The sequence below is a fragment of the Serinus canaria genome, chromosome 1A (assembly GCF_022539315.1).
Source record: "Serinus canaria isolate serCan28SL12 chromosome 1A, serCan2020, whole genome shotgun sequence".
Classification (NCBI taxonomy): Eukaryota; Metazoa; Chordata; class Aves; order Passeriformes; family Fringillidae; genus Serinus; species Serinus canaria.
Genome location: NC_066314.1, coordinates 38,296,719 through 38,440,897, shown reverse-complemented (window position 1 = coordinate 38,440,897; position 144,179 = coordinate 38,296,719). Strand labels below are relative to the sequence as shown.

Genomic DNA, 144,179 nt, shown 5'->3' with positions numbered 1-144,179 from the left:
CCTCCACATTTGGGGGTGAACCCCTCAATCCCTCGCACAGGGTCCCTCACGCAGCCAGCAGGATTCCAGCCCAGTCTCCAGCTGGCCAAGCTCATTAGGCCTTTAGTTGCCAGGAGGGCAGTTGTGGCCAGCTGTGAGGCTGATACCCCATGCAGAACCTGCCAAAGGTCAGAAGTCAGCTGGCCAGCTGTGAGTCCTCCAGCACGCCAAGGTCCAGCTGAGAGGAGCAGGGAGAAGTGATGAGCGAGCCAAGAGTTCTGCAGAGGAGAAGGTGGAGATGAAGGATAAAAGGAGGGAAGAAGGGAGTGAGGGAGGAGGTTTAGGATGGAGAGAGGTGAGCTGCCTGCTGTGGTGAAGTCTGACTGCCTCTGATAAGCAGGGTGAACTGGGAAGAGATGCTGAATTTCCATTGAAATGTAGCTGTGAATTTGAGGTGTTCCTAGGCATATTTAGACAAGCACTACAAATGAAGATCCCTCCATCCTCCAAGAATGTATCACTTTCAAGCCTTACCACAAGAAAAGGAAGAGCTTGATCTTTTCCTGCAAGCAAAAGGAGTGGTTTTCCACACAAGCAACTCAAGAAATTTGAACATTAAGAAAGCAGGATTTTTGTGTTGATGTTATATTTAAGAGTTCTCTTCCAGGTTTATATGTTAGTTTTGCAATGTAGAAATGTCCCTTTTAATCTGAATTTAAAATATTTATTTCACTAAAGATTTCTGTCTGGTTTATTAACAAAAGACACAAGAGACTTCACACACACAAAAAAACCAAAGCTCAGCTGCCTCCCTCGGTCAAAATTTAGGCCAAAAAATCATGGTTTTCTGAGGTAAAATACAACATTATTGTTTCTAAAAAGTGTACAGAATTATGCCCTTCCTTGCAGTGAGTGGTACTCAGAAAACTTGCTGTAAGACACCTTCTGTGTTATATTCATTATTCTGACACCATGAAGCATCTCTGCACCTGCCTGTGAGGCCGCTACACGCTGTCCCAGAGCCTTAAGCAATCAGACATGCAGTAGGAGTTGGGATAGGTGGAGCTCAGATTTTCTAGACCATCACCTTCTTATTTATTTCTGGGCACAGCCTTCCTTAAATGAACATGTTTCATACAGAATACAAATCCTTCTTTTCAGTTCCACTTATTAATATTATTATGAAATGTATAGAATCTGACCAGGACAGTGTATCTCCCAACAACCTTTTTGTTCTTCCCAATCCACAGACTAAAGGCAGTTTCATGGCATTCACTTCCATTCCTTACAAGGATTATTTCACTTTTCGCCACATGGGAGCTTTTTTCATAGTTGTCCTGGAATTTTTTGTTTTCCAGATGTGTATAGCAAAACCTACAGGTTGTAAACTAGTGGAATAGGACTTTAGGAGTCTATGGACAAACATCCCGCAGACAGAATGCTTCTCCTCACACTCTGAAAATCTACTTCTCAGAAGTATTGACCTTTTTGCGACTCCTAAAATGTCTGCCAGCCAAAGAGAGGTGTACATTACCAGCATGTGATTTGCTAGTGTTACTCTGCATACTTCATATGAGATCACTTGCCAAGGTCAGCACTGTGCAGAATGAAATGCTGAAAGTTCTCTAGCTTAGCTCACTTTAAAATACCATTTCAAAATATCTGCACTCTATTAAGTCCTGGGCATAAGAAGTATCCTTGGGATGGTAGTTTGATTGAGAGGAACGAACACTGCAGCAGAGTGTAGGAAGCCAGGAAATAAAACCAGTGATGTTCACAGTCTTGCATAAGAATTCCTGTGAACAAAAGGCTTGGGAAGTGATCCCCCAGAACCAAAACTCTGTCTGTATTAAGGCACTTGCATACTGCTGAAGCATCTGCAGTGACAGGAGTGTGAAAATACCTTGTTTGTACCTCTGCATGACTGCAACTCAGGGGTTTAAAACCACTTCTACTCCATGGTGAGTTCAGATGTATCTGTATACACAGAAAGCCCGTTCTGGGTCAAGGCTCCTCCTGAAATACTCTGCAAGACAAGAACACTTACCTAAAGGCTATGGGCAAGGGCAGAAAGTAATTTTGAGGGAGGCTTTGCACAAAGGGTGGGCTGGCCTTGCCCTGTGTCTGACACACACCTGCTGCTGCCCTGCTGCAGGCTCTGGAAGGCAGGTGTCACCTCACTTTCTCTGTGGCCCCTTGTGGGGGGACAGAGACCCTGAGTGTGCTACAGGGACAGAGCCATCCCTAAGCAAAGGCTTCTTTTATCCTTGGTTCAGAGATGCTGCCAAAGGCCAGTCAGATGATAACTTCTGGTGACATGACTCAGCTGGGCTGGGTTCAAGTGAAAGATTTATCAGAGGTGAAATACCACTGCCAGGCCCCTTGGCTGCCGAGTGCTAGCAACACAAACACAAATGGCAAATACATCCTTATCCCACAATAGTGAGGTGTATATATCCCTCCCCACTCAGAGTATTCATCATATCAAACATTTCTGGATGAACTGAAAGAGCCCATCTCTCCATCTCACCTTTTTTTTTTTTTTCTTTTTTTGGGGGGGAAGTGGGCAGGGCTGGCTAAGAAAGTTTTGAATTATATCTAGAAGAGTGCAAAACAGTGGAAATTTTTCATGGTAGATAGACCTAATTTAGTGCCTGGAAAGAAATACTTGTTAAATCTGAAAACATGTGAAAATGTGACCTGGTTATTTCTAGACCGATGCAGAGTAATGAATTTGCATCCTGGACCAAAACTTCAAAGAAATTAGGAGCAAATAAATCTATATTGCTTTCTGAATATTGTGGAATATACCTCGTGGCTGATGAAACAGATAAATGTGGTTTGTTCTTACTAACTTTACTAAGTTAGTAAGACTAAATTTGTCTCTGCCAGAGCAACAAGTAAAATTCCCCAGCACAGCATCAGAACTAATCATACAGTTGTTTTAAGAGCAGAGTCACCCCGCAATTTTAGGATCAAATTCTGAATACACAGTCCATCTTCATACCCAGTGAAAGAAACTTGAGCTTTGCAGGGGTGGATAGGAAGGGAAGGCGGGGAGGCGAGGATAGAAAAATATGACTGTGGAATATTTTTACTTTTGCAGAAAAGAAAGGAAACTCTGCCCATAACAGGACATACAGTGTGAGAATTTAAACGTCCACGTTTTTGTTGCTCCATGAGTGGTGTCAGAATAGTATGCACTGGTGGAAGGAGAGACAACCTCCCAGGCCCCAGCCCGGCAAAACACTCCACGTCCCGGCTGGGGACGGCCGTGATGGGAGCAGGGAGGGAGGGTGCCCCGCAGGCAGGAGCCCAGGGGCGACCAGGGTTGGGTGGGGGCTCAACAGGGATGCTGGCGGGCGCCCCGCAGCCGAGTCTCGCTGCCTTTCCCCATGCCAGGGAATGCACTTAAAGAACCAGCCGACCAGACAGCTCTCTCACAGCACGTTTTATTTGCAGGGGGGATTCCAGGGCACCGTGTGTCCCGAGCCCCGGGGCCTGCCCGCCCTGCCGGGGTGCGGGAAACCCCCGGCCGGAGGCCGGCGCGGCGCTTTGCCTGCAGCCCCAGAGGGAAGCGGAGGCCCAAGGAGCTCCAGGGCTGCCCCTCTCGCCCGAGAAGCGTTTGCAGGAGGCGGCCCCGGCGGCAGGCGCGGGGTGCCGGCCCTCCGGCCCCTCATAGCGCCTGGTAGGTCCGTCGGGGCAGCGGCGTCCCAGGCGTCTCCGGCCCCGAGTCGATGCTGGCGCTGGGCGAGAGGGAGTCGGCGTCGCCGAGGGACAGCCCTGGTTCCTCCGCCGGGGAGAGACGGTCCACGATGCTGGAGAGGCAGTCCAGGCTGGACAGGGAGCTGCTCTGATCGGCGGCGTACCCTGCGCCGAGGGGAGGGACGGGGACAGGGCAGCGCGTTACCGCGGGGGCCGCGCTGCCTTCCCCCAGCGCCTCGGGCAGCGGGGGGTGCCCGGGCCCCGCCTCAAGCCCCAGGCCGCGCCGGGTCGGGTCGCGCTTACCGTGGGCCATCTCGGCGCAGTAGACGGCGTCGAAGCTGCTGCCTCTCGCCGACCAAACGGGGCTGCCACAGTCGGCCTGCAAGACAGCGAGGGGCGAGTGCCGGCCGTGCCGCCCCCGCCCAGGGGCCAGCGAGACTCTCCCCGAGAAGGGAAAGGGCCATAAAGGCCGGCGGGGAGGGAGCGAAGCAGCCGCCCCCAGCCAGGCTTCTGGCCCCGGGCAGCGCCTTCCCCATGTCCGCCAGCCCCCGGCCTTACCCCTCTAAGGCCGCGCTAAGGGGACAGCAGAGGGGACGCCGGCAGCGGGGTCCTGCAGGGTGCCCTAGGGCAGCGCTACCGCCCCCCCACCATCCCCGGAGAGCCCACGTGCGTGCTCCGCGGAAAACCTGGGAAGGGCCCTGTTCTAGGGCAAACCGCCCGCCTTTCCTGATGTCCCGATGCCTTCAGCCCGTCCCACACCCATGGGACTGGTCCCACGGCGTTGGGCAGAGAGACACCTGCCCGCGGGCCATCCTGGGGTCCGCACAACCTATGGCTCCTGCCTCTGTCTTACCATCCCATCGGAGCAGCTGGAAGTGGGGCTGGTCGGTTCGGAGCAACTCTGTCCCGGCAGGTGATAGTAGTTTTCAACTTGTTCCCTCAAGAGCTCCTGGAGGCTCTCGATGTATTTGATGGCGTTTCTCAGGATCTCTACTTTGGGGAGTCTTTGGTTGGGGTTGGCAGTGGTGCATCTCTTCAGGGTCTCAAAAGCCTGGTTCACTTTCTTCAGCCTTCTCCGCTCCCTCATGGTGGCTGCCTTCCGCCGGTCCATTGTGGTGGATTTTCTTTTACAGGCTTTGCAAGCCCACATGAGGCAGTGACCAGCTTGGTGGTGGCCAGTGGGGGCTCGGACATGCTCCTCTTCCTCGGAGCAGGCGGGCTCGGGGGCCTCGTGGGCGCTGAAAGGAGGCAGATCCCTGGGCTCAAAATCCTCGGGGAACTCGCCCTCCGGGGAGGAGAGGCAGGAGCTGTCATAGAAGAGCTCGGACGGGGAGAACTTGCAGCTGTCCATCACCTCCATCCCTGCTGCGGAGGCGTCAGTACGGGACGGCGGCCACCGGCTGTCGGCGAGGCGCTCCGCAGCGCGCTGGGGCAATTTCCTCCGTAATTAGGGACCCGAGACCAAGTGTCCTTCGGCTGATGCGGGGGGCCCTTATATATACATGGAAAGGGAGGCTGGTCCGCAGAGGCCAGTCTTTATTAGCATATCCCACCACAGCCCCTGCCGGGAGCTGTCTGGGCAAGCCCCCTCCAGTCCCCAGGAGACAATTTGCTCCGCATCGCTTCTTTGGAGCGCCGAGAGATGGGCACTTTTCTAATGAACGACCTCCCAAGCACTGGTTGCGACATCTCCGAACTTCCAGCCACGTCTGTGAATTTGCAGTTTGCTATGGAAAGAGAAAGAGGGGCAGTGGACGCGCACGAACCACTTGTCAGTGGCTCCTACTGAGCCCTTCCTCGTCTCGGTATTCACATCTCCCGTTTCCCATCACACGTTTCCTTGGGAGGGACACCTATAGTGTCTACTTGCATATCTGTATTTCCCACAGCCCGTGATCCAGGTATAACCTGAAAGATTATAACCTTCTTCTTAGACCTAAGATGTGTTTTTCTCGAGGAGCACTTTGTCCAGTAATTAAAGTTGTGCCACCAACCGCTCAAATTTACAATTTGGGGGGCAGCAATACACAGCTACTTGTGGCCAGGACAGACGAGGAGGAGGGAAACCAGACTTTAATGCTGCCGGATCAGATCACAAGGAAAGGTACTGACAAAATAAAAGTGTATGTGTTTGCTCCAAGACAAATCTCCTTGCCATTCTTTCTCCTTCTCTCGTGACCTGGAGCTGCTAGAGACACAACAGTCAAGCAGTGCCTTGGGCTTGCTAATTTTCTGCTTTCAGGCAAACTTGTACCGTTACAGATGCGTCCCAGCTGCCAGTGCAACAAACCCCTCCTGGAAGTGTAAAATTTCTAACCCCGCAATCCCTAAGTAACTTTACACAAGGGGACAAAAGCCTTGCAGAGCCCCAGCCGCAGCAGTAGCCGAGCGGAGCGGTGCAAGGGTCATTAGAGTGGTAATGAAGCCATTTAACAGGCATTTGCTAACGCGCAGGAATCCTTTGCTTTCATCCAGGTGGCTTTTGTAGCTGAGGAAAATATTATGAGAAGGCAATGGAAACCTTCCCTACCTGGGAATAAAATTATGCGACCTAGGCTAACTCAAACGCAGAGCAAATGACCCAGCCGCGGTTCAAACGCTACGGAGGCGGGTTTTGTGCCCAGGAAAAAGGCGCCTTCAGTTAGCCTCTCTTCAGGAAGGGGTGATGTGGTGGCACGGCGAGCCTCTTGTCTCCGGGAAACGCTGATCAAGTGAGCAAGGCCGGTAGGGAAGTATCTCCTGAGAGAGATGCCCTGTGGCAGCCCACACCGCCTGGAAGCTGTCCGATCCGCACGGGCAAGGCGGAGAAAAGCAAGCAGCTCGGCCTGTGCTGGGGCTGGAGGGAACCCATTCTTGTTTCCCGCTACCACCATCCCCGAGCCCCCAAGGGCGGAGTTTCACTCTTAAGACTAATTTTTTTTCCTAAAAAGCAACCATGCACACACCTTTCTTCCTATGAAAGGCTGCAAAATTGTCTAAAAGCTGGGGAAGGCTACATCTGCACTGCTTTGGTTTATTTGGGGCCATAAACACGGGGAGCCCCTTTGAAATGAATATTTGAAATGAATACTGTATGAAAAGCAGGGAGTTGATAAAGGAGTAAAGTTACAGAAGGGGAAAGCTCAGAATTTCAGGCTTCTGCCGCTCTGAGGTGCAGGTTGCTGTTTTGTTGGCCCACATCTGAAACAGGACAGTTCCCTACTGTTTTCCTAAGACAGCATCAGTCAGGAGAGGCTCTGCTCAGCAGTAACTTGAACTCTTCACTGGGCTGCGGTGTGCACACACACAGACATACACAAACACACACACACAATTTCATATACTGCGTTTGCGCTGGCTAAAATAGACCTGTTTACATATTTATGCTTCGTGCACAAATAAACTTGATCTTTAAAGTGCCGGTTGCAGTTCCGATCACCTTTCTGGGTTGGTGCATGCCTGGGTTCTCTCCAAGAACTGTAGATCTCCCGGTGCACAATGCCAAGCCCCTCAATCCCGCTCTCCTGGCATGCACGGCTTTAGCTCACAGATTTGACTCTTAACTCAGAGGAACTGGGACCGTTAAGAAACGTGCTTTTCCCCAAAAGTATTTGAAGAGCTGGAAAAAAAAAAATCATTCCTGTTTCCTTGAATATTTTTGGGGAATTTGAATAAACCATGGAAGGGCTTGTCACTCAGGAAGAAAAAAAAAACCAGTAATTAGTATCCCTTAAGGAGCCCCCGGCTCCTCTGGTAAAGCGATCTCAAAACAAATTTCCAAAAATGCAGTAGGCGAGTGGAACTAAAGAAAGGGGGGAGAAAACGCGCACTACAAGGCCGGCTAATGAGGCTGCTGGCGAAGTGCGGCGTGGGGGAGGGGGAGGATAGTGCTGCATTTCAGGAGGCTCAAGTCTGGAAAGCGGGAACAGCCTTAGTTAGCATCAGACACCGTCTGCTCCTGTGGACTGGTAGAGAGAAAGTGGTGAACGTGTCAGGATCCCTTTAAATGGTGTTCCTCACCCCAGCCCTCCCCACTCCTCAGGATTCGCCGTGCCGCACCTATTCCTGGAGGAATTCCATCCAATGTGGGCACCTTCTGCAGAGCGTGCCATCTTTTCCCAAGTCCCACGCCTTTCTATTTAAGAGAAGAAAATCCTACCGAAACCATAAGTCACCGGACTGAGGGGGTGAGAGGTGTTTGCGGTCCCCCCGAGCGCACCCCCAGCCCCGGCCTTCCGGAGCGCCTTTGCGCTGTTCCCGGCCAGCATTCCCGGAGCGATGCCGCGGGCCCGTGCAGGGCGGCCAGAGCGCCTAACTTCATGGTGCCGAGCAGTTCCGCCCCGCTCCGCCCGGCTCCCGCGGTCCGCGGGTTCTGCCAGCGGCAGCGAGTGCTCCTCCGTGATGCCCCGACAACAAAATTGTTTCCCAGTCGGGCTGCTGGGGCCGGGCGCTTCCAGCCGTGTGAGAAACGTTTGGTTCCCCCCAGCGCTGGGAACCGTGCGCACCTAAGTAAACACATTTGTACCTGCCAGAGGGAATTGTATAGAGGACAGCTGAAGAAGGCATTGGCCTCTGATGGCTCCCCGGGACTCCCAGGAGAGATCAAAGAGACACGAGGGGGTTTTTAGCAGCCTCGAGACTGGGAAAAGTTGCTAGTTCCTGCTATCGGAGGGGCGTCCCAGCGAGCACATGGTTCAATTATTCAGCCTCCTCCCTCCCTGCCCCCTTCACCCATCCCTAGCTCGTTCTCCACAGAAAGACGGAAACCGTGGAAAAGTTGTGCAGGATCCACAAAGCAGCAGTGGTCCACGCGGGAATTTTCCCGTGGAAATAGTTGCTGTGTTGCCTCTTGACTGCCTTGACTCCGAGCTCAGAGGATGAACTAAGCCTGCTGCTGGCTGTCCGCTTCTCTCCCTGGATTGCGGACGATTTCACCGAGGAAAATAAAAATGCACAATATAAAAGCTAAAACCAACCAACTAAAAAACCCCCAACATAACAAAAGGGGAAAAAAACCCCAAAAAAATACAAAACAAAAAACCTCAAACTAAAACCAAGGCTTTAAACCCTCGGTTGCGTGTCTTCAGAGAAAAGCTGTCAACGCGGCAGCACTGCAGACAGACACCCCATTCCCCCCTTCCCCCGCCTTCCTCCCATCGCTCCCGGCCCGCAGGCACCTCGGGCGGGTGGCGGAGCTGTGCCACGCCGGGCCGGGCACCCCGCACCGCGGGCCGGCGGAGCCCCGCATCCCTCCGCTCCTGAGGGAGCGAGCAGGTGCTTGCTTCCCAGGGGAGGGCAGCAGGTAGAGGCGAGGAAGACTGTGTTGAGCATGGGATTTCCAGCCCGGAGAGGGGAGGAGGGAGCGGCAGGGGCACTTGTATTTGCGTAATAACTTCGATGACTTTGTGCGTGGTCCCTCCGGAAAAGGACTTCATTAAATCACAAACCTCTTGTCTTTACCCAGTTATTGCCCTTTGATTTTGTGATTCCAGGGCCCTGTTTGCTTTGGCTGGGGACTTAAGTGAAGATTATCGTTATTAATATCTAACACAAACATTTTAATTGCAAACACACTGACGACCTTCACTGGGAAGCCCGGCATGTCAGCTGCAGCCGCGGGGGTCACGGAGAGTCTCTTCGGGAGGTATTTTCTTTATTTAATGAAAAAACTCTCCTTTAGGCAAACTTACTCCAAACAATCGCTCAAGTTACCCTGCTGCTGGTAGAGACGCTGCCGTGGGGGTCCTGCCGGGCGGACGGGCGGCTTCTTGGGGTGATTGCCCGGCTGCGGGTAAACCTGACTGTCGGCTGCCCCGGTGTGGGCGCCACACTGTGCCTTTGAGGAGTGGCTCAGCACGGCTCCTGCCCTGATGCGGGCAGCGGGTACCGCGGGGCTCGGATCGCCGTGTGAACTGTGTGCAGCCCTTCCCGAGTACTCAGTGGGGTTTGAAACAAATGAGGAAGGGAGTCGACGAGCTGCTAGCCCGATGTGAAATACTCTCTTTCTGGACAAGTGCCTTCGCCATGGAAGCGAGCTGCACCGTCTCCTCTCCCCTGCCGGGTCGCAGAGGTGACACGCAGGGCCCCGCGCTCCCCGACGCGCCGCTTTCCAAAGAGACCGAGGGCTCCCCGAGGCAACGGGGTTTAATTTGAGAGGAGGAAAAAACATGGGGAAACTGTTGCATCACTGTGCCCACCACACTGTCCCGCCGCAATTAATCCTTGCGAGGGAGTATCTCGTTAGAGAGCAGTTAGAGGTAGTACATGACTGGTTTAAAAACGCGGCTGGCCACGGCCGCGCAGAGAGGGTGGTTAGGAAGGCACGGCCGACTGGAGTGCCAGCTCTCGGGGCAGGCTCCACCCAGAGCTTCCACTTCAGACCGGTGTACCCGTGCTCCAGATGGCCAGGAAGGGGAGACCTTCCCGAAACGCGACTGTGACCTTCCAAAAAACAGAAACAAAGAATAAGTCAAGGGGTAGTGTTGGCGGGGAGACCGCTCGCCAGTAGAGTTGAAGTGTCCTGTTTACTTGTGGAGGCTGTCCGGCGAGCCCTGTGTGTGTGCCAGGGGCAGAATGCGCTGATCCTGGTGGTCGTCCCTTCCCGGGGGTACAATCTATTACAAACCGTAACGCTCTGACTGTGAGCAGCTCCGTTTCACCATCCTCAGAGAGGCTGTGTTTTTTTACATCACTGAGTGAAAGGCATCATATGCTGTTACCCCCCCACCCCCAAACCCTTTCGGTCGCTTAACTCTTTCCTCCCTGAAGGACCCCATTCCCTTCTCCCTCAGGCTCAAGGAAGTCAAGGGGAGTTACCTTTCCTTGGAAGAAACTACAGCTCCCTCCAGCCCAGAGGGAGCGGGTTCCTGTCACAGCCAGTTGCTGTCCCATTAGTGCAACAGCCCCGTCAGTTTTGCCGTAGACAAGCCCTGCGTTCAAGTCCTCGGTACGAGAGGAGAAGGTGAGACGCACTGAGCCTCTCCCAGCTCAAAGACCAGGGCAGGAGGTCGCGGGGGTGAGTGGGGACGACGACGGGCCTGAGGGTATTTTGTTTCATGCCCCTTTTCTAACCTCACCTTTCACGTGCAGGGCCAGGCCAGCGAAGCATCTTTGCCTGGCAAGGTACTCAAGCGGCACTGTTGGGCATTTTAGGGGAGCAATATCGCTCTCCAGGGGGACGTGCGTTCCGCAAGCACGGCGAGGGACGGGGCCGCGGAGCGCTGCGGGCGGCCGGAGAGGCGGCGGGTCCTGTCCATACACCCGTGCCCGCCCGGCTTCCCCGAGAGCCCACGGAGACACGGGTGGTTCACACCGCTGCTGCGGCCCTAAAGGGAAAACCCTGGAGGAGTAAACGAAAGAAAAATCTGTCCCGTGTCCTGCCTCCAGTCACACGGGTCGTGCTTCTTGCTACACGGGTCTGACTCTTCAGGCCTTCATTCACTGAAGTCAGTGGAAGGTTTGAACTCCGGGATCGGGTTATTTTACGGAATTAAGAGGACGGGAGGAAAACACTGTAACACAAAGAGCTTTATTTTACAATCCAAGAAATCCATCAGTTCTTATATACAATATCACATTCCACCATTTAAATATATATGTTATGTTTACAAAAGAAAAGACAGTACTGAAATTATTTACAGGAACGAAATGAGGCGGGGACTCTTTAAATATGACTCACACGCAATGCAACCAAGAGCTTCACTCAGACAGGAATGAACTTCCCGGTGAGTCTCAGACAAAGCAGATCACCGGTACACAGGTAAATATCTTAAAATTAAAAAAAAAAAAAAGAAGAAGAAAAAAAAGGAAGGGTGGTTTATGCAACACAATTTAAAGAAAACAAAACTAGGGGGGGAAAAAAGGACAAGAGAGAAGTGTGTCTGGCTCGAGTCAGTGGGAGCCATTTTCTTTGGGGTTGGTGGACCTTGATTCGATCTTAAAAAGGGCCCTGCTTGGGCTTTCCACTGTGTGAATTTGCTTCGTTACTTAGTTTAGAGGAGGGAGGGTGGAGGCTCCATCTCCGTTAAATATACTACCACAAAAGCGGGTTTATTTCTCCACCGCTTCCTCCGCGCTGGGCAGTTTGGGATCGTCGGAAGAAATACTGTCCACTATTGAAGAGAGGCAGCGAAGGCTGCTGGAGGCCGACGACTCGACAGCGGAGACTCCTGCTCAACGAGAGAAATGGCATTAAAGAGCAGACCGCTCCTCCTCGCCAGGGGCTCCCGGCTGCCGGAGAGGCCGGGCACAGGAGGGAGTGTGAGAGCCGGACCGCTGGGAACGCGGCCGTCGGGGCTCGGGAAGGGCGCTCGGGCCCGGGGGCGGCGGGCGGGGCCCGCGGGGCGAGTTACCTTCTTTGGGGCTGACTCCTAGGGCTCGGGAATGGTCAGAAACGCTTTGCCAGTCGGAGCTGCAGGTGCTCAGGAAGTCCGAACTGGGGATCTGCGGCACACAGGCGGGAGCGGGGAGACACGGGGAGAGGACGGGTGTTAGTGGGGCTGCCGCGGCTCCCCGGGCCGGCGGAGCCCGGGCAAGTTCCCCGAGGAGCGCCCTCCGCCCGCCAGCCCTCCCGGCCCCGCAGCAGCCCTGCCGAACAGGAGGAGGAGGAGGAAGGAGGGGACGGGCGCGGCGGCGCTGCCGTGGCGGCGGAGGGGCCAAGCGGCAGTGCTTACATTTCCCTGCTTGGGGCTGAAGCTGAAGGGATCCCCCCCGATCTCCTGCATTTTCTCCTGCTGATCCAGCCTGTGCAAGAGGTCCTGCAGCCTCTCGATGTAGCTGATGGCGCTCCTCAGTATCTCCACCTTGGGCAGCCTCTGGTTGGGGTTGGCCACAGTCCGCCTTTTCAGAGCCTCGAAGGCTTCATTGATCTTCTTCAGCCTTCTCCTCTCCCGCAGGGTGGCTGCTTTCCGTCTGTCCGTGGGGGCCGACTTTCTCTTGCAAGTTTTACAAGCCCAGATCAAACACTGGCCGGGGAAGTGAGGGGGTTGTAGTCCCGGGGGTGCCAGCACATGCTCCTCTCCACTGCTGTCACTGCCGGCCTCTGGCTGCATTTGGTCCTGACATGGAGACAAGGTGCCATCGCTGCCTGGGTACAGCGGGGATCCCTCAGCCATCTCCAGCTGCTGCAGCGCTCCATTCTCCCCATCCAAGTAGAAGAAATAGGAGCCAGTTTCAAAAAGGTCCATCATGCTGTCCCTGGGCCTCTCTGCCTGCTTGAGTTGGGTGGCAATCTCAAAAACACCCCGAGGAACAACCCAGATGGAATTTAATTAGTGCAGTGACATAAGTCCCCCCTGCTTTATATAGGAGCTGCTGAAACCCTATCCAACTTTTAGCTGTCGCGGTGTATCACCCTCCAAAACTGATTCCAGTCAGTCTCCCGGGCGCTGTCCTGAGAACATCTCCTATTTAGATGGGGGAGGGGGGATACGAGAGGTGGGAGACCAATTAGAAAAAAAAATTAAAACAAACAAACAAAGAAAAACCAAACCAAAACAACCCCCCCCCCCCAAAAAAAAAAAAAAAAAAAAACCAAAAACCAAAAACAAGCGGAAAAAAAGTACAATCCAACTTTGCACCCTGCCCCGAACTGCCGTGAGTTCGGGGCGCAGCGAGGTGCGGGCTCGGGAGCAGCGCCTCGGCGCGGCCCCGGCCCCGCTGCCGAGCCCCCGGCGCCCGGCTGGAGGACAAAGGCGCGGGGCTGCGCAGGGAGCCCTTCCCCAGCCCACCCCTCACACCCCCGGCGCACGCTCCCTGCCCGGGGCTAAGTATAGATGTATAAAGAGAGATTTAGAAGGCAGCCATCCCTTTCCAAATAGACGGGTTAATAGTTTCAGTAGAAGCCCCTGCTATTTCCACCCCCCCCACCCCGCGCCACCTTCCCCTTGCAGCGTGCCATTCCTGTGACCCAAGGCACCCGGGCCAGCCCAAGGTTAGGAGCCAAGCTCCAAGCTCGCTGCTCCTCCGCACACATGGGGAAGGTTGCCAAGGCAGAGCTGTGCTGCGATGATGAGGCACCCACAGATAGTGCCCCTCGGCTTAGGCTGTCAGTGTGAGCTTTCCCACGTTGCCCATGAGGTGACAGGAGTGATTCCAGGTGACTGGGTTACAGTGTGATGGGGCTCGCCGGACAGCCCTTGTCCTTGACGCTGTTTAGGGCAAGCAAAGCCCAGGCATATGGTGTAATTGAAGTTTAATCCCTTGGGGCTGGCAGGGTATAGAGAGCTTCCCAGACACAGAGACAGAAATGGAGCTTGTGACCACTCTGTTAGCTTATACTGTAATGTCACATCATATCTGGAGCTGTGTCACATAAAGAAAGAGGATTAGGAAAATGACCTCTTTGCCTCTTTTCCTGCACTGCCTTGTGTTCTTTAAATACCATGTAATGTCTTTATGCTTATGTAAATACACATATGTGTACATGCATATGTGCCCATATCTATATGCCCCCACACATGCATATGTACATATATTTATGTGGATAAGTAAGTATATTCCTGTGTGTTTGTGTATATACACGTGTGTAAACTTTTTATAGAAACAATAGTACTTGAAGATGAAGCACCTGCAGTAGCTCTCAAATGTAGCTCCAAACTTCAGCTTTCTGAAGGCAAGTGTGGTGGTATTGTTCATTTCCCTAAAGCTACAATGAAATTAATCATTGACTTGACTGTTTCTCCAAAACTGCAAACCAATTTTTTGGAGTACAAAAATCTTTAACACAAAGAGTAGTTGTGGTTTTGTTTTCACCACATCAGTGTTGTTAGAGTGGATCTCATTTCTGCTTTAATGAGGCAGAACAATATCCAGTTTTGGATGAGGCAGAGAAATTCAGACTGTTCTCAGTGAAACTAATTTTGATACTGTTCTACAGCTAAGGTTTTTTCCCTCTTCAGATTATAGAAAAGGCAGTCTGGCATTAAGGCACTGAACAGAAGAAACAGTTTCTCAGTTTCCATGTTCTGCAACTTGCTTTCTGTTTGACCTTTGACCAGTCACTTACTTTTCCTGTGATTTAATTTTCCACCTTTAAAGAGGGATATAATGTTGACCTTTACCCATCCGTTGTGTCTCTGATTTAATTTGCTATCCATGGAAAAGCTACTCCTTTACATGCTTTAAGGTATTACAAGGGTCTTTTCCCATAGCATTAGTAATGGTAGTAATAAAAAAACACAAAGCAGAAAAAAAAAAAACCCAAAAAAACTAAAAAATCAACCAACCAAACATAAACAACTCCCCTCCCAAAAAACAAAAAACCCCAAACTCCACAAACCAAAAGTGCATTGCTTAATTTTTTCTTCACATTTAATACACTCATTTGTTTTCTTTTAATCTTTTGCTTCTTCAATACTACCCTGGGAATGTTTGGAACAAGGCAGATGAGATCAGTCTACTGGTAAGGTGCACAAATGAAAATTTAGTTTAAGGGAGAAAGACAATTACCAAATTGTTGTTGTCCTTTCAAGAGCTTTAAGTGAACTCAGAGAGTTGGGAAACTGTAAGTTTAGGAGCCAGATGCTCCTGCTGCTTTCAACAGATTTCTTTTTTTTAAACAGGAAACAAAATATGTTCTTTCTTCCTGGCACTTAGTGACAGAGTAAACAGATTCAGTTCCTCACAGTGATGTGGGCTCAACATAATTAGTCCTTTGTAGGAATAACTGATAGGACCAAAACTCCTAACAACTGTAAATAAATTTTCATTTGAATGAAAATGGTCAGTTTCCCCCTTCTATAAGAAACTTGAATTTTGCTGGATCTCCCACTGCAGCTCCTTGGTTTATGTAACACAGCTAGCAAACAGCTCTAGCACATATGAATAAAATATCCTCAGAGATGTTCTCCATTACAAAACTGAATGAAGTGGGGGATTCAAAAGTTGGTGTAGGCCTTTTTTCTCTTCATGCTTTTTATTCCTTATCATGTCAGATATAAGCACAAAGACACAAGAGGAAATAAAAGCAGGTGAATAGCAACAACTGGACGTAGAATTGAAAGGAGGATCGCTAATGACGACTGCTTGTAATTTCAGTTGGCTTGGTAGAACCTCACAGTAAAACTTACTCTGAAGCCAGTTCTGTATTCAATTGCTCATGCTTCTGTGTGTGGTAGCTCTACTGAAAATATACTTTCAGGATATTTATACAAGTAAAACTCTGGTGTGTTGTATTTGGTCTACAAGGTCTATTATCTTTACCAAAGAAGTATTTCAGAAAGTCAGTGAGTTGTAAATTCAGAGTGATCAGGATGACCAAATACAAGAAAGATGCGCTGCATTTTAAGTCACAGCTGGCCTCCAGGAATTAGATCCCTTCAAATTCACTTTGCCACTTACAATTTTTCTGGATAATTGTGGGTGATTAATAAGCCTGTAACTGCCCCGGTCACTCTTGACACCTTAAGGTTTAAGCAGAAATTTAGTCCAGAACTATTAAGAAGTATTTTGTCAGCTAGGACTCACTTAACACTTTTTACCATTCCAAATGTCTCCTTTTTCTTCTTCACTGTTCTCAAGATTCCTCCAGCCACAGGCACAGTGCGTTTTAAATCTTTGATCTCTGACACCTCATTACAGTGGCAGTGGTAATCAGTGAGGATCCATCGTATCCATTCCTGTGTGTCACTGTGAAAGGGCACCTGGGTGAAGGTGAAATTTTCAGGCCTGGTGATAGCCCTGTTCTACTCATTCCTCAAATACTGGATTTGAGAGATGGCTAGGTACTTTGGCTACCAGGGTAATGATTCTTAAATTGCATCTTGTAGGGCAGGTTACCAGTGTAGGTCTAGTTGTGGGCATACTGGGCCTCTCACAATTTTTCTGCACTTTAGAGATGGAAATCCTCTATTCACACTCTCACTCTCCTCTTCTTCCTTTTACGCTTGTGCTCAACAGCATCCTTCTTTGAAGAAAGTTTCAGTATTTTATTGTTAATACAAGATGTTGTTTTTCTGCTTTTGCCTTTTCAAACAGTTTATATTCTTCTAAATGTGTTTTTGAAACCCTTCTAACATTTGACTTTATATCTTCTACTGATTTCTATTTCCAACATTTTTCTTTTCTTTAGGGAAAATAGCATCTTTTAAAATTGTAGCCTTTTTCATCAAATTTCTCAACAGGAAAAAAAAAAAATCTCTCCTCATTACTGTCTCCAGGCAACCACTTAGAGTACTGAAAACCTCTTTGCTACTGAAAACCTCTAGGCTATTGCTCTTTTTGTGTTCTCTGTCAATTCCAGTTCACACAGGCTTTCTTACCCGAGCCTGGTAGGTTGTTCAGGTAAGGGTGGGTGGTGTGTCTAGAAATATGTGTTACTGCCCATGTTTTGTTGTCACTTGCAGCCTGTGTAGTGACATAGTTGGGACACCAGTCTAAGCTGTTAACAGGGTTGATTGTCTGTCATTCCTCATGATGTGTCAGTAGGTACACTCTGATACTCACCGAGGATGTGTTCACATTCTCATTTCGCTTTGTCAGGAATGCCTTTGTCAAGGAAATCTCTGACTAGCCCTGACTTACTGCCCTTTCCATTCTCCTAACAGGGTGCTCTCAAGGGTGTGTCATCTGGGTTCTGTTCATGGGAAGCTAAGCTGGAAGGCACCCTGAAATGTTAAGGGGATGCTGGGTCTTCAGCACTGCCAGGTTTGACAGATCTGTACCTGGCTCTCCTAGATGATCTGCTGACATTTGTAGTCACAGTTCTTAGGGAACAACTAGAGAAGTGTGATTTGCTGCTGAAATAGAATATTATGCCAAGGATTGTAAATTGAGGATTAGAAACTTCATCCCTCCTTTCCCTTCAGGAAGATATTTTAAGCATTTGCTTTGTAGGATGTTTGAAATGGCTGACAAATGTGTAAGGGGAAAGTTGGCACACCAAAGATTGATAGTCTGTTAAAAAGCATGTAGCTATTCCTGAATCTGCAAAATATTACAGAAATGTTTGGTAAATAGGGATTAGAGATTTTCCATGAGTTTTCTTCAAAGTCTGGGCAGTGGAGGCTCTACAAGATACCAGAATTTTTTATGCTAACAATGACCTAGGAGAATTTTAAGCAAAAAGAACCTTTCTGACATTCCCAGAAGTAATAGTAATAGTAATAGTAATAGTAATAGTAATAGTAATAGTAATAGTAATAGTAATAGTAATAGTAATAGTAATAATGCCTGCTGCTGGAACAAAGCATATCAAGCTTCATAGCTCGTGGTATGTAGCAGCCCTTCTTAGCTGAATTTGGTTATCTCTTCTTGCCTTAAAATGAATTTCACAGAGGTCTGTAGGAATAACACAGCCTAGCTTTAATTCTTGATTTTAATATATGTATGATGTTAGACTTACCTGAGTTTTGTTTACCTAGAATTTTTTGTTCACTTGACCCTATTCAAATGCTGCTTGTCCAAGGATTTGATATTATTTGTATATCCACAATGTCACATGCATTCTCACTGGAGAACTGACCAAAGGAAGTGTGTGTACTGAACATGCCAGTGCTCGTATATAAGTATGTGACACTTTAAAGAATTTAAAAGCACACAATAGCAACCATCCCTCAAATGCAAGTTTTACAAATAGGGTGGTGAACAGTGTAATATGTGCTCTGGAGCTGGGGAACCAGAAAGGCAGAGACTTGGAAAAGACAACTTTGTAGAAATTTACAATCTTTGCAGGGGAAGATTTAAAAATTCTTATTCGCAAAGGTCTTGACTGTATAGCTGTTCCAAATTATTGCTGTTTGCCTTTGATTGGATATGGACTTTAGTGTTCATATCAGTTACAGTCCTGTTAGTATCTGAGAGGTGCAACCTTGCTAACTAAACAGACTTCTCCAGTTCAATATGGTAAGATAGGGTTTCATTGCAGCTCTCATGTTGGCCAGTTATGAGACACAGTTCTAAATGGCAGATGCTTTAATGCCTGTGTCAGGGGCTACAGTGACAAATAGTCACCACTGCACAAACACATTTATTTTACTACAAGACGTTTTCCTGGGGAGGAGGGAGTGCCTATCAGAAACTGAAGGCCCATTGCACTGTTGCTGGCTGGGACAAGCATTTTCCATGGTTCTATCCACAGGCAGGGATTTCTTGGAGGAAGAAAGGGAGTAATAATGGCAGATGTCTTCTACTTGTGATTAAGCAAAACAGGGGGAACGTGAAATGTGGCATAAATAAAAGACACATCACATGTTGTGCAATTGCTTGTTGTTGTCATGTTTTTTGTAGTTAGGCAAAAGGCTATTTTTACAGTAAGTGCTGATTTGTCTGTCTGCACTACAGGCTGTTGGGAGCGTAAAATGCATTTTCACACCGTGCTGTTTCCGAACATGATGACTGTGACATCTAAACCTAATCTCAGTCCAAAGGGCAATAGTCAAACCATAACTCTGAGAGTGAAAGGAAGAAATGGGTATGTGAAGAGCAAATCTCTGCATCCAGCACAGGCTGATCACATCCCTGCTGTCTATGTACAAAAAAAGTTTGGTGCTCAGACTGTGGAAAAGTGAGAGCTTACTCTTCTAGGCCTCTCACAAGGGATTTTTGTAGAGCCATGGACCTTCATGGAAAACTGGTATGACAGTGGCTTGGAAATGGAAGCTGTGGAGATGCACCGAGGGTAATGAATGCGGGAAAGTCTCTCAGCAATAGACGGGGATTGTTTAAAACAGCGAATCACAAAACCATGAAATGATTATGCCAAATGATTCACTTTCAAAAAGAAAATAGCTGCTGTTTGTGGAAAATAGAAGCTAATGAGATAAAGTCATCTGGAAAGAAATTTGCACTGTATTAAATAGCAGTAATGACCTTGAATATTGTATCCTGTTGTTACGGAAACTTGTTGCACAGCTGCAAAACTGTTTTGGGCCGTGAAGGTCACTCAGCTATTCATCTGTGTGACATTTAAGGTACATGCTTATATACAAGGTTGGTTACCTGTGATCTGCCACTCCAAGAAATACAGAGGTCTGTACTGTACTCCTTTGCCTCTGTATTCTGTTTGTGTCTCATAATTTCACCTAAAAACTTCTGCATGTTTATATACTAAGATTTCATTTGCTTTGGTATTCTTGAAGGCTCAAAACCATGTTATGTAAAGTACACAGGAATCTAGATGTTTTAACATAGTTTCTTGGATGAGCCATGGGTATGTGACTCAAAGAAAAATCTGTGAATCTATTTCTTGAGATTTTTGAAAAAAGTCAATGGCTCTGATGACTACTTGTGTACTATGTTAAAACACCTTGGTGATGTTCCAAAATCCAAAGCAGTCTAATGGTCTCTCCTAAAAGAGAGCATGACATTTCTCAAGGTATGGAAAGAACCTTGGCTGAGCTGATACTCTTCCTTTCCCGTGCAGTTCATCTGGCACATACAAACAAAGACAGGAATGAAAGTGGGATAGTATTCAGAGATTCTGCATGACAAGATGGGTCTTACCCTTCTCATTCTCATCAAATTTCAAAAAACTATGCTGAAAACCCACTTGCATTTAATTTTGCATCAGACTTTTTTGGACAGTATTTCAGAGAAACAGCACAGACTAAAAGATTGCCAGATGCCCTCTTGGCCTGCAAAAAATCATCCAAAATAAGGCTTCACCTGAATTAATGTAAGCATGTGGATTTTTGGAGAAAGTGTATTGATTGTGGTTTTTTGGGAAACTATTTTAAAATTAAACACTGAAGAAAAATTTAGAAGAAGAAACATAATCTATTCTAATTATATTAAAAAATCCTAGAAAATGTAATATTAGATCTGTGTTTGTAAGTGGTAACTGACAATTTATATCTATGCTTAGACTCAGAGAAAATAGTGAGAATTTTTTTTTTTATAGTGTAAACCAGCTGGCTAATAACAAAATCTGTCAACTTGTAGGGTCAGTATTTGTGAACAACATTCATGTATTAAAGCAGACTGATACAAATGTTTGCCTGGAAGTCTAAGCTTTACAGTTATTACCTTGAAGAATTATTGACTACTATAATAACTAAGAAAAAGAATGTACTGAAGTTATTTTGCACTAGCAGTTCCTAAGTAAACTCTACATGACCAATAATAAATTAATTCTGTTTTGATAGGTCCATACATAGTGGCCTAGTCATGCTCTGTTCAATGGGAGCTGCTGAGTCCTTTGGACTTCTAAAAAGCCCACTGTAAAAATGAGATGAGATTCAATCTTTTGTCGTCTTTTAAGCTGTGAAATGCACCCTGCACAGTATACAACCCTCAAGGACATTGTGGTAAAGAAAGTGACATTATGAGAAGCCTTAGAGGCACTTTTCCTACAGTTTTTTTCCAAGGAAATGACTTTTCATTAGTATAAAAGAATTAGAAATCAGCATCCAAGGTTTCAATGCCATTAATAAGGAATTACCAAGAAAGACTGCTCACAAATTAATAAATAGCTAATTACTTGAAATTTATTTTTTAGAAGAGACCCCTCTGAAGGATCAGTCTCCATTTGGATCCAAAAGTCATGTCAAGTTACAGAAAGACTACACACACACACACACACACACACACACACACATATATATATATTTATATATATTTATATATATTTATATATATGTATAGTCTTAATCCAGCTGATGCTAGGCCTGAGTATTTAATGGAATAAGGAGTTATTAAATGATCACACAATTGGCACCATCTTTACAAACTGCATTATTCATTATTCTGGCTGCAAAGTAGTGTGTGAGCACATTCAAGCAGCATCAGTGCCTCATGGGTGCTGATATTCAGCTGTCTTTCCAGACAGAGGATGTGTCTTTGCTGAAGTTGATTTTATACAAACAGCAGCAACAGTTTATAAACAATAAAGAATCTGCAGAGTCGTGGATTATCACCTCTCATTGTGGAGCTTTCTCAGTCAAGCATCTCAAATTTGACATTTCCATGGTCCCAGGAATTTTGTGACACTTCACATAAACTATTTTCCAGAATTCCAGCTGTTCAGTACTGTATTTATATCCTGATTTAGTTAATAATGAACTTGCTTACCATTTTTTGGAACTTCTAAGCTGTTTGTGAAGTCATGTATCTGAAGTAAGAGGAGAAAATACAAGACTAGAAGAAACAATGTTGCTTTCTTGAGACGTTTGGGATCCTCTGACAGAAGATAAATATGTGCTCACAATGTCCCTGAACTGAAAGTCAGGCAAGAATTTTACAATCAGTAGAGAAACTGCCTGGTGTGATCAAATAATTCTGTTTTTTCTGACCAACAGGAGCTAGCTAATAAAAAAGAAATTATAGCTACATTTTTATTTCTGAAAAAAGTCACTGAGTCACCTTAGTTGTATAGCACATTCTAGAGCTGCAGGCATGCACAGAGCCTGTGACTCAAACTGACATATATAGAGAGTTGTAAATGAGATAAAGTTTGTCAGACTTCTTGATGTGACTTTTCCAATGCCCCAAAAATTCTAAGTCATGATCTAGAGTGATCTTATCAGCTGTACCAGGTTCTTGGAAGGAATTAGCTTTCTGATTGTGATAGCTTTTGGTTTTAAGTACTTTGAGATTATTTTAATAAAAAATACTTGGGGCAGAAATGTGAATTCTTTGTGATTTATTTGCAACTTTGTAGTAACTGATAACAGAATTTATTTTCATTTGAAGAGTCCAAGTTAGACCAACAGCTTTTTCACTTGAGCTGTCAGTGCACACTGCTGATCCCAGCAAACAGTCCTGCTGAACTCTGGTGAAGACAGGAAATGCCTAACAGATATTTCTGAGAGAGATTTCATGATATGACTTGACAAGTTCTCGTTGTCCTGCATATCACTTCTCGACCTGTGTGTTACCATTGGCTCAGCACAGTGGCAATCCTAGGTGAGAGCTTCACGATCATAACTCTGTTGTACCTGAAGAAATGCAGTACTAGGAAGAACAGATTGGACTTGTGGGTTCTTGAGGTTGGGACTGAAGGTGGTTCATGTTCAGACTCAGGTGTTTATTATTTCTTATCAGTGAAACAGCCTCACAACCATGAGTTCTGCAGCTTTTCATTAGCAAGGCACAAAATGGCTAACAATCTCTCGTTCCAAGGTCTTTTAAGACTAAACTATCTAATTAAGAAATGACACCTAGATTATTTTTCTCTTTAACCCAATAACTGATCTCTTGATGCCCACAATGTGGACTTTTCTGCCCAAGTACTAAACATCCCCCAGACCCATGAAGAAAAAGGAAGAAAAAGGTAAAGAAGAATGACCTGCCTCCGCCCTAAAACCTCTGTCTTGCTTCATATTTATTTCTATATTCTAAAACCCCAAACTCTAAGTTTTCAACCCTGTGATATTCCACACTTCTAACCAACTACACATCCATAATCTCAGTGCTATTAATCAATTTTGGAAGCCTTCTCCACAGCCTCAGGTCAATTGTAGTGTTCTTTTGTGGGTCTGTGCCTTTCAGCACAGAAAGTTTAAAATTCTCAGCATCCAGGGTTCCAAGATCCAGCTTCCAACAAGACTAGTCTCAGCCATCCTTAAATTCCTTTTTGTCATGAGAATTAATATGTGATAGCAACTATTGATCTGAACCAAATTTCTTCCTTTAGCAAATATGACACAGACACGACACCAGTCACATATAGTCTATGCCCATCATCCACGTACTTGCTCTTGGACACAGTGAGCTTACAGAAATAATTAATGGATAAGTGTGACTCTTCCAACTTTCTGTGTTACAGAGAACATCCCTGCCTGCTTCTGTTAGTATCTGTTTACAGACATGGTGCCCATCAATTTATCTAATCCCTTTCTGAACATCCCAAAAGTGTCTCACCTCCCAAAGTATTTTTTTGCAATTACTTACATCTGATAGGGCTTGCAGGATCAAGTCCCAAAGGACAAGTCAGCAAAGGGAAATCTAGATAGATAATCCTTCTTGGACTAACCATGAGAAGGGTCTCAGAGCTGCCAAGAGACATCAGGGAGTGCATAGGTTAGCACATGCCAATTAGCTCTAATGCCATCAAGGGCCTGATTCCACATGGGATTTATGAGCCTGTGCCCCAATTTGAGTGCCTAAATTCACGCAAACTTTCAGGCCTTGCTGCTGCAAGATCTTAGAGATCTCTGGAAGGGTATATGTGCTGCATTTTTCATCAGTAAATATCCAGATGTATCTAAACATGATCTTCTGGATGCATGCAGAAATCACTCTCTGTTGGCTTGGCAGAGCAGCTAGGGGCATTATTTTTCATGTGCTGGCATACTGACAGGACCTAGAACAGATGGAGCCAGAACACACTTTCAAGATTGAACCTCAAACACAACTTATCCAAGGGCTTTTTATGTGGCAGTTCAGGACTTGTCATTCTCGATGAGACTGTAACTGCCTCTTAGTGAAGCCACAAGATAAATGGCCATCTTGACATACCAAGGCCCTGAGTAACCTGATCAAACTCTGAAGTTGGACCTGGGTTGGATGACCTCCACAGGTCCTTTCCAGCCTAAATTGTTCTAATACTCTGTTCTAAAGCTAAGCAAGAGCAGTCGTAAGCAACACAGGAAAAAGGGTAGGGAAAGAAAGGACGGCATAGATGTGTTAGGACAGAAAAAGAAAGGCAAGGGACAGATCAAGAAATTAATATCAAAACTCATGAAAATTAAGAAGAAACTTCTATTAAGGTTTGATTTGCAGTATCAAGAGAACAAAGCAGACCTAAACAGAGAGAAAGCCATTCAGAGATGATGCTGGGCTTAATGCTTCTGTCAATTCAAAATGCTATTAAAAACTAGGAGCAATTAGCTAGTTACAAATTTATTAGCACTAATAACAAAAGTAGAAGGAGTCAGGGCAGGACAGAAAAACCAAGAGGTGAAATTATTAGATTAATTTAAAATTAATTAATGTTAAAACTGGTTCAGCCTCAGTGTGACTAGAGAATTGCCTGAAATTATCTTTGCCATTTTCTGACGTCTTTGAGAACAACTGGTGGATGAGTGAGCTTGCAGAGGAGTATGGATGGACAAATGTAAAGCAGAAACAGAAGGAATGGGACTTGCACATGAGGAGTTCAACCTAAGTTTCTGTGAAAATACTGGAAAATTATACAATATTTGTGTACACCTGTAAGAATACAAAGGGGTGAATAATGTCAGCATGGGGTAGTTTTGTTCCTGTTAAAAAGCCTTGAGACAAAGCTGTGCCAAATCAATTTTTTTTCCCTGCCATGATAGCTGTTATGCAACACGCAGAAATATAGCAGAATATAAGGAGAATAAGCAGAAATTATTTAAATGAAGTTTTTTCTACATTTTCACATGCCATCCTCATATGAACACTATGAAAATGAAGACTATGTAATGAAAGTTTTATACATATTCAACTCTTTGTAAACTCATCAAAGCAGAACTCTTAAATCAGGAACTTCCCAGAGTGCTGCCCTAGGAACTTTGGTTTTAATTAATAACTCATCTGGTGGAATTGAAAATATGCTTGTCAAGTTTGCAGATAACACAGAGACATCTTAAATTATCACCTTTTGGAGGACTTGTGTAGAGTTCAAATTCTTCATGACTTCAATTTGATGAGGACAAGAGCACAAATGAGCACTTCAGGGGGAAGATCACTGCAGAAATACAAACTGAGTACCTAGCTAAGTGGTAATTCTACAGAAGAAAGAAACTGATAGTTATGGTGAATTGTAAGATGAACGTATATCATGCTGTTCAGAAAAGAGCCCCATGCATCTCACTAGGACAAACAAACAGATTAGAGGCACATGAGATACTCCTTCTCTCCTGTTCCAGGCTGGGAATACAGCTGCAATTCCATGTCCATTTTCAGGGACTGCTCTGCATCTCAAAACTGATACAGCTGGTACAACTATAGAAAGCACATAATGGGAAGACAAAATGCCAAGAAGAATGATGAGGTGCTTGGAAACATTGTGTAAATGTTGAATAAATATGGCAATAAAGAGTACAGCAAAGTAAAGGGAAAGTGCTGGCAGTGATCAAGCAAACAGTAAACACTGCTGCAAAGAGAAACAAAGTAAACTGTTGCTGGTGTTTATGTGGATGGAAACAAATAGCTGAAATTAGTTATAAGAAGGCAGATTTATGTCAGTGTCCTGATAGAAAGAAAAACCCAGATAGCTTGGCTGCAGAGAAGCAGCAAATCGACTTATTTTAGAAGTGACACTGCCTTCAAGCAAAATATGCAGACTATGTGACAATGAGATTCTTTTTTTTGCCCTATTTTTCTTTGAAAAATGTTATGATTGTTCCTTATTATGAAGAATTCTACTTTTATTTTCGGGGGGATAAGTGAGGACCATTAAAGGTAGAAGATGAAAAGCAGTCAAGATATCAGAGCTCTTGTGGGGAGGAAGAAGATCCAACCAGGCTCCTGTAATTTTTTTTATTACTGCACTTCAGGTTTTGAGCAGCTTCCTTCCACATTTCATCTAAGAGCCTGCCCTGCTCAGGGTACATCCCCTTCTGAAGGAATATCTGAATATTCTTGAAAATGGCACTACTGGGACAAGACAGGTAATGCATGTGTGATTCCTTGGTGTGATGATTCCCTGAGATGGGATGAACAAGGATAAACAGTTCCCTGTTCTGAATCTACAAGAGGAAGAAAGTAAATCAGTTTATTATTTGGGTGCTTAAAATAAAAGCCTAGCAGTTTACTTCTGGACTTTTTTTAGAAGGGGAAATCAGAATTGGCAATGTCAGTTGAATTAGACAACAATTTTTATCTACATCATCAGTCCTTGTTTTTTCCTAAGTCTCATTCATAATTTCTCAGAATTTCTTTTTTGAGTTGCTAGTTTTCTTTGTGCTTTGAGTTTGACCACTTACCTGTCAGCTAAGGATTCTGCCCAAGAGTTAAGCACTGCAACATTTAAATGTCCTTGAAATTCTCGAACACAACCCAACTCCGACTTATGTCATTGCTCCTTTCTCAATACCTTTCTTTTTGACCTTCAGACACACACACACACAAAAAAAAAAAAAAAAGTCCATGAAATATGAAGATTGTAATCTACCTGGTCTGTACACTGAAAACTTCCAGGGCCCAAGAGCCACCAGTGTGTCTGGTACCCAGAGGAGCAGGAGAGGAGCGCTCATTTGGAAAGGCTGGAATGCAGGAGATTGCTTTGGTTGTCCTGTGAGCTCACTGCTTCATTGTGGAACTTGACTGGGCTGAATGCCTGGGCTATTCTGATGCTGTTGGCCTCAACAGCTTCCCCTGACTCACTTCCTCCCAAAGGCAGGGTTTGGATTACCCAGCAATGCCAGCAGACCCTCACTGCCAGTCATGTGCTATGTCTTTGGCGTGGAACTTCATTTGAATTGTGTGTGAGCTGTGTGCGGCACAAGGCTAGCCTCTGCTGAAACACAGAGCCTAAAATTACTCTTGCAGTCCTTCTCCAGAAAGAACTGTGCATAGTTCTTCTATACTATATACTGGATCGATTTCCTAAATGTGATTGAAAATCTCCTATATAGATTACCAAGACTTGTTTAAAAATAGAAATTGTAATAGAAAACATAATTTAATTTGATTTGTATTCTCTTAGAAATGACACCAGAGTGTCTTGCTCATAGATTTACACATTTGAAAGATGAACCCTTTAGCCGTGTTCATCAAAACACCAAACTCTGACTTTTATTTGGAATTTCTCTCTCAGGAAAAAGAAAAACACATCATATGATGCTGGATATCAATGGAATATAATATTTCTGTATTTAATTAATGCAGTATTTTTTTCTCCTAAGCATTTTAATACACGTATTTCAAGTACATCATTCAATGTACTTTTGCTAAGTACAAGGTTCTTTTCATACAGATATTGGCTCAATTAACATGTTTATTTCAAGCTCATGTCCAAGTTTTAATCCTTCTGGAATTGACACCAGCTGTCCATTTTGAAACTCTTTGTTAGTTTTATCTCAATGGAAGCTTTCTTCTTCTTCTTCTTTCAGCTTTTGGAGAAATTTTGTTTCACAAAGTCTACTTAACAACTTTCTTCCTCATTTTAGAGAACCAGATGAGAGCCCAAAGCTTATTTTTAAAATCAGAATCAATTACTTCTGTAGATTCAAGACTTCCTGCTCGCAAAACAAGCTTGTCACACCTGACATGACTGATTTAGATGTGCTTTTAGTTTCAAGGGCTTGAGTAGCTGCTTGGGCATGATTACATAATAAAGGATGTGTGGATGTGATATGTTGTAACAATGACCGCAAGCTGGAAAAAGTGATCTACAGTTAATTCTTGTATTTTTCATAATTTTTCTGGTATTCCAGACACAGAGCTGGGAGATTTTTTCCCAAACACTGAAAAAGAAGGAAGATGCCTTGGTTGATAGCTACCTGCTATACTCCTTAAGTGCAGATTTGGAATCTTTCCAGAAAGATGAAGTTAGTTCTATGCAAAATCTCTCTTAGCTAATGCCCTTCATCTTGAAAGCCACTGCCTTCCACAGGTTCTTCCTTGTCAAGGCAAGAGAACTGAAGGGATGATGAAAGGTAAGCAAGTACAAGCACTGTGTTGCAGTGATGCCATCCATAGTGACCCTTAACAATCTTCTGGCCATTTGTTTGGTTGGGATGGAGAAGGAATTTATTACTTTGGTGGTATTTTTAGTTGTGACAGAAGATGCACAAAGAAATTTTGGGAGAAACTGGTTTCCCTCAGAGCTTTCAAATACAAATACATAGGACACATAAGTGTTAGGTAAAAGGTTTGACAGGTATTTTTTATATGGAAATTAAGTGATCTGTTTCAGACATGCAAAGTCCATGAAAACTTAGAACTAACAACAGACTTTCTCCCACATTAGCATTGGACCATCTTCTGACTGCCAGCTGGCAGTGGTAGTGATGCCAGGGATCCCTTCTGGTTTTAGAGAGAGCACACCAGCATGCAGGAGGGGAATGTTTGTATCATTAAATTTTGAGAGAATTAATATAGCTGATACATTAATCATCATTAACCAGCCACCTGATATGTCCCCAAATCTGCTTTGGAGTGCCAGGAGAGGATAATAGAAACTGGAAGGGCAAAAAGAATGGGAAAACCAAGAAGTGATAAATGTATCTGTCTATATGACTATTCAGTTATTCTTTTGGTGTACAGGATATTTAATAGATATGTTTTCTTACAATAAGGCCCACATCGCAGGGTGCAGGGGTATCTTTTAGGAATTACAATAAACTGGCTATTATGATAGAACATTTTTTGTCAAAGAATCCTCCTAGTGGTTGCCTTATCAGGACAGCTCGCTATTTTCCTAAGACAACCCGTAACTATTTAAAAGTCATATCTCCAAATCCCCACTTTGAAAGAGGAAAAAAACCAAACCACAAAGGCCAAAACTGTGTCAAAATTTAATTGCACTTTAAGTGCAAACCATGAAGAAGACAGTAAGTCTTTATAAGTTAAAAGCACTATTAACACCAGTTAAACAAGAGGTTTGCTTCTTGGTGTCCTAAGCAACAAAGATGGGTTGCTGACAATAATGACAATGACCTGAATTTTCTTGTTCATCCTAAGCAGAGAAAGGTTCAGATGAAACTCCTACATGTAAATGTCAGATAGCTTTGAGAACATTTTCTAGACTCCCTGAATGGGACAGTGCATTGTCAGATAACTATCTTGTTCTCAAAGGGAGTAGGATTACATGCTAGGCAGCCACTCTCCTCAGGTCAATTTCTTGCCCAGGCGTGGAGTGCAGTATTTTTTTAGTGCAGCTCAGTAAAGAATTCTGTGCACAATATGCAAGCCCAGATTCAAACTCTCTGTATTGTCTGTCTAATACTGACAGAGAATTAGTAGAATTCTGTAAGAAAACTAGTTAGATAGAGCTATTGTGAATCCAAACAGAAGGCAGCTACATGAAAAGGCACAGTTCCGTAACTGCTTTATGCTGGATTCTGAGAAAGGGATTACCCATACAGGAATCAAATTAAAAGTGAATTAATGTTATTTAGTGAATGAATATTATTCCAAACTGGTGAACACATGCAGACAGCAGGCTGAGGGGAAGAGAGGGACATACAGGTTTAATTAGTTTTAAGTTTGTGCCTCCATGAGTGGAAGAAATTTTGTTTCTATATTTAGAAACTTTTGGAAGAAAGTTTGTTTCTATATTGAAGATTACTGAAAAAATTTACTAAATAGAGTCCTTTGTTCCTCACACTAAGTGAGGAACAAAGGATGTTACCAGCTGTCATAATAAGTGTTATCTGCATTTGTGTTTTCCAAGGAAACCAGGGACATTTTATGGTAAAGCTTATTTAAGTTCATTCCTGCATGGATGGCAAGAGTTCCCTGCAGCAAGCATTACTCAGGTTGTTATATTGTCCCAAATATGCTCTGTGTGTTCCAGGACACACCCCCTGCCCAGCGGGCTTCACGGAATGCAACTGTGAATGCTACAGCTTTAGCTGCATATTAAGTTTCCAGTATCCAAGTATTCTTTTTATATCATATAGAACTCCATCTCCTCCAAAATATTTTGGGAACATCCTTGTAAAACTTCCCCCAGCTCTCACAGTACTGACTGTAAGGAGTACTGGAACAGTTTATTCACTATTACAGTAGATAGCTGAGTGCAGCTGTCATCCTACAAAAAGATCACCCTGGTAACACCAATCAACAAGCAGAGTAAGATGATCCAAATATATCTGAAACCTTCTAAATGTTGTCTTTCAACTGAAATACAGACTCCCAACTTCATTGCAAGCTGCCTGATGATGTGGGATCTATGAAATGTGTCATACACTCAGTGGTGAAAAGCCATTGATTTTCAATTTTGTTTACATATAATCAGAGAAAGGGCTTACATGATAAGGCAGTGAGAAGAAACAAAATTAGTAATTAGTTCAGCACTGTTTGGGAAAAGTTATTGGGAAAAGAGAATCGAAATGTAAAAATATCAAACACTGAATCCATCCTTCTTCCTTCAGCTCACACTGAACAAAGACCAGTACTAAAACTTATACCAGAATTTATTTTAGCAGGAAGGGGAACTTCTGGATAGAAAATCAGCTTACCCTTAGAATTGTATACGGAGTTGATGCTGCAAAGACATGCCACATAGCTCAAAGCTGCACATAGCTGCAAAGACATGCTGGTAACATAGCTCAGCTCTGGAACCCCAGAATTAGCTTTGAACTTGCCTGGTAATCATAGCCACAGAGAGGATAAGGCAGAAAATGTATTGAACAGGAGTCAGAGCAAAACCACGGCTGATGTTCTGTGATGTCATCTGGAAACCAGCTCATGGGAAAGAGACGGAGGGAAGGTTTGCAGTAAGACCTCACCTGTAAGACCACTACCTGCAGATTGTGTCTGCAATACTGGAATTCAAATGACCCATATTATTGTTTGTAATTCCTTCTAATATAGTCACATAAAGATAGGAAACACAACATCAGAAAAGAGAACATGGAGAAAAATGTTGGGAGGAGTTGGCTTTTTTTGACACCGTAGAGTGGTGACACAACAGTCACAGAGAAAAGGTTGAAACAGAGCATCACCTTTCAGCACATTTTCTCTGTCTCATTTCCTTAAAATCAAAACCAACAAAGACATGGTCAGTGCTATGTGTCAGTGGTTTCCAGTCACAGTCTATTGTATTCAATGCATTGCAGCAATGAATGACCACATAACTTAGTTATAAAACAACCCTGAATTCATTATTACCATGTGTATATCCTCTAAACCAGTGTCTAATTAAATATTTGTTACGTCTTAAAAGAAAAATTATTTTGGATCTATTTTTACTGAATATTTCCATGGACAGACAATGATCTTGTGTTATGCTTAATGCCTAAAAAAGGTACTCCTCAAATTTTATTTTAACCTGCTGTCAAAACATTTTCAGAAAAAATCTCTGTTCACAGACTTCGCAGGGCTTTGTGTCCTGAAACTCAACAAATTCATATCCACCTCTAGGTTGTTTTCAATTTCTGTATGAAACCAAGAAGCTCCTTGTCGTGCTACCTTAGTATGAGATATGATTGACTCATTGTTCTTTGCTGATTTTCTTAGTAACTGCTTAAGATCATACTCTGTATTACAGCAATACATAGATGGTACTACACAGATTAATTCACATTCTTAATCTTTCACATAATGTTAAGAAATTAAATTACTGAATAGCTCCATATATGTAGTAAAATCACAACTGAACTCACAATTATTTTTATCAAGTCTTTTAAAACAGTATAAGAAATGCTTAAAATTCAACATGAACTTAATGTTCTGCTGTCTTTCTGTTACCTTTGTGCACAGAACAAGTCAGTATTTTAAGGGCACTGACAGTAGACTCTTGTCCAGCAGAACTGGCTATAAATACATATATATATATAAATATTGCTTCTTTTCTGTATGGAGATATGTCAGTCTCTAGAAATTTCCCAGATAATTTATACAGTGTGACCTAATTTCAATAATCCTGTAGAATTTCTGATTTTTTTCTTCAATTTTTATTAATTCCATTTCTATCTTGGCAGAGTACACTCTTGTTATATTAGTAGTGCCAAGAATTTGTAGAAAATTGAGTGGTGACATTAAAAATGAATGGATGGGCTGCTTCATATATATAAATATATTTTTAAAATAGCAATTGGACAAATTTTGCTTGACTCCAGCTCTGCAGTCCTGTCAGTAGCACCACCGTAGGGAAGGGTCATTTATAAAAGGGAAGGAGGGATGGAAGACAAGAGACTATGTGGAAATTCTTCCTTCACAACTGAAGTGAGGTCTGGAGGAATTTCTTGATATATGGATGCTCCTCTATCCCAGTAAAGCATTGGCAGACACACAGGAAAGTTCAGACTACTGAAAACCAGTACTTGGAGAGAACTGCTTGGAGATATTTCTTTCCCTGACCATGTACCTTAATGAGCTGTTGCCAATTCATGCTGAATATTACCTTTTACCCTGGAGACAATGCAAATGCATCAAGGTGGCATATATCAGATTGCTTATGACAAATTGCACAGTAAAGTACTTGAATTACTTTTCATAGAGAAAAGGGAGTCCCTATTCCTGTCAGGCAAGCATGTTCCTGAACGTGGTGTAACCATAGGCAGGTCCCCTAAAGGAGTGCATAGAATCTTCACCATTAAGTATTTTATAAAAGCCAGAGAACACTGAAGCATGTTTAGAACTTCTGGAGTTCATCTCTAAGTTGCAAAAGGCTTAGCTTTTTCCTGCAGATATTCCACCATTGTGGATATAAGACTATACAAGATTATGACTCTATAATGTCAATTTATCACAGTGCTCCCTGTACTGCTACCAAGTACAACCACAAATCACAAAAAACATCTGTAAGTCCCTATAAGCAATTTGTCAGAATACTTTCAAGTACATGTATAATAAATGAAGAACACATGTTTCATAGGAACCAAATGAAACTAGAGCTGCACCGAATGCTTTGCCAGAGACTTGAACAGCTGTGGACATCACCTCTCTCTCCCCCTATCAAGCTTTAAAAGGCATTGTTTTCTCTTTAGCCTGACAGGTGATGTTTACAATACCGTTGATCTTCCCAAAAGACAGATTGCCCAAATATCTCTGTAGACCAATTCTACCTCCTTAAATGCTGGCTTTTGATTTTCATTTTATATATTTGGCACTTTGCAAAATTACAAATGGTCTTCACTGCACCATCCTTGCTGGTTTCTAAAAAGACACTTATTTGCTTCTGAAAAAAAAAAAACCACATTACCTCCTGCACAGCATTTTCTGTCTGGAAGCTACAGAGAAGAAATGGAAATATTTTTTCATTGGCTATTCTGTTCAGAGTGTGTGCACACAAGAACTCCCCCTCACATACATATTTCAGGGTTCTAAAAAGTTTTGTCTGACTTCCCTGAGCTCAATGCCTCAACAAGACAACTTTGATTTCTTCTGTCTAAACACAATATAAGATGGCAGTTCCAAAGCTCCTTTGCTATTATGTTTTTCATCTTATATTAAGGTCACAGCTTCATTGCTATTCAGAATGATGATACATTTCTTAACCTGAGAAAAACTTAGCAATCAACCCTTCCAGCCAAAAATATGAATTGAACACTGGCACTTCCATGTAAAATCAGAGCACACAGTTTCATTATCTCTCTAGCCTTCCTAATTTACTACTTTTTGCTTTTCTTCTCAGATATGAGCTTCCTGCTTCTCTCATTCCTGTTTGAGATCTATTTACAATAACAATAATCATCATATCATCATCATTGGGAGTGGAAGATGTTTTCTCGTGTTAAATCTCTAGATATAAGCTCCCATAATTTTCAGTGTCTGCAGTGATTTCCCAAATCTTAGGAAGGTGCAAAAACATTTTTACTTGACAACAGTGTTATAAAACACATTGATATTAAATTTTGAGCAACTTTTCAAAATGCTGAATAATTCAATAAAGGTGAATGAATTCTAAACATTCTATTACATAAGTCAATCTAGCATTCATTATAACAGATCATAGATTTATAGTTTTACTTTGTTTTATCTGCTTGAAAAAGTAGCAGGAATGTAAAACCCATTTTTTCTGCACAGAACATATGCAATCATCATTATGTATTTAAAAAACCCCAACCTGCTGATTATAAAATAGTTTAAATAGCCCCAAGTGTCCCTGAAGAGCTACTGTGTGCTGTGTAAAAGCTGAATAATCCTCCCCATGTCAGAAGGTGACTCTTCAGCTGTTCAGGATCATGAGCTGATGTACTACCACTTGTAAAAAAAAATATTCAAAACACAAGAACATACAGTTAGGTAAAGATCAGTGTGATGGTCTTGGAATTAATCTGCAAGAACTGACAACACTGAAGCCAATCTATCAAGAATGAGTAAAGAAACCTTAGCTTTTACTTAAAACCAAAACACACAGAACACAGCAAATTCACACCAAAGTAGGTTCAATGGAAATATTAATTTTTTTACATCCTATTTGGCTCATTTTTCTTTTACAAAGATAGTTTGGAAATAAGGAATGTGTTCAAATACACTTTAAATACATATTGAATGCACTATTTATAGAACATCAGAAGTGTAGTCTGTGCAAAAGTACTCCAAACCATTATTGTTCAGTGTTCTGAGTAAAATACTTAAACTTATTTATGAAGGCACATTGATAGAAGAAAAGATGTCTCAATCATCTGTGTTTCCTTTAATCTAAAAAATAGGGGAATTCTCTTTGGCCCCTGTGCTTAGAAAAATATTATTTTGATTTTCAAAATCTCCTTTTCTGTAATATTTACTCCCAGTATTTACATGGTTGTTTCTTCCCATTCAAGCTCCACATCACCTGCAGAAGAAACAGATATATTAAATTAGCCTACCTTGAAAACAAATAGAAACTTATGGCAGAGAACTGTTTTTCACTGAATTTAAAAGATCTTGCAGGAAAAAAGTGGGGAAAGCTTGAGCAATGACTATTGTTGTGAGGGGGAATAAAGAGCAGCAAAAGGCTAGATATTTATACTTTTTAAGCAAAAAATGCATGTCAAAGGACTTTTTGCTACTTCTTAGTCTGGAAAAGTCATTGCACCTGCTGTGAAAAAATAATTTTAACACAGTCTGTATCTTCTTACCTTCCATGGCATCCAGAGAGTCCATCTTTTGCAGTGCTGAATAATTTACAAAACATAAGGGCTGACTACTTCCCTTGGTTGTCAACAGATCCAATACACATTGATGTAAAAATATATATTGTGCCTGTAAGATGTGAATTTAAAGATGATTGAATAGATGCTTGATTAGAAGAAAAATCTACTTGTAATACCAAAAAACCTTTTAACTTTTTCTATAACACCTAGAAAATCTCAAAGTAACTGCAGTTTAACTCAGCAATTTCAGTACTTCGGTGACCATATCATATATGCCTGATCTGATTTCAATTATTATGAAATATAATGCTTTAAATTTGCCAAAACATATTAATCCTTATGAGTAGTAAGATATATGAAATTAAACTAATCATTACTGCGACTAATAAGCTACTCCACAATTTTCTGTGAATGTTTTATGAAAAGACATTTTGCCTCAAGATGCAGACTGAAGAAGCTGAACCATATGAATGTAATATGTAGATAAGAAAATTTTCTTCTTTCTACCATAGAGAAAACCAGCAGGGTGCACTCAAATGCAGAAGTTCAAGTTAATCTAAACCTATATGTTCTTGGAGCTTGCACCAGTGCTAGGAGCAAATTAACCCAGTATTTTGAGTGATACTTCCCAAGCTGTAGGCTCATTTTTAATATATGATAACACAAAGAGAGGCAACTAAAGTTAATTTGTCACTTTTAAGGACATAAAGTCTGAAAAGAAGAAAACAAAATAAGGCAATGTAAGAATGAAATAGAGGAATGGAAACAGATAGAAATATAATAAATGGATTAAGCATATATTCACATAGGAGAAGTATTGTGTATGTAGATGTAGAAAATAAGCCAGGTACACTTAGATTGGAAGAGACCTCTTGAGAACATCTGATGCAACTACCCATTGCTCAAGCTGGGTCAGCTAAAACATTTTGCCCAGGACCTTGTAGAGATGGATTTGGAATATCTGCACCAAAATCATATTCTTACCCTTGACTTTTGAACGGGTAAAATATTTATGTAACTTTTGGGCTCAGTAATTGCTATTTTGTTTCAGAACAGGCATCAATTTGCAATTCAAGTGTCTCAGATATGTGAGAGAAATTTGCATGCATGGATAAGAGTTGTTGTCACAGCTCCAGAGCTGTGGGTAATTAAAACAGCTTTTCACAGGTCCTCTGAAGCATGCAGCACCACTACACCTTTCAATAACTTTCTTACCGAAATAATAGCATGGCATTACTTCAAACTAGCCCTTGTACTTGGCAAGAAGATAAACTTTGATATGTCTGCTGAACAAACATGGACTTCTAGAATGAAGGTCTTAAATTTCAGTGGAGTTTAGATTGGTTATTCCAGTTCAGAATGCAGCCTCTGAAAGCTCTGTAATCTCTTGCACTCATACAGTAACTTCTGATGATGTACCAATGAAAATCTTTCTGGGTTTTCCAGGGGAGAGTGAAGCAGAATACCTGGGCTATTTATGTGTAACTAGGTATTTTCTCAGTTAGAAACAATGACAGCCTTAACTATTCTTATCCATTGGTTACAGTAACATATTGTGACTTGGTTAGCAAAAGGAATATTATTTTGTAGCTATGAACAAGGAAAATACAGGTCGGAGAGCAACCAGCTTTTATTTATCTTACTCATAGATCTTACAGACAGTTTGACTGAGGGATTTCTATACTGAGTTCTGGGAAGGAATTGCTCCTCTCCTTTATATCTTCTGTGCTGATCACATAAAATCTGATTAATAGGCAACTCGACAGTGTTTTACAACAGAACTCTCAAACAGCTTGACTTTAGAATCCACCATAAAACTTTACAAGACTGATTCCCTTTGGGCAAGTTTTGATGCTGATCTGAGTTTTGTAGTCTTGCAAATATGAGCTAGAAATGACCTGGACAGAGAACAGGCTATCTAAGAATTTTTCAGCTAGCATTTAGATGGATACTTGATTTGTTAGGAAATCTGAACTCTCACACCATCATCTTGTATTGCATTTTGGCACACCTTTTCCTAGCCCCTGCCAAATCATTACAATGAAGAGATACACAAAAATGATGCATACTTTAAAAACATGCAATGAGATTATCAAATGTCTCACTGTTTTAAGATTTTATTTTGGGAGTGCTCCCACTAAATTGCCCTCCAGCCTATGATTTATTTCTAGATGATTCTACTTCTAGTCAAAAAAGTAAAAGAACCAAAAAGTATTCCCAGAATTCATCATCACATAAAAGTAGTGGCAATTTTTTAGCTGCATCAAAATTTCAAAAGGGAAAATTTCGAGCACATGGTATCCAGACTGCACCATACAAGATACATCATGTCAGAATATCACCTGAATGTCCCATAAAATCTTCTGAAGAAGGATCAACTGTTTTTTGTATTCTCACACACTTTTTACATATTCTGATGTGATATGGAATAACAGAATTTCATTCCAAATGGACCAAGTCTCCTTATATCAAAATCAACTTAAATCCATCAGTCATGTGGAAATTCATCCAGAAACTTTCCATCCATACTGAGAAGTTGGTAAGTCATGCTGTAGACTCAAAAGCTTCAGGCTGCTCTGGGTTAGATCTGGCCAGCAGGAGACTTATGCTAGAAGCCTTATCCAAACAAAGCTGATTTCTGTTCCCCTGCACATTTAGGATCAGCTTTAAATTCTTCTGTTATTCCTTTACATATACTCAGAATTCCAGATACAGCAGAAGGAAATCTTCCTCACCAGCAGGCAAATAAGTCTGACAGACAAAATAAATCTGCCAGAAATGTACTTTTTTTTGGACCTCAAACCCACAATTAATTTTTAACAGTTTGAAATCTGTGATTAAATCCATCCATATGTACTATTTTATTTAAAGCAATTGAAAAATAATCAAAGAATCAATAGTGAGTTCAAGGGTAAATTAATGTTTTTAAGTTTGGTGGACTATGCCACATATGCATGCACAAAAAATAAAAATACACTAAAGTAGTAAAGAAGTCAAATTAAGTAGAGAATGAGTGAATCCATTTTTTTTATAACAATTGTTCTGCACTCAAACCTTGAAATAAGCTTTCTTAGAGACTGAGAAATTATTGTTTAGGTTTAAAAATAAATAGCACTCTTTTCAGCATTTGTCAAGACTTTGCTAGCTAAGTGTACTTAGGTGGATACAGACATTATATTTCCACAATGCTTGAAATAAATAAATGCAAGATTTGGTAGAAAATGTATTATACAGCTGATTGTGAAGAGCTTTCTAGTCTTGTTTTGTAGATCACATGAAGAGAGGACTAATTGTTCAATAACAGGAAAACAGAATAGATAAATCTTACCAGGTTTTGTACCATACACATCCTTTCACTTCTTAGCTCAGCTACAAGTCCATAGATATCCACAAAATCGTGGTCATTTACATGTTGGGTTAAATGGTCAAGTGCAATATAAACACCTGTTCTTCCAACACCAGCACTGCAAATATAATAAACAAGATAAAATAAAGTTTTTATGTTAATGCTTTCAGCATTTTCTTAGAATATTCTGGATAAATTGTTTATTGTGAAAAGAAAGACTTTTGAAGGAAAACCTAAATCTTTTTTCAGTATTTACATCTTCTGAATTCCTTCTGAACTGGATCAAGTGAAATCTGGATTTAGCCATTTTGTAATTTTGATTTCAAATTTTCATAATTTTTGATTTCTCATTTTCATCAGGCAAATGACATACTACTCATTTATATGCTCATATGACCCAAACCTGTTTGAGTGGAAAAAAAAAGATCCTATAGCTTTTCTGTGAGTTTTCTAGAGCTCATTTATTGAGAGGAAAAAAATACCACAAGATTTTGTGAAATTACACTGGGATTCTGTAATACTTTTAGTATTTGAGAGAAAATAACTAGGGATCTAGCAGAAAAATTTTAAAGAAAATACTTTTAAAAGGAGGATGAGTGTGCAAGACATGCTGTGTTTTATTTCAAGGTCTTATAATGAATAGTCCAAATGACTATCAGACTTCTCTGCAGTTGGTGTAATAATGTAGGGTATATTACTGCAGATAATCAAGAGATATATAGCAGAACTCCTGAGCTTGCAATTGAGTTTGCAATATCTAATGAGAAAAAGTAATGAATGAGTTTTCTGGATGTGAGAATACGCAGTAGTGCTTTATAACCATCAGGAATTTGAGCACAGGTGGAGTATCAGGACCAAGCTGGCCTTCTTTATCTCCCTTCTGAAAAGAATATAGAGTTCCTTGCAGAGTCCCCACAGAATATAAGTGTCCTGAAAACATGAAGACTGTGTTGTTCTCTCCTGTCATAATGTCTCTGGCCCTTGCAGTAGAGGGAAATGTTCATCAAAGACAGCAATATCAAATGAGTGAGGCTTTACTACCCTTTGTGGGTGGCACCAACGGGATGCTGAGGACAAATATTAAGAACTCTCATGCATGATAAGGTGGAAAAGATTTGTAGCATCAAAGCCATCTTTTCCTTCCACTTGTTTCCATACTCATACTAAGTGAAAAAGGGGCAAAGACTCAGTATCAGACCTATGAGTTCAGATCCCTTTTATGGAGCATGCCCACACATTCAGTGGGAACACTGACCTGCACAAAATGCAGGTCACACTCATTGGTTTCCTCAAGACTTAGGCCTCCCCACACACTTACTCTTTGAAACAGAAGTTTAAGGGTGTTAATGAAACCAGTGGAAACTATGACAGCTGAACACCTCTAACCACCAGACCATTTATTTAAGAGCCTAAATATAGGTTTTAACTGTTTACAGGCATCCAAGTTTGAAATCTGGCCTTTGCAAACTCTTATTTCTATTTGTCATTCTCTGTGGTTTCAAACAGCTTCTTCCTTATGATATGCAACATATGCATTTAAAATATATTTTTGATACTTGCTTCTTAAGAAGACCTCTAATTATAATAGAATTAATTTAAACCAATACATGTCATTTGCTATTCCTCTTCTCATGATTAAAGAGGAAAATGGAGAAAAATCCAGCAGTACTTTATGGTAATTTTTGGAGCAATTATTTCCCTGACATCACCTCAATGGATTTCCATAAATGGCAGGACAGACATTGGTATTTTACCTTCTAGAAGGGAGTAAGAAGGACTGCTAGAGAAACCTTAAATCCATCCATATTTATTAATTTATTTAAAGCAATTGAAAAAGTATCAAAGAATGTAGAAGGACTGCTAGAGAAACCTTCACCATTGTCCATCCTAGAACCATATCTGTGCACTCAGCCTCCATGGCTGTTCTTCTGGCAACTTCCCTGTGCATTATTATGCACTTGGAATTCAAAGCTACCAAAGGATGACTTGGTGAATATACTTACCTGCAGTGCACCACCATTGGTGTGTTATCATGTGCTCGGCTTGCACGGATAAGTTTTACAAAATGGATAATTGGGGCAGTGGTTTCAGGGACTCCGTGTTCTGGCCAAGAAGTGAAGTTACACTGCCTCACCATCATGCAGTCTCCATGCTGAAAAATACAGAACAATGCAGTTTTTACAGAAGAAATGTTACAGAAGGTTTAGTGAGGTACATTTAACCTTCTCAGTAATTTCATGTAAAAAATAGAGTTAAAATAACATAATAATTATAAGATTACTGGCACAAAGGGATAACTTGCTGTGCACAGAACTTCTGGCACATTTTTTTGAGGGATAGCATCAAGTCCATCTTTCAGGAAGTATTAGTGATTTAAGTAGTGACCCTTCATTTGACTTTAGTCATTATATCTATAATTTTTAGATTGCAGGTTGAAGTTTCTATGGCTCATTTAGAAATTTAGTGAGCTGGGATGACAAATTTGTTCAGGAAAAAGCAACCACTCTAAGACTGATCCAATGTGATAAAGGCAAACACACATACACTGGGTGAACACAGATATATTTTCTTTCACTCTCTCTCAATCAGAGCAGCAGCAACAGTAACCTCAAAAAAGATGTTATGATCTAATACCCAAATTACTTTTGAAGGACATAAAAATTAAAGAACAGGATCATGCCAAAGGCCTGTCTACATCAGTATGCTCTTTCCAACAGTAGTCAAGAAAAAATGTTAGGGAACATTATAAAACATGACAACAACGTAGCTGCAGTTGCCCAGAATATCCTTTCCATTCTTAATAGTTTGTGACTTGTGAACTGCCTCAGTGAGAGACAGTAAATGGAAATTTAATAGTCTCCTCATCAGTATTTTCTTCTATAGAAGAAAATATATAGATTTTTTTAATTCCTGTAAACCTTCACAGTATCCTGCAGCAAGGAGTACCACAGTTTAATCAACTGTTGTGTAATGAACCAGTTTCTATTTTTTCAAATTGCTTTTGAACCATCACTTGCTTCTTTCATATTGCAAGAAATACTGAAAAACGGTGAACAATTATGTGTAGCAACTACTTTGTAGTTGTACTATTATTTTTAAACTGATCAACATAAAAATGGAAGAAAACTTCACAATGACAATGATTTTGAGTTATTTGCTTCACATATGCTTTTTATCTTCACTGAAAAATTATCAACCATTCACCCATTTGTGAAAAGACATACAATCTTAAAACCAGCAACACAGCAAATTTAATGACATGCTGTAAAGGGCATAGCTTCTTGTGCAGGGTAGTTCAGCTATAGCAGATGGATTACCCAGTCAATTCAGATTATCTTCTTTTCAGCCTCACCCTTGTTAACACAAGTGACTTGGCATTTCACTGGAATTGATTTTTATTCTAAATAGTCCTTTTTCCAGTCTTGCTTCTCTATGTTCTATTTTAGCAGAGAAAAAGGTTTATCTTCTCTCAGTAATTTTAAAATGTTCAGTTTCTCTGTACTATGTGCACAGCATATCCCTGTGGGGAGACTGCTGAGACCAGGCCCTACCTGCTGTGTGCCCTTTGTCACAAGCATATGCCACAGGATGGTAATGCCAGTGTTAGCACAGCCAAATTCGGGTCCTAGGATCTGGCTGCTCTGCTTACAACACAAATCAATTCTGAGAGTGCAAAAGAAAGCTAACTTAATTTTGGGTCTTTATTCCAGATTGCTTTTTGAGTTTTTTGCTGTTCCGAGTTAATGCTGGGTTATAATTTTTCCAATGCGTGGAAACTGTAGTTGTGAGTCATGACAAAGGTGAAGATCTCTGCTGTACCCCTGCTCCTTCCCAGCACAAAGAGTAGGAGTAATACTGATGATTCTCATTCACATTGGGTGAATCTCCTGGGGGTGGAGGTCAATTGCTGGTGGTACAATGCAAAGCAGCTGCACCAGAGAATCTTGCCCTTTAATCTGAGAGGGATGCATTCAAAAGGATTTGTCTGATCTCAGAATGGTTAAGATTACTCCTTTCTAGAACAGACATCAATGTGTCCAAGTAGAAACTTCACCTCCCACCAGAACAGAAGTTCAGTAACCTTAATAGGCCCTTCGTAGCATATTGGACAAATATCTGAGCTCTTTGTGACAAAAATTCTCAGGAAATAAAACATGAATGAAAATAAAATACAGGACAACCAGGCAATACAATGCATATGCACTAAAAGATTAAAAGAAGAATATTGAGGGAGTGGTTGGGTGGGATATAGCATATATGATGTTCTTTTGGGTGTTGGATGAATTTTTTTCTATCAACTTCCAGCACTGGCTTACCCTTTCAATTTTTAGGTCTCTGATGGTCCAGTCTATTTGAATATCTTCCATCAATTTAGTAATCACTATATCCCCAAACACAGTCACTGGTTTATTATCTTCTGGCCAGTACTGATGACATCTTATCTGCAGAGAGATGATTAAATTAATTAACACTTATAATGTTATAATCTTGACAGAAACTACATACAGAATTTCCAATTATATCAAATGTTTTTAATCAGTTCACTGGTAACTTACACGTCCTTTTTCAAAACATTGTGTGAGCATCACAAGTGTTTTAGCTCTTGTCTCCCAAACCATTCTCCAGAAATCACCCACTGTTCCTGGTAATGGTCCCTGAGTTGCAATAAACTCGTTTGGACATAAATAGCCCTAAGAAAGAGAAAATGTTTAATACATAATGGTTGGCAAGGAAACAAAAGAATTTGTATGTGACTCATAGTTGTGCCTGTATCTGCCATGCCTAAGGCTAAAATCTTGTCAGAACTACTAAGCAAATTGGCATATGCCTGAATAGTCAATGTGTGGCAGGTTGCCTTGGTAAACTAAAAGAGAAATGGCTTTTTTTGGTAGTCCAGTTATGAACCAATACTCTTACTAGAGTATGGGAAGTGCCATGGTAATAGAAATGCATTTAGCAGAGATATTACAGGGACATCAGGTCATCAATTCCCATTTAAAAATATCTAAGCCTTCATATTGTACTTCTTTCAGATCCAGCTAGAGGCCACCAAGAACTAAATCAAGAGGTGGCCAACAAAGGAGAATCAAATAGGGCTAAGGAGCATTGGAGCCAGGGAAACAAATAAGCAGAAGTCTGAGAGCCAGTGCAAGTAATACACACACTAATGACCTTGTTCTTTGGTGATTGTCTGGGATCTGCTGTCACTTGGGGCTGAAGCTCATTGAAATAAATGATCTCCAATTAAAGGTTTTCAAGAAACCTACTAAAGGTGTTGACTTTTATTTTAGTGTTGGCTTTTGCTCTTTGGTTAATTTATAAATCAGTGTAAAACTTGGGAAGAAGGAAGTTTATTGAAAAAAATTATAGATGCTCTGAGTGCATGGTTTGACATGGATCTGGTTCCTCATAGAAAAGAAGTACATCTACAGGAACTATTATGTACTACAGAAAGTCTAAAATAACAACAATAGCAATAATAGCAATAAATTTGTGTGGTAGAACTAGCAGTTTATAATATCACAGTGTTCTGCTTATTGCTCAAAACAACTGACACAGTGGTTTATAGTACCACCAAAGCTTCTTGTTGGAATTATATAGCCCCATAATTCACAGCTGCCTGTTACTTACTCCATCTATAATATAAAGAACAGGTGGCAGTGGGAAACTATGTTAATCCTCCTTAGTTTAAGAGTGAGGTGAGAAACTATAATTCAGGGATGCAAACCTCACAGTTCAGTTACTGACTTTGTTTAACCAATGAATGTCAAAGTAGCAGCAGAGTTCCCATTTGTTAAAACTAAGTACAAGACTTCTCTTTTCCTTTCTTTATGGAGAGGAAAATCATGCATATGTAAACAGGCCTAGGTGATTAGATATGTAAGTACACGTTCATATTGCATGCTTACAGCTATATGCATTTATATATTTATACATCTACAAACATGGAAAGTGAGTCCATATAAAGGGCAAAACTTTAGCCTTGAGAAACCGTAACATTGGAATTGTCTGTTCACTGATGAATGGTCATCCGAAATGTATGCACACAAGCAAAATCTCAGCAGGGAACACTCTGTAGCTGGTTTTTGCTGCAGATTTTTGGAAGTTGCTGTTAGTGTTCCCTGCCTAAGACGTGGTCTGTCAGCGACAGAAGGGTAAAGACTAGACCATGCTCCAAGATGCCTCTGCTTTCCTTAGCCATTCTGTGTATTCCCAGCATCAAGTGGCATGGTTCCTCCTATCTGCTAACTCTCAGAACAAAGACATTGGGAATAAATACCATTTGCTCAGAGAAAGGAAGATCTTCTTAGCTCTACTGCTTATTCTCTGTAATGTCTTTTAGTTACCTGCAAATAACCATTTCTATTTTCCTTTGTGTTGTCTGATTTGACTACACTCTGCATGTCTTGCTACATGTTTGAAAAGTTCTTAATGTAAATCAAGCCTTGACCTCATGTGAGATCACCAGCCACTGCTAGAAGAGATTAGATGCATAACTATAATTCACAGTTTGAGGTTCAACAGGACAAAAATGAGATTAAAATATAGATGAAGAATTTACTGAGCACACAATAAGAAGATGGGACAGTCTGTAAAGAAAGATGAGGACAAAAAATATAGTATTACTTTCTTCTACAAGAAGCCTACTTTCATTTTCCTCCATCATAACTTTCCCAAAATAATAAGGACCATGCCAAAACTGTTAGCCATTTCTATGAAAATTTTCAGTTTAATTACCTTTGCATTGTCCTATTCATATACAATAACTTTAACTCCTGACTCAAGAGACCAAATAACACCCATCTAAACAATTGACCTCAGTGGGAGTTCCACTATGAAAATTGTATGAAATAATTTTAAAAAAGCAATTTTCTGGACACAGTTTTGATTATTATTGGAAATCATTTCTTAGCAATGAAAATGAGATATATGTATTTTTAACTTGGCATGTTCAGTGCTACAGGAGTCACTTGAACAATGTCATGGCAACATTGGCTGTAGCGAATGAAGGAAAAATTAGAATCCTTTTTTTGTTGCAAGTTAATTTTTTGCTCTTCTACCAGAAAACAAATACAGTAAAAATGTGAGAGACTTTCTACTTACAGACACATAGCTGGCATTAATGTAGTCAGATCCAGGAATACCAGCATCAGGCATCAGCTTTACTCTGTTGTTATTATCTATCATGGAAGTAAAGTCTAGTTAACTAAAAGATTGGTTCAAAAACCATAAAACAAGTAAAAAGTGTTCCTGGAGTGCTAAGAAATCAAAAATACTATTATTAGCAGTAACAATATTTGACGGAGCAGAACAGTAATTATTAAGGTAATTTAACCTTTTTCCATTACTGGAAAAAGTATGGTCTTTCTTCAATGTTCCAGACATGTCGAAGATAATACTTCTTAATTTAAGAGGTGAATGAGCCAAAACCTCCAGTTTGGTGTCTGTATGGGAGAATTCTGTACCTAAAAGGAGCTTGTGTACTCCAAAAGCCTGTGTCCTAGCACACACAATTTCTGTGTGAATCAGAGGCCAGGGTCAGGGATCTGATAGTTCTCTGTTAGTTTTTTCTATATACTTGCTGCCCAGGTCACTGAGCCAGATTCTGGCACTTTTCTGTAGATTCAGTTTTTTTACATAAAGTTAAGTCATTATTAAAAAAAAAAAAATAATAAAAAAGGTTAAGGTTTCTGATTTGGTCCCACAACACATATGCAGAAATTACAGAAACCTAGAAACATATTATGGGTGTAACACCATAATTTTGGTGTTTGGTCTTCAACTTATTAAAGAAAAATGGAATACAAAGTTAAATATTTATGAAACATAACTGTTTATGTCTTATTATCTGTCATGAAGATAGATTTTTAGTGACTGAGAATATGTCTTGAACAAGGCAGTAGATAGCAGGAACAGCTGCTCTGAAAAGTTAATAGCACAGAATGTAGCATTATTAACCAAGGAATGCTATGCACTCCATCTCACATCACAGCTAATGCCTAAAATAATAATGACATTTCTTGTCTTATTAACTGAAAAATGAAGCAGTGTTGAGTATAGAGAGACAGACTCCTGTCTCCTGTGATAATATCTAGCCTGGGCTTACAAGTTATCATACAGTCACTCTGATCTTCTGTGGAACCTTTGTAGCACTTGTACACATACCCACAAGAAAGCATATCCAGACTCCTGAGGTAGCTGAATGCACAAACATGTGGATTTTATATGTTTAAAAAATTACTTCTTACTAAAGGGGGGAAAAAAAACCAATGAGGAAGAATTTTAAAGAGTTTGCTACATGGCTTGAATTACAAAGCCAAGAAACTATTGAGGCTACAGTTTCTTGCACCTGCATATTAAAGCTTGTGAGAGCAAGTTGAAAGCTACTTGCAAATAAAACTGTCTTTAAAAAAACCTGCAAAGTAAAGATGGATTACTTGACAGAAAATTATTTCATAATGTTGGTTTGATTGTACTGCTATTTCAAAGAGAGATCAAAAAAAAATACACTTGCATTCCAAATATCTGTTACACTATTGAAAGTAAAGAGCAAAGTTGGTCAGTAAACACACATACATGGCTTTATGTTTGGGAAACGATTCTTAGACCTATTCCAAGGCAGATCAGCATCTGTTGAAGCAAGGTCTTCAAGAAACTTGGGAAGTTCCTGCAAAAGAATAAATGTTTGTTGGAAAACTTTTCCACTTGAATTTGAAATATGACACAATCATCCAGTAAGAAGAAAAACTACAGTTTTGCAGCAGTGAATTTCTAAGAACAGCTGGAAGCATTGAAGAACTTCCCACCTCAGTGTCAGCCCCAGCTAAATCAGCAATGTTAGATGCAGCACTGCAGACAATGCTGTCAACTTGAACAATTAAGCTTACATGAACTTTCACCTTTAAAAGCCTGGATAAAGTCAGTCTATCACCTTTTGTAGTTTTCTGATTTTTTTCGTGAAGCCACCTGCTTGTTTACCATGCCCTACTGACTCAGTCAAATAATGCCTTTTCCTGACTCCTGTAGCTTGGGAGAGTTTTTGGTACAGCATGAGAACTGATGAGAATTTAATTAAGTTGAGACAACTGGCAATTAGTTATTGTTCTTGGGACTGTTTGTTAAAGGGGTGGGAAGGGCTATTTTGGGTTGTACTGCAGCTTCATAACTGGCCATTTGTTCTATTACTGCAGGACAGAGATGGATAAATCATTCATGCTGAGGAACTTATTTAATGGGGATGTTTGTGTGCATAAACAGGTATAATTTACACAGTTGATAAAAAGAGTGGTGACAAGTTCAGAACTTGTTAATGGAGAAAATGTGTTAAAGTGATGACTTTAAAGTGGTGTTAAGAGAACAGAAGATACAGAAAATCCAGAATTCTAAATACATTGTTAACTTCAATAGAATTTGCTTTGTTTGACAAATGTTATACACAAGTCTGTTTCTTATATCTATCTATCTAAGATATTAATTAAGAGGTCTACTTTTTGCTTTGAATGAACACAATACAAAGTCTTCCTGAAATCCCTTCAAATTTGTCTTTTAAAATTAGTGGTTACCATCTGCATGGACTACTAAAAGCTGGACAGATATCTTTACTATGAGGCTCAACATTAATTATGCTCTTTTCCCAAGGTATTTGAGACAGTCTGTCTTTTATGAATAAAATTTAATGGGAATCTCCTAGCAAGTAAATAAATAAATAAATAAATAAGGTAATGAAAAACAGAAAACCAGGACTGTTTTATTTCAGTCCTTTTCTTTCATTGTTAATTCAAATATTTTGTCAGCCTGGTGTGTAAAACACAGTCAAAGGTGGAGATGTTAAAATTCCTCTCATTCAGAAAGCTGAAACTCTTCACCAAAGTTTCTGTCATTGAATATTTTCATGAAGGAAGGACATATACAAAATGCCTATTTTTAATAGTGTTTTGGGCCACGGAATCTAATATCATGAACTTTAACTTCCCTCATTTGCCTCACTCCTCTGAGTTTTAGCTTGCCAGTTAACTACTGTAGAAGCAGCACCATTATACAGTACTTTGGAAATAGAGAAGCAGAACTTGTTATTTTCACAATGATGTTTCCATAACCAAACAAGTGCTCAAAAGCTTCATCCCAATTCTCTGGATTATTAGGGATTTCAGTCTTATCTACATTTTCATATTTGGGGGAAGAGTATTTGGGGTCTCAGACTCAGTAACAACTTGACACAGAAAACCCGTTTCTTCGAAAACTCATAAAACTTTGAAATAAAAAATTTGTGTTTTGTTTGCTGTAGTACATTTGTGACTGGTGACTCTTTGAGGGATTTCAGTTTTTTTACTCATGAGCAGAACTTATCATAAATCAAGTATTATACAAGTATTTCTGTTTCAGTAATTTCCCAGTTACTAGAAAAGCATAAGTTCCCAAATGTATTGAGAGATGCAGGAATCAGCTGGTAAGCTGGAAGTTTGAATAGCAGTGAGATGATGCCCATCATCAATTACTTTGGTTTCCTGTGGTTTCTTTAAACTTGTCTTTTCTGAGAAGAAATGGATCCAGGTCCATTCTGAAGTCCAGATTCCCTTCTCATCACATTCATACACAGGTGCTGTTCACAAGTGAACCAAGATTGGCCCCTGAAGATGTCCTGGCACTTCAGTTTGGTCAGTCAAGCAAATTAGATGAAACTTGGAATGTCCATGGATTACAAGGGTAAATGAAATAGAAAGACTCACATTTATGCTGGAGAAATCCAAACTATATTTGTTATCCACAAACTGCCTATTGTAAATTATCCCTCGTCTACTTTATCTACCAAAGCACATCTTGGAATTGTCCAGGAAGACAAGTAATGTAGGTACACTCATTTTGAAGGACTGAACCTACCTTGAAATTCTGCCTGCCCTTGGACAAGTCATCTGGGAAGATATCACTACCCTCTGAAACATGGCAGTTGAAGGTCAGAGAGTAAAAAGACTGAAAACCTAAATGATAAATAAAACTGTCTATTATAGGTTGACTATATAAATTATTTGAAGGAGACCTCAGCTTCTTGTATTTCTCTAAATTTTAAGCAGATTGCAGATTTTGGTTTGATAAAACACTATTGTTTAAGATTTAAGATGTTACAATGTTGTAGGGCTTGGCCAATGTGGGTTGCACCTAAAGAAAGTAATACTAGAGACTTTCTTGTAATGAATGTTAAAATGTGAAAGTGTTACTGATATTAAAACTTTTCATCAGTTCAGTCATGCATAATGTAACTATAATAATTTTTTGGTCAAGTGAAATAACACTTCTACTTTATTGCTCTGAGAATTTTATGGTGCTTTTTATCATTAAATCCAGACCAATTTTACCTAATGAGCATAACAAAAAACCTGTAGGAAATACCATTAATATTTATACACTTTTGTTAGTGCTTCCTTGGAAACTGAAATATAATAATCTAGCAAAAGAAAAGCCAGTTGTTAGGTCTTCATTTTTGTTAATCCAACTGGTAAACTATTCATGGTAAATTTATAAAATAATAAAGTCACTGGACACTGACAATTTTTTTTTGGGCAAACGACTGTATGTGTTAAGAAAGATAATGATGATAAAGATTCTGAAATAACAAGAAGTTATTGTTGAGAAAAAATATGATAGCCATAAAATATTACTTAATGAAAATAGTGAAAACTTTGAGATTTAAATTTGGAACTATACATGTATTATATTATCTGTAATGTATATTTTGAGAATGAGGCCCCTTTCAGAAATGCAGGCTTGCTGTGTTCATCTGCTCATGGAAGGAAATGGAGGCTATTCGTTTGGAAGCAATTCTCAAGAGCATAAGAAATATGCCCTATTACTTGTAGAGGAACAAAAGCCAAAGTACCATGTACAAACCTTTGACTTTCTGCACCAAAATCTATGAAAGAAAAACATTCCTGAGTTTCACAGCAGGATGACTGGGGCCTGAAAATTTTACAGAATGTACATTAATTCTCCTTTTAGAGTCATCAACACTCAGGAAAACAAACATATTTATAGCAGTTAAATACACCTGTGTATATGTTAGAAAACTCTAAATAACTTGTTCTTAGGTAACCTACATATGCAACACTAGATATGTAAAAACATAAATATGGTGGTCTTGAAATGTTAGAGACTAAAGAAGATCATCTTTGCCTGACACTAAGGTGAATAATTCTGACCAGGTTGTAGTATAGGCTGCAGAATCCAAATCAGTGTACTGTTACTTTCTAAACAATCAACCTGGTAATTGGGTATTGATTATCAAGGCCAGAGTCCTTCATGGCCTTGCCTGCTTAAAATGGACATGAAATGTGACACATGAAACGACTGAAGGTCTTGCGATGTTGTGACAACTGCTAGCAACATACCGAAAATTCTTCCTGAAACTTTAGGTTGTTGTTTGTGCAAAGCTCTTCAACATGTTGTAGAAAGGATTTCTTGCTTATTGGCCTGAAAGTAAAGAAAGAAGAATTAGAAACCCATAGTGAATATCTTTGTCATTCTTGTTCTATAACTGCAGTTTATTAATAAATAATATTTTTCAGTTCAATGGAAAATGATACTTATAGGCAGAAAATTATAAATTGCTTACATCATGCTTATTTGATTTCTTTTCAATCACTTAAAAGAGAAACATTTTACCCCCTTATTGTTCCCCCTCACAACATTTTTAATGTTGCTAATGTTAACAGTACAGTAGGCTGTGATTGTTTTTATGGGTAACAGCATTTCAAGCAAGGTTTCAACATTAAAGTAAATTTGTAAACCTATTATTGCATTCTGAGGTACATAATACTTCTTTGTCAGACAGAAAACATTTTACACATTACAAGGTTTTAGACGTATAAAATATTGCAGTGACCTCATTCTCATAATGACATGGTTTTTAAATCCTGAGGAGTTTAAATAACCCTGTATTACTTCCCAAGCTAAAACACAGACATGCAGGCTTCGCCCCAGAGAGAGAGAAAGCATTTCTCCAGTTACCATGCAATTAGTCATGCTTTTATGATTTATACGCAGCTTGGAGGTTTTTTTCTAACATTGAGGAAGGAACCACACATTGAGACTCACCGATGAACACAACATAAAAATCTTTAGTAAACTTACTTGATGGATTTTCTATAACTAAGCAACCTGAAATAGAGATCTTTGTTAAATGTAGCAAGCTGAGAGTTAACCAATGTTGTGCATTTTAATAGGTTCTAGATTAAATACCATGTACCTAAAGATTGGTTTCCCTTATGGATTCAAATGCAGATACCTTGGGTGATTGTCTCTATAGTTTTTATCTCAGGTATCTGCAGATATGAATTACATAGTTAGAGTTTCTATCATTTTCTTTAGATCACTTCTCAGTGTTCTAGGCTCATATGGCCCTGAGAAACCCATACTTGCTGCACACCACTACATACACATTTACAGGCTTCACTTTGCATTCTTTAGCCAATATCATTCTTCTAAGGGCCATTTCAGAGCATCAGGGTAGGATCAATCTGACTGAACACAGACACCTATTTCTCAGTCACTCTAGATTTCTTTTATAATCAATGAGAAGAAATAGGTGTAATTTCATCTAATTTGAAGCAGATATCTAAAATGAGTCACAGATGAGTCATGATACTGGTGTGCCTCTACAGAAACCACAGCTGCGGTTGTTTTCTAAAGATTTTAAAAATTTCTGTCCTGGTTTTATCTTCATTTTTCACATGTTCATGGTTGTTTCTGTATATGTCAATTTTAAAAACTGTGATACATATTAAATCTTTAACTTGATCTCACAGCAGGTTTCATGAAGATAGAACATGAGCATCTGTACTTAGAGGACTTTCAGACGGCCTCGAAACTTGGTCAAAAAAATCTGACTGCCCTTTTTTATGTGTCTGTTCCTCCAAATATACATTATCACAGAAAATATTACAAAAAATGTTCTATAATACAAAGTCTACTGTATTGTTGTCATAATTTGAGTAGAAGAGGGAAAAAATTGCTTTAAAGATAGTTTACGAAATGATTCTTAATTATTTAAATTTTAATTGAGATAATAAAATGAGATTAATACAATTGTTGAATAATTAATTATTAAGCATCAGGGAAGTTAATTTCAAAGCTATGAAGAATGCCTTTGTGGTACATGCCCTTTTAGAACAGTTATCCTGAAACAAAGCAAACTGGCTATAAAAGCCTCACTAGATCAGTCTCACTGGAGTTAAAAGTATTCACAGAAATAAAGGTGCTTACTAAGAAGGACAACTGAAGGACAGCTTTAGAGTGAAAAAGAAGGCAATAAGATAAGAAAGCATGCCACTCTATTTATTTAGAACGTTTAGACATGTGGCTTGTGCTCATTGTATCACATAAGTTGTTTGCATTATGTGGCAGATGAAGCTACCTTCTAGTAATATTGGCAACATTATAGAACTAAAGTTTCCTAACAAAAAAAAAGGACTTTCAATAGCTGTACCAAAGTACTGCACACAAATAAATATTTGTCTTTGACTAGAACAGAAACTTTTTTTCGGGTCAAAATTATAAACAGACTTTGAAGGCAAGTTCCACTTCTTCTTCCTTTGAATTCACCTATCTTCACCACAGAACAGAGAAATGTCATGTCCCAGTTGACATTCCAGTAATTTTTCAAATACTCTCCTCTCACATTTTTAGCAATGAGGGGCTTACTGCACATAATTTGCAGTGAGAAAATGCAGTTTGGTCTTTGGGAAATAAAAATTACTTCTGTGATGTGCATAATCAATCCAGGTAGGTAATTTAGTATTTCAGGGCTGAAGGTACATGGATCCAACAGTTTTGTTTAAGAAGCAAGGGATCGATGGGTTGACACTTTAATCTATCTGTAGGGATTTAGATGATTTTTAGAACTACTGAAATGTCACACTTTTGTTAGCAGCAAGTGCACATAGCAGTAGCTTGGCAGCTCAGAAGAGAGATGATTTACTTTAAAGTGCTTATAAGAAAGTTAATGTCTAACTTGTCTGACTGTGGCAAAGGTGTTGGCTTTGCTGTGTAAGGACCTTCAGAAGGGATGAATTTTGTGTTCTCGCTAAAGGCTTCTAGCAACTCTCAGTTTCAACATCCTTAGGCTAAAAAAATAGCATTTTTACTATGTCTCTTGACTTGGAATACATAGTAACAATCTTACAGTATTTTTGTCAATGAACACATACTCATCTATATGTAATCCTGTCCTCCACATTTCCCAGTGTTTGGTATAAAATTTAAAAATATAAATATCACTAGATCTTGATGAGCACATTTCAGAATCAAGCCTTGAAGTTGAAAATGTCCCTATTTCAGCTGGACCATTTCAGATTCCCAGTTGCCTGACTTTGATATGAGGAAAGAAAAACATTCTCTAAGATAAAGAATGCTTTATAGCTTTAAATCTGATTTTCTTTTAAAACAGTGTATTGTTTCATGTGTGGGTTTTTTTTTTGAAAACTATCAAAAATCTGAATCCCACTCAGATTACACGATAGAGCTAGAAAGAAGCCATTTATTTGTGTTGGCAGTGATAACTGAAGACATATTGTCACACAGACTCAGCTTTCTCTCTGGGTCAATCATCTGAAATCCACAGGGAATTAAAACTTTGACCAACCAGAAAACTACAGAAATTACTATGTAGGCAAAAGGCTTAACTCATAAGCACCACTGACACTTCCTAGGACCAACAGAGGAACTAATTTTTAACAAGTTAATTGAAAACAATATTGAGCTTAGCCCTTCCTACATATTAAAGGCCTAAAGAAAGAGAACACATGGTCATTTCTTCCATTGTACCAGGACACATACTTTCATGAACCTTGTTCTCCTGGAACACAAACTCCAGGAAGCCTATTTTTGATTGCTGATTACTGAAGGGAAACTTGTTGAAGAAAAAGGCCAGGCAAAGCTATGCCTATCCCTACTCAAAGGAACACAGGTCTGTCTACACAGAGAGTATATCAGGCTGCTCTTTAGTAATAGTGTGTGTGCAAAATTGTTACCTCAAATACAGACACCCACTGAATGCATAGTATAGAGAAAAGATGAGATCAGACCCTCATTTCCTATACAATACTTTTCCATAAGGAGTTCTAATTACCTGGTATTTGCAGGGGCTACAGTGTCTCTAATGCAGAAATATTTCTTCTGACCCCATTTTCTTGACAAGCTATCTCACAGAGAGTGAAACAAAAGCCTCAAATGATCAACCACAAGGTTCAGCTTCTCAAGGACAGATTTTGAAAAGACAGGGATCTAAATGGCTTTATCCTTGCTGTGGAAACCACTGCAAAAGTAGGGTGCAAGAAATGTTGTCTCTTAAGTAAGCACCTGGAAGAAGAGTTACTTGTATCTCACCAAACCTGGTTCACACTGAAAATTTACGGATAGAATCTATTCACAGAAGATTAGTGTCTGCTTTGAAGAGTGACTTGGCAAACCCTGTGGACCTGTTGTAAGTCAGGCAAGTGATGAATGCATCCAGTATATGTATATTCAGTGAGTTTACTGAAACAATGTTTAATCCAGTTTAGATTGATGGGCTATGCATGTTTTGAACAAGGTTGTTTTTTACTGTTGTCTCACACCATCTCCACCATCATGGAATGCAATGTATGTCCCAAACATTCAAAGTTAGCATTTGGGTTTCAAAAAGATCTCATTTTCCACTAAATTCTGTAGGACTAAATTCCCTGCATGCCCTCTGAAACTACATCCAGTTGATCAAATGCTTAAGAAAGACTTGTTGAGAGTGATGTTATGTGTACTAGCTAGTATTAGTAATTTTAGCCACTGAAGTTTTTCAATTTTTTAAAATTATTTTTATTATTTTAAAAGACTGCTACTGGAACCGGGATTTTCCTTTAATTTACTGGTCCAAGAAAAAAAACAGTGTTACCCACCAAAAAATCTCAAAATTGTCAAAATGGAATGCTCGGCCCTTTTAGATTTCTCTTTTCCTACTCAAACTGACTTTTGTAGTGCAAAATACTTCATATTAAAAAAAAATTAGAAAAATGTGTAAAATATAATGCTTTGATTAACCTATACTCAATGTTTTCTGAGCTTCAAGCTGTTGAATTTCTGGTCTAAGAATGATGAAAAGTATTTACAGTCATATTCATACAGAACAGAAATTTTTTTCTAATTTATTGTTTTTCTCGTGAGATACCAGCTGCAAAAATTTTCTGAGAATTTGAGCCAAGATCATAAGCTGCAATCCACCAAGTATGAGAGAATGTCTGAAGAGAAAATGGATGAGACACAGGCAAAAGGGATCTCATGGAGCAGGCTAGAGTATTTTGATTCTGTGGATGAACTCTGTCAGCTGCAAGCGTGTGCCTTTATTGATTTATAGTAGCTGAATAATATAATGTCAGAGTAGTGACAAAAAAACCTGTTTTCCAAAATACCCCCTTCAATTGAGCTCTGAATGGAATTATTAGAAGGTGGAGGGAATAAATCTATGTTGTTCTGTTTTCACCTAGGATTTTCACACAAACTCTTCACTGCCCTTCAGGCTGAAGCTGGACCAGATTTCAGTTGATTTTCTGCTGCCTGAAAAATGCAAACATGCCAGTCTGGAAAAGGAATCTGCCCATCTCTGCCCTCCTCATACACTTGCCATGAACTGCAGCACAGCAAGCATTGCAAAGGCAGCTGAGACAGCTGCCTAAATGCGGCCAGTGTAGGTAGTGCATATGCAGTGATGCCCATTCCAAATGCATGGGAAATTTGTGAAGGTTAGACTGCAGTCATCAACATTAAATACTGTAACTAAACATGCTGACATGTCACTGCTTTAGCCACAAATCATGAGAATGATAGGATCAAGAACTGGGACTGTGATTGACTTCAGCATAGCTGTTCCCCAGTGGCAACAGGTACAAAAGTTCTTTTATGGTGCAACTGTGGAAGGCTAAAAACAGGAAACAAAAACATTTTTTTAGTCATTAGGTTTTGCAGTAAGCTGCCTAGGTACATGCTGCATGCTTCTGCCAGCTCCCTGATACAACTCCTCATTACCAGGAAGGATTAACTATATTAAAGATAGCACTAGAGACACCTAAAATGTCCCTTCTTGCCATTGACTTTACTAGAACGGAATATTACACATAGTGAAAGATTCTTAGAGGCTCAAATTTTGAACAGATAAAGCACATCCTGCCCTTCACTGCTATATGTATGTTGTCTGGGAGAGCTCCTCGGCCACATTTTCTGTCTTCCAGATGAAAAGATGTCAGGAATTCTGTCCTGAAGAGGCCTCAATTAGTGCCTACACTTCATCAGTTGGTCATAATGTTCAGCAAAGGACCTGGGCAAGGAACCTGATGTAGCTTCTGTGCCACTATGGTTTGAAAAATTATAATCCAAAATTTTAACAGCTGCATCCTGTACCTTACAATGACAGAAGGAGAAAGTCTTTGCTTTTGGCCATTAAAGGACAGTTGGAGGGAGGGAAGGGGAAAATAGTGTTGGAAGGACATGACAGATTGCAAACCAAAAAAGTGAGACCGACTCATTAAAATAAGGATGATGTAACTAAAACTGGTGAAGCACTGTTCAGTAAAGGTCTTGCTGTGCATAAATCACATAAAGAAGTGTACATAAGTATGGAATATTATAGTTTTCAATTACCCTTTAAAGTTTGGGACTGTAAAAATTTAAAATACACGTAATTTAGACAGAAAAGTGGCAGAATGGTATCTGAAAATCTGCAAACAAAGATTTGACTGTGGGGATATGTTGCTGAGATTGTAGGGACATAGTATGAAACAGCTGCAATGTGACTACAAAAGGTAGTTGAGGAAAAAAACTAATTTCTCTTAAGTATATATATCCTAACTTCCAAAGGAAAGAAACAGCATGCTTCTTATGTTACATTTACACTGCCTTTGTTTCAAGGATAGGTTGTTTATATCAGGGTTATATAGCCATACTTTGTTATAATTTCCATTTAAAAATAACATTGATTTATTTGAAAATAGTTGTGGAAGTCCTATAATTCAACATTAGGGACTAACAATATACATGATTTCATGATGAAAAATACCATTGTTTGCCATTAGAATATCTGCAAAGATTGATATTTCATTTTGATTATCTATATCATTTGATATAGTATGATAGCACACAGGTTAAGAGAACAGAATGGAAAACACACCATGTTGCTTCAATAATACAAAAACTTACTGGATGACAAAAATCTCCTTGCGTCTAAAGAAAAATGAAGAGTATCTGGAAGTAAAATCCATTAACACTTTAGTATATAAACAACATTAGTATTATCTTATTCAGCTAACAGTGTGGAAACAAGGTAATTTTGAAAATCCATTGAGATAAATTATCTGAAGCACAGTTACTGCAGTGCATTGGCAATGGTTCTGCCTTCAGAGGATGCTTTGCACTGTTATTAGCAGGTACTAAATTCTGCTATCTGAGCAAGTGCCCTGCACAGGACATACCCCAGCCCTTACGTCAATGAGTTCCAGATGATTCCCAGTATGTTTTCTCATCTGTCACCCACAGCCATTCTTGTGTGCTCTATTTTGAACAGGTTTGTACATGCAATCAGCTTACTCTGTACCACACACAGACATACACAAAAACCCCAGGTCAACAGCTACAACCTTTCATCTTCCAGCTATTCCTAGTCTGCAACAGTAGGATATTTGGCTACTAGGGCAAGACTACTTTAGGCTTCTCATCTTTAAGAAGACTGCCTACCACAGTGTTTCATCTGTGAGAGAGCAGGGAAAATACAAGCAGGTGAAGAATGTTCACCAAATATTTCTAACACAGTTGGATGACACATATTATTGATAATCACCATTATATTTTTTTGTTGAGTAATATCAACATTTCTGGCAGTCAAAAAGCAGTTCATTTGATAAATATCTGTGACAAGATTTCTTGTCAGGTACAAAATGTGAATTGCAGCATGCACCTTAAATGAGTACGAGTTAGGATAGCCAGTATGCTGAGCTCCACAGAAACCCAGATGTTATGCCAATCCCTTTTTAAAAAAGACAAATGCTCTCAAAATGTCAATTAAACAATGACAGATTTGTTCTTGAGCTAGTTGTTCTTGAATTAGTTGTAAGAGATTTCTAGGAGTATGGCTTTTTCAGAAAGCTTGCGTGAGTTTGCAGCCTAAACAAATAATTGGGCCATTAAAAACACTCAGAAATTCTGCGTGTTTAAAATATGTAACCCTTCTTTGCCCAACAATCAAACAGTGATTTGCACTTTATTTTATCTTGTTGTAAAAAGGGTTAAGATTAAGTGATTTTCTAAAAGCTAGTGAGAAGTGTCTTGAGGATGGAGGTCATTCTTTGAAAAAGGATCTCAGTGACCTGTGTAAATAAGAACAGCACAAACACTTCCAAACAAGCAAAGGTCAGAAAGGGGTCATGGCTACAGACCCTTTGGGCTACTGTTTTGCCTAAGGAGTATGCTTACCGTGTAAATCTCTCATCCTTCAGCTCCAGGTCTGCCACTGTGATCAGCTGATCCAGTTTGAATTTCGTGTCAATAATTTCAGCATCTCGTGGGGAGTATGTGCCTCCCTCTTTTTGCTTTTGCCGAATTCTAAATGGAAGATAACAGTGAAAAATACACATGCAAATATTTAAGGACACATCTGTCAATGGTTTGGTTTGACAAGCTGAAACTGAAAAATGGTTGCCAAGAATTCTTCCTTGGCTTTTATTGTTGTCTCCCTCATAACAGTGTAATTTAGTCAAATTTATGTTGTCTAAAATTCAGAGGAAAGAATCTACATGCTGTATTCTTTTAGTTTTCCTACGTAAATTCTTTGGTAATGCCTGAATAATGCAGCTGAGTAAGAAGAGAACTCATGAATGAGAAAACCAGCATCATGTGTGCAGTACACAGCCTGCTTCTTTACATGGATATTTTGTTCATTATTTCAATTAAAACTCAGTTTGTGTTCCCCATGTGAGAACTCAATGTATTTAACTGCTAAATTTATTGGGAAGACAGAAAATATAATTGAGTGTATTTACTTCACACCCAGCTGTAGATTGTATTAGCCATCACAATAACTACAACCTGCTGACACTCTGATCTGTCAATAGAGAAGTGGCTCTGAAAGGTTAAGAAAGGCTACCACTCTGATTTACCCTCTGGAGAAGTTGGATTTTCTTCATCTTGTGAGGGTAACCTTCCCTTCATCTAGGGAGGTTACCCTCACTAGACTAAAGTCTTTGTGAGTCTCTCCCTAAAGTTCTACATTAAAAAAAACCAAACAAAAAACAACAAAAACAAACAAAGAAAGAAAACAAAAAACCAAACCTAAAAAAATCCCCAACCCAACCAAATACAAGATTTTTTGAAATCACAGATTAGTTCCACTTATAGGACTGTTTCAACTCTTCTTTAAACCATGTTTGAGTGTTTTCAAACCAGCTATGGCAAGGATATATAAATCTCACCTTGCAAAAGCATATACTGCAGCCACCAAAAGAACAGCTGAAAGTATACACAAAGTAACAGCAAGGACAACTTCTACAGATCTTCCTGTCAGTCCTTCACCTGCAACAGAAAGTTGAAAGCTAATATATCATAGATTCTTTGGAATTTTTAAATTTCTGACAATATGAAATTAGGGAATAATGAAAGACCCTCTCAGTCTCTGTATAACTGCACCCATTTTATGTTTGTTGAAGAGTTGTTCCAGAAAGAAAAGTATAATAAAACCAGAAACAGTTTACATAAGAGTTCCTAAGCATTGCTGATCTATCCAACACATTATTTTAATACAGCTGTATGTGCAGGTGTCAGCTGGTGTTTTTCAGTTTTACCTGCTAAACAGGTTAAGGTCAGTCTCTACTGCAGTATCATCAGTCTGAACACTGGCCTGAGTTCAGCTCCTGCTTCAGTCTCTGTGCTGGACTGCTCCAGCTCCTCAAGTGGAAAAGGGAGACACAACTCTAAAGCAATGAGACTTGCAGCTTCCACTCACAGACACAAAGGAGAACATATTGTTTGTAGAGGTATTTTAAGGGTGCTGAAAGAACTGAACTAGTGATGAGATCTGAACTTTCTGCATCAATCTGCCTCACTGACGACTAAGTCATGCTCCTGGTTTATATGAGAATTGGTGATTTTGTTAGGAATAACCACCACTAGTAGGTCAAAAGTAATCATAAAGGCCTCAATGATAGAAAAGCAAAAGTGTTAGTATTCTAATCAGTCCTTCCAGGTGAAAATGAAAGCTCATTCAGAAATTGATAAACTATTTAGATTAGTAGTTTCTAGGCCTCTTTCTGAACTTCTATAATGCTAAATTTCTGGGACTCATTTATTTTCCCACCCTTCCTGTAATCCTGTACCTAAAACAAAATTCATGCTCTTTTTTTCTTAGCAACAGTGAAAATAAGGAAAGCAAGGGAATCCTACTGCTGGTATTGTTCTCTTTTGTTGACATTCCCCTCCACTTGCTGGTCCACTGTAGAAAAACTTAGCTCCTGTTTAGCCTTAAGGAGAAGGAGAAAATGTACTGCTTCCTGCCATGTGAAACTATTTCCCAGACAAGGAATGAGGTCCTCACAAGGACACACTGGGAAACACCATAGTCTTGGCTTTGTGATTTTTGGATTTGAGAGTATATTGCAGATGATCTGGACTGATGTACACCAGAGAATGTGATTAAAATTCAAAACCATCCTGATTTATCTGAAGAAGTCACTTTAAAACAGTGGGATAAACTTTTGTAAGAACAAAAGTGCATGGTTCTACATGTGGGCAGGAATAATCAGCTACAACACAGCATAGGAAACAGTAGGCTAGGTAGAAATTTATTAGAAGAAAGTGTGAGATTGTTGTACACTGACATGAACATGAATAAGCAATATCAGCCTGTATGAAGTGACAGACAACAGAATTCAGCATAGTTTGAAAAAGACCTAAACCAATACTTCCACTGCATTAGCAAAATTTTAGATGCAACACTGGACATTACAAGATAACAAAAAAAATTAATATTAGTTTAAGATAATAGAACAGAAAAGCAAGTACATACAAAAATGTTTCAATGAGAAAAGGAATGAAAAAGTTCCTGCCACTCACTTTTCAGTATGATAGGGCGAAAGTATTAGAATGTGAAAAAAGAGAAGAATATCCAAAGAAACCTCTAAAAAACTTCTATTTTGCACTGAATGTTGAAGTCTATGTTAAAATGTAAAATTAACATTAATCAAAAAAATTCAGATATTATTAAAAAAAAACATTGCTGGTAGGATGCCAACCAAGAATTAAAACCCCACATTTTCTCATGCTTCTTTGCAACAGGGGAGGACTAAACATATTTCTGTAGGCATGTCTGTAGAGAAAATCATGGGCATGGAAGAGGAGACAAAATAGAGAATATCATGATACATAATTCTGAAGTGCTGCACTCAATACATGTTGATAAAAATTGCAATAATAAAATTCCATAGGGTCAGTTTCTATGCAAAAGACAGTGTTAGGAATCCCACTGTGATTATTTCCTGTCTTATCAGCTTTATATTTAACATGGAAAAGGTTTACTTACACAGAACTACCAGTTTCCCCACAGTGATGTACAAAAAGTGTGCAAGCTGCCTTAATATATTAAAAGTTTAAACAGTATTTATCACTGTACCTTAATTATCTCATGGAAAAACGCTGACCTTTCATTGTAGCATGGACAATAACTTTGCAATGAGAGTCATGGATTGTGAAGAAGAAACTCCACCTCTCTAGGTCAAGAGGAAGGTTGTGGTACACCAAATGTGATTGGGTGGGTGGGCGCCCTATTAAAATGTATCCTTTACTATAATTAAAAACATTATGGCAGCTGTATATTTCCAGGACTTCTGCTTCAGTGCTCCTCCCCAAAAAAATTCCTATCATCTACAAGACCATCTGACACATCTCACAAAATGATTTCTCAAGATTTTCCATAGTTGTTTCTGCTTCAAACACATAATATTAAATTGCACCAAAAGGTTAACTTGCTGATTTTCCAGATCAAAGATCTTTTAAAACAGTAGATTTAGAAACCAGAATAATGTGGGATTTTTTGAACTGTTACGAATACGTCTGCCAGAATTCAAATTAAAGTTTCAGCTAATAAAATGAAACGTGTAATGTTGGAAACCTACAGATTTCAGACATTATTACAAAAGAAGCTAACTGATTTAAAATCAAATTGCAATTCAGATTTCAGGCAGCATAAATTTCTCCTGGAGAGCAGATGATGTTTTGAGTGCAGTAGAAATCATTGGGTTGCAAAGATTTATAAAAGCTGACTTTTTGGCATGTTTTCTGAGTTATATTTTTAGAGCAAGCTGGAAGTTCCTATAACCAAACATGTTCTCTAAGGAAACTCTTGGGCAAGGTTCCTCATGCCATGTGTCTCAAGAGTGCTCTGTCTTCAGGACCATTCAACTGCAGTACCTGCATCACTTGTGATATATCAACTTGGTGTTGATTTCCCAGCACTTGTAAGAAAGCATGCAAAGAGCTTTTCATTATCTTTTCCTCATAAGATGGAATTACTCTGAAATTTAAAAGCTCTGAAATTTAGAAGCTAAGACCAGACAAAAGTATGCTGTAGTCTGGCCTTAAAAAGCAGTGCTTGATGTTAAAGTTTAGCCCAGAAGGCATTGGATAGGTATGAGGAGACCCATGTCTCCTCATTTTGGGGGATTAATGCCTGTTTTGGTTTTTTCCCTATTACATTTTATTCAGCATACAAACAGATCTTCCTTATTTATCGTGCACAAGGTAGAAAATGTCACAAGTTTTCAGTTACAATACATAAGGCAATGAATTTCACTATCTGCCTGCAATTAAGTATTGCAGATATTTCTGTTAGAAAGGAGAAAATTGTCCAGAGGACTGGATGCAGTTGGACTCATTTCCAGTAAATTTGTTTTTCCTGATTGGAAACACTATCTTTCCCTTACTGGGAAAAATATTTGCTTCATTTGCTTAAAATTTTTCAACTGAGAACATGTAAAGACAACTTTTATGTTGCACTTTCTAAAGCATTCTGTGCTGGAGAAATAGTGCCAGATCCTTTCAGAATATAAAGGTAATGAATTAGCATTTCAGGCTCTTCAGTATCAGATCATGTAACAAATTCCTAAAATGGATTAGATGAATAAGGGAGCTCATATCACAGAAGATGAATGCCAAATGAAAAATATGTGCCCACTAAAATTCTTCTGGGTACTCATCCAGTTGTCTTGATATCCATTTTCAGAAAGTCAGGGCTAAGGCTGAGCTAAGTAAGTTTTTGAATTACAAATATATTAAAAGAACTTACAGATCTTATTGCAATCTGCTACAAGAGATGTCATTCCCAGTTTTGGGTGTATATCAACTTGGCCAAGAAGGAATTATGTTTGATTTCTGACCAAATAACTGCTGGCCTCTTTGCTAGTGACTTTAGAACCAGATGGATTCTATTAGACAATATTGATTTATTAATTCATATGGAGCTTTTTCCATATCCGAAGGATGAAGGGGCTAAAGGGTCATGCCCTCAAATGACCTGCCATTAAGCTCACTGGAATATAATAATAGAATCATTTAGACTTGAAAAGATCATAAAGTCCTACTGCTAACCCAGCACTGCCAAGGCCACCACAAATCCTGTCCCTAAGTGCCACATCTACATATCTTTTAAATACCTTCAGAGATGGTGACTACCACTTTCCTGGGCAGCCTGTTTAAATGCTTAGTGCTATTTCTGTGAAGAAATTTTCCCTAATATCTCATCTAAACCTCCTCTGTCACCACATTTCCTCTTGGCCTATTGGTTGTTACCTGGGAGAAGAGACTGACACCTATCTTGTCACACCCTTCTTTCAGGAAGAGAGTGATAATGTCTCTCCTGAGCCTCCTTTTCTCCAGGCTAAACAACCCCAGCTCTCTCAGCCACTCCTCACAGGACTTGTGCTCCAGACCCTTCCGCAGCCTTGTTGCCCTTTTCTGGCCATTCTCCAGCACCTCAATGCCTTTCTTGCAGTGATGGGCTCAGAACCAGACCCAGGACTCAAGGTGTGGCCTCACCAGTGCCAAGTACAGGGACACATTCCCTGCCCAGGTCCTGCTGGCCGCACTGTTGCTGATCCAGGCCAGGATGCCATTGGCCTTCTCGGCCACCTGGGCACACACTGGCTCATGTTCAGCCACTGTCACCAGCATTGCCAGCTGCTTTATCCCTTGGGCAGTTTCCAGCCACTCTGTCCCCAGCCTGTAGCACTGCATGGGGTGGTTGGGATCCAGGTGTAGGAGCCAGTACTTGGCCTTATTGAACCTCATCCAGCTGGCCTTGGCCTACTGATCCATCCTGTCCAGACCCCTCTGCAGAGCCTTCCTGCCCTCCAGCAGATCAACACTCCTGCCAAACTTAGTGTTACCTGCAAACTGACTGAGGGTGTCCTAGATCCCTCAGCCAGGTCATCAATAGGGACATAAAGCAGGACTGGCCAAATACTGAGCCCTGGGGAATTCCAGTAGGGACCAACTGCCAGCCAGGTAAACTCCATTTAAGCACCATTCTTTGAGCCAGGCCACCCAGCCAATTTGTCGTGTATCCAGTACAGGTTCTACATCCAACACAGAAGGAAACAGCACAAAGAGAAAACTACTGGCAGTTTGCCAGACAAGATGAACTGTCCTGTTTGTTTCAGTATAATTGACTCTCTGCAAACAAACTTTGTCAAGACTGCCTCTTCATTTAACAGTCTAGGCTGACATGGAATCCCTTGACTACCTCAAAAGGACATACAAGGCAATGGATATATTTCTTCAGCCATTCTAGTTAAACTACATCCAACAAGAATAGAGATTATTGACTTCATGGAAACCACTGTATTTAAAAGAAGCATGGAATTATGTAGACTTTAGAAATTGAGAAATACTTTAGCAAATTACCGTCTTCTTACCCAATGTTTTGACAGGGTCAGAATAGTCAGAATCTGTAAACTGCCCTTTAATGTTAGTTGCTCTGAACTTAAATCTGTGAAAAAAAACCAGGAGAAGCAATGAAATAAAGTTGATGTGCATTTTCTTAAATAAGGTTTCACTTACAAACTAAAATAATATATTTAAGTTCAGTATAACATAATTTTAAATCATTATTCACCTGAAAGAATGACATTTTGACAGACAGCAAGAACTGTGTCAAAATCTTAAATGTATAAAAAATCCCAGTGTGAATTACTTATCTTAAATTTGGATTTATTTAATTTAGGAACTCAATAAGCATCTTTTTCTGCTTGAAAATTTTGTACAAAAATTGTCTCCCATATCTACTCTCAGGTAAAAAAATTAAAGTTTTATACATATGATGAGCAGTTTTCCTCCTGTTCTAATTTAACTATACATTTTGATTGTTTGCATAAATCTATATTGCACTTAAATCTTTCTCTTGGCCAAACATGAAGACAAATGTACTTACAGGTACTGCCTTCTTGGTTTCAGTGGGCCATTACATATTTTGTCTTGACTGCCTGGTATCAGACATGTAGTATCAGCACCTATGACATATATCTCTTCTTTCCCACTCAGATCTTCTTTTCCTTCTATGCATGGGGGGTTTGGAAAGCCTTCATTTGTAAAATAGGGCCTTGGTCTGTTGAAGTAGGCATCATACCACTTGGTAACATTCCCATCATGCTGAGCTATTGTCAAGAAAATAAACGATAGAGATAATTTACATTCAAACCAGGTTCCAATTAAAGAAGTTACATAGGAAATTATTTTTTAAGAGCTTAGCATGCTCTTGGTGCAATTTACACAAATAAGCCTATAACTGCATTTCCACTTAATCCCAAATTTCCTTACTATTCACATTATCCATGTTTTGTTAACTCTGAGTAAGACAACTAAATCACATCTAGAAAATTTGAGGGGCAATTTCACACAGCAGTTCTGCCTGTAGATTATATTACTTGTGCAAGACACTTTGAAACTGAGCATGGCCAGCTAGCTAGCAAAGGATTATTTCATAATTAAATTACTAGATTTCCATATGCGGATAGTACCCAGCAGCTCATGATAATCTTCACAGTGTTGCTTAGTATGGTATTTGTTTATCTTTCAGTTCAAGAGAATTTTCACTGCAATAGTTATGAACTAAATGTCATTAGGATTAGTGCTAAAATTCAAAGTTGAGAAGAAGGTGAGACACTTATGGTCCGTTCACTTATTGTGCATCCTTTACTTCTATACCTTGAAACCAAGTATAAAAAAAGGTATTTAAATACCTGGAGTCTCTCCTTCTTAGGTGAAGTAAGCCTAACCATGAGCTGTCCTATCATAAAACTACCACTCACATTGGTAAGCAGTTACTCAAAAGGTTTCACAGCACTTCACTCGAGTAAATGTTCATCAGCCCATACAAGGGAATAAACATTCTTACCCACAGTGTGCAGAGGGGATTTATATAACTCTCTGCCCCCGTAATGAAATGGAAATATCAACTGCACATGGCTGCATTAGTTTACAGGCAAAACTAATAGAACAGAAGAATAACTTCAACAAACCCCAAAAGTCTCATATTTATTTATACTCCCAAATGTGAAATGTTGGGGTGGTTTTCAAGGAAACAGAAAAGAACTATAGTGATAAAATTAGAGACTGAATAATATTGGTGGCTTCAAACAGTATGGAAAACACTACACTGGAAAGCATTCCCAGAATCCAGTACCCAGCCCACAGGTATTGTATGCCCTTTGTGCTGTTGCCACAGCAGAAGTGATTTTGTTGTCTGTCCTCTAAAATGAAATTACTGAAATCCCAGAACCAAATTAAAAAGACACACAGCCTGAACCTGAAAACAGTTTTCAAGGGAATTTAATAAACTCTACCTCCAGCTTCCACAACAAGAACTTGTATCTTCTTGATAGGTCCATGATCATCACTGTAGTAACATATTGGCATTCTGATTGTAATTGTTGTAGCTGTGACAAGTAATGCTCCATTGGTATCATAAACTGGTGCTGGTTTCTTTTTGGGCCTTGGTGGTTCTGTTTTTAAGAAAAGATACACCACAGAGTTCTATTTTACAATATTTTCACTGGAGGTACATTGGTCAGGCACACAGCTGAGTTAGGCAAAAAAAAAATCTCCAGCATATTTTCAGGGACAACTGAATGTTCTACTTACTGTCTTAAGCCTCTAAAAACTATATTCTGATAAATGCCTCTGTATGTAATGTTCAATTAAAAGAAAAAACTATAAAAAAGAGTGAGGTTTAGTTTTTCAATTAATATCAATCAATGACTTTGTTTATTTTGACAACTGTGATACTGCATACTTAGCTATTCCTATGTCATATTCTCAACTTTTTGCTGATGATGACTAAAATTTGACCTTTGTATGATTATTTCACTGATTTTGCAAGTGCTTGACAGTATGATTCTGATACAAATAGCAAATGATCAGCAAAACTGAGCACTGTAATTCAAGGGGATCAATTTTACATTCCTGTTCCTACATTATGCAGCCCCTAAATAACAGCTCAAGGTACACAGCTGTGTAATCCCAGGTGGAACAGCAATTTCTTCAGAATTTATAGAGATTTCAGGTACAGCATTCTTTCTGGGACATACCTTTGATATCCATGGTTATTTTCAATTGAATTTTTGGCCCTGCACCAGCACCATTAATTGCATACACCTTAAAAAAAACCAAACATTTGTTTCAATGAGTATTGTAATAGCTTCATATTGGCCAATTCTGGATAGATCTGTAGCAACAATAAATGCTGAAACACTCCTTTTGTCATTCACACCAGGCTAGAACTTATTTTATATTGCTTTGAAGTCCTAAGTGTGGTAACACTTCATTGCTTATGAAGGTCTTAAAAAAGGAGTAAGCAAGTTCACTTAAAGAATGATCTTTCCTCCTCCCATGTGCCAGTCTCTGACTGTTTGAAAGTACTTCATGCCCGTACTTCTAGCAAGCTCCCCTCGCAGAACTGGACCTTTCATGTCCAGTGAGCAATGCCAGTACTGGAATTAAGAGAGAAATTTAGTCTTGTGCTTGTGACTCTGTGTCTTGCTACATGAGCTGGTCATCCGAACTAGTGATGCATCCTGCTCCCACTCACTCTATCCTGTTCATTGCTCCCCTTGTTCCTCAGACTTGCATCTCTTTGCACCCCAGCTAACGTTCTTGGCATGAAAATGTCATATTCAGCCAAATTTTCAAACTAATCTCACACTTATATCAAAGAAAAATAAATACTACTCCCCCACCCCCCCACCCAACAAATGTATCATTTCTTACGCTGACGTTATAGGTATGTCCTCCTTTTAGCCCTTCTATCATGGCAGTGACTGACTGATCTTTTTTTTCAATGACACTAAGGTTGTGGATCTGGATGGCAGCAGGGTCATCTTCATTGTAAACCATAGCTTGATACACTTGAATATTTCCATTTGGTTCAGATGGTGGCACAAATGTTACTTGGAATTTTGTTACTTCATCTGGTATCTTCTGAAAAGTTATGTTGTTAGGTGGGTCTTCAGGCACTGAAATAAATATTTCAATGACCCTCTTAATCAGTTTACTACTATTATTATTAAAGTAAAACCTGAAAAATTAAAATTATATTTTTTGTATATCAGTATTATTTCATTGATATTTTTTGGGTTGTATTAAAGTTCTCAAATACTTACTGCATAAGAAAATATTAATAAACACAATAAAAACTCAAATATATACTGAAATCCTTTTCTTAATGATGGCACTGAATGTAGTTGCTACTCAGAAATTTTTTTTCTGTTTAAAAAGCCTGAAAGCATCATTACACCTTGAAACACATCTGGAGTTGACAAATCCTTGCACAAGTTGAGAAGCAAGAAGCAAGAGTCAGTGAGTATTCCTTTCTGAAAACAGCAGAGTATTCCTCTGTTAACAGCAAGCTGCCTCCCAACATATAAACAAGCCACTGTGCTCCTAAGAGTCTCTGCTTACCACAATTAAATCTTTAGGAAAAATTTCCCACTGACTGATGCCCAGACACAAGCCCAACATGCATTTTTTCTGGAGGCAGTGTCTTGTCAAATGCTTATTCCAGTAGCTTATTCTTAAGACAGCAAAGGTATAAATCATTTTCCCAATGTCCCTATCTGAAGGCAAAGGCTGTAACATTCTTTCCAGGCAGCTAAATATTTATTGCTCTACCTGAGCAGACAAGCATGTGGCATGACCTTTAAATAGTGAAATCAAGCGGCGGAAGGTAAACACATTCCCTCAGCCAGGGATTTAGGTGCAGTTGTCCTATTTCCCAGGACTTTTATACCAGCCAACAAATGTTACTGAGGCTTCTCTGGAGTAAGTCTCTGTCAATTGGTCCTAACTAAGCTATATGCTGAACTGTACAAACCAGATGAAATCAGATGTAAAAAAATAAACCTGTTCCTCTCTAAAGTTATGCACTTCCTAATGTATCACATATTGATATAAAGAGCCACCAGAAAGGGTACCACAGGATGCTGTCTGTCTCAGAATAGACCCAGCTACCACATAGCCACATCTTATTTCACAGCAAAAGAGCATATAATCTTCCAGACACAGAAATAGGTAATGAAATCCCTAGAATTTATCTTATTTAAACATTGGAGACATCTATCTATATATGTACATATACATATACATATTGTATTATATCAATAAGTCCCTTGGATTTTCATACATCAAAGGAAAGATAAATGATAAATAAAGTCACTGTGTAGTACATTTAAATTTGGCAGTTATTCTGCAGCAGACCCACTAGAGATACGGAAATTATCCTTTATACACAGATGATAATTAGTTAGAATGAAACAGAACTTCAATACCTCTTAAGAAAATTTTTAGTGTTTTGCTTGTTTGGTAGTTTAAACAATGGCAAACAATTCAGAACCAGCAAAGAGAGAAGACAGAACATAACCATTATCTATGTATGAAAAGTTAGGACAAAATTTTCCCCGTGTACATATTTATATTTTTGTACTATCTATAGTTTTCTAAGCAAATGCAAATGCTGCCTACTCTTCTTTAACATCTCATCTCTCAGTTTTATTTCTCTGACTAACTTAACAGCATAATGTACTTTTGTCACCTTAATATCTAGCTCATTCTCCAGATTGTTTAGAATCTGTGGAACACCTCATTCAAGCAGAGTTTCTTATGAGCCTTCACTAGCAACTTCCTTCCACAGAGAATACACAGATAATGTCCTCAGGTCTGCACAGATACCACTTATAAATGGTAGGATTCACTTCACCTAATTTTTTATGTTTAAATTTTGCACCAAAACCAAGGATGTTGTATGAAGTTTTCAGTAGTGTCTTAACAGGTACCTCCACAAAGGAGTCTTCCCTGCCTAAAACAGGTATCTCATATATGCATGCTAATGTATAGATAGAACCTCTCTCTTCATTGGCCATAGAAGTAATCTAGTTGGCTGTGTTCCACACAGACAAATTTTACATGGAGCAAGATAGGATCCCAGTGTAACTGAAGGTAAATCTTAGTATTTATAACCATCCTTTTTTTGTTGTCTGACACCTTTTTAAATATTAAAGAAAAAATATTGTGAGGACAAACCTGTATTAAAAGCCCGCCTTGTGTTCAAAGTCCTCGTATATTTATCAAATTAAAGAAAAACTGTGAATTTTGATCTGTCTAAAGTAGAAAAAAGTTACAAACCTGCTTCAAAAGTGGAGACAATTATAGGGGAACTAGGCTTGCCTTCTAGGAGTGCAGCATTAACATCCCCTGTAAAGGCAATGATCACTACAGAATACCTCGTAAACGCTTTCAAATCAGAAATTTCTAAGATTTTATCCTCCTCATTTGTCTTCAAAAACTGAGCTTTATAGTTGTCATTATCCACCTGTAAAAAAGCAGTAAAATAAAATAAAAAAGTTGTTACAAGGTTTGAAACAGCAAAAGCAGGAAATTATTATTTGAATATCTTATTTAAATTTTATTCTTTCAACTCCCTAACTATTTAGATACAAGGGTTCACAAGGAGTCTCTGGATACCAAGTGTACAAAGCTGTGCTGGGGACTACACTCCCATCTAACCCATGTGCTGCCTTTCTGGCACTTCATGTAGTTTGTGGTTAAGGGAATGGGCTCTTGGATTGGTGTTGTCTCACACCAAGCAAATAGGAACCAATTTGGAGACACCGGGCCAGGGCCATTATGGTGACCTGAAACAGCCATTAGACTAGGCAAAGATCCAGAAGATCTATGTGTCACATCTATGTGTCAGACTCTTTGGAATACAATGAGAAAGTTGGACAGCAATATATAATGTTGATACAACAGAAGAACGTGCAATTCTCCCTTGGATATATTAATAGAAGCTCTTTTTTGTGTGAGAGTTGGGAAGGATTAATTCTCCCAGCAGGAAACCTAGAAAGCTTTAAAGTTTATTCTAAAGATGGTGGACTATAGCAGACCTAGTAATAACTTTAAAATATAAAAAAGGATGTTAGTAAATTGAAGATAACCCACTGTTTACAGTGCTCACAAAAATACAAATAAAAATTTTACTTACACTAACACCAACTAGAATTAAAAACTACAATCTGCATTGATATACCTAAAAATGTAACTAAAACCATGACTATTAATTTAGTTATAAGCTAAAATAATATATTGAGGGTTGCTGAGCAATTTTCAGCACTGGATGTTATATGAAAAAGACATTGAATAATTTTTGAGGAATACTTTAGGTACACTTGTTTCTGTGTTAGAGCAGGCTACAGGTTGAATTGCATTGTGAATAACTCTCATCTTTACATTTCAAATATCCTCCACTTCCCTAGAAAAATCTCCTGTGTTGGACTTTATATCCAATTAATCACTTCTAATGGTATCTTCAAAAGCAAGAAAAAGGAAAAAAATGAGTGCTTTTCTAGTGTTTCATCAAGTATCAATTGCAATATTGTATTTATGTATATTCCCACTGCTTCAGTTCATAATGTTTTTATTATTGTTTCTTTAGTGTGTAATTTGAAAAGAGAATTAGGTAGCTGTACAGTAGTTTTCCCACTGAACAAAAACTGTATTAAATGCAGCTGATAAAACATTAGAACAGCTCAAGCATACCATTTATTTGACAGATAGGCATATATCCCCACTGAGAGTTAACCTGAACTAAACTTTCTGATGAATTACACAGGCATTCATTTCCTGGGATGGCCATCAAGAGCTGAAACATTTTCTTCTTTCTGGCTATCAAGAATCTGGCATATAAATTTATATTTATATTTATCCAACAGCTAAAGTACAATCACAGCACTACATCATTAATTGTGTTTCTATCTCCATGAAGTTTAATGGTTAAGTTCCATTTTCCTTACCTATTTCCAGGAATATTTTATTCAGAAGTACTTATTCAGAATTTTAGTATGACAAACTGAAACATGACTAGGAGGAAAAATAATGGAGCAGTTTTTAGCTTTTCTGATCCTTAAAGCTGCAAGGCACATCCTAGTAATTCAAGCAGAATCCCAATACATTCAGTTATGAATACTAATTATTAACTTTTAGTATATAACAGAGGAGAAATCTGAATTATTCTGTTCTATGATGCCATTTTTTATAAATATTTAAAGATACTTAGCTGAGAATAAGAATGAGTAAAATTACACATACTGGAAGTTTGTAGAATTTGGAGTCTTCATAAAACTTTCCCTATGGAAAAATAAATTCTATTCTAAAAATTTCAGTGAAAAAGATTGGGACAGCTTTACTAGTCTTTAGGAAGGAAGAGGTTTGTCTACAAAAATTTCCAGAACTGACACCTGTAGTGCCAGTCATTAGACAGAAAACATCTAAATACAGGGAATCCATAAACAATGATCTGCTTATCTGAAATATACTTTGAAAAATCCCAAAAAATTCACTTCATAAAAACTGATCCTCCAAACTGAAGATTTAAAACAGTTTTTTAAGTTCCTTTCAAATGCTGGCAAGTTCTCATGAAACATTCCATAGATCATCTTTCTCCAGGAATTTTATTATAACTTATATTGATAAGGTATTTATAATATTTTTAGAATGTAGATTGAGATGATATCATTGAGAACTTTGGAATTATCAGACAGAGAGGGAATTGTTTTCAGTACAAATTTATGAAATATTAAATACCAAAAATTCAAGCTTAGAAAACTGAATTTTTAAATTTTATAAAAACTACTAAATGTTTTCCTGCTGATTTCCCACTAAAATGCTGTTTAGTCAAAAATGACAGGAATTTTTTATGAGGAGGAAGTCGTCTCTAACTTTATTAGAGAGGAAATAAAACTTGCTATGTAGTTTTTAGTGACCAACCCATTGGGCCAAGCAATCACCCCTGTAAGTCCACCCCTTGTCATACTTCCTTCATCCTGCCATTCCATTGCTGCAGTAAGCCCATTCAGAACTGAGCAGATTTCTCTCTGCATATTGTAAAATAAACTTAGAGGAAGAGAAAATTACAGGATTGCACATTACTCTCTCGTAACTTTTTTGAGTAGCTCAAAAATATTGGGTATTTTTTTACTGATCTCCTTAGACATTTTGATTGCAGAAATATCTCAGCATTAATATATTAGCAGATCAGTAATTCTTATGAGAGATTCAGAAATATTAAATATATACACATAGTCTTGCTCTCTTCTCAGAAAACCTAAAGGCCTTAAATAGTTTGAAGTAGACTTTATTTTTTTTTCCTACTATCTAACAGAATGATTCAAAATTTTTGAAACTGTAAACAGCAACTTTTCCTAGTTAACATCTGGTAAGCTACTTCCTATTTTCACTTACAGCCCTGTCTTTATAATTCCTGGCAGAACACGGAACCTATATCCTACTTCTCATGGGCTTGAACTTAGAAAGATGCCTATCTTGCCACAGGGCAGGAAATGGGATTTATTAATGGTGGGTTTAAGGAGTTTTTGTAAGTGCAGCAGAGGATGAAAAGAGAAAAGCCACCAGAGTTATTCTCTTATGTCAGCTTTTTTTGGTTATAAAGATCAAGGAGAAAGAAGTGTTATTACTGTGCTACCAAAATAGACCTAATCTGATGGACAGAGCACCAAGTGCAAAGTGGGAAATCTAGCTTGACTTTAAAGCTTGCCTTCTGGTGCTGTGTAACTTTGTACATGTCATTTCCTTTTGCTAGGCTCTCCACTTTGGTTTGTAAAATCACTGTGATGAACCTCTCCTTCCTTTGAAGAAGAAAAAGCAGTTATGGTTAAAAAGAGGTCCATTTCCACAAAGCTCAACTACTGTTCTCCTGTACATTTATAGATACACTTTTTTCCTCCTTATTTTTGATATGAGCCAATTAATTTTTATCTCCCATTAATAAATGAATAAATGTACAATTAATTCTTAAGTGGAATTTCTGTGGAAATAGACACAATTATTTAGTTTTCAACCCACTTATGTCTGTCCTGCAACTTCTGTTGCTGTGGTATTGGTGTCCCCAACCATCTGTATCACCACTGAGTAAAACTGGGTTGCCTTACTGAGGTAACATCTATGAGGTAGCTCGTTGGTCCTGTAACGATGGCAGGTTCATTCCAGCTGACATTAATACTGTGAGGAGATGTAGCTAAAACAGTCACATTTTCTGGAGGACCATCTGGAGCTGTAGAAAAAAAAAAAGTGTATGTGAATTGTGGCCAATGAAGTGAATAAAAAATAACCCAGTATAATTTTAATGGCCAGTAGAGGTTTGAAAATAAAACTTTATCTCACAATTAAGATTGCACACTGCTTAAATAACTATAATTTTTCTCTTTTTTCATATGTAAGTCACACCATGTGATTTAGAAATACATCTTTCATTATAACTACTACAATTTTTTTAGTGTATGGACTGCCTATGACTTCATTTTAAATCAAGATTATATGGTTATTTAATTATAAGTTCTTTATTGCACACAACACAAGTAATATATATGCAAATATTTATACAAATAGACAAGCATAACATATTTGTTTCTGTCAAATGAATCATTGCAAAAACAAGAAATTGTGAAAAGACATAAACTTCTGCATGCTAGAAAAAATTTCCAGTAGTATCAGAAAGTATAAGTAGAAATAATTTTCTGCATTTCCTTTTGATTTATTCTCAGCATGTTGAGAAAATACAGAAAACCCAAACAAAAGAAATGGTAAGAATTGCAAGAGGGCAAGAATGCTCACATAAAGAAATGAGATTTCCCTAAAATTTCCATTCGTTGAGGTGATTTGTGAATTAACCTAGTTATTTCTTATTAATGATCAAGAAATTAATGAAATCATAATAACAACTCAGCAATTCTCAGCAAATGGTATTATCTTTTCATAATAACCATTGAAATCTCAGGAAAATGAAATTTGGAATAGAATGACCACAGATTTGTAGATAATCACAGAACTTGGCTCCAGGATGCCTTGCTTTTGGATGCACTACAAAAAAAAAGACAACCGTGGAAAGTATCACTGAGCAGCATGTTAAAAAACAAAAATGTATTTGTACATATTTCCAGAACCTGACTTCATGGTGCCTTCTTTTCAATCTACCACAAAAATATCCATATCAGTACACAGTATATTATAAAAAATTACTAAAGCAACCGTGCCTGTGATAATCAGAAGATGCAGTCTCTGTTCTCAAACAAGATTAACACATGAATATGTAGTTTGCCACTATTAGTCATTAGTGGCAAATGAGTAGAAAAGAGGGCTAAATGAGTAGAAAAATTGGAGGGTGTACAAGGCTTCTTAGCTCTTCATGAAGAACACAGGAAGGACATAGAAAAGGAAAAGAACATGGAAATATGTAGCTGTTGTAGTTATGTGTGAAAGATTAATGAGGAAAATAATACAATTTTGCACTATGGAGGTGAAAATTTGGCACCATCATTGCAGAATAAAAGAGAAATATTTAGGATTAGGTAAGGTGCTAAAATGAGTTTAGGATGTTGGATACAGGAATTAGATTCCTGTGCTGGGATTAGCAGGAATATACAAGACTTTATAGGCAGGATCAAATTCAGCCATTGGAAGCAGTCCCCAAAAATACTGAAGAGCATGGAACAACTGAATGGAGTGTAACTGAATGAACTGTGAGTGCACATGAGGGGTGGTAAAAGAGGAGAGTGCTCAGAGAAGGCTGGCTGGCAAGTGGGGAGCTGCAAAAGATAAAAGAAAACACAAGGGCAAGCATTGTTCCTGAAAATTAGAATAAGCACAAATTTTATTTTTCAGGTAATGCATGTCAGGCTTGTTACCAAACAGCCTTTCAGTGTAAACAGTGCTTCCAGTACCTGTGGCAATGTTATTTATCAGTTTTATTGCAAAAGGAAATTTCTGAAAAACAGTATAAAATCATATATATATATATATATATATATATATATATAGCTTCTTGGGCCTTAGTTTTGAAACCAACCAAGTTTCCAAGGACAATTTTCCATTGTATTTTTATAGAACTAATGGACTCCGCAGTTATGCATTAGATGGTGTGAAATAATTTTAAAGCATAATCTCATCTACAAATTATACAGTCTGCAGTTACTTATATGGTTAATTTCGATATGCAGTTTATACTTGATGTATTTGTAAATATTTGCAAGAAAATTCTGATTGAGTATGCTGTATTTAAGTTACTTTTTTAAAGTATGTCTAAACATTAATACGTGGTTTATTTTCATTATGCAAAGTAAAATATCAGACATTAACCAAATCATATTGAAATGTAGGAATATTTTCTGAAATTACAAGTATAACTGGGGACATAACCAGAAAATGAAGGGTATCTGACATGTACTATGTCTTACAAAAAACATCTTTTTAAAATCTGTGTTTGATTCTTTGGATAACTGCCCCATTCTGATTTAGGTTTGTTTGTGAAATGAATCTGGTCAGTATGAAGCCATGATATCACTACCCCCTTTCTCTTATAAATCACAGCAATTTACTCTGGAGAAATGACCTAGTCTTATTCTCTCATTCCCCCATAATCCAATCACTTCCTCTCATAAGCACTTTTCTCCTGGTTTTCACAATAATGCATTTTCTGTAACTAATAACCATCATTTCCTGATTATCATGCTTCTATCCTTGCACAGGAATGTGGGTCTTATGGAGGTCAGGGTCATCTTTCCCATCCATCTGTGTCCTAATGCTAAGGCAGCAGTTAAGTGTGTTAGTTTGAAGATAAGTCTGGATAGCCCATCATTTAGCATAATCTTCAAAAATAAGTCTGAATACTCCAGTTTTCTAACAGAAATTAATGCTTGCCAGTTTGGTTAGGATCAGCTCCTTTTTTCCCTTTCCCAGCAAAAATAAAGTGTGTGCTTTGGTTCTTTAATTTTTAATCATCTAGGTTATTTTTATGTAATTTTAAACAGTTATTCCTTATATTAGCCAATTATTTTCAAATGTTTACTTTGGAGAAAATGTAACAAACAAAGAGAAACACGTTCTCCCAGGCAAAGCTTTCCAGAAGAAAGAACACATAACAAGACGTGAAATCTCGTTACTTTTCATCACACACAAACATTTCTTTAATAGTACCAAGCAACTGGGTATGAGCAGGGATTGGGAAAGGAGGCGCTGAAAAGAGAGGCATAACCCTCTGCCCCATGCTTGTATGTCCTGGCCTTCATGGGACATTCAAACATCTGGGATTTTCCTTTGTACCTCAGTATATCCTGGCATTAGGGGACTTGGCAGTTTACCAAAAAGCATTGCATTGTGTAACTATGAGATCCAAAATGAGGTCAGTGATCTCACTGTCATTCATTTTTCATCTCACACTGACCCTCCACGATTATTTTCTCTCAGAAAACCTAAGTTCAGCCAATCTTATTCTTCTCATAAGTGTAATAGTGAAACTTGGGGTAAGTGTAGGTGTGAGGGAACAAAGTTTCCATAGCTATGGAAAACATTTCTTGCGCTTTCTCTTACTGTGACACAACACTGTGATCTTCTGTGCTGGTAACTATATAAATCTAAGTTGTGATGGAAATATTTAATCTTGTAGAATGGACTTGGCTCTTGGGTGATCAATCAGCTAAGTAATAATGGTGCCATCACACTGCTTTATGAGACAGTAAGACAATTCCTGTGAGGATAATCTGCAAGACAGAAGGCTGAATAGTTTATGTGTGATGTGAGAGCTGGGCTGCGCTAACAATCCATAATATTTTCACAGAGTAACTCTATAACCACTCTCAGTAGAGAACACTGCCATTAATTTTTGTTTAAAATGTGCAAATAACTTAAAGAATCTTGAAAATAATTCCTAGAGCCTTACATTTGTCTTCATAATGAACAACTGAAAGAAACAACTAAGATCCCCACCTTTTTCACTGGATAGTCAGAATTACTAGGTATTTCTGCTTTAGCACAACAATCAAATTCTCAGAACTTATAAAAAATATTTAGGAGTTCTTTGATGCAATTTTTGCTGCTCTTGAGGTTTCTTCTCTTTACATTCTGGGAAATGAGTCTAACAGTTTTCACCTCATATGCTCCTCCTGAATATGATAATGAATAACCTCCTGAATACAATACTTGAATATTTTCTTTAGGCTTGAGAGAAACACAAATTTCTGAGAACCCAATGAATAATGAAGAAAAAATCCTTTAACTATTCACAACAAAGGCAACTTTACCTTTGGTGGAAACAATATCTTACAGAGGCACTTCTTGAAAATCAAGTGAAAGAGTGCCTAACTTCTGTCCTGAAATGTGCAAACAAAACTCCCATTGATTTTATGGGCTAAGTACTCAGGGTATTTTACATAGCAGCTAAGCACTCTTAAGCCCTAACAGACCATGCATATTGGCTGTGTATCAGCAGGCTAATCCAGAGGATGCTTGGCCCTGTTCATGAGGGAAAGGAGAGGGAGATCAACACCTGTTTGCTGCATACACGTTACAAGGCTGCCCAGAGTGCCAAATCTGTTTGTGCATTCTGAATTGCTCTTTCCTGATATAGGCTGTATCCTTTGCAATAGAAAGAGCAGAACTGAGGGGATTTTTAACACCAATTCTAATGACTACTCTTTGTAAAGTTAAAGGTACCTAGAAACCTGCCCTTGCTAAAGATAAACCAGCACTCATGGAGGCTCCCAGCACTGCTGAAGCAAGACAAAGCTGCCAGCTGGCTACCCAGATGTGTCATGTCACCTTTGTCTTTTTCCCCCTCCTCAGCTGATTGCCATTACCCCAGAAAAAGACCAGTGCCCAGACATGACATTTGGAATAGTGCCCATGCTGCCTTGACTCCACAGCAGTGTGTTTTATAGGCAGCTTATCTCCTGATGTGTCACCAGTCTAACTCACAGGAAATTCATTGCTGCCTACTTCCATCACCACAGACACAGGTCAGCAGCCCCAGACACTGGGCTGGAAGAAGTGGTGAAACTTTTATTCCTTCTACCTCACCACTTGTAAACTATCTAATAGAACACACAGAGGACCTACTGCTGAGAAGGGCACTGAATTGGCATGGAAAGGGCTCGTGCAGTCTATTGAGATGTTTATACTTTTAAATACCATCTTCTCAGTGGGACTGAATAGGAAAATAGCTCTCTCTTAAACCAAATCATCACTCTCTGAAGAGGAAATCAAAAAATCATCCTAACTTTATGCAATTAAATATGTTTTCATTATCTGCTTCCCCTTCCAGTTTAAATCCCTAACTTTTTTTTAACTCAACAACAATTTTTTTAAAAGTATTTGCATAAGTCAGCAGCTGAGTTCTATCATTTTAATAGTAAGAAATCTCTCCAGAGCTGCTGGCTCAAGTGTTGCTCAAGTTGTGGAGAACTTCTGTAATCTATTTTCTGCTCCATTTGGATTTGTTGGGTTTTTTCTTCCCCTTAATTTAAAATGTTGCACTGATTTACAGGCAGAGATTCCCCATGAGTCACTGGACAAAGAAAGTGCACATGAGAATGATTCTGCAGCTGATTCCAGCACTTCTCAATCCAAAGGACTACTTCTGAGCTTTATAAAAAATCAGGCTGTTGTGATGTTTACTATCACAGTGTCCACACATCACATGATTATAAAAACCTGAGTGGGACAAGGTAAATTCCAGACCACTGAGTAGTCCTTGGTACGCAGCTCTTTGAGTACCTGGCATCTTTATTCATTATTATTATTATTATTATTATTATTATTATTATTATTACTTTGAAAGGGGAAATTACTAAAAGAGCTGTGATTAAGTCCAGCAATCTATGGTGAATCTCAGTCGTTCCACAGAGGCCAGATCTCAGAATATTCTCTATCCTAGGATGGGTGTAAACTGGTAGGGAAGGTCATATATTCTCATGACAACTGCCTAAATAATTTATGTCCCCTTCCCTCAAATATTTTGTGCTGACTTATTTTTGACAACTACCTCTTCTCTTACTTGGAAACTTAAATCCTCAGCTGAGGCATGAGAACTCTAATACATATCATGGCAATCCTGTACATGTTTCATGGCTACCCTGATTAGTAAACTCTGTAGGTGGATATGGTTTTAGAAAGAAATCTTAATCCCTCAGAAAGTATTGCCTAAATTCCATTGCCAAAAACACACAACAGCATTTCAGGAAAGTTTTACAACTTAATGAACTGACTTTTAGTCAAAGAATTTAAAAAATACTTTTTTCATTGGCAAACCCCACAGGTGAAATTGTATTGAAAAATGGCATACTAACTCATACCTGCAAAAATTCAGACTTACCAAGTCTACACGTGTAGGACAGCTGAGGATTGAAATACTGTTGGGTAAGCAGTAAATATAAAAGAGTACACAAAATATATTGAAATATCAGTCAGTGTTAGGTATGTATACCTACCACACAATTTATATCATATATATATATATATATCATAGGTCAAGAGTTGCTATAAATCCTTCACCAGTATTGTAGGTCTATGAAGAAATAACTTCTAACAAGAGTTCTTGTTATTTAGATGAACATCACATTGTTATAGCATCATGAGACACGGAAGACACCATTACTTACAGCCAGGAAGGGTTTGAGTTGAAATCCAAGGTGAAGAACTGCCATAACCAACATTTGTACTGGCAGCAACAGCAAATCTGTACCATCTGTATTTTTTCAGTCCATACACTGTGTCTTCTATCCAGTCATCCATGACATTTTCATATAAATACTGATGCATCTCATGTTCAATACATTCCATAGCCTCCCAGTCACTGCAGTGGATGGATTGTAGCTGTGTGGTAATCTTGTAGTCTTGAAAGTAGCCAAGGATAGATTTTGGTGCTCTCCAATGCAAGGTCACACTTGTTGATTGCACATTGGAAAAAACAATATCCCTGGGAGCACTAGGAACTACAGATTAAAACACTTGTAAGACACCTTAATTTGAGTAAAAAGTGATTGCAACTATATGACTTTTATCCACTGTTGAAAACATATTTTAATAAGCATATCTAAAGATGAATATTCAGCTTCAGATGTTTAATAAGCAATATTTCCAATGGCATAAATCACACTGTGCATATTTAGGTAGCATACATTTACTACAGCCTTTGAAATAAAGAAAAATTCTTGCAGTCGTGGGATGTAGGACCAGCTTTGAGAGATGTGACCTTACTATTGCTACTTTTGGGGCTCTGTCTCAACTAATGGAGGGAATATTACACAGTTATTTTTCTAGGCTACCCAGAGCATGTTTTACAGTGGATTCTGACTGGGGTTTTTCAGCTCTCATTTAGAAATACTCATGTGTCTCCCTCTCTCTTGCCAATATATGAAATCCTCACACAACACATCAAGGTAAGTTTTGTAAATCTCCTGTGTCTCCTTCTGAATGAAAAGTATCAATACATGCAATATGTTTGTCTGGTTATAGAAGTGCTTTACAAGAACATTAAGAGAAAGAGCTGAATAAAAGATAAAAAAATAAACTTCCCACAAACTTTGCTTTATTTATTTTTATGCAAGTTATATTCACATCCATGAGAGAGAAGCAGTGCATATATATACATACATATGCATGTAGACACATTTACCCTGTCAATACTGAGTCAGCAGTGTACTCCCAGATTTCACAGACTAGTAGCAACATATGGTTTTGTGCTATATCACGAAGTCATAGAGAAAGCTAATATTATCTCTAAGACTCTGTAAGATAATACTAATACTCTCTATAGCAAAAAACTGTGCAGAAAAATCAGCTCAGAAATCATTGTGTGCACATAGCTTTAAAGAGTGCTTTAGAGTCTTTGGGGGAAGAGGTATCACTGGTAAAAGAAAAACACATGATACATCCTCAAACTGAAACTGAAGAAATCCCAAGGCTTACATAAAGAGGAAAAGGATCCCAGACCAACATTACTGGGGAAGAAAGAGAAAACACTCCTTTTTCTTTCCTTTCAGCCCTATGGGAATATCTGATCTTTGCCTTTGTCTGCAACAATTTGTTTATTAAAATCATCACAAAATATTAAGATAAAACTTCTCCATTAAATATGGATGTTTAACAAGAAATATAAATTCTGAATCAGACAAAGCTGTGTTGATGAAAAGGTTGAGAAATTAAAATCCCTTCAAATGAACCCAAAGGAGGAGTCTGCAGGAGAGGGAGTAGGCAGAGAACCACGGGCCTTCCCTTGTTCTTCCACTGAGCTCTCATGCACAAGTACCCAACACCCCAGCATGCAACAGCCCCATAGGTTGCCATCCTGCTACACACTAACCAGACACAGAGCAAGAGAAAACTATATTAAAAAAATCTTTGCTAAGCATAACCTCCATCATTATACTCCATGCTATCAAAATTACTTTGCTGCTATTAGCATGAAGATAAGTACAGAATGTAGTAAAAACCATCAAAACACACAGTAACATTCTTGATTGCTCAGATTTGAAGATGTAATACTTTGTTTGCCTACTTTCAAAAAAAATAAATAACTGCAATATTATCATAAAAACTCTCTAAGCTGTATTAGCTATTTGTGTAAAATACAAGAAATGTCCTAGTTCAACTACTGCTTAATGGAAAATAAAGGCAGAGAAATGCTACATGGTTAGTAGGAAATACCTGTATTTTTCCTCCATAAATCTTCTACTCTGTTGTAATGTAAGTTGTTAATATCTGTTAAGATACTGCAAAAATACAAATTCTTACACACTCAAATACGATAATGATAAAATGTGGGATAGAACAGAAAACTAACTATTGGGCTATATTCCAATATAGATACTAGGGTTTGCCATAAAGCAGATAGTAACTGTTAAAGGCTGGGTTTTAGTAGGAAGGTGGAAATATATGCCTTCACTTGCTCAAATGTGCAACTGGTTAAGCCCTGGCTAGCACAACTGCAGTTTCTGCACCTAAAACAAGGCAGGTTAAAGAGGCTAGTCACAGATATAGGAAGAGCAATGCCCATGGTCTGTTGGGCATCGTGGCCTTTCCTTCTTAAAGAGAGTACCTGGTTCCCTTATTTTCAACATGCACAATGACACCAAAAATAACTGAGTGTTGGCAGTTTTGCAGTAAAGAAGGAAAAGATGCTTGGCTTTCACAGAACTAGAAATCGCATCAGGCAAAATGATGGTGGCTCTGATTTGTGGGCTCTCTGGCAGACTAACAAAATTCTAATAAATGCAGCCTCTTTGAGCCTTCCTTGTATTTGGAAAAGAGACAAACTCACTGGAAGTGGGGGAAAAATGGAGGGTGGAAAAATGATGTTTCTCTTTCTATCTGTCCTTTTTCCCATTGAGGAAAAAGGTTTTTGAGGTTGCCCATACACATTATCTTGATTGGGCTAAAGGTAACACCTGGGATTATCCCAGTGAGTAACTCTACATGAAAACCACCATTTTAAAAGATAAATGTGCAGGTATCCTAATAGCAGACAATCAGACAAGCATTTCTTCTTTCACACAAAAGCTTTGATACCTATTTTATGTTTTCTTTTTTCCAGTTTAGGAAGACCCCTATAAACAAAATATTTTGGACCTAAAAATCAATGGTCAGTCAGCAGAATTCACAGTAAAATTTTCTGTCATTGCCCAGACAGACCTTTACAATGGAATCAGAACCTTAAACATTAGTTTAAAAACAAGCTAATTTTGTCTCCTTCCTTATATAGGGAAATCAAAAATAAATGTAATCACTCATTAGAACAAATGAAAAGATGTGACCTGAAACTGGAGCAGATCAAAGAGGTTTGGTCATAGGGCCACTGTGAAGAGCAGTGACACCCAGTGGCACAGTGTCTCTTGAACTTTGTGATTGTGTTCAGAGACAATTTCAAGACAGCTATGCTATTGGGTTACAGATACAAAGAGGATTACAATTACTCTAGCATGGAGAATCAGATTTCCATTCCTCAAGAATGACTAAAATTCCCCCATCTTTTTCTCTCCACAGATGGTACTGATTTGAACAAACCATTCCATGCTTCCTAGAGTAATCACGCAGCTTGTCTAAATTTTCTAAACATGACTTAACTATGATGAAGTGATCACTGTTCACGCTAAAAATCATGGAAGCCAGAAACTGCATCTTTTTCAATTATTATTTCAGGTTACATTGGAACTGTATAAAGACTTATTATCAATTCTTATTCACTGACAACCTAATGGGAATTGTATTATTAATCCAAATTCCCAGAAAGGTGCACTGAAGGGAAAGGCATTAAAAAGGTTGTGATTGTGGTATTGTAAGAAACTAATTGCTGAGGACTGTGCTCTGATTGGCTAGTGGAAATTCTAGTCCTAATCCCAAGTTTAACTTTCCCAAGAATCATACATAGGATCCCTTAAGTCTCATCACCTATCTCACAGTCTTTCCCTACTGTATTATGTTTGCTACAATTCAACTATCTCTGGGAGTAGGGAGTTTTTCTAAGTCTGAAACATTTGGTGCAATGTACTCCACCTAATTTTCCATTTAATAGCTTCTAATTCAGCACTTGAAAGCCAGCCAGGGAGCTGGCAGAGAGGCTTACCATGAAATGCTGGTGAATTCAGTTTCTGGAATGGAGGAGGAATGAGGTATTTTCAGATTCATTTACCATAGTTCATATAATGCCTAAATTTCAATGAAAAGTAACTGAAATCAGATCCACATGGGATTTTAAGCTCCTAAAACCTATTTACATGTCTGAGCTCTCACTGAAATTGACAGAAAGTTAAACACCTAAATAAAAGGTGTTTAACTCAGTCCCATGTCAGTCTGGCTACAATGCTAATCAGCCCTTCCAAAGCTGGTGGACTGCTCTGAGATTAAGTATTTATTTGATAACATAAATAAAAAGAAATTCTTGGTTGAAAAAGCACAATGGAAAGACTTATATCAAGTTGAAATTGGCCAGTAGAACTGGTTTAAACTAACAAAAAACACTTGGTAGAAAACACCTTATTCACAATGCCAAGATAACCTAAGGGCAGCAAAGGACATGTACACAAATCTACTGAGAAAAGAGAGGTTATGGCTTTCTGTGGGGACTTTTGTGGAAAGCAACAACTACAGCTGCACAGGCCGTGAACAGAAGACAGTAATATGATATGGCATAGTTCCTAACAAAGTTAATAAAAAAAAGCCTGCCTACAGAACAGCTGCTTGTAGCTGGAGTTTGGATTAAAAGGGCTGCGGCAGCCTAGAAGTCTGTTGGGTGGTATTAAGAGCATCAATAGGAGGAAAGTGAAGAACAAAGTAGAACCGACAGCAGTGGGCACACACCAAAAAAAGTATTTGGAAAATAGAAATAACTGCAAAGAAAAGAAATATTCTGTATTGACTATCTCTATTAAATTTTGAAAGCTTAGTTACACAAATGAATTTCATGGGTTAAGCTGATAACCCTGATCATACTAAATACTAATGGAGTATAAAATGCTAATTTCAGGAGGACTAATCATCATGCAAAGTCCTGTTCAGTATGAATAAGTACATCATGAATAGGACCAAATTATTTTGCTAACATAAAAATGTAAAAAATTGTAGACTATTTTTCCCATGACTTGGGACTGACATTATCAGACATGCTTTAAAGGAAATTGCACCACTGAGAGCATGTCTTAAAAGAGCCTCTATGGACCATGTTTCTCAGTCCTTAGCACATTAGAAAACTCTATGTCCAACTGTGGGATCTAAGTACTGAAAAATAAAATCATGAAAATCTAGAGAGAAATGCACTTCTTGAAGCTAAAAAGAAAACTGAAAAGCTGCCTACACTCAAGTCTTAAATGTTCAACTTTCCATTAAACTAAAACACTGTCTGCTATTCAATAAACATTTGTATTTGACCTGTAGATGCTATCCATGTCAGCTTTGTACATATATGTCGCCACCATTGCTTATATATTATTGTAGAGTTGACCTATTCCATACAAAAAAGACAAAAATTTCTTTATCCTCTGCTATATGAATCATCTACTTTTATCAACCTTCTTATAAAAATCACGCCAGTACAATTTCATTGGCAGCAACCAAATGATACTGCAGATTTCTAGTGAAGATTTCCCATCAGCCTCAAAGCCATTAACTTAAATTTGGACCAGACAACTAATCATAAGATGTAAAGAAGTCCATATTACATAATGAAAATTACATCTGGGAAAAAAATTAGCCATCTTGGAAGGAAGTGTTTCAAAGGTTCTTATTCCTAATTCACTCAGCAATTTTTGGAAGATTTTACTTTAATACGATTTCGAAATGTGAACTTGCAGCAGGGATAGAACATGTGAAACACACAGCCCTTTTCTGCATTAGTGACAGGGGACACTGAAGTTCTGCCACTTCAAATACAGTGGCTCTTCAGCAGGCTGATTCCTCAAGATAACTGGGGCAAATAATCTGCACTGCACATCCTATTTGCAGCCCTAAGAACCACTTGAGGGCATGGGTTTAAATATTCTTCCAGTGCATCATGGTCATCTGTCATTTTCTTCACTGCCTAATGAGGGAAATAATGTAACTCCAGCTCAGAGCTGTCATGAACTTCCAGATCCTGAGAAAAGGATTTATGGTGAAGGAAACAGCATTTCCTTGGATGTGAAGATGGCTTTAAAACTCTTGCTATGTTTTGTGCTTCTCAAAGGTCTTGATTAAAAAAGCCCACGTTTTCCAGTGGGAACCTCCATACTGGAGATACAAATCCAGAACCTTTTGAGTGCAGAGAGTAAAGACATTTTGTGCACATGTAACAAAAGCTGATGCTAATTTGCCACCTCCACACCAAAAGACCTGAGAAACTTTCCCATCACCAATTCCTTTATGAACTACTCTTCTTTATTCACAAGGCATACTTCTACAAGTTATTAATGGCCTGGAAAATGAAGCCCAGGTTAAATGAAAAAATGCTTCTCGGGCAAATTTCTAGCCATATTTCTTTTAAATGTAAGTCATCATGAATGCATTTCTGTTTAGCAGAAAACAAATGGTAAGGACTGTCCCCAGAGTACAGTGGGGGCCTCAACCTCTTCTTAGACTGTTCAGGTATAAATATCAGGTATGACTAGCAGTAAGGGGAAGATGTGGGGAAATTAATCTCTGTGTCTTAATACTGCAATCAATAACATTAACAATTAACATTAACATTCTCAGAAAACAATGAAAAGTCTATAAAATCTAAATTAAATATTTAAAGCAGAAGCAGGTTTTTTTTTAATTATTCAAGCTTTGCATACCCCCAAGTGGCTTTTTAACTGTTCTATTATTATTGTAAACTGAATGACTGTTAGACTTGTCCCAGATTTTTGAGTTAACTGAATATTCACAGCTTTAGTGTGCCTTTTGGAGAAGTTTCCTACTATTTTAAGGCTCTCTCATGCTTCTAAAAATTCACTCAACCTTAATGAAATTTCATTTCAGTATGTGCATTTTCTTGAAAATAATCCAAAGATATCTGTTCAGTCATAAAATCCTAACTCATTTATGCATGTGTATGTATACTATATTGTCTTTCATATCCCTCATAAAGTATTTAATCACAAACTAATACTACCACTACAAAGCTGACAGCTTTTATAACATACTGCAGCCTGGCAGAGGTGGTTTACCATGACAATGGAGCTAGATTAGACAAAAATCACTACTAATCTCCACATAAATTTAAGCTTCATGATTCCTGTTTAATTGTACCCAGATATGAAAAAATTTACCTCAAAAAAGGCAAACAATCTTGCCAAGAATTTAAAGGTCAAATGCTATGCTGTGAGACACTGAGCCAAATTCGATTTCACTTTATGTCAGAAATAAATGCATTGTCAGTGACTCAGTGCTGGCTACAGATTCTGTGACTAATCTTAGACCACCATAAATAAGAAGCTGACAACAGCTATAAAACTGTTTCCATTCCCATCCATGAATCTCCAATTCCTAGTATCCAGTCACTACAAAACAATTCATGCAAACACACAGCTAAGGATATGTCCTAATAATAACTAGTTTTTTGTAAATATGACTAAGCAACAATGAAGCAAGAAAGGGTCAGTGCAGAGTTTGTGGCAAAATGTACCTGTGTTGTAGTATAAATCCTTCACTTAGGAAAACTCCCAGCGGTAAGACAGATAAAACATATGTTGTTACAAAATAAAGACTGCCTTGGTTTTTTTTCCTGCTAGCACAACTCCTTATAACATGGACCATAAGACACTAGCAGTCTCTCCCTAAAGCCCAGGCTTAATCTACAGCTTTCTCAGTCTGTCCTTAAGGACTAATTCTCAGAAATCCCAAAATACTCAGAAATCCCAACAATTAACTTTCTCAGGTGTTAGGCTTCTCTAACACCGCTAGCAGCCTTTCCCCCATCCTCCAAGATCCCAGGTAGTCTCCTGTTCTCTGTTACCAGAGGGTAACATCCCTCCTATGCAACTATGTCCAAGTCTGAACTCTGTCCCCAGGTTCAGTCTTGCTCTGGCTCTGAGGATTGGCTGCTCAGCAGCCATGGTGTAAAACAAAGCTTTGAGTATTCTGACTGCATTTGAGAAACGTCCAGAAATGCAGGAACTGCAGGAACACACATCTAACATCGAGCACAGCAGCTCAGCTCACTACATCATTTCCAGCCAACACTCTAAAATGTTGTGTAAGAATATGCTCATGTCTAATACTTAAACAATGCCTTTACCTTTTCAAAATTGCATTTTGAGCCCTGCTGATGAACAGAAGTTTCTGAACAAAGAAGAGGACAGATGAACCAGGCATAAGTCTTAAATTGCCAAAGTTCTGGACAGAAGGGGACTATCAGAGATCACAAACTGGCAGCATTTGTAGGGGAACTGTTGACAAGGAAGCCAATTTAGACAGAAAATTTTCAACAGAAATGTGTATGAATGTGCCACGTCATAGTTCAAATAACAGATGTGAACAGGCTTTAGTGGGATAGACTGTATCATGAGGAGGGGCAGGCATCAAAGCACAACCATGGCTATTTTCACAATGTTGGCCAAAATATGCCAGCAAAGGGCTTGTCCTCAATTGGAGCTCATCCATTTGATCTGGAACCAAGGCAGCAGTAGTTCAGTTGACAACACAGACATCGTCTAGATACATTCAGACATGCACATCTACAAGTCTAATTTTAAGAAATTTGGAAATCAAAGCTCATAATAGGAGACTGAGGTTTTGTAGAGAGGAGGGATCCAGTGCAGGTGCATGCCACTCAAGAAGCTAGAAACAGGAAATCTAAGAGTAAGGGTAGGTCTGAGCTCCTCCAGCTTCAATGTCTCACTCAAGTCTGCCTAGCCGAGCTGCTCCCCTTCATTTGTCATTCTGAACCCAAACCTTGCTCCAGACACAGAGTCTTGTGTTTATTATTTGACAGATCTGAGAAAATTTACTCTTTCAGTGGAAGTATAGATGAGTGCTACAACTCATCTTTTAAGCTATTAAAAAACTTAGTAATAAAGTATTACAAAAGCTAGGCCTGGTTTCTAAGTCTCTGGGGTACAGTAGAACTTCTCCATCCCACCCCTGTATTTTCTAATTAGCCAGATTTTCTGAAATAGAGACCTCCTCAACTCCATTGTATAAATTGATCTCACTTAAGAGAACACAAAAAAAAAGAGCTAAATGCAATAATTTCTCCTGTCATTTAGAAGAAATGTGAAATCTTATCTGGATATTTCTTCCTTAATATAGATTTTTCTTTTCTTTTTTTATATTTAACTATCACCAAAGAAGAAAAAATCCCAAGAAATAGTCCCAAGAGTAACAATCATCCCTAACTGGAGGACTGAAACAGGCCTTTGCTTCCTGGATTCAGATTTAAGCTCCTCTCCACTTTCAGTTTAGAAGATAGGTACACAGCTATTCACATAGAACTTCTATTTTGCATAGAATATAATCTCCATGTTTCACATGTCAAGTGAAAACACTGCCAAGATTAGGTGAAGTGTGAAGTGGGTGTGTGGAAAGAAAAAGGAAGACAGACTTTGGGTAACAATTTTTCACTTTAATGCCAGAAAACCTGTCTGCATTTTTCTTTAGATTTAGCTCACAATTTTCCTTCTTCTTTTAAAAAATCCTACCCATGAAAAGTTATGACAAAATTCTCTTGTAGAGGCTAAATTCTTCTCAATTTCCTGAATTTTGAACAGTTTTATTGCCATTGAATTCATACCACTGTCAGTTAGTAAAAGCAAAACCACAAAACTTTTACTCCCAAAAATTTTTCAGACATACCATCTCAAATATGCTAAATAGACTAGGAATAAGGCAGATATTATACGGCAAAAAATAATAGGTGATCATAAATCAATAAAATAACTATTCAAACTCGCATAGAATAAGGTGTTCTCGCTGTGCTTTTAAAAATGGCAATTTATTCTCATCACTAGGTGTGTTCTGAAACAGGAGAAAGAGGAAGCTCTGTTTCTCTTCATTCACTATTAGCGAGAAATTTAAACAACAGAATGATTTACCTGCCTGTATTGAAGCACTATTTTCATGCCTCCTTGTTTCATAGTCATCATTTAAATTAAACAAAAAAATAACTTGAATAATTCTTTTACCTTTTTCTGGAAGTGTACTGGCACTGCATATCTGTTCTTCACCATCACCAGCAGACGTTGCAGCTCTTATTTTAATTTGATAAGTAACGTTGGAAAGCAGATTTCTAAAAGTATGCAGTGTACCAGAAGTTGACAAATCTGTAGAATTTCCTTCCACTGCTATGATGTAATGTGTAATTATGCCGTTGGCTGAAGCAGGAGGGTCCCACTGCACTAGGATCGATTGCCAACTCGTTGCGATACAACGAATGTTCTGTACAGCATCTGGCACTTGAAGGATACACAGGCACCAAAGATTAACATGCACACACAACTGAAATTGTAATCACACAACAGTATCATAAGAGAAGCAGACCCAGTATTCACAGCAAGAGTCAAACACTGCAGTGTCAGACAAATCAATAAAATCACATTGAAAGAACAAAACTATGACTTTCTTCTCATTAGATGGTTCTTTTCCAATTTCTATGAATGTGACTGATGTTAGTACTTGAGAAGGGGCCATCTATCTGCTCTCTTCCTAGCTGTGGGCTTCAGTTTTGTTTCCCCAACAAAACTTTTTGCTCATATTTCCCCCATGTGCTTTTAAACACAGTGTATTATAGCATACACAGTATACATACTCAATATACCTGCTCCATATACACAGCAACAACATCAACAGCAGAAGTTTCTTATTTGTCTCTTTTCTTATTTATCTGTCAGCCTTATTTCTTTAAGGCACTATATTCCATTTCTCTGTACAGGAGTTACTGGGCAGATTTCAGAGCTTTCATAGAAATTATTTCAACTTATTGTTTCCCATCTATTTGCTGATTGTAGCAAAAGAAATTTTTTAAATGCTTATAAGAAATTAATGAAGGTAGAAAATACTGCAATCACTTTGAAAATAGAGCAATTATATGAACAATTTGTTAAAGAGAAGTGAAGAAAGTACCACAAGTATGGAATGTCAGTGATGAAATGAAACAACTGATGGATGACCATGGCTTTTGAGGAAGACCACCTTCAACTGCAGGAGTCCAACAGCCAAACTGAACCAGCTCAGTGATAGTCCAGATTTCTGACAGTGTTGTAACTCTTTGGTGCAATAAGCAGCAAAACTCTTCCCCAGAAACTCTTCTTTACCAGTTCTGGAAAGAATCTTCACTGGAAGCATGATCTTAGCAGAGCTGTAGTCATCATATGGGATCTTTTTATTTTGGGGCCTGCTCCCTTTGCTAACAGTATAGAGGAACTTGGGACCCCCCTAAACCATGCTTGTTCCCTGGCACCAAAAGTTCATACAGAGCCTGGGAGTTGCTCTGACCTGGCAAAGGAGATACAGTTTTGCACAACAGCCAGTTTCACAAACCCACAGGCTCTCTTTAGTGAATGTTATGTATTTCACTTTTAGTGCCTAGCATACTTCCTAAAATAAATTGTAAAAAAAAAAAAAAAAAAAAAAAAAAAAGTTAAAAATCTCTATTTGTCTAATATAATTTCCAGTTCATTTGCCAATCCTTTGTCCAGCTGCTTTTGATACTGCTAATGTTTCAGTTATTTTCACAGGGATCTGAATTATTGCTTTGATCTGCAAAGACTGATACCTATCTAATTTTCCTCCCTTTATCTGTGTTGCTATTAAAAGATTTATAGTGGCCATGTAAGCCTCTCATTTCAGATGAGGACATTTTTAATTCTACACTTCCGAAATCAGACTTCAAACCTAGTCTACAATAGGAATGTGAATCTGTGCTACACAGGCAAGAGACAATGAGATAGTGTTCGTTTATGTTTTCTTTGGAGAGAAGAGGAAGATTTTTGTTCAACCATACAAGGAAAACAAACATAAGTATATTTAAAACAGTCAGAATGCAGCTTAGAAAAAGTCATATCTAACCTGATTCCATTGTTGTAAACTGGACAGCATTACTGAACTGATTGCCATTCCCAAGCTTGGTAAATGCAGAGACACTGATAAAATAGGGACTGTATGGTTCTAATCCAGCAATGTTTGCCTCGTGGTTTGAACCTGAAATGTTCTTAAGGAAGGAAATATTATTAGTACATGATTATTCTCTAGAAACATTGTAGCCTTCACCTTGAACCTACTGAAATGAACAGAAGATTTATAGCCATAGTTTTGCCTCTTCCACTCTGAGAAGCTTTCAGTCAAGTACTGAAAACTATTTCTAGCTTCACATCAACCCCTCTCACCTTCTACTTCCTTACAGATCTTTGGTGGTCTCTATGAAACTACCCAAAGAGTGTGTTTCTAAAGGTAGCTGGCTGTAGAATCCACTGTTCCTCTTTCACATGCACATTGTGGCCTTCAGGCACTATGGAAGAAACTGGGATGGTGCCAACACTTCCTCTCACAATAGGGAATAACAGCAGACCTCACTGCAGCATTGTCTTTTCCTGCAGCTTTTACAAGCATCTCAGATGAACAGGGCTCACTATATAGTTTCTAAGCTTGAGATGCAATCCTGACCTCAGCTTGCTGCCTTTGCGCTTCATGGAACATTCCTTGAGGCCACCCAAGCAATCAGATTTAAGCCTTGATCAAATTTTGTATATCATAAAATTATAGATTCATAGAATGGTTTGGGTTGGAAGGTCCCTTTGAAGACCATCCAGTTTCAACCCCCATACTGGGAGCAGGGAACCTTCCATAAGACTGAGTTCCTCAGAGCTCCACCCAACATGGCTCTGAACATTTCTATAGTATCTACTTCAGTTACAGTTTACTCAGTTCTTATTCTTTGATTTTTTTAATTAAGACCTCTGAACAGTTCTTACTATTTTTTAAGATGGTAAAAATTTTTGAATCTTGAAAGTCCATAAGGTACTAAATAGTTAAACAAAGGTACCCACAAAGCAATTAACTTCTGTAATTTTCTAACATCAAGCTTACACTAAAATACCAAGCAATGTTAATAAATCTCACTGTAATTAGAAACTGAAATATTAGAAACTCAAAGCACATTAAAATCAAACTATTTTTCCTGTTTAATTTGAAAAATTGAATTACAGGTATGGTGGGAAGGAAAATAAACTGTCTTAGCAAATAAGAATTTATAGGTTCTTCATAATTCTAGAAGCATAATAGACATTTAAAATATCTTTCTTTTCCTAAAGCATGAAAAAATAATTTAAAGGATTATACACTCTTAATTATAAACATACCCAAAAAAAAAGTTCTTCAGTATTGTTTTGATAAATCTTAAAATTATATCTCATGATAACACCGTTTGACTGGGGACTTGGATCCCATTTTAGCCACACAGAATCTGCGGTGTAGTTGATAATGGTCAAATTCTGGGGTGGAGCTAATGGCACTGCAAAAGAAAAATGCTATTGAGTACCAAATCACTAATACTCCAGGCAAAACAATACATGCAGGAGAACATAGGCACTATTGTTAACATTTGTATCTGAACTCAGGCTAACAGCACTTCATTGCTATTTCAATCTTTTTTCTTCCTCTTTGACATGAAACAAATTCCATTAATCCAGAATACATGTTTAGACATGAAGGGATCTTCTTAGAGATCTAATAAATCTATGAATCACTTAAACATCCATACTGTCAGAACTAAGACATTTAGCAGATGTCATATTACATATATAACTGGAATGTGATACACTTTGCTTCCTCCATCCATATATGGACCACAACTCATCATACATTTAAAAGATGTGTAATTTACCATGCAGGGGAGAGGAGATCCATATACAGGAGAACTGTGTGAATGTGTCAGAAATATTTCCATGTTTTATCATTTTTCAGCTACATGGGGGATGAAGAGAAAGGTACTCTTGTTTGCTTCAAAATCCCTGACACTTTGCAAGCCATAATACATTCCAAAGGCAAAAGATATTTCTTCATGGAGTTATTTTTGTAATCCTGTGCAGAATGTGACCTCCTCTTGTGCACTGTGGCATGAGGAGGAACACTCAGGAAACATTTGCCTTGCAGTGCTTCCTTCATCTGAAAGCTCTTCACTCACAGGCCAATGGAAAATTAATCCTTCATATCAACAGGTCTGATGCTCAGATCTAAGATGGATGCTGTAATAGAGCTGATATTTTGTAGTTGTTTACAATTGAATTTGCCCACCTGACTCATCTGTGTAGAACTGAAGCACAGCAGATGGACCAGGTCCTTTTATTGTTCTGGCAGCTGCATAAATGCTGTACAATGTGAATGGCAGAAGGTCTTCCAAAATTATAAAATTATTGGTGGTAGAGAATGAGCTATTCTTTTCTGGCCCAAGTAGATTTAAATCATAATGTATTATAATACCATTTGGCTTAACAGGGGGGTCCCATGAAAGCATAACTGAGGTAGTTGAGAGATTTGAAAATGTTTTCATTACAGGCACCGATTCTGGGACTATATGAAGAAATAGGAAAGAGAAAAACAAGGCTAATGTCAGAAAAATATGAGTTACAATGAAAAATTCTATTTCACAGTCTTAAAAAAGAAATGTGCAGAAAAGTAGTGGTTTGTGTCACTGTATTACAAAAACACTTTAAATGAAACAAGAAAAATAAACAATTTTTTTCTTTTAGAAAGTTATTTGGGTTTTTTAATATACATTTCTTTAGGAATTAATAAAATAACCTAATCTTACCATCTTCATCAGTTCTTATATGAAGACTCAGACTATGCCGTTCAGAAGATCCTTTATCAGTGGCTGGTGTGATTTTCAGAATGTAATCAGTGTATTTCTCCAGATCATCAAAAATTATGCTTGTGTTGTAAGTAAGGAAAGATAATATCTTACTGGTTCCCAGTTGCATTAAACTTAGAGAAACATGAAAGAAGACTAAGCCATTTGGCTGGGATGGTGGAAGCCAGCTTACATTTACAGAAGATGAGGAAATGTTTTGATAGATCAGATTTTCAACAAAACCTTCTGGGACTATGAGAGATAATAAGCAAAAAATTAAATGCATGGATTACAGTAATAAAACATCCAAACCCCAACCAGAAATAAATGTTCAAAATATAATTAGTCTGAAAGTGTCAGTTGTAATATTTTTTACAACTTTTAAAAATAATTTGTGTTTCAATATCAAAAGCGAAATAGTTGAAGGCATATTTGAATAACCATTTCTGTTAAATTTGTTTAGGAAAAGATTCTTAATGAAAGCTTAAGACAATAACTGTATTGCTTGTTTCCACAGAGGCTTGTGCTTTATGTTCTTAGTATTTCAAAGACTCAGATCAAAATGCCTTCCTTGCAAAGATAAATATTGCAGCATTGAAAACCACATTGAATGGTCTTTTTTTAACTTTGCCATCATAGCAGTAAAATACTTTTTAAGTTAGAGAATATTTAATAAATATTTAATAAAAGCACTGATATACAATGAGCACTAGAGAATTTATTAACTTACTATCCTCATCTGTATGCACATCTATTTTTTCACTGGTTTTGTTTCCATCTCCAAATGCTGTGCTTGCAGTTAACCACAAAGTATAATGGCTGTATTTTGCCAAGTCATCCAGCACTACACTGACGTTGCTGTCATTACCATAACTTGTGAAATTCTAAAGAGAGAAATAAAAGAAAATGTTATCACTTAAAATGCTTTTTATTCATTGAAGTTTCTGTCTAGTTCCCATTTAGCCATCACCACCACCACCACCCACAAACATGATTCACCATAGCATTCAGAAGACATAAGTCTGCACTTTGACTCTTAAAGAGTACAGATTTTTTTCTGAAATACTTGATTTTATGATGTCTATTTATACTCCTTGTAAAGAGTATAAATAGATATCAAACTACAGAGTAGCTGATTGGCTTCCTCTGTTGTTTGTAATTGTTGAATGCCAATTCAGGGATTAAAACTGTAATATTGCAGTGTGCTTCTCCATATTTCATCAAGAAAATGACCAAAAAACCCAGCATCTACTAACTGTTTATAGGTTACATGAATCACACATGCCTTGGCTGATCATTGTTAATCAAATCAAAGGACATCTCTCTCTTTAATCTATTTTTATGAGAGTAGGTTTTGCGCTTAAATCTTTCAGTGGCAGAGATCTCACTGCACCACTTGATGAACTGTTCCTTTTGCTGGTTGTCCCTCGCAGTAACACCATGCCATTTTCTCTAAGGAAATGTGAGTGAAGCATTCAACTGAAGGCATCAGCAGAATTTTTTTTCCTTTGTGCAGGAAAGTACTTGCTAGTGAAAGAATAGCAGCAGAACCCAGACCCAGTGTCTTTTGAACGATATTAAAAAGTCATTAATACTGTGACTACAACAACAAGTTAGTGCTTCAGATCAGCACCTCTAAGGAGGCCAGTCCTATTTAAAATCAACAATTTTGGAAGATGAAAAGAAAAATATAAAGCACATTATTTAAGTAAGTTCAACTATACCACATAAGTGAATGGGTTGAATCATCCACTGATTTACAGGAACCTGACTTAGATGATCCAACACAGTTTGGTCCATGGTTTGAAAATTGTTGAGATGTTATTTAGCCCATAAGCATATTCAGCTCAAGCTTTGGGTAGCAAGTCAAATCTTCACTGCTAATTCAAAGAGCTAGTAGCATTTCTCTCCAGCAGCCACATTGCCCCATAGAGCAGAAGGCATGGACAGCACTTCTCAAGACCAAAGAAATCCTAACTTTTCTACATAGAAATATTTTCAGGATGAGCTGGATTTTGCCCAACCCCCTGATGAATTCCAGCTATTTGGCCTGCCCCTATTTTTGGTGTTAGATCAAATCCACACCCTCCACTTCTTTAAAATGCAAGTTAACTTTCAAGGAAATATTTTTCTGAAAAAGAGAGACTGTGAGAGCAAACTTACTAAAGCAAGAGAAAGGCAACAGAAATATTTGGGTATTACAATTTAGAAATACCACATATAAGCACAAGAATGCTAAAACTGCATGCTGAAAAATGGATTACATTTCTCATAAGGAAAGTTCTTACTGAAGAAGTCAACGTGATATGCTCTATCTAGTTGAATCCATACTGTGCAAACTGAGAGTTCAGTGTGCAATCTTGATGTCTGTCACCAATATCTGTCACATATCAATTTATATATCTAATGCAACACTTCATCAATTTTTTTGTATGGGCAAAATATTTTTATTTTTGCAGAAAACAATAGTTGATGCTCTCATTCATTTCCCTGAGATTTTTATGTCTGTATCTGAAGACCCAGTTTTGCCTGCAGTCACTAGTACTGACATAACACAAATAAGTAAACAGTTTGGCAATGAAAATTTAAGCCTTTGTTTTGAATGCAGAAGAGAAGCTTCAAAAATTGTGAGTATAAATTTTTTTTAAATTTAATGAGTGTGAGTATCCACTCATTAACTGACTATAGGCACACTGTTAGTTTTGCCCAATAGATTAGGTTAAGTCAACATCAGTAAAAATACAGAAAATTCAACCTTAATATATGACTTTCTTCTAGAATTAGTTTGGATTTCATACTAGCTTCATACCTAACTGAAAAAGGCTGGAAAGAGCTTTGTGTTATATTTGGTAGGTTAAGATACAGGAAACAGTGGATCAGATTCTAAGGTATTCAGTTAAACTTTCTGATACTCAAATGACAGAAAATATCATCTGGCCCAGAGGAAGCATTCTAACACCCTCTTGTTGATAATATTATTATTGTTAGCAACAATTAGTAATTTATAACAATATGCAATAATCAGATTTTTTTAAAATAAGACCTTAAATAATTACCTGAGTTTTCAAGGTAAAAATGTCAAGGCTACCATCAAGTTTTGATCCTAGATTTAATGGAAGTTTATTGATATGAACAGCTGAAAATTCAACTCTTAGTTTAAAAAGACCTTTACAATTTTGGCAGCTGTCTGGCAGTTAAGGACTCAGTGAACCATCATGAATAACAGGGCTTTGGTGGGTCAAAAAAACTATTTTAAGAGGTAGTTCCTTTACTGTGAGGAGCCCAAGGAGTGGAGATATCTCAAACTACTGATATGACAAAATATTTGGAAAAATAAGGAGCACATAATTAAGAGTAACAATGAGCAGGAAGAGTTGTGTGGGTACAAACTGAGAAAAGATGAAACCTGTACTAATTGTACCCTGGGGATAGAACACTTTAGGAAGTTTTACAATTAACTGTGGCTGCAGATGAAAGCAAACAGCTTAGGATCTTTGGCTACAGATGAAGAAATTCTTCCTTCTGTCCCTTTCTTCATCCATACATGAAAGAAGTTTTGACATAGCAAAGTATCAGATTATTAAAAGAAGCTAAGTGTAAGCAATACACTCAAGCCATGAAAGTGTCAGCAGAAACTAGTATCTTCTTCACCTCAGGAAGTGGCAGGCATTTCCAGTGGCATGAAGCTGTAGTTAGGTGTATAAGGAAAACATGGTGATGCTGCCACTGCTAAGCTTTTACCTCTGCTCTTTTTTCTTCTTTAGGTTCATTGTATTGCATTCTTGTTTTGAGCAGGTGAGATACTGTGAAGGCTAATCCAAGCCATCCTTCAAGGAGTGTAATATTCACTGTTCCAGTAAAAAACTAAGGGAAGTTATTTCCTTTTTGTCTGCTGTCCCATTCTGAGACCAGCTTTCTAAAAATTCGCAGTGTATTTTTAGTGAAGTTCCGCTTTTTATCCCTACTTTGGTCATACCGGTGAAAGAAAATGTTTGATTGTTAAGTACTACAGTACATTGTTTGCATCCCTTGTCTGGATCCCAAGGGTAGACAAAGTTGAATTTCACTCTCAACTGTATCCATTCATATTCATTTTGCTTGGCTTGAGGTAGAGGTTGGATGATTTGGGGTCAGATATTCAGTTGCTAGGAGGATCATTGGCTTTTTTTATGTCCTTGCCCCTGGTTCCCCTGTCTGGTTTGTCAGAGCAGGACATCTTTCATCTGTACTGAAATTCCTGCACTGGGGAAATTTATTGAAGCATATATTTATGCTTGTAATTGGCACCTTTCCACTTTCTTGTTAATCAAAACAGAAGTATATAGAAATTGAATAACAGAGTTCATTCAAGCCAATGATATCTTTCATAGATTCATATTTAGCCATGAGAAAGTTACTTCCATTGAGTCTTTATTTCCTGGATAGGACTGAGAATATGGACACTAGGATTGCATCAAGCACCAGGCAAGGCATCATGGAGCAACACTTGCAAAGCTGCTATTGCAAACAGTGAAATCTTGAACTGTAGGAACCCAGCAGTGTCACAGAGAAGTGAGGTGAAGAAGAGGTGCAGAGTCATGTCGTCTGTGAAGGAAGTACTCTTTGTCAGCATACATGTCATACCTTTATTTCACTGGGACAGGGTATACACACCAAGAAGTAGCATTTTCCCTAGACCTATGACAGCAGAAGATGAAAGATAAAGCTGAACTGGAATCTAGCCTAATGCAGGTGATGGTTTATTCTAGCTGGCTACCAGCCCTTCCTCCCTCTCTGACACATTTTCTTTTACAACTGTCAGCATCCCCATAGAAACAGCCCACTCATCTACCAAAATCCTTAAACCTAATCTCCATCACTAAATATTTCCTTCTGCTATTCTGGTCTTGAACCTTGGGTCTGAGCATCCCAGGCCTTCTGTCTGGACAGCTGCAGTGTTATTTTTCATGTAGACCAGTAAAGCAAAGAAACTATACATTATTTTTCTTACTGATGAAGGTATATAAATTTTCCCTTTTTGACAGAAAACTCAAATTTCTGCACCATGTCAAGGAGTAAACTGTATCTTTTATCTCAGGTCTTTTTTTGTATTTGGGAATTTTTTTCTTTAACAAAGTGCTTCACTCTGCAACTACTATCTTCCTAGTTTTAACATATTAATAGTCAGTGATTTCTATTGATTATGTTTTAATATGTCTGAGTATTTTGAGAATGTGTGAGAAGTAATAAATTGAGACAACAGAATAGCACAGACAGTGATAAACTGAGACAACAGAATAGTTTAGTATGACTTCTGTATCTATTTCAGATTATGAGAGCATTGGGAGATATTAATTTGCTTGATATTCTTCAGCAAGGGCGTTTATTCGGGCGTCTAGAAGTTTTGCTTTAAGACTTGGACCTCTGACATTATGTCCTGACAAAGAAGCAGAGGAAAGACTGGTAGAGAATGGCTGCCCACAATGTGAAAATGTGAAATGTGAAAAGATCACCCACTTTTTCAATTCTCCTGTATAATTTCCCAAACTGAAAATACAGTTTGGTTAAACATAAGCAGAATGGTGACCTCGACACAGAGTATCTCAGCCAAGGACTCTTTCTTTTCAAATATGTGCAATACAAAACTTAGCAACAGACCCTGCAATTACATGGTTTTCCTTCTAAATTACAGAGAGCTGTAAGCTATATGTATGCATACTCATACATGCAGCTTACAACTGTCTGTATATATCATATATATATATATAGCCACATATCAGGCTTATCAGGCTGACTTTCACACATGCATTTCTCTGTTGTAAAAGAAGTAATATAAAATATCTGACAGAAATGAGTTGGCTTTTTTTCACCTGTTTGAAATCTGTCTTGCATCCACAGGAATGCCAAGGTACAAGACTAGGACTGCAGTGTAGATTTGGTAGTTGCCATGCCAAACAGTGAGCAGACAGGATGTGAAGGGCAGAAGGAGCTAAAGGGAGTAGACAGATTAAGATTTGATTATGATTCAAGAGATTAATGTTCATATCCCATGGGCAGTAAGAGACAGATGCAACAGCAGCTGAAACCTATCTTCTGAGGGCAGAGGGATGGGATAAAAATCAAAGTCAAAATGGTAGGTTCCACACACAAAGGTAGAACTGTCAGCACTTTTCTCCTGACAACACATAATATGCCAAAGCAGCATCAACTTCCACTTGTGCCACCATCCTTTCCTGGCCTAACTACATCACATGATAATAAAAGTGAAGCCTCACCTTGCTGGGTCAATGCTACTGTGCTTCATCTTCCCTATCTTCCTCCTCTATTTCCAGAATCCTGGGCATATCCTGGGGGGTTTTATCTCCCTCTCTCTCAGTGTGCCAGCTTCACCTTACTCATTCATCTCAGAATTGCACTTTCCTAAAGGCAGGAGCAGTCCAAGTCCATAGTCCTCCTCTAAAATTGCTTGAAATGTCCTTTATAGGATGGGCTGGTTCCCAACTGGTGTAAAGTTTGTCCAGAGATGTAAGTAAAAAGCTGCTGCTGTAGCAGTGTGTGCAAACAGAGTCTACAATCTGAACTGCAGCCCTGATTTTAATCTCATCAGAATGTGAATTCATGGCACAGTCCTGCTTGCACCTGAAACTATGCAGAGCCCAGAGATGACATACTACATACACAAGTCAGAGAAGTGTATACACTGAAGTCTGTCTGCAATTATTCACTCACAGCTATTCCTTACATTTGTGAATATTTTTTTCTAGTTATCCTCAAAAACGTGCATGCCTCACCCTAGACATATCTTAATCATAAATTTATGCAGTCAAGGTTATTTTCCCTACATAATTTTCTAAATGAATTTATATTTCTTGTTTTTCTTCCATATGTGTAAAACTTGTGACTAAAAACTCTAAAGGAAGTTTATGTCTCTTATTATATTTCTGTACCATAATATATTTGCAGAAAGTAGAACAGAAACACTATATATGCAATTAATGTGTCATGCATAATTAAGAATGAGAGCAGCAACAGCAAAAAAACCTAAATGAAAATGTATCACCAAAATATTTATAGGATTTTGCCTTTTGAGCTTTAACTTCAGAATAACAATATCTTTGCTTCAATATAATAAACAGTATATTGAATATTCTGTATAATTTCCTTTTCTGTATGATATTCAGTATAATTTCCTTTTAAGAGTAAGAAAAATATGAAAAACAAATGCATTCCCTACTTTCACATTACCCTATTTTCAGTACTGTACAAGCATGTATTAAAAAGTAAAACCAGAACCAGAAATTGACTCACAGTGATAAACTGGACTAAAAGAAACACATTTGAGGGTGTGCCATGCATGTACCGGGTCTTGAGTCCATCCACTACATATGTAAAGTGTGTATATATATTAGATGTATGTGTGCATATATATGCATATGTGTGTGTGTATACATATAAACTTTGCATAATGGAATATTTCACAAAATCTGTTGGCAATAATGCTTATATTATATGATTGCTCAGTGAGATGCACAATGTAAAGTATATGATTACAAGATGTACTTCTGTGTTTGTAAGTTTAAAATCTGCATCATGATCAAGGAAATATGAGAAACCAATTTATTGATAACTATAAAATTGATTTAATCTTTAAGTAATTATTAGAACATTTAATTTACTTCTACAAAAGAATATAAAAAAAAGCTTACCTGTATGAATAGTCCTGAGTTGTTTTTGAAATAAACTGAGTAGTACAGTATATTTCCATTAGGCTTTTGAGGAGGAGACCAGAATAGCATTATTGATGTGGAAGTAAGGTTTCTGTATGTAACATCTTTTGGTGGATCACTTGGTGCTGGAAAAATGTTAAGTTTTAGCATACCTAAAGCTTTTGTACCTCAAGATTTTGTACACTTTAATACCTGAGGATCATCCACTAGAGTATACAACATCCTATGGAAAATTAAATGTATTTCTGATTATTGTGTAGAAACTGCTTCACAAAATAATGAAATAAAATTGTATATGTAAAATGAATTTTTAAAACACTTTTTCAACCATATTTTTATTTATCTGCATTTGTAAACAGATAAGATTTTTCTTATCAAATTTTTCCTGTACTTACTGCTTTGTGCACATAGAAAATCTAATTTGCAGACATGGAAGTTGACTGAGTTATGTGTCTATGCTCCAAATACAGTTAGTGGGGAAAAAAGAGGATTTTTTTTACAAAACCTAAATTTAAAGCCTTTTTCTTTCTGATTATAAACAGAATTTAAGCTCCCAACTCATATAGGTGACACAGATACTTAAGCTTGGACAGTATGATAATTGATCTTTTTTCCTCTTTTCTCATCCTTTGAAATGTGCAGGAAGACCTCTGTAAGCCTTCTTCCATTAGTCCCTCCTCCTATTTATAAAGAATAGCAGCATATGGTTCTTCTCAGTAGCAAAGTGATGTAGGAGAGTTAAATTAAATTCCTTAAGTCAGTTTAGGAGAATTTAAATCCATATTTCTCACCATCCAAGAAAGTGCTCTACAGAATTTGCAGTAGCTTGAACACTATAAGTTACGTTTCTCTCTTGCTACATGCTGCTCTAGTTTGTGTAAAATATTAAAATATTAATTGGAGGGGGAACCCCAGGACCAGTTCCCTAAAGTCTGTTCCTATAAAGTAAATTCATATTTCCATACCAGTTTCAACAGCAACTGTGAATATCTACAACCTGATGATGTAGACAGATTTTGGAGGGATGGCTCAGGTATATACTATCCTGTAAGTGGTTGGGGAATTGTTGATATCTATGCAGAGTGATTCTGAAATATGCCTGCATACTATCTGTTTTTCAACAGAATATAGCAATATGATTGATGGAAAACCAGAAGTAAAACTTAAAGTGAATGAATTTCAAAGCACAGTATATCATGTGATCATATAAAAGGCACTTTCCATGTTGGAAGTATAAAATTGAAATGGAATAGACAAATCAATGTACACTTACACTGTTCATTTTCAAATTAAAAATATTTCAGACTTAAGAGGGATACTCTAAGAAGTATTTTCCCTATCAGAAATCGTGTCACAGCTGCTTAAAGCAAGGATCTATTAAAATATATTACAAAAATAATATTATTTATTTCAAAGTTTAGAATGAAATTATTTGGATCTTATCTGTCCCAAAGAGAAATGTTAAGTTTCTTTCTCAGTAAATTAATAGAAATAACTATCATAATTTTATAGAGCCATGGATACATGTATTCACAAAGATAGAGCCATACAGATAGGTGGAATGTCTCCCCTTTACAAGTCAAATGTCTCTTCTACTTTGCTGGCTTTATTAACTTAAATAAGGCTGACAGAATTTTAAGGTTGAATGAAAAAAAAGGTTTATACTGTATATAAGCTTACCTCCTTCAGAAGTTCTGAATGTTATAGTATCACTTTTTATGTTGCCATCTCCAAATCTTGTACTTGCTGTTAGGTAAGCACTATACTCAGAGTTATATTCTAGGTCTGTGAATTCCAGTGATGTTTCTGTTACATTTACACTCCTCTTTGACATTTTATTCCTAAAGAAAAAGTATTTTATTAATTGTACACACAACAATTTCTCTCTCTATATATATAATTATGGTGTTTTTTGCAAAAATGGAAAATGCAGTATCATGTTAAATACAAGTAGTTTAGGTTTTTAAAAGAGGCTAGGATAACTTTTTCTCTTTTATGGTGAAAAGCTAACTTTTGTACCATGGCATCACAGAATGGCTCTTCCTTTTGTTTCTTAAAAAAAAAAAAAACACCCCAAAACCCACAGAAATATGTTTGCTAATTGCACCAACAAAGACAATGGTTATATGAAATATTAAGGAGGAGTATTTCTATCTATTAACTGCTTTCAAATGGTTATGTGGTACCCTTGGGAAGGACACAGTAGGGCATAACTTAACTGTCTCCCTGGACAGGAATAGCGAAATATAAAAAGATTACAGCAGGGAGCATGCCCTACTGTGACTCTGTGAAATTGGTCAGAAGGCTGAAGTTATAAATGGAATAATAGAAGATGATATGGAACAGGAATTAGCTGGTGCTGAGTTAATTCTGGTGGAATGTAGCAGAGGATCAGAATGGAACTCCGGTCAGGTCAAAACCCGCCTAGAAAGACTGCAAGATGTAACATTAATAAAACACTGGTATTAGCATAGGTATGAAATGATTATCAGGAAGTAAAATAAGGTACAGACATAACTAACTTGAGTTCAAAAAGCCTTATATTCCTCATGAAGTTAACATAATCTTTTAAGAAAAAAATAGGAGGAAAATAAAAACCTAACATTCCATTCCTTCAAAGGTTTCTGTATGAGTAGGTGTCCTGTGTCTCTAATAAGATTTCATACAGATGATAATTTGATAATTAAAACCAAATGTCTTGCTTCAGAAATCACTATGAAACTTTTCACAAATGACAATGTGTTCTAATACTAAAAAAAAGAAAAAAGTGTTTCAAAATTAATGGACTTTGATCCCTTGATAGCTGAATGACTGTTCCATTAGAAAAGATCACCATCTAATATATTTGAAATAAGGTTACATTAAAAAACAACTGGAATGAGAAAATGTATAGGAATGAAAGAAAAAAATCCTTCCTAACCCTCAGATTTTGAGTGGAATGTCACTTGACATGGGAAACACTCTTGGTAAGAGAGAAAGTTAACATTTACATTTTTCCCAAACTTCTGACCTTTTTAATAGTCAGTAAAATTTACAAGAGATTGCAGCTGCAGTTATCAAACTCTAAACAAAGAAAGAAATTTTTTCCTGGATCTTTGCCCAATGTATTCTTAGTATGGAAATACATATCTGGTTATAATTTAAGTAAGAAGAAAATCCACAGCTTAGTGCTGTGAACATTTCTACTCTGAGTAACTGCGTTCTTACATCTGAGTTGCCAAAAAACATTTCCACAACCAGGCACAGAAACGGGGAGCAAAACCTGGAGGTATTTCAAGGGAAGTTGATTTTCTGTTTAGAAACTGTAGAGATTGCAATAAAAATAAGAAAACACTGATCAAAGTGAGTGCAGCCTTCACAGACAGTGAGATAGTACCTAGCAGAATAAGTCATGCCAAGAAATTTTACTGAAGAAAAAAAATATAAGGTTTTAAATCCCGTTTTTTTCAAAAATGCAGAAAACATGGATTCTAAGAAATTGCATAATTCCACTTGACAAAGACAGGTATTATATTTTCTTAAAAATCTATACCTCCAAATAGACCTAGTCAATAAGTATCTCACAAAAATTTGCAGAAAAGAATAATGCCAAAAAACAATAGCTACATACAAGTTCAGCAATTTTGGTAATTGCACCTTTAATACTCTAAAATTACATTTAAGGAGTATGAGTTTCTGGGCTCAAGGAAAGAAGAAATTTGCTTTACTGCCTGCTAGTGCCCAAAACCACCTTGTCCTCTGACAAGTTCCATGAAATATAACTGAAAACATTGCAAATGTCACCCTTTCTAGTCTACTGATTGTGGATTCTTGTTCCAAATTAGCTAAAGAAAAGTTACCAAATTGTCTATAACTGTTGCAAAATATTTAAGTGAAGAGAATGAATATTTATTTAACAACTGTAGTAACCTTCTTTCTGCTTTATTGAGAAGCACTGGGATTAACAGTCTCCTCTAAAATATATTGAATACCTCCCAAGAGCAGCAACCATATAGCATGACAATTTGCCTTGTCAAATCTCCCCCAGCAGAGCATTTGATGAAACTGTAGAGACAACTCTTTTAAATACTTAAAATTATTCTCCTTCCTCCCCACCCCTCACTCCCTGCCAAGGAAGGAGTGAAGTTACGACCCCTTTGAAGGCAAAGGGAGTTTTTCTCCAATGTCCTTGCCTTAACATGATACCTAAAGCCTCTCTAAATTTAGGTATGGCACAGTAAGGAAAGACAAGATAGAGCAAAAAGAATATGGGCAAGGCTTAAAACAAGAAGTTGTGTGGTTGCTTAATTGCAATATTAAGAAAAATGGATCATTTAAGAGTTGGGGTTATTTTTAAATAATTCTGTCTAAATCTTTTCTCACAGTAACAAAAGCAGTAAGCTAGAAGGGAACATAAGGAGGAAAAGTTGCATAACCTCAAGTCTTAGAACACAGCGTGCATCAAAACCATAACCCTTACTATAAAGTAACTCTTCCCTAGCTTGAGGACAGTCCTTATTTTAAAGAGCAACAGAGGTTCCCAGTAGAGTAGAACTAACACGAGAAGACAAATTCACCTATTCTGGAAAGAAGAACTTTCTCCTCTTCACTTCATCATCAACTTAACTAGGAATTATAATTAAAAAAAAAAAAAAAGTTGTGACTGAGGCCAAACCCCACCCCACAAACAACAACAGAAAAATGTAAGCCCAAGAGCAGTATGCCCATAACAACTGAGGATTTGCACATCTGGTTCTTGTCTTATGTACTTTAGTATTTGCTTCCTGCACCTTAGCAATGGCAATGAAATGGTGAAACTTAAATGCAATATATTAAAAGTGATCAATAAAAACCGTTTTCACTTCCAGTAGAAGTTATAGATCTTTGAAGAGATGGCACATCACTGGACCAAACTATGCTTTGCAAGGAATAGGACAGAAGCTGCAAGTTTTAAAGTGACAAAACTCCTTTGTAAAGGTGAAAAATATGACAGGAGGAAAAAAAAATAATAAAAAAGGCCAGATAGGAAAAACTAAAAAATAATAAATAAAAACTATCTTAAAAATACGTGCTTTCTATGAAAGAAATAAATACAAAATACAACAGTAGACATAAAAATTGATAGCTCATACAAAAACTCTGAACCTGGCTCTTATACACTGTCTATAAAAGGAGGCAATATTTCTATATTTTAAGCCTATTTCAAATCTCCTTGATAATTCAGCATGGGTCTGCACCCTGCCTTGCAGCAGGCCCAATTAGAATATAATGGAAATAGGCACCATGCTCTAGTTTAAATCTGAGTTCACTTACTATGCATAACCTTTGGAAAAAAATGTTGAAAATGCTTATAAAATGCTCAAATTATTCTCCCAGTTTTTTGCTATTCTGAATTTTAATATAAAGTCCAGTATTTTAAGCGCTGGATGAATATTTGTTCTCCCAAAACACGTATTCAACATATTGTGTAACAAAAACCTAACATTCCTGATAGGTTACAGATTAACATTTATCCTCAGAAGTACTTCCAGAAAAATCTTACCAGACACAAACTGTGTAATAGAGGATAATTCCATTTGGCTCCAGCGGAGGTTTCCATGACAACTTCACAGTGACACCCAACAACTGTTTTACAGAGAGGGCTTGTGGAGGAGAACTTGGAGCTATAAAATGAGAGAATAGGACACAACATCTTGTTAAACACCGAGGATCGGTGGGATACACAGCAACCTTAAATAGGCTTTGAATTATTTGTGATAGAAAGTTGACCTTGTACCACACTGGTACAGTATCCATCAGCCAATGTTGAGGCACAGCTTCTTTTCCTTTTTCTGACAGATGATAAAAGAAGATTTTGCATGGTGTTGTTAGAACATCTGTTTCTGTGATTCAATGGAAAAAGTACTTCATGAGAAAACAGAGCAATGGCGAGGTCACAGTGATTCACCTACTGCCCAAGTACATTGCTGTAATTTTTTTTCCCTTCTAAGAAAAACAAGAGCTTTATAGATATGAACACATGTAAAATACAGCATAATAGTTCCCTTGAGGAAGAAAAAGGTGCTGTAAAGAATTATACAAAGCACCAAAAGGTGGAAATGTGGATAAGCATGGCATTGAGAGATGATAAAATAGTGGGATAGTAGACAGCAGTAAAATCTAGTCACTCCATCAAATAAGGACCACATTCATAGATTTAACGTGTCACAAGGGCAAATGAAAAAATAGGCATTCATTGAGTTCTTTAATATTAATTTTAAGATGATCCCTAGATGATACCATATCCCAACCCTGCAGGGAAACATTGTAAATAAATGAAAAGGTTAGACCACGTTTGACTTTATTCTAAGGTTCTTATCAATTTTACTGAGGACAAATAACTAATGTATGCATAAATTATATTGCTTTATTATCAGCATGTCATTGAGAAATTAATCTTTATCTGCATCTTGATTCATGGACCTATGCATCACTATGAAGTAATATTAGAATTACATTTGTTTTTCTCAAATTAAACCAAAGAGCATCATGCACTAAAAATTCAGGTCATAGCTGTAGTCATGCATGAAAATTGAAAATATGAGCATAACTATTAACAAATCTATGAAACATTTGTTCTGAGCCTTGGAACACTGTGTTCCTGTAAATACAGAACATGTGGTGTATTATAAATATTGTTGTTTTTCACTTCTTGTTCCTTTCACTATCTTGAAAGTTGGCATAAAGGTTTTATAACTCCTTATATTATAGAAAAAATTATTTTACATTTTTCATGAACAAAGATTCAGTGCATTAGTGAGTATTCAGTATTTACTGGTGAAAAAATGTTGACAGCTGTATTTTACTTCTTATATTATCCTCAGCGGCTATATAATAAAAGACCTATCATATGGTGAATATCATGTTTTTGACATGTCTAGTTAATTCTACAATTCTTATTCAGGGAATTTCTGTTTGTTTGTTTGCTTGGGTTTTTTTTGCTAAAGATAGAAACTACATTGGTCTAAATAAACATAATCTCTGCTAAAAAAATTGGATTTATCCAATCTAGCTCTTTATAGTTTGCTCCGGCAAAATAACTCTTGAGTAAAGATATTTTACTGATGGTGTGGCTGTTGAGTTGCTTGTGTCAATGCTGCTTTAGGTAGGTTCCCAGAGATTTCCTCCTGAAGCAAACGAGAAGAACAGACACAGCCTTTTCCAAAATGTGACTCACAGCACCTAAGTTAAGATTTTTGCTAGGAATTTTTTTTTCAGGATTTGCCTGTAAGAACTAGAGAGGTGAACAATGATAACTTCACACATATTGTGTACTGAAAGTAAAATTTTAAGGTTCCTCTACTGGTTTGTTACCTTCTGTAAAAATTAACAGGTGTTGCAACAACTGTGTTTTACCCTCAGCCTGCACATGCCCCAGCTCACTTTGTAAGTCCAGTGCTGCAGGTGATGGACTTTGGGCATTTTCATAACATTAATAATTTCATATCTATCTATGTGTACCTGTACATGCATCAATTTAGAATAATACAAGAAACCCCACAGAAATGTCCCTGGACCATACAAACTTCCTTTTTGTGGTTTTCCCTTTCTCCAGCTCTCACATGACTGAAAAACCAAATAATTCTACTATGTCATGTATTAGATTAAAATAATATGAGTAAATTAAGATACTTCAGATTAATAAAATATTGGTAAGATCAAAAATCCATGCACAGCAACTACAACCTTTCATACAGCTTGTACTGATAAATTTATTGGTAGATAGTTGGATAGATAAATATGTTTGTGTGTAGATACATAGGTACAGACAGAAATGGAGAGATATAACTGCCAACAAAAGTGCATGAAACTTAAAAACAACTGACATGAAGTTTAAGAGTAAATTAATGCAGGTATTAAATGATGCACTGAAACTTCTGTACTGACTTACCATCTTCATCAGTTAGTATATGCAGAGGTGAACTACGAACACCCTCTCCCATTGCGGTACTAGCAGACACTTCTACAGTATATTCTGTATATTTACTTAAATCTAAACAAAAGAAAAGAATAATTCAATAAAACAACAATTCAATGGAACAAACTGTTTTTTTAATAGACTGCAAGTATTTTTGAAGTGGTGAATAAGCCTATCACACTGATCTGTGTAATTACAGACTGAAATAAGCATTGGGAAAGCTTGGAACACAAAATATTTTGGAAAAGAAGGGGCAAAGCCCTAATTATGAGTTTATACTTCATATTCCTAGAATGCTTTGCAGTTTGTCCTTGGCTGTACTCTGAATGTAGCAGTGAAGGTACTGAGCCCCCAGAACTGATTGCTGTGCAATAGTGACACAACTTAGCAATAGTGACAGAACTTAGGAAAAGATGAAAAGGTGAGTGGAAATAGATATATTCAGAATATATTCAGAATAAGAACAGAAAGATATGCAGGTGACTTGAGGGTTTACTTTGTTACAATGATAGGTCTGCAACAATATCCATTGAATTTCCTTGTACTTTAAACACCTAAAATACAGTGAGATATATGTTAGGCTCTACCATTCAATGCCCATTTCACCCCACTATGACAAGACGAGTTATTTCTCAGGACAGGGAGCAAAAAATTTTCTGTAAGGGCAAGAAGGGTCAGGTCCAACCAATGAACTAATAGATCTCTGTCTGTTGCACACTTCCCAGACAAACTCACAGTTGCCCTAGGTTTCAGGTCATTATATACTGGCCTGTAATATGTAATGACAGAAGGGTAGTGTTTATAACTCTTTGCTCAGTCCCATTAGTCCTCATGAGATATATTGTGTAGGCCTGTATGATTCCATTGGGAATGGACGGTGGAAAAAACGATAATTCAATTTCCATGGATGAGATGTTCCTATAGGTTACGTTTTCTGGTGCAGAAGCAGGAACTAGAAGAAAAAAATTTTAGAAGATTTCAGGCAGTTTCATTGATTTGGAAAGAATTCTTATAAACCGGTTTCAATGAAACACATTGTAAATATTTGGATTTGTAACCTATTTTTTTTTAATTAAATACATTTTAAAATAGGTTGAATTTGAAGATCAAAATCCCTTAGACACACACAGTACCAACAAGGTCATTAAAAAAAATTATAAAAATCAATTCAGCTTCATCACTGTCATGTCTGTGCTCGGCCATGGTCCCAATGATACAGTCCCTGCCTGACATGGCAGCCCAGCCTCAGCTTGGCTCCCCCTCTGCAGGCCTGCCCCACTGGCACTGGGCTCTGTCTGGCTTGGTTACTGTCACTGAACCTGTGAAATTTCTTTCCTGGCTTGACTTCAGACCTGCTGCATCAGCAGGAGGTGTTTGGCACTCCAGACCAACCCTGGTTGCCGCGCCTTGCCTGCTCCATGTGCTTTGCAGCAGGGCGGGGAGACAAGTCCTGGCTAGCGAGGCCTCTGCTCAGCTGGCCCAGGGACCCCTGGGCTCTTGGCTCCCCATTCCTTACCAAGCACCTGGCCTTGCTCTTTTGCTTTGTATAGAAAAGAGAAAAATGGGATTCAAACTCACTGCTTGGCAAAGTAAGCAAATACTTTTAAAATTATTGAAACTTATCTCCTGGCCATCAAAGGTTATCATAAAGCAACTTCTTGTAAAAAAATTTCAGTTTTTAAAAAATACTCACCAGTTTCAGAAGTTCTGACCAGAAGCGGAAAAGATGACTGATTCCCATGGCCAAGTCTGGTGAATGCTCTTACTGAGATGTTGTAGAGAGTATATGGCTTCATTTCACTTAGTAATATACTTGTAGATGAGGCATTTTTAATAAAAAATTCGTTGGAATCACTGTACAGAACTTCGTAGTGAGTTATGAGACCATTAGGCTGCTCAGGTGGTAACCATCTCAGATTTATTTCTGTAGCAGTTACATTTATTAATTCTAAGTTTTGAGGAGGGGAATCTGGTTCTGCAACACATAAATCAGAAAAAACATTTTCAAATAATTGAATACAGAGATGAGATCATAAACCTATTGGATCCTGGCATTGGATCCCAACTGTACCAAAAGAGCTATACTTATTTTCTCAATCTCCTTCTCAAAGCCTTACCTTAGTTAATTTTGATATGTCTCTTTTTTATCCATAAAACTAGGCATCTTTTTGCATTATGAAACTTTAGCTTTTCTGGAATTTCTTTTCTCATCCACTTCTAAATCTATCTGGAACCGAACTTACTAAGAAAAAAATTTCTTCTCTCTACCAGTCTCATGCAGACTGATCCTTCAAATTCCCTCATTGTCTTCTTCATATTCAGTTCTTTAAACTTGGATTAATGTCCTCTGCTTTCGTTGTAAATAACCACCCTTAGTACTTAATCAACTATTGAACCAAGAAAGGGCCTGCATGCAGAGTAACTAAATTCCATTTAGAGAACCCTGTGTAAATATTGCACACTCTGGTGTGAAGGTCATGCACAAAGCAAGTCCAGCTCCAGGGTGGTGTGTGGCTCAATCTATTGGCAATGTATGAGCTCATGTGACTCCAGTGAGCTAATAAGACATGGAAGTGTTGAAGTGAGTGGGCTGCACTTGTGAATAAAATCAGCTCTGAATGTCAACTTCACCACTTCACCCCTGAAATAATCTGTAAAATCAAGATAAAAATATACTACCTACTCAGGATCATAGGATTCAGTTTGTGTACAAATACCCATTTGCAGATATTTCAGAATTCATTATGAATTTTTTATTTTTGCCAAAAAGGTCCCACGGATCACTTTCACTCCTGATTTCTGAGCACATGAAAGTGTTAACTGTAACAGATCATTGCTCTCTGGATGACAAGACTACCCACATGAATATTTCCCATGTGAAGAAGATTAATTTTTAATTTAAATGTATTTTGCCATTTATCTGGCATGGTAAAATATTTAAATGCAACAGCCTAGTTTTTCCATCCTAATGTGAGCTATCTAAGACAGTTGTAGTGAATCTTTTACTTGGAAGCATCTCTCCTTTCAAGAGTCAAACAAATTTCTTTTTTAGGTTGGCTAAAATTAGGACATATGAATCTCAGCCTGAATTACTTCAATAAAGCTAAACAACAAGAAGGAGAAAATAAACTATTATGGATAGCCTTATAAAAAGGCAAGAATTCTTGGTGGTTTCTCACTAGTTTCCTCAAGCCTTGCATGACTCTTTTATGAAGGGATGAACAGTTGGCTGTTGGCTCTGAACAGAGAAACTCTACTACAAAAAATTTCTTTAACACTCACAGGCAAGGGATTTCAAGCTTTCAGAGAGAAAATTACTTATGTAAGTAATTTTCTTCTCTTGTGATATGCCTTTCTTCTGTAAAAATACTAAAAGCATAGGAGAATGTAATTAAAAGGATGCATTAAAAAGATTTGCAACTATTTTAAGTTTCACCATTTAATCTGATATTTTGTGTGGTTATTCAAATCACCTAAGCTTCATAAATACCCACAATTTTTAATCCTGTAGTCATTTTCTCTCCTTTATTGACACTCAATTATTTTTCTTGTATTGTAGTACACTTGAAAACGAGAGAGATAAACGACAATTGGACAATCACTCTCTGCACTACTTCAGTAAATCTGGAAATAACTGGTGAAACCAGTGAAAATACAAACGTGATGTAAACAAGAAATGACTAATATTCATGGCTCTGCTCTGCAAATCCAATTCCCACGTTTTCTTTGCAGAAGCCAATGACAGCTCAAGCTCTTGCCCCAGTGCCTTCATGTGTTGAAATTGCCTTGCAAGTAAAAAAGGAAGATTAAAAAATCTTTGTAATGTAGTATTATACCTGGCATTAAAATTATTGACCAGCCTTAAAATTAATAAAACCTATACAAAACCAACTGCTTATTATATTCAGCATTAAAAAAACTTTACTTTATCAGCATCTTTGCCTAGAAATAAAAATATGGCCTCTGAATTGTTGAAATGCCAATATGCTTCCAAACCAACCTAATTTACACATGATAACAAAAAAAAGATAAAATTGAATCATAAAGTTTATGATTTAAATGGGTGCTAGGGAAACATTGTTTTGAGAGAGGGAGTCTAAGTTCTGCAGCTTTCCTTCTGTTTGTCTATCACATTTGAAATCAGTTGATTGCAGGTCATGCCACAGCTTTCATTATTATTTTTTTGGCACTTACCTAAAAATGATCTGAATGAAGTCACTGACTGATAGAAGATTAATAGTTTCAACATTGGTTTTATCTATACTCTTTGTTCCCCCTTTTTTTTATGTGCTAGTCTTCTTTTTGAACAGACACAAACTTCAGTACAGAAAACAAATCATCATTGCAAACTGTGTATTACCGTCCTCAGGGGTTCGCACAAACACCTCATTCTCTTCAGTCAAAGCACTTTCTCCAACTGCAGTAGAGGCTGCCACTCTCATTTTATAATTTGTGTACTTTTTTAAACCTGAAAAGATTAATTTAAAACATCTTGACTCTAAACTTTGTAAACAAGACTGTTAACTTCTTTTGTCATAGGTACTTATAAAACTATAGTACTGGATACTGTTCAGAGAGTTTTTTATACACAGAGAGTTTTTATACATTAAAAAAATATGTACGATACCATTTATTTGGTGACAGTCAAACAGGCATGCAGTTAAATCAACAGATTTTAAGTAAGTCAGCCAGCTTCAACACTATAAATTACTTAAAGAATTTGTCAAGAAATTCAAAGGATTCATATATGAACATCCAAATATGGGGGTTTCATCTGTATGCTTTATTCTGAATAGCATCAATGATTAAATGAAACTCCATTAGGAATATTTTTGCTTCAATTACTATGGAAATTGCAGCCTTAAAATAAGAAAATTTTTATTAATGTCAGAAAAATATTGTGAAAAAAATTCAAATCTGAAAAAGACTTGACAATTGAGGAATAATTTACCATGGGAAAACAGGAGACTGAGGTAAATATTCCTAGGGGAAATCCATTTCACAGATTACTGCTTGTACTATTTCAAAAATTATTGTTTATCTTAACCAGCCCTCTTCTACCATTTCACATACCCTAAATATTCCTCCACAGTAGACAAGTCTGAGTAGTGTCCCAACCTTGTTTTTACACATAGTTTTGTTGTGTGTGTGTGTGGACATGGGTGAGATTTGATCCACATATATTTCAAATGGCTACATTATATAAAATTGGAGAAAAGAAGTTTGTAAACTGCACTTGCAAGTTTAAATTTTTATATTTTTTTAAATTAAATGACGTTTTACCTGTCATAAGTAAGCTGTTGTTTGAAGTTTTTTCATGAAATGCTCTTTTTGTATCCAGTTCCATTGCATAAACAGTATAATGAATAATTTTCCCATTAGGATTTGCTGGAGGATCCCAATACAGTAAAACAGAGGAGGAGCTAAGATTCTTGTAAAATATATTTTGAACTGAGCTTGGGACTTAAACAAAAACACAAAAACACACAGTAAGTAAATAAATTAGCAAAAAATTCAAACATTCAGTGAAATAAGTCATGTATGTCAACTTTGGTAATACAATTTACCTTGTTCACTTGTCCTGACTGTAAGAACTGATGGTGGTCCTTCTCCAACAGGAGTGAAAGCAGACACACTAATTGTGTAATCTGTGAAAGGTGTGAGGCCCTTTATAACATATGACAGTTCTTCAGCCAAAATGTCAATATTATATTGATTATCTATGTGTAAAAAGAGAGAAATAGCTGCTTACTCATAAAGTAATTTTATTTCTTATAGATTCACATTGGCATTACAACCTGGAACTACTTTATTCTCAAAGAATTAATTTACCTGTCAATTATAAAAAATAAGAAAAAACTGCATTCAACCTCTCAACTCCCTATATTGTACTATTTCATGTGTACAATAGATAGATTGGCCTAGGTGAAATTAGCAGAATTGTGAGGTTTTGTGAGTAATCCTCTAGAAAATAGGAAAGGGTACTTTTGTATAAGGTCTCGTCTCTCCAATGATTTCAGAACAATGGCTCCTTGACTGATGGATTTTTTGAGGGGTTGTAAATAGTTTTCATCAAGAAAGACAAATTCCATCTTCCTTGCTCTCCCAATGGCGCTAGAACAACAATACTTGGAAAGGCTGCCTTTACAGATCCCTTCACCCTGGAATTTTTACCAGAAGAGTTTTGGTCAGTAGAATGATGAATTCATGCATGCCCACAAAGAGAGTTTGGTGCACTCAAAATAAAGTTCAAAGTCAGCCACAATCCAAAACCATCTGCTATAAAGCAGTCACTGTGCCAGTGCAACATGAAAAGGTGCGGGCACTTCACATACCTGAATATCAGGCTCAGAATTCAGTGAAAATGGCATTTAAAATGAAGGCATTGAAAAATCATCAGACCCTGTTGAAAATGTGGCTGTCAACAGCTTTAACTACTATAATAACTCCTATAAAACAATATTTGGATGGTAGATCACAACAGACACTGGCTGAAATAAATTTTTGGTAGCACAGGCAACTTTTAGCAACTCAATACTTCAAACTGAATGAGGCCATAAAAAGAAGATTTACATTTAAAATACTGCACATTTCCTGTGTATGACAAAGAAGATTCTTCAGGATTAACATAGCACAGAAAATATCCACTGTCGTTTAAAAGAAAGGATTGAATTCTGGTTTTAGATACTCGTCATATAGATTAATTCAGTGACTTAATTTAATCATTAAAATTAAAAAAACACTTTTCTTTTCTCCCTACTGCTCAAAACACTGCAAAAATTTAGAGTGGTATTTGAAATCCCTGCCTGTCAGCTGAGGGCTGCTTAATGATTTGTAAATATCCATACTTGGTAAAGAAACAGTGGTCCATTGATAATGCAGAACAAGTGTACTCACTAACGACATCACCATGTCATGGGGTCATCTCCACCTGTTTGTAACCCATACAGCAAAGTTGTAACTTTTTGACCTATTTACCTTCACTGACATTTGAAAACCTATTAGTCAAAAGGCTTAGAAAAATCAAGGTCTCTGAAGGGCTTGGAGATATGTTAATCCCTGACAATCACACCTGCTTTGGCAACTGTAATAACTGATTGTCTATGCAGCTTGGCTGATGGCTTTCGGGTGCTCCTTTCACTAGGAAGAAGGTCAGCTGGGTGACAAGGGGCTAGTTCCTGCCTGTGTGGCATTCCCATTTGCTTCTGAAGGTTATTTGGTAGTAAAAAAAATCTGACTCCAGCAAATGACCCATTTATAATTTGCTTGAACCATGTGCTAAAGATCATATCTGGGACAGTGATGGGGGTGCTTCAGCACAAAGAAGCAGGTAGAAAAATACCCTAAAATATCTTACCCAAAGCAGAACGTAGTTCTGTAGCTCCATTTATATCAGGCAAATTATCACCAGATACACTTGTAAATATTACTGGGGAAGCTGTCTGAATGCTGGAAAACATTTCAGCTGAACCTTCATATAAATCATTGTCTGCTTCCATTGAATTCCAAGGGGGAGAAGAAGGTTTGATATTTTCTTTTATTGTGTATGGTTCCAAAGAATCAATCAGGTACTATAAATTAGAAATATAAAAAGAAATCACAAACCTAGTCATCATTAAATTATTTCATTAAATTTATATATAATATAGAAATGATATCTGTATGTTTGCACATGCATGTAAGTACTATATAAATTTTGGCATACAAACATTATTGATCATTAGAATAATTTTTAAAATGTAAGCTTTGTCATAAAAATGCTCAGCTGCCAGGAGCCTGCAACATTTTATTCTGGTTATCGTTTAATCAAACACCACAATTTTTTTTTCTTAAAAACAATTGTTAAAATATATATTTTATATTAATGTGGCAATTTTAAAGTAAGGCCTTTAATTTTACAGCTATAATTTTTTAGAGCTATATTGAATAGATACAATTTGAACTTGGGAGATTTTATTTGTACTAACTTTATCCTGAAAGAAGGCAGCAGGCATTGAAAACAAGAAGACTTCAGATGTCCCTTACAGTCCCTCAAGAAAAGGATTAGATGACTAGATCTCTGAGAGGAAATGAAAGGGAGAAAACCAGAAGCTGATGAAATAAAGGGGAAAGAAAAATGAGGATGTATAAATGTGAAAAGGGAGATTATAGGGGAGGAAAAATGATATAGGGGCCCATAGGACAGAAGATGCAAAGAAAAAATGTTGGAAAGGGATGGCAGCGGATATAAGTGGAGCAAGAACAACAAAGAGAGGAGAAACAAAAGCAGAAAAAGAGAGAGAGGCTAAAGCATAGGTACAAAACGGTGTGTTAGTACCAGATCTTCATGCCCCTTCAAAATGTGGGACCAAATCCAGGACCTGAGTATCTCTGAATTGCTCTGCAGTCATCTGGAACACTCACACATTTGGCCTACTTCATTGCCAGAAAGACATGTTTTTACAGTGATGTAACTAATACACATTAGTCCTTTCCCTATGGACTCTGGGCAGAGAAAGGGCAAAGCCACATTTTTACTCCTTTAACACGAGGTACATTAGCCACAGGCACAGACAGAGCATCAATCTCACCTAAGTATCAAGAAGTAAAAACTGTGGATGATTCATCTTCACCAGCATTTTCTAGCAAAATGGAGTAGGCCACATGGAAATACTTTTTGCTTATGAGGATTTTCCACACATAAGACAACAGCTTTTTATTGCTATTGGTTTTTGAGTACCATTAGCACAGTGGGTCTGCCAGTTCGAGCTCTGTAGCTGCTCTAAGCTGTGGTCAGCGCGGTTCTAGATAAAGCAAGGTTTATGATTTGCTTTGCTTTTTAATTAGAAAATTACATTCAATAAATTTTAATAAAGCAGCAATGATACTGCACTAAGAACTCAAAAATTAGGAAATTCCATCACCAAAACACTTTTTGTGCACACTACTTTAAATTTTTGTGTCTGGACTATGATACAATCTTTAATTACAGAGTTAAATACTTTCCTTTTCCAAGGATGCCTGCCTGGTTTAATGAATGGATCCTTATCCTAGTTTTTTTCCTCATTGCTCCTTATTTAACATTTGACTCCAGGGCTCTATTTAATGTACATAATTCAACTTGAAAGTGAACTCCTTCCTTGAGCCCTACATCAAAACTTAGATTCCAATTCAGATCCAGTGAAAGACATCACTGTCTGAAAAAATAAGGAATTATGCAGACTTTGGGCACCTGTTCCCAAAATTCAGCCCAAAAATCCCTACCCAGAAAGAATTCAATCCTAAGCTGAATGTTTGCTAAGGTTCTGCAGCTCTTTGCAGCATACTCAGAGCTGCTCTAAGCATGTGAAGCACATCAGCACCCAAAATCACAAACTAGACTGATTGACAGCCTAAGTCTCCCCAGAGATATGATCCCATGGATGTGCACAGATATCCTTAGTATGCAACAACAGCATGGAGCTGACCATGTAGCATCACACATGTGAATTTAAGGATATAAAAGGAGGCAGAAATGTCTAAGCCTGTCTGCCTTGCTAGTAAAACACTTAGCTAGCCTTTGGACACTTCTGCTGAATTCACAGGGTTTGTACTCACATCTTCTAGAGGTTTGACTGAGTGGCTCTGTATCAATCTAGGCACCTAATTCTTTACTCCTTACAGTCTGGCCACCCTGGGCTGCAAAGAACTCAAGGGCTGTGGGCTGTGGCTTCCTGCCTTCAGCAACTAAATCATTTTACCAGAATGATTTAATTTTTCATGTTGTGGAAACAGCATTATTGGAATCTTTTTGAAAGACAGTCAGAGAAAGAGAGTGGACAGAGGAAGACGGCTTTTAAAAAAATTCACAACTTATCTGTGGGAGCTAGCTCATTCTGTAAATGTCAGATAAGGCAGAGAGCAAATTTAATCTAACATAAAATCCATATTAAAAAAATATTAAATAGTACCTTATTTTTGTCTCCAAGAATAGTGTTCTCCAGAGTGGTGAGTGTTGCCTGTGCATGTACTTTAACTCTGTACTGGGTAATGATTCCATTTCGTTGTTGTGGCTTCCTCCAAGTAATTTTTATAATGTGGCTTCCACTTCTGCTAGTTGTAAATCTGATACAGCACCTGGGACTGAATATTCAAGAAGAAATTTCAGTTCATTAAACACTTGTGATTATTACGAGGTTTTTCAGCAATGTGTTCAAAGTACAACAGACAATCCAATTTCACATCCTTATCTTTTGAGTTGACCCTGTGCAGGGTAGAGACTTAGTTCACACGTTTTCTTAGCAAACAAGTTACAATTCTAAAAATATGCAGACTCTTTTTAACACATAAGACCTGTATGAGTATGGTCAGAGACTTAGGTGATGTAAACCAGGATTGCTCTACTGAGGTCTACTTGCTTGGAATCAAGAAAACCTTTGCTATTTTTCTATATGGACTCTTAAGCATTCTTAAAAATAAAAGGTTAACTCTAAAATCATCAAAGCCATAGAAGAATGAAGTAAAAAATCTGGGGAAAAAATTAATGTGATACAGCTTGTTAATTTCCCCTTTACAAAAGGTTTATATAATTTTACTTATACTATATATATTATATATGTCTGTAAAATAGATATAATATATATATCATAGATAGAAAGTATATAGTTTATATAATTTCTTCAGTAAAGATTCAGTCTTAATTATATTGTAATTTCCATAGGACCACCAGAGGTAAAATACATTTATATTCAGATTTGATACAAAAAGAATTTTTTTCCTAATGTACTTCAATATAAGACCTTTTTGAAATTACTTGTATAAGGAGGATTTTTATATTTGGCATTAAAATAAGACACTCTGTGTTATGCCTAAAATACCCCAAACCCACCAAAATTCCTTTTGGAATCTGACAGCGCATTTCAACAAAAGATGAGCACCTGTAGTCAGGTGGGTCATCTCTGGAAATTGTCTCTGAGAGCTGCCTGAAGAAGATCATTCAGGAAAGAATATGATAAATAAATAAAGATATGTTTTATATTGTGTTGCACCTTGACAACAAACATTGCCAGCAATCCCTGAGGCAGAGATTTTCTAAATTTGTGTTGTGCGGCACAAATGTAAGACAGAAAAAACCATCTTGAGACTGCCTCTCTATTACACACCAACTCTCAATTTTTCCTCCTTGCATCCTCAAATGCTGACCAACAATCTCACATATATGTGAGATAAAGCCGCGTTTCATGCATCCAAGGACTCTAACCTGGTGAGTTGGGTATTTGGGAGCGCAATTCCACAGGACCGAGGGCTCAGAGGCAGAGCCAAGCCTGCCTCACTGCTGAGGGTGGCTCCATCACAGACGGGGCCTTGGATTTGGTGAGGATGGGTCAAAGGAGAGGTTTCCTAAGGAACAGGGGGCTGAACGAGCCAGCAGCCGGAATCTGCCCTGCACTTTCTTTTCCTTTTGCTGCCACCTAACGGGGCAGAGGGGGCCCTGCAACTTCATTACTGTACCTAAAATTAACTACTTTTGTTAGAAACACATTACATTTCTTTCACCATCTCTGAAGGCCTTTGATAGCGGATAAATGTACTGACAGAGTATGAACTCGACAAAAAAAAAAAGTCATAATAATATTCAGCTGATTTATTTTCTTTTCCTCTCTTGTAGGGCTCTTACATCCATTCTCTCCTTTGCAAAGTACCTTTGAGGCTCTGAAGGGAAAACTGAAATGCTTTATCACGTTCAATCCATTTGTTTTGGGTCTCTATGCTCACTTACCATCTGCAGGAGTGAAAACTGTGAGGTTGGTCTTTGGCCCCACCCCAGCGCTTGTCTCAGCACTGACGTACACGTCGTACGTTGTAAAGGGAACAAGGTTACTAAACACAAACTTAAGGTCTTTTGTACTGTTATCCAGAACATGACCTGGAATGAAAAACAAAGAGATTTTTGGTCTAAAAGAGTAGTAGTAGACAAAGCAGAGAAAGTAGCCCATGGCTACTTTCTAGTATGATGAACAAATGGAAGGACAAGTTTGTTTGGAGAAAGGCTAATCAAGAATAAACTTTAGAGGAATAATGCTGAATAAAACAACAAACCAACCAACAAACAAACAAGCCACTTCAAGAAGGTGTGGGTTTTAAGAGGAAGAGATTTTTAAAAATGTATCTACTTTTCCTGTGTGGTTCCATAAAAACATTAATACTGCTTATGTCTTACTTAACGACAGACAGTTCTATAATTTCTGTATCTATATATGTCTGAACTCAAAAAAATTACAAAAATATCAAAACATACTTAAAGAGTTGAATGCATACTGCATAAGAATGAAAAATGTCCAGAAATCTTTAACAGAAAGAAAAAAAAAAAAAAAAGTAAAGATTTAGGTGTATAAGCACAGCAATTCAGCTTTGCTTAACCTGTCATCTCCTGAAAGACTCAGGAGAAATTGATTTTCTCCTTTCCTAGGAATATCTAATGTGAATTTAACTTTATACTCTTCCTTGTGATGGACTGACTTTTCCCTTAAAATTAATCTACAAACCATTAAAACATATAATAGTAAAAAGGGATCTATAACACTGCTTTTGATTATCCATTTTTGATTGGCAGGCCCAGATGAATGTATAAGGAAATAATCACAAAAAATCAAAAGAAATGGTAACATCAACTCTGACTTACCAGATGGTCCATACAGCTCAACTCTGTAACTGAATTTCCCTGTTACTATGGTTGGTGGGTCCCACATTACTGAGAAAGATTTTGCTGTAATGTTGCTCTTGGCAAAATTCTGTGGTGGGTCTTCTGGAACTTAAAAAATATTGGAAAAAGTCTTTGAAAATGAAATACTTTATATTAGGATGTCCAAGAACCGCATATCACACAATTCATTTTAAACATAAACATGAAATATTATTAAGGGAAGCCATAAAAGCATATCATTAAAATTACTTGATTTACAGTTTAATGTAATTCTCAGAGAAGGTATCAAGAGAGTTCATAGTATGGAAATAATCTCTAGAAGACAAAGGTGAAAAATAAACTGGAAATTAGCTCTGAAATCGTTAGAAGAGAAACTGACCAAAATTTCTTTAACCTTAGACAGAGTAGCAAACTAAGGCTATTGAAATTCTATCAAAGCAATTTAACTGAACATTTCTAGGAGGAAATAAAATTTCTTTCTATCTGAACAGTGCTATCTATTTTGTATGTATAAAAGGGAACAAAGTAACACCAAACCATGTCAAGCAAAAGAATGATGTACTAGCAAACAGAAAGCCAGAATAACATTCCTCTGGAATGCCTTTTTTGTATAGCTCTACTAACAGTGTTCCCACTACCTAAGGCATTATAAAAGTGCTGCTCATGGACCATTGCTTCCAATTCCAGCTTCTCAGTGCATTGCAAGTAATCAAAAATCAACTTCACCTGGTGCTTAAAGATTTCTTCAGCACTGAACAACTTTTTACAATAGGTACAGATTGGCAACATAAATACAGGAGTTTTCTTCATTATTGCTTATTTCTCAACAAAGGCAAAGAAGCTTAAAGTGCATTTCTATGTACAAAACCCACAAACTTTTACAATATTTTGCCTGACAGCTATAATCCTCCATCTTTATTTTCAATTCTTCTACCATTATTCTATTATTAGTAGTTCTTAAATTGACCTCATTTTTTCATAAAATTTGATCTGTCCTGACCATAATTTTGGTATCTTTGGCTCCTAGGAACAAGTGAACTCTCACTCACTGTACATTATTAGATACATATATCGTTGACCAGTGGCTATTTACAAATCACAAATGGGATGGGACTACTAGGAATGTGCTTTGAGCTGTTGTATTTTCCAGCATCACTCTCATTACATGGTTATGACAATGGGAAGATGCCATCAGCTCACATCCTAGGCTGCAGATAAAGAACTTAATGTTACAACTTACTTTAAAAATGTTTTGACCAATCACACAAAGCAAAAGCATATTGACAGTAGTTCTATCCAATCACCATAAGCAAAAATCCCTTTGGTTAAAACAATGCTTGCTAATTTTGAATAAACCACCTGCTTGTAAGCCTTAAAACACAATGCACAGAGCTCCATTATTAAGCTTAAAACTTCCTGATATTTCACTAGATATACTTTTCTGTAGCTTAGGGAGTTATTCTAGACAAGCATTAATACACAGACTTGTTCTATTTGTCTTTTCTTTTTTACTTTTTACATAATTTTTTGCTGACCTATCTCATAGCTACTACTTAGCTCTAATCACAATTCTGCTATTTTTGAAGCTTGCCTTTTGCAGCTTTTCCAAAACCCTCTGATTTTAAAGATTCCCACAACACAAATATATATATATTTTCAAATGTTTCCATCAGGTAAAAATAAGTAATAATGAAAATACAAAAGCATGATACAGATAAAGACAGGCTAGAACAGAAGTATCTTGAAGCAGAAAATCAAACCTATATTTTGAAGTTTTTCACTTAAATCGGAGAACTTTTTTGCCAGTTTAAAGCTGTATGTATTTAACATACCTGATTCTGGTGTCCGGACAATTGCACTGTCAATGTAGCCTGCTTCAGTGGTAACTGCAGAGACTTCAAAAAGATAGGTGGTGTATGGCCTGAGGTTAGTTACAGCAAAGCTGATGGGTTCACTCCAAACAGAGCTCTTCTGACTTGCTGCCTCTGTACTTGGTGTCACTGTTGTCAGTGAAAGACTTGTGGATTTCCCAAAAGTAGTTGAAGGAGTGGTAGTACTCCACAAAAAAGATTCACTCTTATCCTATAAGTACAAAGTAAGAAACATAATGAGATGTGTATATAACCAATAATTGTAAATAAATGTAGACTAAAAAGAGCAGACCACCTTTGAAAAAAATTACCCTAGATTTGTTCTCCTTTTTCTACTTCACTTTCCAAATTTTAGGCAGACTGTGCTAGCGCATCCTATTAGTGAGAGTGTTATAATTTCCTGGCTTATTCAAGAAGATCTCAAATCTGACTGAACAGATCTCTAGGATTCATTTAATTATTCCCAGTTTTCATTTTCAGCATTCAGTCTGGCTCTTGAAAAACGTTCCTTTTGCATCACATACAGGTTGTGCGTGTGTATGTGCACATATATCCACACATCATGGATAAAACCAGACATGAGTTTCTTCATCCACTGTGTCAGGAGAGAACTCTGAAAAATTGCTAGGCATTGTGGTGACCAGTGCTTATGGTTCAGCAGGTGGCAGCCTGCCTTCTCAGTGCTGAATTAAACCAGCCTGGTGTCAGGAACCTTTGCAATGCCTAAAATGATCTTTCAAATGAAAACTGAAACCAAATTTATGTTAACTTATGTCATTTAAAACTGCACATTTCATTAAGGCACTAAGTGTAAGAAATTTTTTAAAAAAGGTCAAAGGAAAAAAAGTTTGGTTACTTGAAATTTTGACATTTCAGTAACTGCAAAACTGTGCTCAAAGTAAGGAAGAAAAAAGAATTCTGGAAAAGAGATTTTTCTTCAAGAAATTCCAAAAGAATTCAATGGTTACAGGTCTGAATTCAACAATAAGAACAATTCAGACTGCAACCATATTTTTGAAAATTACTCTGCCAGTCATGCTCAGTTTTTATTTTGATATAAAAAGTATTTTTAAAATATTGAAATGTGCAACACAGAATAAAGCATACTTCTAAAATACAAAACTATCATACCAAAAATAAAGAGTATCATACCATATAGAAAATAAGATATTAACAATACTATATGTCTTCACTGACCAAAAAAATCCATGTAAGTTCTTGTTTTTTTCTAATTGAATAGTGTGTAAAATAAAAAGATAAAAAATTGAAAGCTGAAAAAAACAGAAATTTTCTATTTCATTATTTTCTGTTAAAAGGATGACAAACTTAACCTTTTATAATATTTTTACTTTCATTAAACTGCACTTTTCAAGCAAAAGTATTCCATTTAAACTACTTTGAACAGAAAGATTTTTCTTCATCCATTTTATCCTGTCCTGGGACTAAGTCTGTAAGGTTTTTGAATCTTTCTGGAAAGCAAGCCTCCACATTTTTGTCTCAAATTTTAAATATGAAACTATATTCTGTGGGTTGAGCCTATTTCTAATGTTGAAGTTTTATAGCACTTACATTACATTCTGGTAACCTCCCAGACAGAAGGTCCTCTACTTTAACCAAGACATCTTTCACTACAATTCCACTTCTTGCATGTTTCACACTAATCTTGAAACTAGTTATCTTTCCATTTGGTTGCCGAGGGAGAAACCAGATCAGATTTACAGCAGAAGAATTTAGGGCTTCAACTGTGAGATTCACTACTTTACCTGGAGCTTGAAAACAAAACAAACAAAAGCAGTGAGACAAACTTTTCCTCTCAGCACTGAAAAGTAGCAAATTCTTCTATTTTTTTAATGCCATTTCTAGCTTCCAAATTCTGAAGAAAACACATAAAAACATTCACAAACACATGTAATGTAGCTGATATACAACCAGTTATTTTTCAATCTAGTTTAAGTGAGAAATATAACTATTTCAGTCTCATAATATATGTAGTAATTGATTTTATCCACTTAGAAATATTCTTCTCAGAAGAAAGTTATCTACTGTTCCAGAAGAAGAAAAAAAAAGCCTTTTTTTTTCTGGTTAAGAGCATTTGATAACACTGTGTGTTTTATTTCACTTTACCTGTGTCATCTGTTCTGCTGCACACAGCTTTAAGTAACTCAATTAAATTGGAATATTCACTATTACTGCATAAATGCTGCTCTTTGTATCAGTGACAGTTTCTGTGGCCTTTTTCAGAGCATCAGTATTAATCACAGCACAAAGGAATGAGATGCAGCATTGAAATCAGATTTTACATGCTATTTTACATGCTGAACTCTCCTGGGAATTAGAGCCCTGTGGCCCTGTCTTAGTGCTGCCTACATGTGGCAGAGTCAGCAGCAGGTTCTGCAATAGCTGCCATAGTACTAAGGAGAAAAGGCTTTTCACACTCTTTTCAAAAAAAGGCATTCCACAATTGCAGACCTTCCACAGGTGAATTGAGGCAGCTCCTCCAAGCCTCATATTTAGGGCTTTCAGTCCTGCTAAATCTCTTCCACGTCTTTCACCTCTTTTCCCCTCCTCCCAAAATTTAACTTTTATATTTAAATAATTTTATCTTCTGCCTAACTTTCTCACTTTAAATTTCCCATCTTTATGTTGATTAAGATATTTGGCTTTCCTTAGCCATCAAAGCAAGAATTAGAACCAAAAAAAACAGTTGAGAAAGTAAAAGTATAAATGTTATACAAATGACACATAACTCACCTATAATTTGAAGAAACCTTCCAATTACATTTACAGTAAAACATTTTAAGTTTAATAAAAATGTAGACAGAAATGCTTCCAAAAGTAAAAAGCTTATGTTCTCATATGGAGAAAAGCCAGTGCTGTCCTCTGTCAAACATGAGTAAACAATAAAACTCACAGAAATAAGATTTTTTACCAGCAATAATGCACAAATAGTGAAGAATAATGATGTCACACATATCTATGTGGCAAGTTTACTATTCCTCCTTATACTGGGTTCATAAATTATTGCATTTTTTCTTCAGAGTGACGATTTCTGCCATTAATTAAGATATCATACTCTGCAGTTTGCACAGAAAGAGAAAGCAGCCTAAACCCAGATGGGCAGTCGCTGCCTTGGCAGCACAAGCTCTGTATTCCACTGAGACTGGTTCACAAGTGCACTGGTGAGAGCTCGTCAGCCAAGGCACAACTGATCCTGAAGCACGAGCGAGACCACAAACACTAAATTAGTAAAGGTTGTGTAAACTCAGACTATGTGTTTTAATCTTCAAAACCACCAAATCAAATTTTCCTTTCAGATTTTTTTTAATCTTCAGAATAAAAGCAAAAAAAATTAATAAAATACATTCTGTGCTGAAGTTCTTAGAACCCATCACTAAACAAATACAGATTGACTTAGCAGACAATGGCAGAGATGATCCCACAACAAAGTCTGTCTTCTAGAACCGTTGCAGGCAACAGCAGATGGATCCACTTGATAGGTAGTTCTGCTCTGCTATGACCTTGCTTTCTGGAAGCTGCCTACCTAGAAACTGGCATAGGAAAACTCCAAGAAAAACAGACTTTGTGTCCATCACCCCTATGGGCACACCATAAATGCCATTGTTAGCAAATAGAACAAAATGAACCTTTGTCACTGAGTGACAGAAATAAGAATGAGTATTTTGTTCTAAATGCATTGGAATTTGTTCAAGTATGAAATTCATCATGGAAATTTATTTGAACAAATTAGAGCAAATTTAATCAAAATAATTAACAGCTTTATTGAATTTACCACTTTCTGCAGTCTGGAAAAGGAAAGGATCACTAAACACTCCAATACCAGCACTGTTCTCAGCAGCAACCTACAGGAATAAAAAGAAAGCATCCACATAAGAAAATCTACAGTATATACAGTTTAAGTGAATATGACAATCCTGAGGATACAGAGAGATACAGCTTTTAGATTTTAAACTATAAGTATACAGATGAACATGCCCTTTATAGTTGTGTTGTATAATTTATACTCAATGTTTTAATGTAAAAAAATAAAAGGGAAAAATTATGTAACAGCATAAGAAATTGAGAAAACCACATGTGAATATTCACACATGAAAAGAGGGTTAGTTATTATTAGTCCCTATTTTATGCAAAAATCCACAACAAGAATAACATCAGTAACACTCCTTTTTTTACCACAATACACTTACTCCAGATTCTGCATTCCTATTTTACTTACTATAACTTAAAAGGGTAAAAAGGAGAATAAGCTGCTTTTTATTTCTCTGTCTCCTGTAGGCTAGTGAGAGCAGGTCAGCCTTCCTCAAAGCAGAACCCCAAGGAAAGCATGACTTTTTGCAGAAAAGCAATAGGTCATGGAGAGTGTAGATGCACTTTATGATGGAAATGCTTCAGTGCTCATAATCATGAGGTAGTCTTCCCACAGAAGAGCAATAAATCAAAACTTTGGTAAAATTTGGTAAAACTTATGGAAATGAACAAAACAACAATGCCATTTGCTCTGCAATATAGGGTTTGGTGACAATTCAACTCAGTGATGGGCCACGGCATCCAGTACTTACAAAGAAAGAGGAAGGAAGTCTAACACCTTTTTTGAAAGTAAGTAAAAGGGACAATGAAAGGTAAACAAGAGTAAAATTCCAACAGTGATGGTGAGAGGTGTGGGAAAGAAGAAGCAAAGAGAAAACCTCCCCAGCAAGGTTATATCTGGCAATATCAGGCAACAAGGTTGTGGCCCTGGGGTTTAGGGATCTGACAGTAGAGACTGTGGGGAAAGCAGGGTGAGAAGAGGTAGGTGTGCAAAAACTAAGTGTGGATCACTGTAGAAGTGACAGACAGCACACAGGGGGTAACAAAGGACAAAAGAAAACAGAAGGCCTCAGGCCAGAAAGGGAAACTTGTTTTAATCATTTCTTGGCACTAAACAGTGCACTTTTCAAAGACTGTAGAGATTAAACAAAGGGTAAAGCTACAACAGACAAACACAGTATAGGAATACAAGGTAGCAGCAAAGACAATCTAGGATGACTGAAGAACCTGTGTCACTAGCTAGATCCTTCCTAAGCCACACAAACACATGCACACCCACCTGATGACTACAGCCAACCCTACCTACTTGTGCTTCACAGGGACAATGACTTGAAACATCTTTAGAAATTGATGAACTCAACAGTAATTGCAATAGCTGAGGAAATTGACTGGAGATCTTCAGGGGGTTGACATGCAGTCAGGAAATTCTGACAGTATTTAACTTACACCACATAAATCTTAAGCTATGTCCTCACCTAAACATTGTTTTTATTACCTCATCTCAAGGTAGTTATTGTAGAAAGAGGTCAGAAACAAAACTAGCATTTAGACAGACATGGAAACTCCTACCTCATATGTGCAGCTTTAAGGCAACAGAATGAAATGAAGCAAATCAATGCATCATTTCATTTAATTCTTGGTCCTGAAAAGAGGAACCTCTACAAGGTTCCTATGAAAGAGCAAAGCAGGCAAAGAATTGCTTGGCAAATACTGCCAAGAGAGGAGAAGTTAGTTTCTGCCCACGTGAAGTCATCTACTGTTGAAGAGTTCAGAGATGGATCATAAATGCCAATCTCAGTGCAAACAAGTTCAATATATGGAAGACATGTTTTTTTGGATCTGGCTGAGATGATTCAGTAATCTATGTAATATGCACAGAACACCAGTAATTTGAAAGATTAAATCTCAATAAAGATAAAGAAGGATTTAGATGCTTCCAAAAATTCTACCCTTTGCTTTTTATGTTTTACCACATAATGCCATATGTTAATGCAAATATCAGTTGAAGAAAGTACATTTCATTGCAGTTTGACTGGGAAATTTTAAAGTAGGTTTTAAAAGCACTACTCAAGTAAACTCAACCAAGCAAATATCTGGCAAATATATTTTGTTACATGGCAACAGTAAATAACATGGTCCCTCAGAAAACTCTGCAGGAACCTATTATAAACTCACACAATTTACAATAAATCAGAATTCAAATTACTGAGAAGTGTTTGTAAAGTTTTTACCATAATTTCATAAGTTGTTCCAGGGTTAAGACTGGTGAGAAGAACTTCCAAACTATCTGGCTTTGTTGTGACCTGTGTATAAACTGTTTGCATCCACGGGCAGACTTCTTTATATTTAACAATATAGGATAGAATTCTCCCATTTGGATAGAGTGGTGTGTTCCATGACAGCAGAATCCCAGCAGAACCCACTCTTTCACCTGCAAGGAACAGAGGTGGCCCAGGATCTAAAAAAAAAATTTAAAAATAATTACATATATGCACACACACAAATATGCACACACACAAGCACACACACAAGCACACACATGTAAACCATTTTTCTAGTTAAGATTCATGAGAGTGAAGACACATTCACAGATTCTACAGAGAAATTAAATTATCTGCCACCATAACCTCATAAAACTACAGAAAACTGATGTACTTCTGAATAAAAATCTTTTTTCCTTGCTAGAGTCCTGTTAGAAATTATTTGGTCCGTTTTGGAACACCAGAAACATTCTTCTGTAAGAATGTAAAAAATGTATTGGTCAAGAACTTTGTTTAAAAACAGAGTTTAATACCAATTTAACATCTGACATATTCTAGCACTCAATTTAAGTGTACTCTCTTAAAAAGCACATCTGCTTTGACTACATTGTGTTGTAAATAGCTCTGAACATTTCTTTATGTACCACTATAGGTGTTAATCAGACTCTAGATATTATTGCATGACAAAACAGAAAATTTCTCAAAATTTTGCAAATTCTTAAGCTCTCATTGAGCACTTCCAATTCAGTGTATTTTTAAATAGTAAAAGAAGATTAAACATTTTAATGACTGTTCAAAACTGATTATATTTTCTTGGACATTACTGTGCACATAACAAACATAAGAAAGCATAGTTTAAAAAATGAACAAAATTTCATCAGTCATTTTTAACTCACTTGTCACATTTGTTGTCACAGTTCTACTTGCAGGTGAACTATAGACTGATGAAGAAACTGCAGAAACTGTAACATTGTATGTTGTTCCAGCAATAGTATTGGAAATATCAGCCTGAAATAGGACATAGTTTTATTTAAGCCTTTTATGAAGAATCACAAAAATGAACCCCTCTCCCCTCAAAAAAAAAAAAAACCAAAACCAAAAAACCAACAGAAAATATCCCTACAAAACAAAGCACAAAAAAAAAAAAACCACAGAAAATTTTGAGCAATTCATAACTAAAAATTGTTTTCTACATCTGTTAGCCACAGTACTTTGCCCTTCATGAGATGCGTGCAACATTCAATATTGAAGAACAATTATTAATTATTATTAAATAGTTATTGATTTTATCCCAGTCTCCTATCAATGTATCTATAGTTTTTCTGTATTATCATTATCAAAGTAAATATGAAGCATTATAAAACTCCTTTTTGAAAGAATGAACAAAAAACAACCTGAAAAACAAGTTTTTGACCCTTAAACTAACCCATCCTTTTCAGTAAACATAATTATTAGCCTTTTCTGCAAGAAATTATATAAAATACCTGTATCTTTGCAGTTCCAATGAAAAACAAAAGCAAAACATCCAGAACAACCATTATTTCAGTTAATATTATATGTTCCAGACAGCAGAATCCAAAAAGTGCTCCTATATCTTTTTGATGGCTTTGCAGTGAAATGTTGCCTGCATTAATGATTTAAGCAGAGATCTTCCTGGCAAGTACACAATTAATGAGTCTGTACTACTCAATAGCTCTGCCCTTCCCTTGTTAAACTATTCATGAATCCTTGGATGACGGTCTGCGTCCTTCTAGTAGGCTTTAAAAAAACAGTAAGTTCACTAGCAGTTGTTAGGCAGCAAACTGTGGGTGCTGAAATTTGCTCTCATCCCACCAATTTTTCATCAATACTTTCACGTTCATATATGCATTGAACAGCTAAGGAGGAAAGCTTGAATTCCTCATCAGCACAGCGCATAAGGAAAAGCCAGCCCTTCAAGTCCTGTAATAAAAGCACTTACTTGATACTCCCTAACTCCAAGATCTAGGATAACAACAGAAGCATGATCAGGAACAAGAGCCACATGAAATCTGTCTACAAGTCCATACGGCAGTCTCCAATACAGTGAAAAATAATATGATGAAACATTGAAGAATTTAAGACCTTCTGGCTTTGCAGGCTCTGAAAGAGAATTGCAGAATAAAAGACATTCACTTAAATAACTCCATTTAAATTATATTAGTTGTTACAACTGAATAGAAAAGCATTCAAGAAGAGTTTACTTGATATGCAAAGGATTAGTCTGGATATGGCAGCAGGTGATTCTACAGCTGCTATACTACCTCTAGGATTTGGTGATGGCCTCCCACCTATGCTGGGGTGCTCGTTCACAGAGAGCAAGCTCAAGTGTCTCTGCACAGTGTTCAGTTAACAACAAAATCTCTGCACATTCCTGGGGTTTCTGCTGTCCTCAGCCTTAAAGTTAGCACTACTGCTGACATAATTACTGCTGACATAACTGCTGCTACAGTGGAAATTCAGGATATAGCTAGTGTTTGTCCTGCTGCTAGCCACAGTGTTGGTAACTCTTTTGTACATTTCATGTATTTGGAATCCATGAACTCTAGTCAGTTAAGATCCCAAAATTTGGGTAGTCTACTCCCTTTATAAAAGCCAAATATCCACCTGCTCGTGTCACAACACCCCATTTTCTTCTGCTTTTAAATGCACCTTTAAATTAGTGTATTTAAATTTAACTTATTAGTCACTTTAGGCCTAATAATGAATAATGAATGAAAAATAAAGATTTTTAATTCTTAAATCTTTATCTACATAATTACACAAGACTGTATAATTTGTTCACCTCTACAATCTCTGGCCGTGTCAACCTGTTTTCTTTCTACTTTAGAACTCACATACAACTATCCACTTTCCCCCTGCTCATCTCTCAGAGCAAGCCCAGTCAGTGATGCTCTTTGCCTCATTTCAGATTCACCCTAGCACTCAGTCCTCTGTCTGCCTTTCCAACATGTTTCTTCTGAATTCAGACTAAATCTTCTAGTTTATACATTAGTATCATACTGTGCAGCCTGAGTAATGTATAGCTTCAACTCGGAAAGATTTCCATTCCTTTCTTATTTGCTGTAAATCTGCTAAGATTATATATCTTTGATGAACCCTTTACACAGACTATGCTAAGTTGCATAATTGTTTCAAACAGATAACTCCAGTTCTGCCATCAAATAATCTGAAATAATAATATATCCAAATACTAACTTTATATTTTACCTTCCATCTGTATTTGTCTTATATGTATGATTTTTTTAACTCATGATTTTATTTTAACACTAAAAGAACAAAAAAATTATAATGTATCTGGAGTTGTGCAAGTTTAACTGAGAGCATAAGTTCTTCCTTTTAGTATACTCTAAGAAAGTTGAGTCCTACTGCTCTCATCAGTCCCATTATTTGCATGAATCTCAATTTCCATCAAAGCTAGATTTTATGGTTATAGAGGTCTTTTTGAACAGACCCAGACTAAATTTCTGAGCATAGTTTACAATCCAAAGCCTTAATTCTACAAATGTTTCTAAAGGTGTTTACCTTTGATTACTGTAAAAAAAAACCTACTGAAATAATTGTAAGGTGAAATTCAGCTTGTGTGTATCTCTTTGCAGGATAAGATCCAAAATACTAAAAATGGTCAAAAGAAATGCAGCACAGCTAAAGACATTATGTTTCTCACAGGAATCCCAATATGCAGCTTGAATAGGATATAGGTAATATGTGCCCATGACAACAGCAAAGTATTACACGTAAGCTCTCTTGAAATCTCGAGTGCCATGCTTACTGATAAACATGCATTGTTAGGGACAGGTACCATTCTCTGGCAGAGCAAGCAGGAAACCATACAGACCTGTTACAAATTCAAGGAAAGCAGAAGATCCTTCAATATTTCCCTTTAGTCTTTTCAGTGTGAAATTGTAAACGCCCCCAGCCGTCAGGTCTGTAACACTGAAGTCTGTCACTGTTCCTGGAATTCTGAACTTTTTTATGAAGGTGTTGTTGGATAAAGATGCTTTATAAGATGTGAAGTTAGTCTTGGTTGGATTCCACATTACAGTTGCAGAAGACGTATTTACCATTTTTAATATCAGACCACATATCCCAGCAGGTTCTATGGCAAAAATTATTGACATTAATAAAGAAAATATTAATCCTTAGTACTTAAAACACAAGACAATAACAGCTTTTAAAAATAAACAGGTTTTACCTAAATGAATGTTTTGAGATTTCAAAACATTATGAATTATGTATACAAATTTTAGAACTCTTTGTATGGATATACAGAAAACAGTGCAGCTATGTTGCACAGGGTAAATAAAACCTGGGGATGTACCTCCTGTGTGCATTATGAAATTTATGGAAGAAAATTTCAACTTTATGAGGTCTTCTCTAAGAACAGTAACATTACTCACTAGTACAGCAGGAAGAGAATGGAATATTTTGTAATCAAAAGTAGAGATTTTGGTCACTCTAAAGTTTTCTAATACATTATATGCCATATAATTTTAGAAAACTGTTCATCTGCTCACTTAGAGACAGAGTAAATAGCACAGTCTTGGGGATTATCCCTTTTTTCTTTTTAAAATAGTATTTTTCACTAGATGAAGATTCCTAAAATCATAGATAATTCACTAATAAGACCTCCATTAATCTGTGTAACACAGCTCCTTGGGAAAGAAAAATGTTTCCATTCCTCCTAAAAAGTGAATATCCCACATAATTAGTTTATCTTGCTTGAATCTTTATGAAAAACACTAATTAACATATGCCTATTACTCAGCATGAAAAAAATCCTAAGGGTTTACCATTAAAATGATACTTTCTGTAATCTAGGCATTCTTAGGACCCATCCACAATTCTCTCAAAAATATTTACCTGAGGAACAAAAGCATCTTCAGGAACATGATAAGGAATATTCTGCTGCAGGTTTCATTCACAAGAATCTGCAGGACTTGTTCTGGGTTTTTTTTTCAGAGATTCACTTATCTCTGAATAACTAAGTGCAGAGCCTCCTTGGCTATTAACTGAGTTAAGGAGTTGTAGTCCAAACAAGCCATAGAATATCCACCAAAGAGAGGAGGTCTGTGACATGCATGTTTATAAACCTGGGAGTTGATGAACTTTCTGATTACAACTAGCTTCTTTTTATCTGCTTTGGAAGTCCAGAATTCAATATAAATCTTCTTCTCTAAATTTATGCCATAAATAAATTTCCCTCTTTTTTAAGTTGTATCACAGGAGCATTGAAAATATATGTTTGATCAGAGATAGAAAATGAATGCAAGATTCTGGTTTCTGGACCTTGTTAAGCTCTCTGAAGCACAATTCCTCTTACTGTCTTAAACATTCTGTGTCCTTGCACAGGAGCAACACTCCAATCTGAGACCGTGGGCTTGCAAGAACTTAGGAGATACAGAAACAATTGTAAACAAAATGCAAGATAATCATGAAAGTATAGGAAGATCTATTCTGGCAAGATTTTACTTTGTTAGAGCTGGAAGCTTTTTTTCAAAGAGCTCTTTTCAGCCATGTCTAGGCTCCTCAACCTCAATCCAGTGGGAGATGTACAAGGCTCCTATTTAAACAACTACCATAAGAAGAGGTAGAACTTTCCTCCCAAAGTTGAAGTTTCATTTTGAGCTCTGTGATCTTTTTGAGTTATTTACAAACAATAATTTAAATGTCTCTGAACATTTACTGGTTTTCAAAAGGACAATTTATAAGGTATTTCCTTACTTGTGATGACTTTTTTCTCCACAGCCATAGAGGAATCCAAGCCTTTAACTGTCCATAACTGAAAAATGTATTGTGTCCCAGGGGTCAGATTTTTCACTACAGCTCTGCTGTCATAAATAGTTCTGGTAAGCAGCTTTTCATTATTCATCAGAGAATATGAAAGCTATCAAAGCAAAAGAATTTTTTTATATTAGACTATTTAAGTTCATAAAAGTAATGATCTGAGATTGCAACTACCTGTTAATATAAAAATATTTCTAATATTTTCCACATTTTAAATACAAAAAGAATCAAGGAGCTTTATATTATGTTCTACCAATGTAGAAATCCAGCATTCCTTAATAGCCCAGTAGTGAAAGCAATGACTTTAATAATAATAAAAGTAGGTGGAGTAAGCAAAGTGCAGTTGAGGCTTACAAGTTTTTGCTCTTGGAGAAAGGACAATAAAGTGTATCCTGACTGTTCAGTCTCACAGCTGTACTGATGAACTGTACAATTAATTAACTCTGTACCTTTCTGGCAAAAAAAACCTCCAAACAAAACAAAAAAGCAAAACATAACAAAACAAAGGGAAAAACACAAACACCTAAAACCATTCAACCAAAAGCCACACCCATGCACAGTTAACAGCTGAGATTCTGAAAAGACTCCCAAGGAATCAGTCATTCAACTCTGTTCACTGCTACACCTTGAAAATTCATCTGTAAAGAGCCACTGCAGAGAATAAAAGGGTTGGAAACATCAAGACTTTGAAATCTGGGGACTTAACACTTAGAGGCTAGGCTTAGCTCCTAGATTCCTTCAGACCTTCCAGACAATTCTAAGGTAACAAAAATTTCCTGCACCAGTTCTTTCTGTGGACGTGGAAGAGTGTCCCTGCAGACTGGTTCCTCTCTGCTCCAGTGAGATGCAGACCATGCCTGCCCTGCAGAGGAGGACACTGGACAAGCACCTCCAACAAACAACACACATTTCTCAGGCATGGCTCTGAATGTTGAGACCAATTTGGGCTGCAGCTGCCTGCATAGTGAGCCTGTCCTGCCACTAGTCTTTTCCTCCAGCAGAAAGGGGATGTTGTACTCATGGCAGTGACCTGAAAGCACTGGGGTTAGGTGCTATTCATCTGGGGAGGTGGTAAGCTGCTATTCATATGGGGAGGAATGATCCATTTGCCCTCAGTCTATTTTACCAGTACAGTGCCTGTTTACACAAACAAAATCTTGGAAACTGTCATCACCTTATTAGAATTACAGCACTGCAAGATGCTAGAAGCAAAGCTATAGATTAAAGACTTACATCTAGTATAAAGAAGTTAGGAAAGTACCTTTTGTGCACTCTTCACTTTACAAATTACAATATATTGCATAGAAAGTTGGTGAGCAGGGATGATTAATTTTAAATGATTAGTAAAGTGATCCCTTTTATGCAGCTGCACCTTACTAAGCAACCAGTCTACGAAAGCCTTTCTCATTAAAGATTTAAAGATAAGCTCATTTATACAGACAAAGCACTGTCTGATGTGGCTGCTGGCTCTCTGAGATGCTGAACAATAATACCGTGACATAAAGATCAATATTACACATGACAATCATTTACCACATTTTCCATTTGATTATCACATTCAAAAGTGTATCTGAACTCTCTCAAAATATGAACAAGATAATTAAATTTGATTTTAAAAGTCATAAATATGCTCCAGGCTGCACCAGCAAATAGTGTGAGAAGTTAACTGGCTGCTCTTATCCATTGAGATCAATGCAGCTTTACACTAATGAAGAGAGAAGAAATGTCAAGGAACTGTCCTAAAGATACTCAGATTTCAGGTTTAGGTAAAGATATATTTGAAGCCATGGGAGAGCAGAAGGAAAAGAATTGAGCACTGCAATATTGGGGTAAAAACCGTGTAGATCATTAAAACAAAGTGCTTTGACTCCTGGTAGTGCTGTGTACCAAAGAATATCCCATCCAAGTAAGTTAACTGTGAAAAAAAAAACCTGGAAATCCATATTGATTCAAGTGATGTGTTAAAACAGCAATATACTAAGTTTTGTTGACCACAATGCTAATAGTAATACAAGATAGACTACAAAAGCCAGGATTCAAAAGAGAGACTGGCTGCATGTCATAGTAAAACATGATCCATGCTATTTAGATGCTATTGTGGATCATTATTGACAGAGAACTGAAGTAAGGAATGATGAGAAATTGAAAAAATTGAAGTTTATAAATCATGAAAGGTATGGTGAACAGGGAAGTAAGTACCTGTTCACCAGGTACTTACTTACCTGGTGAGTAAGTACTCACCAGGTAAGTACTAATTTTTTTAAACAGGGCATAACAAAACTGTGAAGTATAAATAACAAAAACAAAATCAAGAATAGTCCTTGTTTTTCTTTATGTATAGCCAATCTCAGTCAGGAAATCCCTAAACTATTTACTGTCCAAGACCAGAAAGGTATGGCAGGTATCCAAGGTTTGCAATTTTGTCTAATAAATTTCTATATTAAAAAAATATAATTATTCTTTAACTTTCTAAACAAAACATTTACATTCTTCTGTAAGGAAGGAATTTTTTATTTTTGACTTGAGCTAAATTAATTTGCATTACAAATTTGAAAAGCTAAGAAAAAAATATTTTGTTGCAGTTGCATTCAACCCTTGACTTCTGATCTTTTTATTTCACACTAGTTGAAAAATCAGTTTTTGAGAGCTATTAAAAGCATACTTTTTTATTAATTTTTTCAATTGTTACGTAATAGGAAATACATATTTAGCTGACCTTTTAGAATAGCATTATTTCCTCCCAATACTTACATGGATTATCAAAATAAATATTTATTACTGGAGTTACATCATGTACAGAATGATAATTTAATTGAAAAATTGAAAGAAAAAAATTTAATTGTTTCTTCCAATTCTCATCTCACCTGAAACATGTCAAATCCTCCTCTTGGTAGTTTCCAAGAAAAATAGACTGTATTTTCTTCTTGTCCAAACACTTGTAAATCTGATGGTGGATCAGGATCTGAGGATGTAAAATTTAGATTTAAAATAATCTATATTTATTTTAAGGAAATTGACATCTACAGAATGTATAGCTTTAATTTATTATTTTTGAGTTCCATCTAGAAAGAGATTTCATTTTGTACTTAAAAAGAACTTAAAATAAATTAAAATCACCTCTAATATTAGAAACAGAATTAGAAATTAAGTCAACCTTTGTCAATTTTTATGGAAAATTTTTATCATGTTAACACTACTGCTGATTCAGTTAGTGGCAATATCCCGTTTAATGCAGAGGAAACTGTATTTAAAAAGCTTTTATATACTTAGCCACTTTCAAAGATGTCTAGATTGAAAAGAAAAACTTTAAAGAGTTCATTCAGTCATTGTTAAGATGCATGGATATAATAGGGAATAGCTTTTCTTAGAAAACACCTGAAAATATAAAAACCTGAATTATCTGAAACCATGAAAAATCATTAATAATCTGAACCTACAGGTGCTAATCTTGAGGACAGTAGGGCGACTTCTTTTTAATCCATTGGTTGTGACCATAGTGATTAAGAAATCAGTGCCTGGCAGAAGATGCTCAAATTTGTGCATTCTACAAAGATCAAAAGAAGAGATTATGTCGCTTGGGGTTCTAAAAAAAAAAAAGTATGTTCATATGTTAATTCTTTATTGTTTTATGGATATTATTTACACATGATGTGTGTATCTTGTGAGTCAAAAAACATTTTACTACTATAAAACCTTAAATAGGGTGCATTAAATGATGGTTCACACCAAGTTCCAGTACTAGAAAGTTTTAAAATATTGAATTAATTATTGATATTCACAGGTTCTACCGGTGCTCACCCCAATGCAGTATTTTGTTTGATCTTCTTTGTATAAACACACCATATTAGAATTGCAATTTTATTAAAAAATGCAGTTTTTAAAATACATGGGCATAGTAATGTATATCAACTACGCCATCAAAGATATATAATATATAATTAGCAGCACAGGCTACTTATTTTAAATATCAAGGGTAACAGGTGTTTGAGTTCATGTCAGTTATTTTTAAAATGAAATCATCATACCTCACACCAGAAGGTAACATTTTCTTCTCGCTGAAGACCTTACTGTTTATTGAAAGAACATATCCATCAAATATACTTTGGGCTGGGGGCCAGGTAACAGTTATTGATTCTGAGTCTCTGCTACAGTTTAGATATTTGACTGCACTTGGTGCTGTGTGACAATAAAACAAAATGCATTGATTCAAAAACGCATCTTAAACACATTTCTTTATGACAGGCTTCTCATCATCAGAATGCAATAAAAACTCCACATAAATGAGCTCATGTTCTTCCTTATCTCAAGGACATACAGACTACTACCAATGCAGAAACACCTACAGTGACTTTGTTATCCAGGAAATCCAGAGCCAAGCTGGCTGTAATGCTGCTTAGTGTAATTCTGACATCACTGATGTGAAATTTCTCAAAAATTGTCATTTTTTTAAGAAAATAAATATCAGTGGAAGAGGTAACACACTGTGAAGACAACTAAGTCCCAGCTAGCACAGTATCTTTTATTCAACAGTGGCCAAAAGGATATGCCTGCAGAAAAAGCAAGAACTGCATAGAGAGATAATTCTTTTCAGTAGTCCCCCAGACTGCAGTTTGCAGCCCAAGGATTTCATGAACCAAAGGTTCTATGTTGCAAATCTCAGCGGAGTTTTCCTTTATGTCTTTGGTCTCCACTTGAACCTATGATCACAATCATCAGACAAAATACCTTGTGGCAAGAAGTTCTGCAATTTATCAACAAATTTAATAAACAACCATCTCCTTTTGCTTCTTTCCTACTGTTTTCCTTCTGTTTTCTAATTTCAAGTCCTTAGTTCTTGAAAAGGAAATGTCAGAGGACCATGAATTATTTTCTCCACAATTGCCTCTCCACTATTTGTTCTCTCATGAATTTCACATTGTTCCTGTACCAGTTTTAGCTCAGTGGTTCCTTAAATGCAAAACATTTTCAAAATGTTTTTTCAAAATTTTAAAAACGTGATCAAATATCTTTGATCACATTTGCTGAACCTTTTCAATCACATCTACTATACTTGATTTTTTCACATTAGTGACCTTTTAGAGGAAACTATAACATGCCAGATCTAATAGCCTGAGAGGCCTTGTCAACCAGCTAGAAGTACTGGAATAGAGGAGAACTACACTACTGAGAATCAAATGTCCTAACCCAAAGTAAAACTAAATCTAGTAAAGCCCAAATTTACTTGTGATGTAAGGGGAGGCCAATGAGAAAACTCAATAAAACTAATTTAGTTCTGGTCATTTAAGTGTGTGATCAAAGTCACTGATAAAGAGAAAAATTAAAGCATTAAAGAGAAGTATAAGAAAAAAAGATTGTTTTCTCTAATATTGGTAGCCAGACACTATGCTAGTATTAGTTACTGGACTGTAGAGCTGCTTCAACCAACATGAAGTCAGCATTGGTATCTCATTGTACACAGGAGCTATATGGAAATCCTTAATGGTCCCTTGCAGTCAAAGAATAAGAAAAATCATAATGAAAGAGAATAAGGAGAAAATTACAAAGATAGTTGAATTACTCTTCTTTGTTTGAAACTAAAATAAAATTTAAGAAGAAAGCAAGAGATATGGATGGAATATAACGAACTGAATTTGACAACCTTGTGGTCTTACCTGTGTCAATTTCTTTTGTCACAAAAACACTGTCTCTGAAACCTTCCTTCTCTGTTCGAATTGCAAAACTGTACAGCTTACCAGGAATGAGGTTGGAAAACGTTGCTGCTTCTTGCTTGACCTTCTGGACCTAGAAAACCAAATACAGCTTTAGCAGAACTGCTTTCAAAATTCACTTATTGTGTA

At 37.6% G+C, this 144,179-nt stretch overlaps 3 protein-coding genes across 3 annotated transcripts; all 3 read right to left on the bottom strand.

Annotated features, from left to right (window-relative positions):
* Nucleotides 1-3,655: 3,655 nt before the first annotated feature.
* On the bottom strand, nt 3,656-5,145 carry MYF5 (myogenic factor 5). The gene is made up of 3 exons (XM_009086700.4): nt 4,538-5,145; nt 3,988-4,063; nt 3,656-3,849 (listed from the first exon to the last, which is right to left on the bottom strand). The coding sequence occupies exons 1-3, from the start codon at nt 5,042-5,044 to the stop codon at nt 3,656-3,658; spliced, it is 777 nt and encodes a 258-aa protein (XP_009084948.1). The 5' UTR covers nt 5,045-5,145.
* A 6,567-nt stretch (nt 5,146-11,712) lies between these two features.
* Nucleotides 11,713-12,869, bottom strand: MYF6 (myogenic factor 6). The gene is made up of 3 exons (XM_030238344.2): nt 12,336-12,869; nt 12,015-12,105; nt 11,713-11,831 (listed from the first exon to the last, which is right to left on the bottom strand). Exons 1-3 carry the CDS (start codon nt 12,849-12,851, stop codon nt 11,713-11,715), a joined length of 726 nt encoding a protein of 241 aa, XP_030094204.1. The 5' UTR covers nt 12,852-12,869.
* Nucleotides 12,870-34,919: 22,050 nt separating this feature from the next.
* Nucleotides 34,920-134,075, bottom strand: PTPRQ (protein tyrosine phosphatase receptor type Q). Its single transcript, XM_009086994.4, is given in 46 exon segments — nt 34,920-34,957; nt 35,244-35,367; nt 38,587-38,722; nt 40,608-40,756; nt 42,921-43,046; nt 43,161-43,295; nt 45,709-45,785; nt 47,182-47,272; nt 50,985-51,066; nt 51,727-51,753; nt 59,083-59,211; nt 60,078-60,177; nt 65,568-65,641; nt 66,083-66,305; nt 67,494-67,652; nt 68,238-68,304; nt 68,917-69,161; nt 71,326-71,512; nt 75,147-75,268; nt 81,645-81,977; nt 91,617-91,886; nt 93,499-93,640; nt 94,788-94,939; nt 95,722-95,997; nt 96,239-96,529; nt 97,008-97,161; nt 103,963-104,108; nt 105,664-105,824; nt 109,505-109,625; nt 111,893-111,994; nt 112,689-112,871; nt 113,613-113,894; nt 116,280-116,387; nt 117,203-117,382; nt 117,487-117,639; nt 119,277-119,450; nt 121,842-121,973; nt 121,976-122,020; nt 123,657-123,803; nt 124,560-124,688; nt 126,413-126,662; nt 128,021-128,220; nt 130,242-130,311; nt 132,508-132,734; nt 133,434-133,545; nt 134,022-134,075. Coding segments are annotated over 46 exon segments (6,885 nt in total).
* Nucleotides 134,076-144,179: the final 10,104 nt, after the last annotated feature.

Bases quoted from the DNA above. Each gene is read 5' to 3' on its own strand.
- MYF5 (XM_009086700.4), bottom strand. From the start codon at position 5,044: ATGGAGGTGATGGACAGCTGCAAGTTCTCCCCGTCCGAGCTCTTCTAT. The intron at 4,064-4,537 runs GTAAGACAGAGG...GCTGTCTTGCAG, and splicing joins CCAGCTGCTCCGATGGGATG to GCCGACTGTGGCAGCCCCGT. The intron at 3,850-3,987 runs GTAAGCGCGACC...CCCTCGGCGCAG, and splicing joins CTGCGCCGAGATGGCCCACG to GGTACGCCGCCGATCAGAGC.
- MYF6 (XM_030238344.2), bottom strand. From the start codon at position 12,851: ATGATGGACCTTTTTGAAACTGGCTCCTATTTCTTCTACTTGGATGGG. The intron at 12,106-12,335 runs GTAAGCACTGCC...TGTGTGCCGCAG, and splicing joins TCAGCCCCAAGCAGGGAAAT to ATCCCCAGTTCGGACTTCCT. The intron at 11,832-12,014 runs GTAACTCGCCCC...CTCGTTGAGCAG, and splicing joins AGGAGTCAGCCCCAAAGAAG to GAGTCTCCGCTGTCGAGTCG.